Raw genomic sequence first — 144,179 nt, 5'->3', positions numbered from 1 at the left:
CACTATAACCATTGGAAAATTTTAGTTCATAAGAATGCTTTTCAAGTAAGCTGCTAATACGCAAAGAAAGATCACTGAAACTCTCAAAGATATGCAGATCAAAGATACATTTACACAGAGGCAAAAATGGATCTGTATAAACTTTTGTCTCTATTCATGCCAAAATAATATATAAAGGGCAGTCAATCATTTAAAGAAAAACATTTGCCCATTCATTATTTTTATTTATTTTGAACTAACTCATAATTAAAAGGTGCCCAGCACCTTAATACACAAATTATATACTGTTGTACCATGATACATAATGATCAAACTAGAGTGAGGTTGAAATACGATCTAGGAGATTTGTAATCCCATTGAAATCAACAAGTTTATGAGCAGCATTTGGACCACTTTTGGTTGGTGTCTTGACAGTTGATTCTTGTGATCAAAAATGACTGTTCTTTCTGTGCTTTTAAGGGGCTGATGGGCACTGTCTAGTGCTAAACATAATGCATGGCAGCATCTTCAATACCAAGTTCTGCTTATATATTGTACCTCAAACCTAATTTGCAATACCTGTTTCTTTTCCAGTGCTGAGCCTTTTTTGGACACCGATAAAAATGGTGAATTGTTACAGATTTGTGAAGAGGCCTAACGTCCATCCGCAGGGGGCTATGCTAAGGTTAGCAAGCTAATTTCACTTGTGACCCAAGACAGACTTTTGAACCTATGTCTTCAGAGGTGAAGAACCAGGATACTAAACTTGAATCATTCAAAGCTCCCTTGCCAACATAACCAATGTTCTTAATAAGATCGACAGAACTGTTGGGGAAACTGTTCAAAAAGAACTCACACCATTCCTTTAACATGTAAAACTTAATAAAATACTTACAGTACCAGAAGACTGATAAAAATCAATAAGCTCCTCCCTTTAACTTGATAGCATCAAATTGTATTAACTGTAGCCTATGAAAATTAATGACAATCTTTACTATTGGAAACATTTTCTAAGACAAATGCATGTTTAAAAGATGAACTGTTTTAAGTATCTTTAATGTGTACATATATGTCCATTGTAAATAGGAAGGAAATACAACAGTTCTGAAAAACCAAAGGGTTTTTATCCTCACCATTTTTTTTTTTAAAGATTGTGTGGCATTTGAAAGAGGATACACAATTTTTGCTGCTCTCCTTATCTTTCGGATTCTGAGGACCCAACCCCATTAGAGAATACCCAAATGACTTCAATAGGAATTTTGGATGACTATCCTAATATAGGGCAGAACTGACAATTAGGGCCTAATCCTAAAATATACGCATGCAACTCCCATTGCTGCCCATGGCACCTGAAGTCAAAACTCCAGTCCTAAGTGAGTTTCAGTCTTCAATTATTTTTCTATATTACTATAGCACTTAGAGGGCCCCAACCAAGATCAAGGCTCCATTATATTAGGCACCATAGAAATGGTGCTCACTCATTTTGTGACCTTGAGTAAGTAATGAACCTCCTTGTGCCTCAATCTCCCCAGCTGTAGAATTAGTTGAATGAAAAACAGATGCTGCCTCAAAGGTGAGCTCTCCTGGGCAAATAAATTAAACAAACAAATATTATACATTTTACTGGTGAATAGCTCTTCTGTATCTCCTTCAAGCCAGTAGTTACAGTATCTTGGTAGTCTAGCGTAGCTCTAAAACTTGACTATGGATAAGGATTCTTGTAAAGAAAGACTGTTGCTAGCCATCCTTTTATATACAGCACGGCAAAGCAAGCAACTGCTCTTCATGAGTTACACTCCTTCACTGTAGTCTTCAACATTATGCACTTGGTTACAATTTACCATCTGCACAATGTATGTTAATAGCTAGTTGCTAGCATTCAAACATACAAAAAACCACATCCATCTGCCATGTAGTTCAGCCACACATAATTCAATCCCACCTTTAGACAAAACAACTGCTGTTTACTCACAGGCTGACAATGAAATTAAATGATTGATGACATGTGCAGCTACCATCTAACACTCAACCAAATGCGCTCTTAGCATTTAGTCTTCACCTGTTCCTGTCATAAAACAAAATGGGCTTTTTCAAAGTAATTATTTGTAAAGGAAAAAAAAAGTTTCACTTCAGCCAAAGCTCACCACTCTGGTGTCTTCAAGTAACCACCAGCAAAATGGTAGTGTTGTTTCTCTTTCCCGGGCCTTATTTTTAGTTATCCACTTAGATGAATTACATTTTCTTTATACATTTGTAAGATGAACACATACCAACATGAAAATAAAATTCTGACTGGCACATGATACAGTTTTCAAATAATTTAGCAAATGTCTCAGTGCATCATAAACTCATACTTTTAAATGATTCCATTTCTAGCAGTAAAATAAAAATCCTCCATTATAGTCACAATTACTAGATGCCTATTATTGATACAAACCAACCAACATTCTAACTCATTGGTATTAAATAACTTCTCTCTAGGATTTCAATCCATTCTTGGAAGCAAACAAAGGCCTCTTTTCCGTAAGATTGTTATGCACAAAAAAGCATTTGATTGTTGCATTGAAGTGTGCACTCTATGTGTAAAAAGGTGTTTATGGGGTTTAGTACAGTACAGTTAATACCCAAGCAACACCACGCCCTTCTATAATAGAGAACCCTTACTAAGAGGATATATATTGTTCTTTTCTTCAAGCACACAACATACACTTGCATTGACCGGTTGTCTATAATATGAATCTGAGCTGAACTAGCTTCAATCTCACAGCTCTGTCCTGCCCCCTTTAAGAACAGTAAGGAGAGTGGTCACTTTAGATAAGCTATTACCAGCAGGAGAGTGGGGTGGGGGGAGGTATTTTTTCATGCTTTGTGTGTATAAAAAGATCTTCTACACTTTCCAAAGTATGCATCCGATGAAGTGAGCTGTAGCTCACGAAAGCTTATGCTCAATAAATTGGTTAGTCTCTAAGGTGCTCCTTTTCTTTTTGTGAATACAGACTAACACGGCTGTTACTCTGAAACCTGTCAGCAACACTTTTGTACTTTGTTCAAAATAAACAGCAGTGTTTGAGAAATGCGTGCCTACCAGTATTTCAGTACAATGTATTGTAACAACAGCATTGTATTTACACTATGCTCCAAAAATCAGGAAACAACATATGTTGTGTAGTAGGAATACTTTTTTACTTGAATATCTGTCACCAAACAGAAAGTGCATGGGAGTGCAGAGAGACTCAGATGAACAACCCTCCCCACAAAAAGAGAGAGAGAGTATAAAATTGATATACAGGTAAGTCAGTGAAGTTACATAAAGGATGAATTTAGCCTACACCGTTTACGAATTCAAACCCTGACCTGGCAAAGTACCTACACACGTGCATAAATTTAAGCACATGAGTAGCCCAACTGAAGTCAATGGGAGCTGTAAGCATGGAAGCCTAAGGGCAGAATGTGGTCCTATTTATTAATTCCTATGGGGGAGGAGGGAGGGTTTCAGTGGGTGGAGCAAGGAGGAAAGAAAGTTGTTCCAAAAACTGAATGCATAAGCAGCAAAAATTGGGAACAGTTCATGCAAGATTTGACCCACGGTGGGATTTGCAAAAGCACCTAAGTGACTTAGGAGTCCAACTCCTATGGAAAGCCAATCTGAGCTGAGCTCGAAAGTCATTATGCACTTTTAAAATCCCACCCTGGGCCAACACTTGCATGAATTGTTCCCCTTCAGTATTTATAAAATTACTTCATTTTGCAAGCAATCATCATAACCTTGCACTAGCTTGGCTGTCTAAGTGTGGAGGCAAATAGGGGCATGGATTTTCTATTACTATGGCCCTGATTCTGCAAAGCACTTAAGCACATGCCTCAGTGTAATAATGAGCAGTTCCACTGGATCCGTTGGGATGATGTACATATTTAAGATGTAACACATATTTACCTGCTTTCTTGAATTAGAGCCTATTTCAGAAGAGACCAACCATTTCTTCACACAGGTAACTTGCAATTTTCATCCTCTGCACTCTGTGTGCATTTTGTGGCAATTATGTCTATATGAGAGACTGAGATAGTACTAATCTATTGCTGTAGACCATGTAATAGGAAAACACCATACATTCAAATAAAATGAAAAAAAAAACTGATGGAAGAGAATATTGGCTCCAACCACTGTGGTGTCCTGTCTCTCAGACACTTCAAGCCATTCAAGTTAATTTACTGAGCCAACCTGAGTTACAGAAGCACTATAGCTGTTTCATGACCACTTACTGCAGTCTGTACACAGGCAAAACTCCCACTTACTGTTCTTCAGAGAATACTGCATAAGTAACACAGAATATCTGTATTGAATGGCACGAGATGCTTCTGGGAAGTAGTGCAGAGTATATGTATATTTATACTTATTGTTGCAGAAACCAGACCAAACAAATGTAATATACACTATGTAAATCAATATTTGGATGAACAGAGGGCCAGATAACATGGATAAGAAAGTATAAACTGACTCACCATCCAACAATTAAGTCAAAGTGAAATATAGAGTTAACATCTAATTACAAGAAAAAACTGTGAAGTATGTTATAAAGTCAAGTGTTTGCACAGAAACATTTTTGCTAGAAAGCAAAGTGGTAGCTCATTTGCATGTTTCTTTTTGTTAGCACACAAAGGAGTCAAACTGCTAAAATTAAGATAGCAAGTTGTTTGAAAACCTCATTTTTAAGCAGAATAAATTAGGTTGAAAGCAGTGATTTTATATATTCCTGATATTTAGATTGCGCATCTGAAGTGCATGTCTGTCTGAAAAAACAGTTCTGATCCATTAAATGTTCATTTTGATTTGCCATGGACTCTTCTGATTTGGGGCTTGATCATCAAGGTGATAAACGTGCTGGCCCTGATCCAGCAAAGCCCTTAAATGCAGTGTTTACTTTAAATGTGTCAGTAGTTAAGCAAGTGCTTAAGTGCCTTGCTGCATAGGGTCCAGAACAAGACCAAAACAAAAGGAAAGTCCTCAAAGTAAGTTGCTTCCATGCTTTTACAAATTATTATATTTCCTTCTTCACACACGAGTCAATAGTTGACACCCCTCTGCCATGGTGTGAGAATGCCAAATGAAAGGTGAGCCATGAACCTCCCCTGTTCAAAAGTGAAAATGTGTGAATACTATAATGTGATTCATCCGGCTGAATTTTCAAAGCAGTGTAGGGGAGTTAGCTACACTTCTTCCATTAACTTGAATGGCAGGCAGGTGGCCCAATCTCCTGCCCTGCTTTAAAAACCTCAACCATAGTTCTTTTCCCCTGAGACTCTCAACATTTTTTAGAAGGATTAATTAAGACTCAACACTCCTTTTAAGGACCGATCTTGCAGTATTCGTACAGGTGTGACTTTCACGGACACCTCGGAGAGCATGGCCTGCACAAGGACTGCATGATCCGGCCCCTCTAGGTAATTGCTACAGATGGGTGATTAGGCTGATCTGGATTTTGAATTACATTTGTATGTGATGTGTGTTTGGGGTCCCCTAAAGTTAGTGAATGCACAAGTCAGACCCCACCCCCCAATATTTTCTAATAAATGCTGTAGGGTCAGGTCTTTACAGGGCTATTGTGAAAACTAATTAAGATGCTAAAGAGCCTCCTTCACAACCTTCCTGTCCCCAGTACCTATATAGCAACCTGGAAGTACCTCCTGGGGAGGTGAGGAGGCTGATAGAACTTCCAGGTTAGTCTTTGACCATTTCTAGTCCTCCTCGAACACTGACAGCCCTCAAAGTATTTACATTAGCCCAGTGCACTCTGGGGTGGCTTTTGGTCCCATAATTAAGGGACCTGTACCAGAGCAGTACCACTGTGTGCTGAAGGATGAGGGCAAAGAAAGGCAAACTCTTCATTGGCCTGGAAGATTTCTGTGAGGCTAGAGTGTATGGGCCTACCAAATTCACGGTCCATTTTGGTCAATTTCATGGTCATTAGGATTTTTAAAATCGTTAATTTCATGATTTCAGCTATTTAAATCTGAAATGTCACGGTTTTGTAATTGTAGGGGTCCTGACCCAAAAAGGAGTTGTGGGGGAGGAGGTCGCAAGGTTATCATAGAGATGGTTGCAGTACTGCTACCCTTACTTCTGTGCTGCTGGCGGCTGGCATGGTGAGGTGTTGCCACTCTTATGTCTCCGCTGCTCTGCTCCATACAGAGCTGGGCCCTCGGTCAGCAGCTGCCGCTCTCTGGTCACCCAGCTCTGAAGGCAGCAGCACAGAAGTAAGGGTGGCCTGGTACGGGATTGCCATCCTTACCTCTGCACTGCTGCTGCTGGCTGGGCGCCGCCTTCAGAGCTGGGCGCCCAGCCAACAGTCGCTGCTCTCTGGCCACCCAGCTCTGAAGGCAGCACAGAAGTAAGGGTGGCAATACCGTGACCTCCCCAAAAATAACTTTGTGACCCCCCCCCATCACTTCCTTTTGTGTTAGGACCCCCAATTTGAGAAATATACAGATTTCACTGTCTGTGATGCGTTTTTCATGGCAGTGAATTTCGTAAGGCCCTACCTATCATGCTACCCTGGAAAGGCAGATGAGGGAGCTGACTCTCTTCCCAACCACACTGAAGATCCAGGAAGGCATATAAAGCCCCACCTCCTGCAGACAACTTCAGGAAAGTGAGGGAGGCCATAGATTTGTTGTGAGAGAAAGGGAAATATGAAAATCCCATATTGGATTAGGCCTGTGGTCCATCTAGTCCAGTATCCCATAACCCATGTTCACCAGTACCAGATGCTTCAGAAGAAGATGCAGGTGTGGTATTGGGAAGAGAAGACACAGAGGGGAAGGGGTAGGTTTCCAGAACTAGGAAGCCTCAGAAGCTAAGGTTTAGGTTTTATCTGTGAATCTGAACATTAGGGCCTCCAAAAATATTTACACACTTGGGAATTGGGATTTCCCTTAGGGCCAGCCTAGTGTAGGGCTCTCAGTTCCAGAAACAGAGGGGTAAGCAGTAGCGGCAGACCCCTGGTTTTTATCCTTTTCACATTGGCCCTTATAAATCCATCCACATCTCTGAAGAGAGAGCTCCATCTGGATCTTAAGATACAGGGTAATTCTATCTTGCCAGACTCCTTGAGGAAGCAGCAGGGAGTAGTTGGAGGAGCCAGTCAGACTTGACAAATCAAGAACAGTGAGGAGACCAGTCATCCAGCTCCAGCAGGCTTTGGAATCTGTTGGGAGGAATAGTCAGAGGTGGGTCCAGCCTGTCTTCTCATGTCCCTATATTATTTCCATTTGCCTCATGACTCAGATTAATAAACTAAACAAAGCAAATAACCCTTGCTTCTTTCCAGACTGCCTTACAGCACCTAGACATCTATCTGACTTGTGCTTTCAACACTGTCTATACGCTGTACCCACTGCTAGGCACCCATTTGTCAGTTCCATCTTCCCCTACAGTATTCATTAGGTAGCACACATGAGCTTCCCACACTTGAAGCCAAACCAACACAAAGGCTAGCAACTGTGAGCTCTTACCATTCCCTAGTAACCATCTAAAAACCAAGCAGATCAAGAATTTCACCGCACAAACGAGAAGACATTTATTAGAAGGATGTTTTCTAGCTGTTAAATTCTTCCTAACTAACACTTTAATTTCATTGGGTCTTTTATTTTATAAAGAGGTTTCCAAACTACAGTTTTTCCTTTTCCAATAAGGAAATCCCATGGAATCCCTTCGGAACAGATGGTACCTCTGGTCCCTACCCTAAAGGCACATAAAATAAATAATTTAGTAATGTCAACATTGGGAGATAAAATCCCCCAAATGCATTAAAAAATGAGCAGAAAATAAAAAATGCCATAGCACACTACAGAAAACACAGACAAAAAGCTTGACTGACCTGTGCTAGTGAAAGTGGACACAAACCATTTCCTCAGTTGTTCCTAAGCAGTGGAATTCAGGTTAGGGAATGGAAGTGGTTTTTTTGCACTGGGGGTTTCACTGTAGATGCATCTAAAGAGTCCTGCTGGCAATGACTGTCTGAGATCAGCTGGGAGATTGCTTAACTGCACCTGAGCACCATAGTTCTAGCCCTATTTGGGGAGTGCTGTTCTGACCAAATGTAGGTCCCTTCTTGGCAGATTTTCCACTGCTGGAGACCCAAACCAAACACAAGGTGTCATATAAGTCAAAAGATAAAGTGACTAAAATAAAAAGGGAGTGGGAAACAAGCAAGGATTAAATAAGAGTAAAACAGGAGGAGAAAAACAGATGTTCCTCAATCTTAAAAAGAAATGAAAGACACTCGAATCAAACAAAAGAAACTGTGGTCAAGATAGGTAGGGCCCTGCAAATTTGAAGATATCCCTGGACGATGTCTGCGGAATGAAGATCGGATGCAGATACAAATTTTGTGTCCATGCTCTAAAGATAGGCACTGTCTGTGCCATTACAGTTTAAATAGCATTAGAAGATGATGTCTTGAATTTCAAAATACCTATTTACTTAAAAATAGCAGAGCAGTTGCAAACATTCCAATCACTAGCATGGAGGAGTCTGTGAAGGAGTTGTATAAACCTGTCCTTCTCAACATAAAGGACAGGTTGCCTGCCTTAACTGTGACATAAGCCTGCACAAGATTTGCAGGGGGTGGGGGGGGGGGGAAGGAAAGGAATACACTGGAAAATTGATAATAAGGGAACTGTAGCTCGTGGGGAAATAAATATGCTACCCCGGGAGCTTCCTACTATTCATGACTTCTCTAGCGACATTTATGATGGTTGGTGCTATTCCAAAAATGCAATCATTTATCTGCTGGGAGCAGAGAAGGCAAGTAGGTTCAAACACTTTTTCTGATGTTTTTCTAACACCCACTCACTTTCCTTTGCATCTGCCACAGCTGAGACTATGGCCCTGTCTTTCCAACCTTTTGTACAAAACTATGCACATTTGCAGCACTGCATACTAATAATAATGAAGTGATGCTTGGGTGCTGAGGAAGGGAACGGTACACATACTTACCATAACTTGATACTCAACATTTTCATCAACTGACCACTATGTCCTTTAACACACTGCTGTTTCCCAGTGACACTTGGGGAAGAGCTTGCAAATGAGTGCATAACCCGAGGTTGGCCTCAAGAGAAATCTACGCCATCTCAGGGAGTATTATTAGGACTTAATATTGGGATTTGAGGAGTATACTCCTGAAAACTTATTAATACTCAAATAAGGATGGTAAATCCTTGAAATCCTACCAGCAATGTAAGCATTAAAGCCTAACAAATCATATCAGAAAAAAATCTGTTCATGTAGAGATTGAAGATTACACTATTTTATGTGACAAACCAGAGTTGAATGACAATTACTAACAAGTGAAGTCTAATTACATTTACAAAAAAAAGTCTGCAAACAGTTAAAAATTGTTCTGCAAAGACTTAGAATAAATGGACCAAATGACTTCACATGATTATATATACCCAATGCAATGATATTGTACACAACCTAAGCCACATGTTTGTACAGGAGAATATATTAAACTCCATCTGTTTTAACCATTTTTAATGTTATAAATTAAGAAAACATCAAAAATGTCAGGAAACAGCAAGTACTTCTTTGTTGTCTTTCAGCTCTATATTTATTAGACAAGTTTGTTATCAAACTATTCCTCCAAACATGAAAAGAACAGCAGGCCTTCTGGAAGGCCAGATGGCTGCTGTGGTTTCGAAACATGTTCTGGAAGGGTTATATAGTTTACATTTTTCTTTTTCGTAAAGAATCATGTGGGATGCGGCATGGTTCTCACAGAAACAAAACTGCTGCAAAAGAGCCAAAGGGTAGGGGGAACTACTAGATGATATAAAAGAAAATTATCAGTGTCATTCAATCTCAGAGTCCTTCTTCCAAGGAAGGGGAAAAAAAGAAGTTAGCTGCAGGAAAACAGAAAAGTAGTGAAGAGGAAGAGAAATAGAGGAGTAATGCTTTTAGAGTTGGTCAAAACATTTTTGATTAAATAAAATTTTGTTGAAATATGCTTTTTTCAAAGCAGTAACATTTCACAGACACAGCAGTTTCAATGAAAACTTTGGCAAAATGAAAGGAAAGACAGGAATGTCTCTTTCACACTACAGCCTGGTGGTTAAGGCACTGTCTTGGGATGTGCGAGACCCAGGTTCAAGACCCTAGAGAGTACCCTCCCACTTTCCAGGCCAGGACTCTAACCATAAGCCCATACCCACCCTATCTTCCCAAATAGAAAAGCTCAGGTTGCAATCCAAAACATGGACATTTTGACACAATCTGGTTTTGAAAAAATGTTTGAAAGCTCTTTTCATTCCAATGTGGAATAAAAACACTTCAAACCCCCAGAAGTTGCCATGAAATTGAAATGTCTTTCTTCAGCCAGCTATAGTCCTGAAATCTTTGAGGAAAGAGGCGTGCAGAAAGACTGAAGGTGTGGAAAGGAAAGAACCACCAGTGAATGGAACAAAGAAAATAACCACTCGTAACTGTTCCCTGCCTCTGCTTCAAAGCCACTCATCCCCTCAGAAGCATTTTATGTCACTGAAGGATTTTTCCCCTTAGAAAACTTGCATGACATTGCTGAATTTCCGTCTCAAGGATTTTTTGAGAAGCGAGGGTCTCCACAAACCATGATAGGAGGAGGTATTCCTGAAGAACTTCTTATTAGCAAAGAAGAACATAAACTAAGTAAGAAATAAAAGGGTTTAAAGGTTTTAATGACTACAAATGTGAATTTTCTTTCTGCCATGATTTTTCATCTCAATAAGACATCTAGGGAAAGGATATGCATATGGTATTTCAGGAGATGCCCCAGGAATGCTTTTGATCAGTGAGGTGCAAGATGCTAGCAAGACTTCTCTCTTGATACAAATGGCAATACCAATACCATGAGAATTTTTCTTTTTTTACAATCACAACTAGCCATCGCTATTTGATAAAATGCAGATGTGATGAATTGGACATGATAAATTGCTTTTACCATGCAATTCTGGCCACTTTCCTTGCCACCCTGCACATTTATCTATCTCGCCCATTTCAAACCGCTGAGCAGCTTCAGTCCTTATTTTATTTCCAGCCCTGTAACTTGTAGAGAAATGTTTTTTCCCCCACTCCTACTGCCCATCACATGATATTTCCCCATCAAAAATCAAACAGCCAAAGATCCCAGGCATATTCAGTCCTTCAGGATCACTGACAAGCATAAGGTTGGATATACCAAAATTCACCACTTTCCACGGGGCTAATTCGTTCTGGGATGTGTCCTGCCCAGGGAAGCCCCAAGATACTGGTCTTCAAAGTCCCGACATCTCGATATATAGAAAAATCTATCTCAAGTGGTTTTGTGAGGATTTAAAAATCCATTGGTTATATTTTTCCCCTCTCTGCCAAGTTGGTCTCACCGCTTCTGCCTATGAGATTTCCAGTGACTCCAAGACTAATATTCCAGGCAAACATGTTCTTAGTGTTCTCAGCAGACTATATAAAGATTAGAAGAGACTTAACAAGAAAAGCTTTGGTAGAATAATAAGAAATAACCAAAATGATAACAAGACACTTTAATGCCCTGTATATCAACTGATATGATACATTCTTTGAGAAATCCAAGACTTAATTCAACCTTGCAGGGGAGACAAGGCTGTTGTCTATTGTCCATGCACCTGATCTGAAGTAACAACAATACTGGGTTTTGAATGCATGTTGTATGTGGGTTTCTTTGGTTTTTTTTTAGCTGAAAAACTGTTTTTAACTAAACCATATCTAAAAAAGTAACACTCTTGCAAGGGCATTGCACATATACAACAAAAGGAGCGATTCAAAGACAAAGCCCATCACAGAAGCTGTTGGGTTTCTCCCCACCAACGTATATTTTTGATCCAGATGATTTATAAGAATCCTTAGTTGAGGCTAAAAACAATATTTTTAAATTCCACCTGCCTTTATTACTTTTCTCTTTTTCCTCCTCTTTTAGTTGTCTTTTTAAACAACAAATTTACTTATTTTATTATTTTGCTTCAAACCAGTATTTAATAAACTCTGAGTTCTGTAGTTTAGTGTTCATCACATACTTAAGTGAGCTCAAACAAAACTACATTTTCTTCAGCCAAAACATATATTTTATTGATGCTGTGCCTGTGATAATGATGCAGGTGAATTTTATCATTCCTTTCACCCTACTGGTAATGAACAAATTCACTGCTTATTACTTTGGACTTGATCTCTGGCAAAACAGTACTGGAACAAACAATTTGATTTGTCAACACCTTTAGAAGGACTCCTCAATCAATGTCACGAATCCAAATTTAAACAGCAAAGCACATTTGACTGCAAGACCCCAGACTGATTAGAGCTCCGAGTTCAGTGAATTGCACCAGACAGGACAGCAATCAGATTATTAACTCCACTTGAAAATACTCTCTGCTGCCTGGGATTAGCATGCATATTTTGATATAGATCGATAAGCAATCTCCTTTCTATAAGAAATGCCTGCAACATTCATTTGGCTGATCAAAGGTATATATCAGCTTGCTGTGACAGGTAGCTATTGTTTCCTGTTTTCTTTACAGAAGAGTCTCTATTAAAAAAAAATCTTTGGATCCCTTTCACCTAGTAGTGGAAGCCAACAGAGAGTCACAAAATTCCATCAACTTCTCAATATTGAAATACAGTCACTACAGAAGGGACTTTTGCCTCTTTTGAACAACTTAACCCATTTCTACTTCTTTGTTCTTTTTTTCAAGAAACAATGAGCTGTTTGCCTTCTTTCCCAGAGCCCAACCTTTTCCTGATATTAGCCTCCATCTTACCTACAATTTAATTAGAGATGGATAAAACTGATTTTGTGCTTTTGCATTTTGCAGACGTAAGTAGCTTGGATATGAACTATCCCTGCTTCTGGATCTGCAAAATCTGAACCTGAACTAGCCAGGTCAGGACTTCATTTTATCTGAACCACCAAAATTTGATATGGCTATGTGGATAGTCCTCTCTGTTTAGTCTAACTAAGGTGGTTTGGTTACGTAAAACCCTAAGGCTGCCTAGAGCTGCACTCTCCAACACATCATCAAGGACGTACAACCTATCCTGAAGGACGACCCATCACTTGATCACAGATCTTGGGAGACAGGCCAGTCCTTGCTTACAGACAGCCCCCCCAACCTGAAGCAAATACTCACCAGCAACCACACACCACACAACAGAACCACTAACCCAGGAACCTATCCTTGCAACAAAGCCCGTTGCCAACTGTGTCCACGTATCTATTCAGGGGACACCATCATAGGGCCTCATCACATCAGCCACACTATCAGAGGCTCGTTCTCCTGCACATCTACCAATGTGATATATGACATCATGTGCCAGCAATGCCCCTGTGCCATGTACAATGGCCAAACTGGCCAATTGGCCAAGTCTCTACGTAAAAGAATAAATGGACAAAAATCAGACGTCAAGAATTATAACATTCAAAAACCAGTCAGAGAACACTTATACTTCAATCTCTCTGGTCACTCGATAACAGACCTAAAAGTGGCAATACTTCAACAAAAAAAACTTCAAAAACAGACTCCAACGAGAGACTGCTGAATTGGAATTAATTTGAAAACTGGATACAATTAATTTAGGCTTGAATTGAGACTGGGAGAGGATGGGTCATTACACAAAGTAAAACTATTTCCCCATGTTTATCACCCTCCCCCCTCCCTCCAACCTCCCACTGTTCCTCAGACGTTCTTGTCAACTGCTGGAAATGGCCCACCTTGATTATCACTACAAAAGGTTCCCCCCCACCCCCCGACTCTCCTGTTGGTAATACCTCACCTTACCTGATCACTCTGGTTACAGTGTATATGGTAACACCCATTATTTCATGTTCTCTGTGTATATAAATCTCCCCACTGTATTTTCCACTGAATGCATCCGATGAAGTGAGCTGTAGCTCATGAAAGCTTATGCTCAAATATATTTGTTAGTCTCTAAGGTGCCACAAGTCCTCCTTTTCTTTTTACTGTTGCTCAGAATTTTCATAGCACTGAACACCGTGAGCATGGCCCTTCCTGTGCCTGACTTCCCCCTAACTAGCCCGTCATGCCTCCTATGCCATGGGAGACAGCGTAGGGCTGTTTACATCAGTCCTATATGATTTCTGTGCTGGTGAATTCTCCCCTGACGCGATGCAGTCTGTTTATATGGTCAGAACAGCATACAGGGGCTGGGACAGGGACAGGGATTTGAACCGATGTGTGTAATTTATTTTCAACAGGAAATAATTTTTAGATTCCTCATATAGCTTCACCAGTGTCTTGACTTGCAGTGTTGGTTTTATTCTACTCCGGGGCCTTCCCTTATCAGAAATGTGAGACTACTATTTAAGGGATTATTTAGAAAATTTCCACACTGGACTGGAACTTCAGGAGAACTCTAAGTTCCAAAATAGTCACTCACCAAACTATAATTGTGTTTCTCTTATAGTTACTGAAATGATGAAACAGGATTAGGAACATGAACGGCTTTTCTCCCCTTCAGGGTAAATGCTGTGTGATGTGCTCATTGTGCACATATCCTACGATACCATTTCAATTATCAAGTCCCCAAAAGAAGATGTGCAGCCATGTTTGTCTTCATAAAGCAGACAACACCCAGAGGCATTAATTCATGTGTGGTGATTTCAACAGGTGCACCAATGTGCATAAAGATTAAAAAAGACCAAAAAGCTTGTCATACTACCATCATCATCATCATCATCATCATCATCTGCCAACAGTTACTAGACACTAGTATCTGACAGCACATTTTAGCACTAGAAAATAAGAATGGAAATAGCTGTGACAAAGGCTGTTGTGATTTTGTAATTATTCTGACCGCTGTATTTATTTCTAAGTTAGACTTAAATCATTTCCAAGGAAAAGGCAGCAGTTTTCTGCATATGTTACTGACTTTCCTTTTTAACATTAAGCAAATCAAGCAACTTTATACTGTAGCAATGCTACCCTGAGTGTTAAATACAATGTATTGCACATATGTTTTTTTAAATAGCTCTGCAATTAGTTAAATTTTTTTAAAAGATCACTTATACTGTGAAATATTTTGTTTTTGATATGCAAGATGAATAGCTCTTTATTTCTGTTCAAATGAACCAGAATTACATGTCACAAAAAAGTGGAGCTTACTTTCTCATATTTTAACGGTTAAAAGACTTTTTGGACCGTATACAGACTTCCTTAAAAACAAACTGCTCATCCCCAAAAAATCACAAAGAACCCTACGAAATGGTTTGCATCAAGTCTCAACTGTTTGCTCAAAAGAATGATTTAAAATTAGTTTTTGTAAAATAATATTTGTGGTTATGTAAGATCAATATCCATTTTTCCCTTGCATATTTCACCAGTGAAGTCAAATAAAAAATTTGGTAAAGTCATACATTGTATATTACCTATAAAGGCTAAACGTCTCTTTATAAACTAAAAATTAAATCTGCAATGGTTATCCAGATTACTGAATTTGCTAAGAGGATCAATGGATTTAATATTTTTCTTAATTCAGAATAGGGTAATTGCTTATTCTTCCTGAAACTAGTGGACAGGACTGGTATTGCCTCATTATCTTTCACAACAGCAGGAAGTTCAAATAGACAATACAAGTTGTTTTCCTGTAATGGCTCTTTGACAACTGTGCAACCTACATTTTTATACTGCTCTAATATTTGATTAAGGAATCTTAGATTAAGAAGAAGGATTTCAAGATATGGGTCCTTAATCTCTAAGCTTCTTAACATGCTAGTGATTTCTTTAATGTATTAAAACAAACCACATAATACATTGTCCGATTTCAGTTGTGAAACTCTTTGCTATAGCATTCATTGTATTGTTACGTAGAAACAAGAAAAGTGGGTCATCCTGTTAGTTACACAGATTCATTTTTAGTCCCATTTAATTATTTCTTTTGTGTAGAGGAACATTGTAGCAGACTCTTTAAATACGAGTTTGAAGACAAGGTCCTTGCCCAAATAGGTCAGGGCTGCATTCAAGTACAGTAAGTGTTTGGAATTTATACTTTTAATAGTAAAATAATTAACTTGGTTTTCTTTAAAAAATGAAAATGTAATATCTGCTAAAAACCTTGTTATAAAAAAACTTGCTTTTGTGTTTTTAATTTCACTATTGCATGATACGCTACAGTAGGAACATAAACATGAAGGGGAACACAAAGAAAAAAACTTTGGTTATAAAAAATAGTTTATTCCACATCACTATGAGTAGGTTCCTGGAATATTTGCAAAATTTTGGTTGCCTCCAGTCTCACAAATAAATCATAATAAACGTAGACCTAGACTCTTAGGTCAAATGTCTCCATAGCAACTTTTACCACTGCCTATATCCATACATCCATTCCCATTCATCTTGTTCATACCACATTAACTGTTCTGCTGACTCCTTTCTCTAGGTCGGTTTCAGCGTTAACCTAACTGATACACACTTAGCAATGAAGCCAAGGTGGCAGAATCACTGATTTTAACAAGAGGATTCCCTGGAAAGAGTCTAAAAGCCAGCAGAGTCTTCTGACAAGAGGTGTGTCTTCTGACCGGCGTATAGGAAGAGGTGGAGCCAAGGTTCCACCCACACCTCAAACATTGTTGCTCACTTGCAAGCAGGAGGGAGTAAGCAGAGGAGTTACATCGCTTGCTCCTACCTACCGGGAACGAAGATCATCGCAGCACATACAGGAGTATAAAGTAGAGTAGTCTGAGCAACAATCTAACTGAAAGTGACTCAGTGGCAGAGATACAAAGAGCAATCAGAAGTTCTTGTATTTTAGTCCTTATCTCAGACTACATCTTCCTCTACTTGAAATAATCCATCTAATTTATGCTTGTTAACCTTGAAATGTGTGTGCAGGGGAAATCTGTTTTTCGTAGAGCATCCATTTGGAAGAAAATTAATCTTCATTAAACTTAGTGGGAGCCTAATATGGCACCTGCATTAATTGGACATATTTTATTTACTCATTCAGCACTTTATAGTGCATCCATTGCCATGGCACGCAGGTTCAGTTAAGAAAAACAAACCTCATTTTTAAAATTTGTTTATCATGTGTTATCCCAACTTCACTGCAGCATGGCAAGTTACTAACTAGAGGGCATCTCTCAGCTAAAAATAAAAAAAAGAAACTGGTTAAAAATAGTTTCTTCCACATCACCAGAATTTTGGGGTATGTTTGTTTTTAAAACAAAGATGGGCCAAAGCTGGTACCCTGTATCCAGACACACCAACACAGGAGATGTTTGCATCAAGAGCTTTTTCTATCATCCACGTGTAAACCTAAACCCAACTTACCAAAATGGAAGAAAAAAGTTACAGGTGGGCTTTAGGCTTCCCCTGAGTGGTGATTTTCTACCTGGGTTGTGGTTGCCTTCAATATTTTCCTTTTACGTGGCTGTTTGACCATTGAACTGAAGCAGTTCCACTCATACTGCCATTTCATTGTCTAAGACAAATCATACTGTCTATGAGACTTCTTCAGATTCAATAAACCATATTAGGAATCAACGGTGGGGACTGAGGTTAGCCGAAGCTCAGGGTATTAATTCACCTCATCCACTGCTAGTTATAGGCTGTAATTAGGACATTCAAAACCACCACCATACAGCTGACTAGTCTTTATCCCAGAACCGTACAGCAACAAGAGAATTTCATATTTCAAACAGAAATATTAGTACAGCATACTCTAGCACCATCTAACTAACTTCCCATGTAATTATCTCCACCACCTATTTCTCTCTCTATGGAACAGCCACAGTACTTACCAGAAATAACAGAATGCTGAGATAACACATTGTTTCTGTGTCAAAGTCATAAGTCGAGCTAAACATTAACAAACATAAATTTAAATATATTTACAGTAACACCACAATAACCAGCATAATAAATGGAGCATTAGAAAGAAAATTGACATTAAGCTACAAATGACAGGACTCTTCCCCTGGTGAGCTAAAACTAGCTCAGCCAGCAGAGAGACATGACCTATCCTGTACAACATAAAGCAGCATTAATCATGTCATACATTAGTCTGTACATCACAGTAACTTAGGCCTTTGCTCATCAGTCCAGGTTGGGGCAGGAACAACCAAGCAAGCTCCAGCCACTTCTGAACTAGATCATCCTTTTCAATGGAGCCTATAAGATGATGTGACACATGGGCACACAAGCCAAAGGTGAGCACAAGGAGCAATTTCCCTTCATTACACCTAACAGAAGCACAGTTCCCACTGATGGTGCTGGGAGAGTTGGCAGAATAATTTGTGACATTCCTTTAAGAGGTGAAGCATGCTTCCTCCTCATGTGTCCAGCCAGTTACTCTGGCCAGAGAGTACAGGGCAGGAGCCATGGCTCTGCCTATTCCCTCCCCATTTGCTTCTGTGGAGATGGAAAGCAAACATTAGCACAGCTAAAAACGTGTGACCAAAGTCTGCTTAAGAGGAAGGGAAACCTTACTCTTCCTATTCTCCTAAACACCCAGTAAGGGCTTGGTACAACCTAGGCTTCTATTAACAGCATTCAACTGGGGTATTTCTGGACTTGTCCATCTCTAAATAGGAGACACAGTAAAGCAGAGCTAAATTTTAAAGAAATTTTGGTGCATAACTCTGTGTGTGTGTGTAAATTATTAAAAATAATAATAATGCATTATTCTGTGGACAAGGGAGGGAAAGCCACTATGTACAATGACAAAGTCAGTTAGCATAGCTAACATCTCCTCTCCAACTCTTGTGTTTGAGGTGTTATCTTGGCTATCTTCAACTGGCATTGTTGGTGCATAAACTCAAGTTCTCAATAGGAGCTACTGAATGCCCAGTACAACTGATCACCTGACCTGTATCATGCAGTCTAGGACAAAAGAGACACTGCCTCATCAGTGATTCTTCTCTGTCTTAGGCCAGGTCTACCTTACACACTTACTTCGATAATCTACGTCTCTCAGGGGTGTGAAAAATTCCCACTCTCTATGCATATAGTTATACCGATCTTAACCCCCTGTGTAGGCAGCGCTACGTTGGTGGGAGAATGTCTTCCAAGAAGAGCTACAGCAGCACAGCTGTACCGTTGCTAGTGTGTAGTGTAGACCTGCCCTTACACTGGAGCAAATCAACCAGTATAAAACTAGTGTAAAAGTGAAGAGTATAAATTCCATACAATTCTTTTAAACACGTGACTGATTAAAAACCCTCCTACCTGTCAAACAGAAAAGCCTTTGAGTTTGACAGTTTCAATGATAATTTCTTTTAACTGAAGATTTTGATCCAGGGAATAGGATACTATTGTTTTAAATGAGGGTATATTTAGACTGCCATTCTGTAGGAGCTGGATGTACTCAAAGGAAAATAAGATAACAAGATTAAATAACTGCAATAATGTGGCATACAAATAATGGGAGATTCTAAATTTGCATTTAACAGACTAGGGAATACAGTATCTGCTGTTTGTGGCCACTGTACTATAAATGTGGAAGGAAGTCCCCAGGGGTCTTATAATAAGAGAAGAGAGAGAGAGGAAGAGAAAGAGAGACAAGCTTTCAAATGATCACTGCTGAACTGTGGTATGAGAAAAAAAATTAATCTGCTCAGGACACTTACTCCTTATCATAGCGTGTCTTCAAAAGAGATTTAATTACTTAAGCTTGGATATATGTGTCGGTATATGGCATGTTACTATATTGGGATTAATGCTCTGAAGCATCTTCCCTTGTCACCTGAGATTTTCTCTGAATGATTCTCATGTATAACTAAACACCGTGTTTAGCATTTTGAGTCTTATGTAAGAGTCCTTCTGCTTCAGCTAAAAACAAGTGACCAGTTTAAATGACATTCCCAGGACCTTTGAGTGTAATTAGTTTTGTATCTTATCAGTGGTAGAGATTGTAGATGTAACAGAGAGCGGCTCTTACCTACCCTACGTACGTGTTCACAATTGAAGAAGATTGTGATTAAAAAAGGGGCATCTAAGAGGACATCTCAGATTGTTAAATGTATTTGAGCTATCCATCTTTTTATTTACAAGTGGCAGGTATGATTGATAATATATATATATATATATATATATATATATATATATATATATATATATAGCTAGTAGGAATGGTGCAGCAGATTATATATTTACAACTTTTATCATTTTAGAGCCATATGATCCTCAGGAAAGAAAAGAAATTAAAAATAAAATTTCTAAAGGACAGCAAGGCCAAAAAACCACTCAGACCAGTACCGACACTAATCCAGTATTCAGGATAGTACAATTATTGTATGTGAGAACAGAAAGTAGCCTGGAGATGGCTCTCTTTGTGTTAAAGTATTTCATCAGGTAAATACAATTGATAGTTTCAAAGGTGGTGTCATTTATAAAAGATAAAATACAGTTTACTGCTGTTCAAAAGGATTTTCATTTTAGGCTGGCGCAATCCAAGAATTGGCACACTGAACACAAACATAAGGGGGCCAATTCCTTTATAGACCCCAGCATACTTTCAACATTCCCCCATAAGAAATGATGTATTGTGAACTATTTAGATATAATTAAGCACCACAATGTTCCTGTCATAAATATAAAGGGAAGGGTAAACCCCTTTAAAATCCATCCTGGCCAGAGGAAAAATCCTCTGACCTGTAAAGGGTTAAGAAGCTAAAGGTAACCTCGCTGGCACCTGACCAAAATGACCAATGAAGAGACAAGATACTTTCAAAAGCTGGGAGGAGGGAGAAAAACAAAGGGTCTGTGTCCGTCTGTATGCTGCTTTTGCCGGGGACAGAACAGGAATGGAGTCTTAGAACTTTTAGTAAGTAATCTAGCTAGGTATGTGTTAGATTATGATTTCTTTAAATGGCTGAGAAAAGACCTGTGCTGAATAGAATGACTATACCTGTCTGTGTGTCTTTTTTGTAACTTAAGGTTTTGCCTAGAGGGATTCTCTATGTTTTGAATCTAATTACCCTGTAAGGTATCTACCATCCTGATTTTACAGAGGTGATTCCTTTACCTCTATTAAAAGTCTTCTTGTAAGAAAACTGAATGCTTTTTCTTTGTTCTAGGATCCAAGGGTTTTGGTCTGTGGTCACCTATGCAAATTGGTGAGGATTTTTACCAAACCTTCCCCAGGAAGTGGGGTGCAAGGGTTGGGAGGATTTTGGGGGGAAAGACGTGTCCAAACTACGTTTCCCAATAAACCCAGATAAAGTTTGGTGGTGGCAGTGGAAATCCAAGGGCAAAGGGTAAAATTAATTTGTACCTTGGGGAAGTTTTAACTTAAGCTGGTAAAAGTAAGCTTAGGAGGTTTTCATGCAGGTCCCCACATCTGTACTCTAGAGTTCAGAGTGGGGAAGGAACCTTGACAGTTCCCATTTCCTGTGCAATGAAAACTGTGGCCCCAACACTGCAATCGGATCATTGCAGGCAGCCCCTGTCCCCATGCACAGCCACAGTGATTTCACCAGGGGATTTGCATGTGTCCGGGGTCCAGCCACGCAAATCCAATTGCAAGATCATGGCCAGTCTGAGTAACAAAGTAAATAGACACATGCAAGTATTTTTTTAAAAAATATATGTCATTTTACTTTTGGTATGTCTTAACTCCTAGAGCAATAAGACTCTCAGCCACAGAACACGATGAGATAAAACTCTTTTGTCCAAACGCTGGCAGAGTTATAAAGCTGCCTTTATTTTCAAAGTATGTAAATGGCATTAAAGTTAAGGTCACAGGGATATGTGGATTGATTCTGTGTTTTACATGTCAAGAAGCAGTTTGGCATTCTGCAGAAAAAAAATAAAGACATTAATATTAAAAACCTCCCATGTTTATAAGCCAACCTGAACTGAATTTTCATTAAATACTCTACGCTTTTGCATATTTAACCATAGCAGTAGGTGAATACTGAACCACAGCATAATTTAGACACAGCAGTGTCCATTTATCAGCCTTTCACCCAAACAATGAATATTTCTTTAACCAAACAGGTTATATTCTTTCCACCATTATCTACTTTTGAGCATAAGAGCTGGAACTAGGGGTGCTGCAGCACCTCCTGGCTTGAGGTGGTTTCCACCAAATACAGGGTTGGCAGATTGGTTCAATGTCTGTCAGCACCTCCACTATATAAATTGTTCCAGCACTCCTGCTTTTGAGGTAATATACTGCCACCCTCAACTCAGGTGCATGGGATGCAGGAGTCAGAGGACCAGGTGTAGCTCCAATGTGTGTTCGTGTGGGTGGGGCAGTTCTATACATCCCTCAGGCTTTAGAGTATGGGACTGTTTGGAGCCCAGTGTGTATTAATATGCAGGGGTTTGATCAGTTTACAAATGACTCTGCACCAGACAAAACCAGATGATGGGTGGGCAGGCAGGGCAGAGTGACCAGGCAGCTGCTGCCTGATTGCTTCATGGTCATCCTTCCAATCCCTTCAAAATTGCCATGTACAAAGCTCGTTTTCTCAGGCTTTGCCAAGACCAAGATTTGGCCTTTGTTTACAGCAAGAGTAAATGACACTTCAGTTCCTGAGTGACCCTTGGCCATGTGACTGCCATTGTATTAAAAGGTTTTCTGGTATTCAAACCTCCTTATGCTTGTAGCCTTCACTTGCTACAGAAATAAGGTATTAAAGAACCAAGAACAAAATTCCTTCTAATACCAACCAGCTTGTAAAGTAACTCCCTGTAAAGAGCAAATCTAACATAGTAAATTGGCCACTGGTCTTGCAGCTCTCAGTGGCTAAGTGAGAGCCAGATGTTTGGCATGCAGATAAAGTATTCTGATAGACCTTTCAGCAGGGTGGGAGTTTAGAAGATGATTAAATAACTGCCAAATGATTCATTTGTGCGCAAGTAAGCCTTTTTTTAAAAAAAAAACTGATGTGTTTTACTTTACAATACATGCTTTCTTTAGCTTCTACTGCACTGGGTTGAGCCCTGCAAACTGTACTTTTAAGATGAAATCATTAAAAGAAACATATTTTGCTTTCCAAACAACATTCTCCATTTGTGATTAATTTATATTAATGAAATTAAGCACGGTTTCCCTAGTGCCAACTGAAAATTACTCTCTCTAAACGTCAGCAGCACATTTCATGCCTGTTTGGTCCAAATTAGGACTTAAGGAACAAGACTACAATAGCTGGGCTGGGAGATAGAAAGGCAGAAAGAACGCCAGTGTTCTGTCTGTGTCCAAAAGCTTTAATAAAGAATAACACCCTTTGCATTCAGTATAACAGAGTCTGGTTTCTCCTCTGCTGTGAGAGAACACCACTCTATCCACTGAAATTGTTTCTGCTATTAAACACATTTGAGAGTCCCTCTAAGATCTTAATAACTAGTCTGCTCTGGGCTAAGCATATTAAAGAACCAACACTGAGAGATAAGAAACTGCCAGCCAGCTACACTACCTGGAAGTCTCAGACTACAAGAGTCAGTTCAATTCATGGTGCTTCATTAATGCCAGCTCACAGTGGGGAAAAAAAAGAGGTCAGTATTAGGAACAAAGGACAGGGGACTACTGAAGAAAAAAAGAACATTTCCTATCTATATTTTAAGGGCTTGGGGGAGGGGGTGCTCAGAATAATTATAGTAGCATTGAAGTAAATGAGCATGCTTTTAAATATCATCCCGATTCACAGGTGCCACCCACTTAATTGCTTCTTTCATAAACTCTGCCCGTTCTATATATCGTGTGAACACATCAAAAAAGGTTTTGCATGAAAAGCATTAAAAAGGAATGTTATGTTGTAGGGCCTGACCTACTAAAGGTAAAGCCTCCCGCTGCTTGTACCTGGAGCCAGGTTCCTCATGTAGTCTGTAGGCAGATGATATTTTGTGTGCGAGACAGAACAGCTAAAATATTCTGCTAAGGAGAGTTGTCTTCCATTCCTGCTCTTAGATAAAATCTCCTTGTTAAATCCTAAGAATGAGGGCCATATTTAGCCCATGAAGACTTGAAACTACATGACTGAATTTCCCCCTCCTGTAAATTCTGCAGAGGTCATAGCACCAGAAGAAAGATGTGCGGCTAACTCGTGAAGATTCTTTATTATTATTTGCTGGATGAAAATCACTTGTGTGTTAACTAGCTATATCAAGGAGGAAAGAAACTTTATCTGGAGCAACCACTGAAAGAAGAGGTGGAAAGTTGCAGTGGGGGAGGTTTAGATTGGATATTAGGAAAAACTTTTTCACTAGGAGGGTGGTGAAACACTGGAATGTGTTACCTAGGGAGGTGGTAGAATCTCCTTCCTTAGAGGTTTTTAAGGTCAGGCTTGACAAAGCCCTGGCTGGGATGATTTAACTGGGAATTGGTCCTGCTTCGAGCAGGGTGTTGGACTAGATGACCTTCTGGGGTCCCTTCCAACCCTGATATTCTATGATTCTATGATTCTATGAAATCCGCCTCCTGGAACTGCCTTTGAAGAAAGAGATGCTAAAACCTGCATTAGATGCACCACTAGTCATTACAGACTACAAAGAGGTCACCCTAACCAAGTTTATTAAAACAGGAACAGCTTGTTAAACTTGAATGGCAATTTTGAGGGAAGGACTCCTGAAAACTAGAACAAGACAATACCTCGTAGCAGATGATGGATAATTGCTGTGATTTTTGCCTGCTTGAAATTCTCTATCTGAATTATGTGCTTTATTTTGCTAAGAAATGGCTACATTTCTTCTGAAATCCCCCTGGAGGAGTCAATCACATACCTGTGCCTAGGACATAATGGAAAGACTAATGCTAATGAATGCTTTTCTGAAGGTAAATTGTATGTTAATACTATTTTCACGTATGTATATAAAAAAAAAAACAGGTAACCCTAAAGCATTACTTCTATAAGAGGTGAAAAACCATTCATATTCGTACAAATATGTTGGGGTCTGATTCTGTGCACAAGACCGGACCATAAAAGGTGCCTAACTAACATACATGTTTTGGATGCCACACTTTAAGAAATAAATCAGAAAGAGTCCAGAGGAGAGCAACAAAAATTATAAATGGTTTAGAAAACCTGACTTATGGGGAAAGATTAAAAATACGGGGCATGTTTAATTTTGACAAAAGACTGAGGGGGAACCTGTAACATCTTAACATATGTTAAGGGCTGTTAAAAAGAGGATGATGATTGATTATTCCCAATGTCCACTGAATGTAGAACAAAAAATATTTAGCTTAACCTGGAGTAAGGGAGACTTAGGTTAGATATTAGGGAAAACTTTCTAACAATAAGGATAGTTAAGTACCATAATAGATTACAAAGGGAGGTTATGGAATCCCACTCATTGGAGGTTTTTAATAACAGTTTGTACAAACACTTGCCAGGGATGGTCTAGGTTTACTAGTTCTGCCTCAGGGCGGGGGGATGGTCTAGGTCAGTGGTGGGCAACCTGCAGCCCCCTATCAGGGTAATCTGATTGCCACCCACAAGACATTTGCTGATGTTGACCATCCGCATGCACGGCCCCCTAAAGCTCCCAGTGGCCGCGGTTTGCCGTTCCCGGCCAATGGGAACTGCAGGAAGTGGCAGGCCGCAGGGACGTGCTGGCCACCACTTGCCGCAGCTCCTATTGGCCGGGAATGGCAAACCGCAGCCACTGGGAGCTGCGGGCGGCCATTCCTGTGGACAGTCAACGTCAGAAAAATGTCTCCCAGCCCGCAGAGTACCCTGATGGGCCGCATATGGCCCGCGGGCCACAGGTTGCCCACCACTGGTCTAGCTAATATTTAGAGGTCCCTTCCAGTCCTTCATTTCTGTGATTCTATGTTCTCCCAAAGATATTCAGTAGTTGCTCTTACAGAGGCATGGGCAGCCTTTCTGGGCCATCTTCAGTCAATGCTGCTAAACCCTCTTGCTCCCTAAAGCTCAAGTCATCCTTCAAAAGATTTCACATTGTACAGATCCTCCACAGCAAACAGCGACAAAATAGTTAGATAGCAATTTTTGCTGACTAACACTGCTTTTTCTCTTGGTCAATGTGTAAATTTTTGCTCTTTCACGAAGCGAACGATAAGAATGTCCTGTTTTCACTGTACACATAGCACAGGGCATAGTTTTAACCAAGAATAATATGGTTACTGCAAAAAAAAGACCTTCAAATAAGCAAGTGTCCACATTGTTAAGGAGAAGAATTGGACACAGTATATCTTCTAGAGCTCTCAAATTCTAAACACAACTCTCACCATTTAAGTCTGGGATGTGATGCTCTACCACTACAAGAGCTGAGAATCTCCTATCAGGGAGATCTCTCTTTCTGTCACAGAAACACAAATATTGCCTCACTGGTAATTTTGCAGGGGGTTATAAACTATATAGAGTAAAATATTTAAAAAATGACTTAGGAATCTAAGTCCCATTTTCAAAAGAGCCTTATGTGCCACTGCATGTTCAATGGGACTTAGGAACTTTTGAGAAGTTGACCCACACTCCCTTTATCCTTATCAGAGAGGAAAAATGGTCTAGTGGTTAAAACAGCAGTGGGGACTTGGGAGACCTGGGTTCAAAACCTGCCCTCAGCATAGACTTCCTATGTGACATTGGGTAAGGCACTTAGCCTCTCCGTGCTTCAGTTACCCATATATAAAATAGGAATAATAGTATTTCCCTATCTCACAGAGGAAGTGACAGGTTAAATACATTTAAGACTATGAGGATCTCAGATACTGTAATATGACCCCCAATTCAAGTTCCTAGAGGAATAGCTCATTAGGGAGTTTTTGATGTGTTGTGTGTGTTTACTAAATGGTATACAGTCACCGTCACAGTCATGATTTACTTGACACTTGCCAAATGCCCAACTGATAAATGTGGAGGACTCAGACAGAAAAGATACCACAAATACTAGTCAAAACTGTACTGAATTGGCCATAAACAGAATTCTGCAAATAATGAGAAAAAAATGCCAATTTGAAAAAATGATAAAAGAAGAGATTTTCCAACAAAAGTTACACAACCATCTGTAGAGCCATCATCTTTCCGTACCACTGATAACATCTTTTGTCTTCATAGAGCAACATTTCATATGAGAGAATCAGCAGGAAGTGCTGGGGAAGCTGCCAGATATAGTAAATGTCTGAGCATACCCTTCCTTTAACCATAAAGCATTATGCTCGGTTTCAACTACTGCTTCTAGCCCTTGTAACACCAAATGCTACCATTCAGAGAACAATTACTCCCATCTTGCCAGACACTGCAATATGGGATACATGGAGCTTGATCTCCAGAAGGTGCTACGCACCTACAACTCCAAGTGAATCAACAGGAATTGTGGGTGTTTGGCACCAATGAAAAATCAAGCTCATGTTGTCTGCTTAGATAGCCAATATGCCGTTATCTTCACAGCAGAAGTGTGTGTGCAACTGTAAAAGGCAGAACTGAAAGTAATGAGCAAATACTTGGACAAGAAGATGATCTCCCTAGGATACCTGGACATGAAAAGGTATCAAATAGTCTTTTCAAGGTATTCTTCCTACCATAAATCATTAACTAGATGACACCCATCTAATGTCCATTTCCACTATTGTATGCAAAATTATTCCATGCTGGTACAGTCCTTAACTGAGAGGCAACCTAAAATTGTATCCTTCATATGAAACAGCAAGCACACCCGACAACTACCACTACAGTAAAGAAAAGGAGTACTTGTGGCACCTTAGAGACTAACCAATTTATTTGAGCATGAGCTTTCGTGAGCTACAGCTCACTTCATCGGATAAATTGGTTAGTCTCTAAGGTGCCACAAGTACTCCTTTTCTTTTTGCGAATACAGACTAACACGGCTGTTACTCTGACTACAGTAAAGGTCTTTTTCATTTAGCCTTGTGAGAAGTGGGCCTGGATGGAGATTGGAAGAGACCATCTAATACACTGGTTCAGGAATTTTGTAAGACTTTGAAGGGCAAATTTTATTGTAAGATGTCCTCAGACATAGGGTTTAATAAAGTTCCACCTCCTTAAGGGCCAAACGGGATAAAATTTCTCCTCCATTTTCCCATCCTGCCATTTGAGTGAAATCTCAAAAATAGATACTACTGTATTTCATTGTGTTTCCGTTTAATTTTTTAGCGTGTAATGTTTTGCTAGTGCTCAGGACCGGAGTCAGGCTGATCGGGAAAGAGAAAGAACACTTTTAATAAATTCCAAAGCCCTCAGTTCTATCTGCGTTTGCTTGGGCTTCTGGAAAATATCTAGGCATACGCAGCAGTTTACTGCAAGCCTTATCTTTGCCACTCTCATACTAACATACTATCTTCTCATTTGCATAGTTACTTCCATGCTAATCACTTATTCTATACCTTGCCAATGAGTGGAGAGCCAGGCTTAACGCTCACAGGTGGAGCTCAGCATAGGAGGTAGTGTATGAGGAAGGACTGACAGAGGTTTCCGTTGCAGAGAGTTGACTAGCATGGTATCTTACCATTTATTAGTGTTCACCAAATACCAACTCTCTCCTAATAAAACTTCTCCATTGAGCACATCTGTGGATCTTGCCTCCAGGTGACAGAATTTTCCATGCATGACTCCAAGGACCCACATCATACTCACAAGCATATCAATATTTCTCTCAAGGAATAATGAGCATGACAAAAGCTTTCCAAAGAATGAATCATCCAAATTTAACAGCAAACACAACCCTCAGTATGTCCTGCAGGACTGCACAGACGGTTTTCTGGTTTTAACGCTGAAATGTTGTAGAGCGCCCCACACACAAACAGTAATAAAAATCTATCACTTAATCATGTACATGTTGTGTAGAACAGCAGTCTCCTCTTAGTTAAGAGCTGCTTTATGTCGTTCTCATCGATACAAATGTTGCCCAAGTGATTGTGTGGGAGAATACAAGAACAGACCGTCATAAAATTAAAAATAACTTTCCAAGGAAATAGTATTTGGAAGGATTAATTACAGAAGTTCAAACAGGAGGCCATATGCTTTTCCCCTCTTTATAGTAGAGCATACAGTGTGCCTGTAATAAAATCAGGGGATGGAGATGGGGAGGGGGGGAAACTGTGTGTGCTTGTCAAAGCATACGATAACATCCAAGCACCAGATAAATAAGCAAGGTATTTTTATGATTTTATAAGCATCCAAATGCAACCTAATTTCTTTGGCTTCTCCACCTCTGCATTAATATTTTAATTAATTGTGGTCAGTTGTAATATAAAATCGAGAGCAGATTTATTTTTGCATATATATTTTTATTTCTAAACTGTTAAATATCGGTATGAATTTGGGACTGCATATGTCATTCATCTCCTCTCTGGGTTTATTATTTTAAATGTAAAACTGTCTTCTCAGTTCCAGTCATCTAAGTTACAGAGTAAGAGCTATAAGAACTAGCCCAGAAATAAAGGTTTTCCTTGGAACTTAAAAGAATCACATTTATTCTTGCAGTCTCTTTTCAAGCTGACAGAACAAAAACGAAAATATAACCTTATTTTATTTTATCCTGATGCCAATATATTTTCATATATACTCCCAACATATCAGGTGTTTTAAATAAGTGTTAGTGTTTTAAAAGATTCATAGTTATATAGGAGTTCTGACAATATGTTTTAAGGACTTTTTCAGCATGGTACGTCAAGACCAGATTTATGTACATTTTATGTCAATCTGAATAAAAGTACCTTATGCTTGTAGCACAATATTTTATTCTGCTTAAAAATTAAGCTTACTTTGGAGATACTCAGTGACTGATCCTGCTCGCACTGCTATCAATGGCAAAATCCCATTGATTTAAGATGTATTAGGTTCTAAGGACCAAGTTCTGTAAGGTGCTTCACTGGGACTACTCACATGCTTAAAGTTAAGCATAACGGTTACACTCAATCAGGGCCTAAAACATTAACTTTGGGAACTGGAGTCCAGCGTTCTATTTTCAGGGAAAAATCTTTACATCTTTTTCTTTGGCCTGACCAGTTTGAGAAAAATACCTTGATGAAGAGCTCCATAAGGTACAACAGATCAGTTTTGTTTTTTTCAGCTAGGATTGTGGAGTTGATAGAATTAAACTAGAATTTGTCAATGGAAAATCAGAATAAAGATGTAAAATGAATTAGAGAGGGCCATAAACTTTATTCCCAGCAAGGCAGATATAAGCTGCCAGGAAACCAAAATCCCTCTAAGCGGGGAGGGATAGTTTAGTGCTTTGAGCATTAGCCTGCTAATCCCAGGGTTGTAAATTCAATCCTTGAGGGGGCCATTTAGGGATCTGGGGCAAAAATTGGGGATTGGTCCTGCTTTGAGCAGGGGGTTGACTAGATGATCTCCTGAGGTCCCTTCCAACCCTGATATTCTATGATTCCTTTCAGATTTTTTATTTTAATTTCTATTTATAGTGGTTTTGAATTTAGGATGATCAGTCTTTCCACCACCATTTCTACATTCCTTGCTGTCATTTCATTAAACTAGATCTCTGGGATTTTTTGTAATTTTACTTCATTTGGGTCACTGTCATATAATTCTCATAACAGTCTGTTGATATGAGAATGCTAAATATTTTGAAACCTAAGAACTCAGTTTAAATGAGATGAAGGCCAATGGCAGGAGTTAATGTTACTAGATAACACCATTTTATAGTGTGTTGCCCTGGGATATCATGTTGCAATGCAGGGAAAGTGCTGATTCATAACATACCTTGAATCTTTTAGCCTCTGCTAGTAAGAGTTCTTAACATTGTGTTAAAGCATCATATTTGAAAGATATAAGTTAGAGAAAGAAGTTGTATTAAAAATGCAATAGATGAATAGGTAAAGTGATTGGAACACCCTACTTTCATCAAGCTGCAACTACTTTAGCCAATGTTTTCCTATAAAATGTTAAACTGCTTCAAACACAAAAACAAATAATTGATCAATAGCATGTCTATTCACATATATTTACATAAAAACCTAGAAAAGGAAACTGTAGATATATTGATATATTCTACACCAGGCAAAACAAATATATTCTAAATTACCTTTCCTGCTTTCTTTACATCAGTCTGTTTCAAATTCCATTGTGTGTAATAACATATCGATGCACTGAAAGTTTGTAATGTAAATCCATCAAGACTAAAGTGAAAAATCCACTAACAGTAGAGCTGGTTTCTATATTGTTTGGACATAATGCAGTACTCAGCCTAAATCATAAGGGAATAAGGCACTTAAAATAGGGTGTCACATTTCAAGGTAATAAATAGCAGATTGATTCAACCTCCCAGTTGATCCTGCAGTTTACTTATATACAAGATGGAAAATAAAGTACCAATGCCATTGTGATTTACTTCTTAGAAATGAGACACTCTATATTAGCTTAAATGAATACAAAAGTCCAGCACTAACAATTTATTACATTCCTAGTCCAAACCCTATTCAGATCAAGTTGCAGTCGTTCTATGCGTACTGCACCACCGCTTGCTTCAGCTTCAAGTGAACTCATCATTGACTAAACAACATTTCAGCTCTTTTTTACACAATACCTGTGCTTTTATCTCCATGAGATTCTCCTTCAACAAGTCTAGGATTAAAATAAAATCTAATTGCATATTAGGTGTTTATTTCCCCCCCCACCCCGTATTTCAATAATTAAGAGAAGCTATTTTACTTCACAGTAACATGCCACTTTTGCAAAGTTTCTTTCCTTATGAGATTCCTTGGTAGGATGCCCTCTCCAATACAACAGTAGATGTGGGATTTTTAAAGAACTCTCAGTAAAGGCCTCTCTCTGCTCCTGCTGAAGTCATTTTACTACTGCCTCCAATTGGAGCACTTTTGAAAATCCAACCTTACACATGCAGCAGTTGTTCTGATGCCACTGATGAGGAAATACCAAAACTCTGTGTGCCGAGTCAATGAAAGTCCTTCCATTAGTGGGAGTAGGATTGGCACCTAAATTGGCATTTAATACTGAATTACTTAAACAGACTTACAAAAAGTAGGGAGGAACATTGTGTTGTGGTAAGCCATTGTTATTTCATCCATTTAATCCCTAGAGTCTTGGATGTTTGCTTAATAAGAGGAAAACTATTTAAATTTCATTTTGAAAAGATTTTTGATCAAGGCCTTAGAATTAAGAATAGAAATTAGTCTTTTTTTCCCTTTATGTTTTGACTTGCTAAAATTTACTAAATAATTTAATTGAAGATTCATTTATCTATGAAAAATTTTATAAAAGACTTTGTGGCATGTTCTAACCTGCCCTTTGACTTTAAACTCATCTAATCACATCTACATCCAAGTCACTGAAGGACAAATGCCTTGCCTTTATTTCACCAGTCACACCTGTGTCGTGACCCAAATACAGTGACCTGGATCCAATGAGACTCCCAGGGGATCTATTTTAGATCTCTTCACCTATGAAGTTTTTTTAATTTATTTTAGACTCAGCTGATCCTAAAGAGCACATTTACAAACATCAACCTGGCCTCTAAAAATACCAGTGCAATTTGACATGCCAACTGTTTTGTATGTGAAAAAAAACCATAGGTCTGTGCAAAAGACTTCTTTTGTGCATTCAAACTAGGAATGCACAAAAGATATGATACCCCTGCTCCTGATACAGCAAAGCACTTAAAATTAGATAAATTCATGCTCACGGATGTGAGCAGTCCCACTGAAGTCAGTGTCAGAATTCAGTAAGAGTTAGGGGCCAGTAGTTACATAGTGGAACCTAAAACTTGGATGTACAGAAAGTTTGGTGCGTTTATCCTCTGAAAATGTGGCCCAGGTACGGGTTTTTAATTATTTAAGTCACTTTAAATAATGGCAATAGTAAAATATAAAAGTATATTCTATAAGTACCATAACACTCTATTCGAGATTACAATCAAGACGAGAGAGATACAAGTAAACTACAGTTCTCAGAAGTGGTTGACAACAGAGCTAATTTACAGAAAACCCCAAAACACTTTATTTACTTCCATATAAATGCTCTCATGTGCAAAAGTATCGAACAATGGTGTCATCTAGTGTTTCTATAAGTCCACTGCAGCTTTTTCTAATAAAGGTGATAGGAATATAAATTGCATAATCATATGCACAATGCATTTTATGTTCAAATGAGTTTTCAAAAGTCTAACAGTGCAACAGTGCAAATTGCATGAAATTCATTTTATAGAGTAGTAACGTTCTTCAGATATGCATGGTTAGCAATGCCTTATTACTTTTGTTTCAGAGTAAGAAAAATTCATTGCTTCCTGTGGTTATCCCAAAACTATTATTAACCATCAGAGCACTAGGGTTCAGTAACCAAATTAATTGACCACCAAAGAACTTACTAGAATTAACAACTGAAGTTTTTCTTTGGTTACCAGGGTTGTCACATTTTGTTGTTTTATTGCAAGGCTTATTGGTGTTTTTCTCAAAGACCCAGCTCCTGGAGTTCTGCAATTATGTGAGAATCTCAGCTTTCATAAAAAAAAAAAAAAGTTTCTAACCCTCAAAGTTGCAGAGAAAAGCTTGAACATATAAACTTTCAAGGCTTAAAAAACAAAAAGGCTCATGAAAATAACCCCATCATTATTTATTTTAAAATCTCTTGATTCTTAAGCCAATCTCACGATTTTTGGGCCCTGAATCATGAATTTCCAACACTTGGTTTGGCAATACTTACTGGGTCATTAGACAAGCTCTAATACTTTTTGTTAGAGTAGGCCTCTGGCCTGGTGTTCAGAGTCAAAATGTCCTTTCTCTCTCTCACCCTGCTGATGCTGTCCCATATCTCTCAACTCCTGTATGTATATAGTGTGTGAGGCACTTTGGGATGGAAAGGGCTATATAAATGTAGTATAGGATGCTTCACAATGCATGGAAAAGTACTAAATGCAGAAATCACACAATGCTGATAATTCTGAGTTTCTTCCCTCTCGATGAGGAATAGGTGAGTCCATAGTTAAGGAATGGGTAGGGGGAAAGGCCAGCACAATAAACTTGGATTTGGTCCAATTTGATTGAACTCTCCCTCTAAAGAAATTGACTAAATGGCGAAAACTGCTTGATGGAGGGAAAAAATGACAAGTTCAACCCTTTTTGCTGCCCTAATCACTTGTCTTGAGCAGCAGATCAAAATTGATGTTGGCATGAAAATAAGTGTTTTGAAAAGACTGGGTTTGAAATGTCATGTTTTGGAAGGTAAGGGGGACATTTGGGGGGGGGGGGTGGGGAGGATTGGGATTTTTTTTTTTAAAATGCAGGAAGCACTGTTGCTCTGCCCTGTATGCACTGTTTACTAGAGGAGATTGCTGTTGCTACATGCAATAAAGATAAGCTTTTTACCCAGTGGTTCTCAAACTTTTGTACTGGTGACCCCTTTCACACAGCAAGCCTCTGAGTGTGACCCCCCTTTTAAATTAAAAACACTTCTTTACATATTTAACACCATTATAAATGCTGGAGGCAAAGCGGGGTTGGGGGGAGGGGGGGAGGAGACTGACAGCTCACAACCCCCGTGTAATAACCTTGTGACCCCCTGAAGGGTCCCAACCCCCAGTTTGGGAACCCCTGTTTTTACCATTCCCAATCACTTCTGCAATACTAAAACCACACACATCGTAAGTTTTCAAACTAAGCCCCTGTAAATCAAGACATGGCTGAGAAGAGCAATTCAGGATGGTCTGTTTGGTGACAGAAACCCATTTAGGAAGCAACCTGGGGCAGTTTCTAAACTGCTCCCCACCAAAGGAGCTCAATTAACCACAAGATGCTCTGGGTGCAATTCTCACTGTGTCAATCTGTGAAGGAAACACAGCCACTGGGAATAAAGGGAAGCTCCTCAGTGTATGTGAGCACTCAGTGATGGTCAGTGTAAAAAACAACAACAAACTTAATGGGACGTGTGGGCTTATTATTTCCAGCACTCGCTGCAACAGAGTACAAATTATGTGGAGTAAGAAACACCATCAGTTTTTACATCAGGATTTCCTGAAACTTTTCTGGTTACTGCACCCTTTTAATGTTAACAGGTTTTTTTTAAAAAAATATCTTCAAAATAGTGTGAGCGCTTGTGATCTTTTTCACACCAGACCATGTGAAATTCTGATTGGGATAAATGCTTCTCTGTTATTACCTACAATGTTTAGAATAAATTTGGGGAAGGAAGAACGGACAGGATGCCTATGTGTTTCAACAGCACCTACCATAATGAGTCCCTGATTCTGGCTGGCACCACTGGCTGCTATTGTAATGTAAATACTCAACAGTATTTATAGACCAGAAAAAAATGATAAAGCAAAAGCCTTTTAAAATAGCTAAATGTGCTTGAATATCGAAAGAATCAAACAATGTAAAGGAAGATACTTGGGAGAAGTCACAAGATTCCTTATGGCTCAGTTTAGCAAAGCAGTTAAGCACATGTTTACAGCAAAACATACAAAGGCTTTGTCTACACTAGGCAGCTTTTAGTGCCACGGTTGTGTTGCTACAGCCGTGCTGCTAAAAGCCACACAGCGTAGCTGCAGTTTGTCAGCTCTCCTGCCAACAAAAAGCTTCCACCTCCAAAGAACAGCGTTAGCATTGTCGGCAGGAGAGCACTGCTTGTTGTCGGCAAAACTTTTGTCTTTTGGGGGTGTGTGTGTGTGTGTGTGTGTGTGTGTGTGTGTGTGTGTGTGTGTGTGACCTCTGAAAGACTAAAGTTTTGTCATTCAATTGCCAGTGTAGACAAAGCGCAAGTGTTTTGCTGAATCAGGATCTCCTTGATTAAGTTTCATTCTTAATATAGGATGAAGGCATGGTTAAGGTCCCTACACAACTTTGAAAATCTCAACCTAATTTTCTTTGTTTTTCTGAAAAAATAATTTATTGATAAACACAACTATTTTGGTTATAAATAACTTCATATCTATATGGACTTTACCTAGGATTTTTAACACAGGCTGCAGAGGATATGTATTGCATTGACTGAAATGGTATTTGAGGCTTTTTTTGGTAATGACATTAAATGTCACTCATTTTTGTAAAGATACAATTTATGTATTATTATGCTAAATATAAATAAAATGGGGGGGGAAGTGTACAATGAATGTTTCAACATTTAAATTACTTATCTTTCTCCAATGGATTCCTATGATTAATGGACCTCAGTTCCTGCAGATATTTCTTTCAAGGCTTGGTCTCTTCTGAGATATCGTAATTTGTTCATATTCTCCCACTGGTGTCACAATTTTGAGTTCAACATTAACTGCAATTAAAAATCTCCACAGGTATCTTTAAAATAGTGCACTAATTTCTGCTCTCCAGCAAACTTCTATTTCTGATGGTGGCAGAGAATTTTATTGCCTGAAAGCCACTTTGCAATGCAAACGTTTATAGAAGGACTATGATGGAATATTAAGACAGATTCCGATATATAATGGACCCAATTATGCTCTCACTTTACACCAGTATAGTTCTATTGACTTTAGTGAGTTACTCCTGATTTTGGAGCGAGATATCAAATTCAGGTCCAATAGGCTTTTCTTTCTCTTTAAAATTTTGTGCGTACTGTCTGGGTGGCCTTTTTCTACGTATGAGTGGAGGCACGTGTTTGTGCTTGTGTATGCATGTGTCTAAATACACTTCTTCCCCTCCATAGACTTTTTACATAGATTGATCTGGCAAGGTAATTTTCAAGCAAAGATGGGATTTTTGACAAACACAATTCTTTCTGCTACCATGAAAACTAAATATTTGCTGAGGAATAATGGTAGGGTAAATTTTTCAAAAAAAAAACAAAAAACCAAAACCCCAATACCATGGTAGAAGTTTAGAAGCAACAATATTTTAATGGCACCCTAGTAAAACAGTGGTTTTCTACAGCTCTATCTGCTACCTTTGTGAAAAAACCCTGATGTTTGCAAGCATACAATTACAGAATCACAGAAAAGTCCTTGCATTCAAAACCCAAACTAGCAGATTTTTTTAATGATATTAAAGGATTTTGAGAGGGAGTGGTTCAGTACTTTAATCTACTTCATTTTTATTTAAAAATTGGTCATGTGGGCCTTAACGACTATCTTTTCACCAGGTGCGTAACATCTTTAAACACTCAAAAAAAAAAAGTACTGTGTATATATACATCTTATGCCATAAAAAACTAGTTGGTGTAAACATCAAAGGGTTTACTAGAGTGTGTAAATTTATAAGAAAGATTAGATAATTACCGCAGAACAGGTGCAATTCAGGAATACTAATGGCACATGAAAGTATTTCAGGACGTTGAAACAAATTGCTGCTGAAAACTGCTTTTCATTTTTCTAAAAAAACACACCATGTTTGAAAAAAAATAAGGTGGTATCATCCCACTTAATTAGGAAAGTCAAACAACATGATGACATTCTCCACAAAATGCATGTGAAATTCTTCTCTATTTTAGGAAGCATTTTTGAGATATGCTGTTAATTCATAATAATTATAGGAAGCCCATGGGAACAGTAAATCTCTGCATTTTAATAATAAGAGAGGGATACATATTTTCATTAGATTAAGCTACTCACTTCACCAAAAGATACGAGAGCCAATTTGAAGCAGACCAATAGATCTTCGTAGTAACTTTATGTGAGTAGTTTCAGAGTAACAGCCGTGTTAGTCTGTATTCGCAAAAAGAAAAGGAGTACTTGTGGCACCTTAGAGACTAACCAATTTATTTGAGCATAAGCTTTCATGAGCTACAGCTCACTTCATCGGATGCATACTGTGGAAAATGTAGAAGATCTTTTTATATACACACAAAGCATGAAAAAATACCTCATCCCACCCCACTCTCCTGCTGGTAATAGCTTATCTAAAGTGATCACTCTCCTTACAATGTGTATGATAATCAAGGTGGGCCATTTCCAGCACAAATCCAGGGTTTAACAAGAATGTCTGGGGGGGGTAGGAAAAAACAAGGGGAAATAGGTTACCTTGCATAATGACTTAGCCACTCCCAGTCTCTATTCAAGCCTAAGTTAATTGTATCCAATTTGCAAATTAATTCCAATTCAACAGTTTCTCGCTGGAGTCTGGATTTGAAGTTTTTCTGTTGTAATATCACAACTTCCATGTCTGTAATCGCGTGACCAGAGAGATTGAAGTGTTCTCCGACTGGTTTTTGAATGTTGTAATTCTTAATGTCTGATTTGTGTCCATTTATTCTTTTGCATAGAGATTGTCCAGTTTGGCCAATGTACATGGCAGGGGGGCATTGCTGGCACATGATGGCATATATCACATTGGTGGATGTGCAGATGAACGAGCCTCTGATATTGTGGCTGATGTTATTAGGCCCTGTGATGGTGTCCCCTGAATAGATATGTGGGAACAGTTGGCAACGGGCTTTGTTGCAAGGATAGGTTCCTGGGTTAGTGGTTCTGCTGTGTGGCTTGTGGTTGCTGGTGACTATTTGCTTCAGGTTGGGGGGCTGTCTGTAGGCAAGGACTGGCCTGTCTCCCAAGATTTGTGAGAGTGTTGGGTCATCCTTCAGGATAGGTTGTAGATCCTTAATAATGCGTTGGAGGGGTTTTAGTTGGGGGCTGAAGGTGACGGCTAGTGGCGTTCTGTTATTTTCTTTGTTAGGCCTGTCCTGTAGTAGGTGACTTCTGGGAAGTCTTCTGGCTCTGTCAATCTGTTTCTTCACTTCCGCAGGTGGGTATTGTACAATACAGAGAAACAGTGTAGACTTACTCTAGTTTCACTGAGTGTTCTCTCTGTGTTTGCATTGGCAAGTAGGCTTGACATTGGTCAATTTTGTTGAACACTGACCTCCTGCTATAGAAGCAAATCATCGTCCAGAACTGAATTGCACACAACATTGGGTTTACATTAATTCTGAAATCTCCAAAAATTCTCAGGGTGCTGCCCTTCAATAAGAGTTCTCCATTTGCTATGAGTGGCAAACAGCAGCACCCATGCCTAGTTACATGTTTCAGATCTCCTGCTGCAATGGGGTCAATCCTTGTCTTGCAACATTTGGGCCAGCTGGCTGACTTAATAGTTGGCTTTTCAGTTATGTCTTTCACACTACCTTGTTCTCCTCTGAAACAGAATTTATTTCTGCATCATTGCAGATAAGCCTATTTCATCTTCTAATGAATCACTGGCCAATTCGGCAGGACCCTTTCAAGCCACAATCAACCTGGTAGAGATACATAGTGATAATCTACCTTCTTTATCCACAGAAGCCCACAGTTATGGTCATCAGTTGCCCTAAGAATTTCTACACCACAACTTTGTTTTGTTGCAGGGGAACATGAGTGAGTTTTTCTTCATGTAGATGAAATGGAGAACGGATGGGTAAGTGATGTAAGTTACACATCATCATATTATGGGTGTAAATAGGTGCATGGGATTTTAGGGGAGTTTAAATTAGCATAAGAGGAGACAGCAAGATGATGCAAGTTATTCCAACTTAGACATAACTCTCAATTAGTTCCCCTGCAGTGCCGTTGATATAGCAGCTCCTCTATCGTCTTTCCTTCCAAATTGGGAAGGCTCCGACAGAATAACTCAGAAGAAGAAATGAGATTGCATATCTTCACTATGTTCTTTTTGGTCCTGCCACAGAAAATGCAAGCCTTTTTTCTTGCCTCCTCTCACCTCATTAGAATCATAGACTTTAAGGTCAGAAGGGACCATTATTATCGTCTAGTCTGACCTCCTGCACAACGCAGGCCACAGAATCTCACCTACCCACTCCTGTAACCTAACCTATGTCTGAGCTATTGAAGTCCTCAAATCGTGGTTTAAAGGCTTTGTACTCTTTGCCAACCATGTTCAACGTTTCCTTTTCATCTTGACATAGGCACATTCACTGGATATCCCTTTCTTCATGCAGTGATGTTCAATGTTGCACTTTCCACCACAGTGTTAACTTAAGAGGTCTCTCAACCAACAACTCTAGACAGACAGACCTATCTGATCCCACTCATAGTGTACCCACAAAACTTGAGTTTGATTAAAAATACTACACTTCTGTAGTGCATTTAGCACCTTTTGGATTCCCAGGCTGCAGTTTTCACTAAAACTGAAATTTCCACAGCCTCTTCAAGCTCTGAAAATAAGTACGTTGTAAGCCACACTGTATATACCATAGAATAGCCTGTCATAAAGGATCTCATTTAACAACATCATTTTCGCAATGTTGGGCAAGCCTGTAAGATTGCCATAAATTGCAAAATAAAAAAGCTCCCTTTTCCTTCTTTCTTTTGTGAAACAAGAATCACCAGAAAAAAAGAATAGGAATACTTGTGGCACCTTAGAGGCTAACAAATTTATTTGAGCATAAGCTTTCGTGGGTTACAGCCCACTTCATTGGATGCATGCAGTGGAAAATACAATAGGAAGATTTTATATACACAGAGAACATGGAACAATGGGTGTTACCATTCACACTATAATGAGAGTGATCAGTTAAGGTGAGCTATTACCAGCAGAAGAGAGAGGTGGGGAAAAACTTTTATAGTGATAATCAAGATGGGCCATTTCCAGCAGTTGACAAGAACGTGTGAGGAACAGTGGTGGCGGGGGGGGGGGAAATAAACACAGGGAAATAGTTTTACTTTGTCATTACAAAATGTAATGTAATGACATGTAATTCTTCCCCCCACTGCTCCTCACACATTCTTGTCAACTGCTGGAAATGGCCCATATTGATCATCACTACAAAAGGTGGGGTTTTTTCCCCCCTCTCTCCTGCTGGTAATAGCTCACCTTAACTGATCACTCTCGTTATAGTGTGTATGGTAACACCCTATTGTTTCATGTTCTCTGTGTATATAAAATCTTCCTACTGTATTTTCCACTGCATGAATCCGATGAAGTGGGCTGTAGCCCACAAAAGCTTATGCTCAGATACATGTTAGTCTCTAAGGTGCCACAAGTACTCCTGTTCTTTTTGCAGAAACAGACTAACATGGCTGCTACTCTGAAAAGAATCACCAGCTGATTCAGAGAGTAATACAAGCAAAGTATGTTCACAATCTCTGATTTTGTTTTTGTTCTGGTGCCACAAGATTGCATAACAGGAGGAGGTTTACCAGAGTGGGTACAAGCCACTTTCCAAGGCAATAAAATAGAACATCCAATGGGACAATTTCCCTGCTTCAATTCTCATCAAAACAAAGTCCTGTTTCAGCGGACATTATGGTAACAGTTATTGAACAGTATCTTGTGTGGTATACTAAAAGCATGTGTCCGCTGCCAACAATGCCTTTTTGACTTTAATGTGCATCTTAATATTTCTCTCACTTAGTTTCATTTAACTGCCACAACCCTTCCTCCCACCTTGTCCTTATGCTGAGTACTTTCTTTTCTCTTCAGAAAGCTTCTCTTTCTCATTCCAGGACCTGGGAGACTTTGCACCATTCAGGCCATCAGATTGGCTTCTCCCTCACCTACCCAATTCTCTTACAGACAAAAAACTGTAACTTTACCAGACTGTTTGCTTTTTCATTTTTCAGAAAAACTGGCCCATTTTCCGGTGTTTTTTCCCCCCAATAGCAGTAGAGTCATTTCATTCTCATTACCATTATTACCTTGGGAATTTAAACAGACTATCACACAAATAAAAGGTGCAGGAAGCATCTGCGGTCAGAAACAAATTTGTGTCATCATTTTTCTGCAGAGAACACAGATTTGAGCTGGCTGCTGCCACCCCATAATTTTCAAGGTTAGCTATTTCAAGTGAAATAATGGATGAAATTTACCTTTGTGAATAGGAACGGTACAGGCCCTATGTACCACTTAAATCCCACTTACCCACATGGGGTGAAATTCTGGCCTCACTAGAACGACCGGCAAGGCTTTCATTTTTCATCTTTCATTGACAGCAATGGGGCCAGGATTTCATCAATAATTTCACTCTCTGTGAAGAAAACAAACCCAGAGAATATCTGTAACATAACAGTTATGTCCCAGTGGCAGGCCTGTGTGTTCCTGCACTAATTCTGATGTTCTGTGCTTGCCATTAAACAGCCTACGGCAGTTCTCAAACTATGGCCATTGGGTCACCAGTGTTCAATCAGACACATATTTGGCCATCTAGAGAATGAAAAATGTTGAGACTGAGCCAGTGAGCACTGGGAGCCCATGAGACAATCTCTCTCAAAGTGGCCCACAGAATAGAGTTTTACAGTGAAATCCTGATCCCACTATCTCCCACTAACTTCAATGAGAAAGATTTCACTGCTCAGATTCATGTTTTTTTGGTAGGCACTATTACCATGTGCAAGCGAACTTCCTCCAGTGCTTGTAAACTCATTTGTTATGCTCCCAATGACAACTTCTATGCAAGATCCTTCTCACATGGAGTACTTTTTCTGATGGTGCATTGACATGTTTTCACTCCTACTACTTGGCACCAAATTAGAGATGTAAACAATTGGATAATGAAAATGGACACATTCCTTAAAATTCTTATAGTTAAAATAATAAAGCATATGTGTGGAAATGAACGTTGATTGAAAATGTAAAAATTAATGGTATGTTATAAATTGGTAAGGAATGACCCTCATCTTTGATTATGTTATAATATTCACAGCGTTTTGAGAATAGATCAGTTTGATTTCTAATAAGTAGCTGTAGTCAGAATAAGAGAACAACTTAATATTTTAATTAAAACAGATACATATCTAGTTGAAATACTATCCAGTCACTAAAACATTTCCAAAGGAGGTGGTAACATAGTTCTGCGCACAATCCTAACATACTTTTCCAGACAATTTTCATTATTATTCTGAGGAGGACATAGACATATCAAATAGGACTGCATCATAATGTATGCAACAGACCCCTTTATGAAATAACAGGCATCAAATGAACTTTCATTGTTCATTTGAAATATGGAAACATTTAAAATATTTTTCTGTAAATTACAGTAGCTTACATGTAATATTTCATTTCACTGATTTTAAATCTACACTGAAGGCAAAACTAGTATGAAGAAAGTCTCTGATCATGCTTATAGCTGTAGACAGATTTAATTATTTCTTTCTTTGAAGTTAGATTTCCCCAGTAATTTTTACATATGAACTCAGTTCACTTGGAAGTGAGCTATCAATACCAGGAATGTAAATACATACCACCCTTTTTCCATTTTATTTTCTACAGTCTTTAAAGCTTTTTTCAAACCCTAAATTTCATTTATTCAAACACTGATGAAACATCATTAGATCTCCAAAGCTGGAGCCAGAATCATTATAAACTAGGCAGTAAGGGTGGCGTTTTCATCAGAGATCAAGATTGGCCTAACTCTGCTCCACTGAAATCAACAGTTCAAGTCCCATTGGCTCTACTGGGAACAAAGTTAGGCCAAAGGTGAACACTGTTGAAAATCCCACCTAAATGCATTATGCATCCTCTAATTGTGGACTGGTAGGTTACCAAAAAAAATCCTTATATTTAGATATTGTCTTTCATCCCAAATACCATCAAAACATTTCGTATCGTCAGTTTAGTATCACTGACAGCTGGACATTAAGGGAAATATTTTTTCATGCCCAACATGTAGCCCCAGAACAAACACTTGTGCATGTATGTTCCAAATATGCCAGAAGAATAGTTAGAGGCACAGGTATTCAGATTATCACTTGACATTAAACAGCAAGTACAAAAATATCAGCATACTTCAGTTGCTGTCACAGGTAGCACCCAGAAGAAGATGGCTGCTCTACTGAAGCTGTGCACTTTGTGAGGGTGTTGGCTTGTGGTAAGAACTTTAAATCAACGTATCTAATCCTGACATGGAATCTCTGTGTCGCAACGGGAAAGTCACTTACAAACTGAGAGAGAGAGGTTGGGTACTTAAAAAAATAATAATCCAGCACCCAGCTGGATTTCCACAATGAATGCACCTTTTTTTAAGCCAAGAGGATTCCAATAGAGCGGGTCAAAAAATGGAAATTCAGGTCTGAATCAGACTGAGCACCGGACATTTCCAAGTTTCCAAAACATTTGAAAATGTGGAGGTATCAAAATATTTTGTTCTGATAATGTCAAATTATTTTGATAAGGTAAAAATGTATTGCTTTGACAATATTTAAACCTAATATAAATATTAAAATATATTCTATATAAATATATAATATGTGACCTGTGGATATTACAATAATTTTAATTTGGAAGTTTAAATGTTTATTAAACGTTTTGCAATTATTGAAACAAAATGAGAAAAACAAAAATGATTTAGACTTTCTCCTTCCAAAAATTTCAGTGAAATCAAGATGTTCCCACGAAACATTTAAATTTTACAAAACTGCATTTTCCAGTGGAGAACTATTCCACTGAAAGTTTCCACTAGCTCTAGATCCCAAGGAATTTTGAGATGAAAAGTAGCAGAAGTAACAGCTTGCAAAGAGCTTTCTCTAGCAGCTCTCCTTATTTCTGAAAAGCCATTTCTCCAGATAAAAAATCAGGCTAATACACTCTAATGATCATACAGAACACACGTTCAAGAAGAAACAAACAAGAAACTATTGCACTGCATTCTGAGTACTATCTTTTACACTGTTCTGACAATTGCTACATCTAAATTGCTTATTTGAGACACCCTCATTGCTGGATTCAAATAATGAATGAAAACGCTATCACTTCAGAAGCAGTCTCTCTCTGGAGGGTTAAATCCTTCTCCAAGTTGTTTACGAAACTGTCACTTGTTGAAAAACAATCTTTGTTTACTTCCAGTGGAAAAGATGGGAAACTAATTATTCAATCAAATAGTTCAGTACCGATCAGTAAACTATTTATCATGTAATGCTTGATTTCTATACATGGTCTAAAATTCTTCTGACTTCAGATCTGACATGCAAATGAGCTAGCATTCATTACCTTGGAACATTTCATTACTTTTCATTGTTCCATGACATTGGCAGTTTCATACCATAATCCTTTTTGTTGAATGGTTCCTAGATTAACTCAGTGTAATCCATTTGCTACATTTTACTTAACTCTGCCAAAATATACAAATAATTGATTTAGACTGTTTTCTACAAAATAAACCCAGACTATTGCGCTGTCCCCCGCCCACCCCATATACACATAAAGCATAGATAGCATTTGTTGAGATGAAGCGAAAACTGATATATGAACCAGTTCATTTATCAGGCATGCCAGCAACATCAAGAAGGTAAGAAAGCTGATATGCTACCTCTTCTGTTTTGTTATGAACAAGTGCTTAAACTGGGGAAAAAACTGTTTAATTAGTATGGAGTAATTTAGTATCATGAAAATTACATGTGCATAAACTGCAGATAACCTTTTTAGTGAGGTAAGTATATACCCGTAACCCGAGAATAACCTAAAGTAGAACAGGTTTCAGAGTAGCAGCCGTGTTAGTCTGTATTCGATGCATCCGATGAAGTGAGCTGTAGCTCACGAAAGCTTATGCTCAAATACATTTGTTAGTCTCTAAGGTGCCACAAGTCCTCCTTTTCTTTTTTCTAAAGTAGAACGTTCTCCAATTATCATCATTTCCAGTCATCACATTTTCCGTATATAAAACATTTGGTCTAAGACATGACAAAATCTCTTTCTAAATTACACAATAAAGCATTGGAAGTGGACTTTTCTGTTTAAAAGGAAGTATGAACTCATTCACCTGTGGGGAACACTTCATAGTAATGGACATGTAAAGTGTAACCAATTGCAGGTTTCATTATCCTACAAAGCTGCTGAGACTGTCCAATCCCCTCCCATATTTGACTATAATAAAAGCATTTCTCCGCTAATTAAAGAGACCACAGCTTCCTTTAGAAAAAAACGCAAAACACGACCGTTCTATCACCACCAGTAGGTGTAGCTCCACCTCTGCTGTAATATAAAGCTTCTGACCACCTGCATATCAAAGAGAAACCTTTCTTCCTAAGCTTTCCATATTCATCTGTTGAAATCTCCTTCCTTGTACCTAAGGCGTTTCATCTTATTATTCTTTGTTAAGTGCTGACAAAATGTTCATCTCTGTTCCAGACCAAATTAAGACAATCCCAGCTCCAAGGAGCTTACAGAGGAAAAGGACAAACAAAGGTAAAATAGGGGCACAGTGGGGGAGCGCATGGAGACGTTAACTTAGACAAACAATGGCAAGGAAATAGGATTGACTGGCTTGTGACAAGGGGAGGCAAGGCTACTTAGGACTAAGTGCATGTAGGCGTCCTGACCCATTCCCTCCTTCCAGCACCCCAAGAATGCCTCTCCTTGCACAGTACCCCATAGTTGTCCAAAGGGGATGGCCAACAAGGAAATGGTCAGTGACCTAAATTCTTTGGTGTATTTCATAAAGCCATGCTGAAATGTTATTGCTTTTATAAAGTGAACATCACTCTAATGCATCACCAATGAGGGCCTGATCCAAAGCCTAGTGAAATCAATGGGTGTCTTTCCATTTACTTCAATGCATTTTGCAATATAGTCTACTGTTGGCCATTGAACACAATGCTATGTAATCTCATTACTTCCATAAAGTTACCAATTTCAGCCTTGATAGTTCTCCCAGTACTCCAACATCTGCACCCATAGTACATGTATCTATACATATGAAGGAGCATTTCACAGGTGCCTTATAAATCTCAGTTCTGATGTCAAAGGAATAACTGTTATTAGCAATATAAGAATGTGACTTTTCGAGGTACTCAGGAGAGAGAGTCACCTTGTTCTGCCCACCCCCCGCCTTCAACATGAGGGAGACTTGAGTGTGTGTAACTGGTTGTCAGTTCCCTGACACCTCCAGCCTATTAGCCACCAAAGCAGCCTTTATTTTTTTTGCTTTGCCGGATAAAAATGGGTACACCCCCATCCCTGAACTCCATTGACACATTCCCCAGTTGTGCCCAGCCCTTTACACACTGAACACTCACAGAAATACCAGGTCTGCTGTTCCCGAGAGAACAGTGTACACAGCAGCTTGTATAATTCAACTCAGGATCAGCAACCTTGCTTAATATCACAGCACTGAGTTATATTCATAGTGAAAACAAGGATAAGTTTATTACCACAGATTCAAAAGAGAGTGAGTAAAGGTTAATGGAAACAAAGGTTTACATATAAAACAAAATCATAACATGTTTTCTAGAGACTAAACTGAACTAATCTAATTAAGTTTATCTCATCCAAAGCCTTTTGCAGTGTCTTCAACCAAGGCTGGTTGTGACACCACGTTCATCAATGTGTATGCATTGCCTGTTTACTTCGTAGGTGCAAGATAAGAGTGCATGGATATCTTCTTTGACTTTTACTTATATCCCCAAAGTTCATGGTCTTATACTTGGTCTTGTGTCCTGCTTCCCTGTTGATTTCACATCTCTCTATTGACTCCATACATAAATGGCTATCCATTGTGTTTACAGTGCTTAATCTACGTCTCAGCAGGGAGACACCTGAATGAACATCTCTCATCTGAGAGAAAACCTGATTGCCAACTGTGCCTTGACATGGACTTTAAAACATTTTCTATTATATATATTATTATACATATGTAAGGAGCTGTGTGTGTACGTACACACACACACACACACACACCCGTCTTTACATAGTATCTGTTTATACATTTCACAATGATATTAAATGACCAATGTGACTCTGTGTTTCATTTCACAAGACATTCTCTGGTGAACCAGAATGTACATACCAAAATCAGGACATTCTTGTAACCTCCTTGCCAGTTGGTATTAAGGGTTCTTATCTCGTGTAATGTTGGGGTTCCTCCGAGATCTCTTCCACTCAGTTCCTCAAGAACTGGGTTCAACTCCAATCTCATATCTCAGGTTCCTTTATTTGGCATACAACTAAGCTACACTAAGTTGATCAGGTGCAAGCAAAGGTTGCAGGTATAAGTTACACAGCAAAACTTTTCCTTGTATATTTTTTACTAACACCACCTGCATTCTTAACTATACATTGCATCACATGCTTCGGGATTGGCTTGGTTACTCTGCAGGAACCAAACCCTGTACATCATGCTCTGTCCACACACTGTGCATGCTTGACTTACTCTTTACCTCATCTTACATTCCAGGCTTATCTTGTCCATTGTAAATGGTACCGGGTGGGGGAACATCTCAGCTAGAACAGACAGCCTGTCTGTAACCTACTGATGCATTTACTTTCCCCGGTCATGCCCACTAAGAAATGAGGCAAGTTACTTATGTGAAGTTACTTATGACCAGGCCCACAGGTCACAAAGAACATTTACCTAGATTACAGATCATTAATAGCTGCGTGTACTACAAACTCATCCAGATTTGGTAGATGATATCACCACACTGGAGTGGATATTAAAACTTAACTCAATCTATAATGCTTTTACATATCTGCTACCGTGAGTAGGGCATCTACAAAGTAAGTCTACAAAGTAATTCTGTCACCTGAATTTTCACCAGATTAAGGCCTCAATCCATGCAGACACAGTGGTTACAATAGCAACCAAGGAAGAGAGGACGTATGATGCTCTGGTTAGGGCATTAGCCTAGGACTTGGGAGACCTGTGTTCAAGTCCTTGCTCCATTAAGGACTTCCTGTATGACTGACAGTAAATATTTATACCTCAGTTCCCCTCTGTAAAGTGGGGACAATAGTACTTCTCACAGGGGTATTGCAAAGCATTCAAATAGTATGTACTGGGTGCCATATAAACATGTAATAGATTGCAAACACAACATCTTATTTAAATATACATCCTCTGTACCACCTTGAACCTGGTGCCTGCTATTATTCTATTTGACTTGGTTAGCTGTTAGAACATGAAAAAGGGATTTATCTTCATATCCACTACTTTCTGGTTAAACCTGAACAGCCCCAAGCACAATGCACTAAATATATTGCCAGGACACCTTATTTTTAATTTAAGTTTTATTCTTTGTGTTCTGCACTTTATTTGGGGCTAGAAATTCCATTAGTAGTATTCTGTTATGGAGTACCATCAAATCTAAACTAAAATGGAATATAGGTACGTTTACTTTCCCATTCCTTAGCTAGAGTCAGATAGTTCATCTCGTCAGGCACATTCCAGCCATGGTACAGTATCTGAAAATTACATTTTCCCACTTATGCCATTTTGCAAACCACCTAGATTGGCCATTCCTTTGACCACCCTGTGCATTTGAATATATTATCTGTGGTAATTCTCTGTTCATTTTCTTGTATATCACGGAGCAGTGAAAAAACCTAGTGTATTTGTTGAGCCACATTTTCACTCTCCTTACTTGCCAGCAGATTTGACACAAGTTGCATAGACAGGCTTTAAAACATACCATTAATTAACCTTGAGTACTTACTGATACTTGAAAATCAATTTTTGTTCAGGTAATCATACCTACATAGTTAGCTCCTCATCTGAATTTTGCCCAGAGATATCCACAACCATGAGGGTACTGATCTTCTGTTATACAGTGTTGAAAACTATCACTAGCTTTTCAATAAAAAGCACCACACTGAAGTCCATTAAACCTGATACTCTCTCCCTCTCTACTAATTTACTACTAACTCTGCATCTCATCTCCACAGTGCTCCAATCCCTGCCCCATGCCTTCACTTGCTCTTTGCCCGTTACTCAGCACTAACTCATCACTCACAATTTTAACAATATACAAACTACGAAAACCTAAGGCTCCAGATTACCAAATGGGGTACTTTGGAAAAGAATATTTTAATGAAAACAGAATCTTATCTTGTGTGGACTGCCCCTGAGTCTAAACATTTCAATTTTAGTTAGTTACCCAGGGAAGAGATATGCAGACCACTCCTCTGAATCTTTTTCTAGAATGTGTCTTAAAGCAACAGGTTCTTGTAGTATTTATATCTTAGCATGCATGCCATGATGTGTATTCTTTCTGATCCGCCTTTCCCTGTGTAATTCTTGTGAAAGAATGCTAAGTAGACTCAAATCCTCTAAACTCAACCATCCACCATCTTTACTTGCTCAACCATCCACCATCTTTACTTACACCATCTTACTGCTTAGTAGCAGGACACTGTAGGAATTGGATTTTTGCCCTTATTCCTTTTCACCACTCTATCTGCCTGGCACTGGCAAATTATTAATACTCAGTGAATATTCTTGCCTCTCCCATGTGCTGATCATTTGGCACAAATAAAGAAGATGGAGAAGGTGAGTACCCATGTTAAAATGGGTCCTCTTCCACTAGATCTCTCAGAGAAAGTTCCTTACACCACTACGCCAATGAATTTTCTTAGAGCTGCCTCCATCATAAATACTCTGATTAAAATGTAAATTCAGCCAACCTATCAGCTTCCCATTAAGAGGACTCTTTAAAAACACCATTAATCAGCTGAGAGATATGTAGTGAAACACCACTTATCAATTGTAACTGCTTATGACAGTTAACAAAGCTTTATATTTGCCCCAAACATGCGCTGATCTATCAATTATGCCAGAGTTCACTCTCACGCTAATTGTACATTTTTTTCTCTAATGCATTTTTGCTGTTATCTCATAGGCTAATGAAAGCCGGGAAATCAATAAATATAAATTATACATGCAAAGAAGGACTGCTGTGAACATAAAGTTTCTAATTAATTGCACTTGATTAATTTATATCCTTTAATTATCTTGCTAAGCCACAAACAACATAAATATCTTTGCAATCTGGTTATTGCTATGTCAGTCATAAAAAAGCAGACACAGTAAATCTATGAAATCAGCAAACTGCATTGCCAGAAAACATAGTATGGCATAGTACATAAATATAACAAGACACCCTATGAATAATTTTAGTGTGACAAATTACCACTAAATATGCTGTATGGTTATTTGACTAAGGTTATAATGATGTTATAACTTTAAATGTAGCATATGGAGTAAGCAAAAATGTGGTGTTAACCAGTAGAATTATAGAGGCTGCTAGAGATATAAATGTATTTTAAAAATACTTCCATTTGTACTGCAAAGTTAACATTGCTATGATTAGGTGTGGCCAAGGAGCAAGTTATTTAACAGTATTCTAAATCAGAGTATCTGTTTTACTGTCTCTTTGCACTTACAGATACGATCTCAAAGCAATTTGTTTCTAGAATGATTTGAAAGTCAGAAATGAACACAATAATCAGAACATACTAATGATTCCCAACTTTCCACTGAGTTAAACCAGTGCTACGCTGTTGTCCTCAACTAAGAAGAAACTGGTTCGTCCTGACATTCTTCCATTGTGTTTTACATGTGAAGTGTTTTTTTATTCTTTCAAATTTTATCTGCCTTTGCTAAACCAACCATCTGTCACTGATCTGAAATCTAATCCGATCAGTCCACCAGGCTTGCTCTTTGTCCTAAACAGCATATTATTGAATATCTATATCTACAACTTTCATAAATGTGTAAAAAGAAACTATCGGTCTATGGAGAGACTCAGACAGAGACCATCTGTCAGTGACTAAAGCTATTCTTTAAAAAAGAAAACATTCATCTGGGATTTGCCCTTTACAGAGTAAACCCACTTAACCTCCCAATAAGATTAACTGTTATTTGTTTCCATTAAATAAAAATGACCATGCTAATATGCATTTAATAGTTCTAACAATGAAAGAAATGTGAACTATTACCGTTTAAAATTCTTTGCAAAATCATACTTTTTTAATTTAATGGCAGGTGTTTTTATTATTGATGAGGTAAGATATATTTTTCTCTTGCAGATCTTATTTCCTTAAAGCTGAGACTACAAGGTTGAAGATTTCATCAGGGTAAATATTGAAAAGTAAAAGACAGCAGGCTCTTGAGTCTGGCATGCAGAGAGCAGAGGAATGACTATATAAACTAAGCCTGACTAATGCAATAAAAAAACAATACCTTAGCTGCATTCTGATGATATTCACCTGTGCCCTCAAACATCCATGCATTTATGCAAAGAGTTATTTACTAGGCTGATTAAACAAGGTTGCCTTCACGGCAATGCCTGTAGCAGAGTTAATGCAATGTAATGGAGATTGTGCTCCCCTCTGACGCAGACATTCAGAGAAGTACATCACTGACTCTCTCAGGCCTGACAAAACATACAGAACTACAGTGCATGATTACCTCTTCTGCCATGGAAGATCACATAAGGAGTGGGCTTGGAGCAAAGGAAAACCCCACAAGCGCCCCTCACTGTATTGACTGCAGGTCATTACAACTGGATAGGCAAGGGGCAAAGTTTCTTGTGAAATCTCCCGCTCTTGGCCCTGCCTGGAACCTCCCTGCTCCCATATGCAGATTCCTGAACCTTCAGAGCACCCTGAAGGGGAACAGAGTGGATGAGACCATAGATGAAACATTCTCTCCTCCCTTTGTGCAGGCATGGGGAGATCCATGCACAGATGGTTACCCTCTGCAGGCAATAATCCAAAACCCACTGGAATCAGTGGGAATATTTTCACTGACTTCAATGAGTGAGACTACCTGTTCCATGGGCATTAAAACTTCTTCAAAGTATATCCAACTTCAATGCATGCATTTTGCCAACAGTTAGAGTTTCCGCTTCCCTTACTGCACCATTAAGCATATGAAAATCACTTCTGGATGAAAATAAATAAATAAATATATGGGGTTTGTTTTGTTTTAGATAAATAGTACTAGATTTGAATACACTATTCATATTTTTCCTTTTGCTCTACATATATACATGTGAGTAACAGTTATACAGACGGACTTATGAGAAATTATTAAAGATTTAATTTTAGACCTATAGTTCTGGACTCAAATTCCACCTGTCTTGGAGATAAGCAGTGTCTTTTTTTGAAATACGAACTGCTGTTATTCACTGGAATTCACCTCACTGTGCAGGAAATCCTGGTTGCATCAGATGGAAGTTTAAAGGCTCAGTGGGTCAGAATTTGAGCTGGTGTGAATTTCAATAACTCCAATGCCTTCAGTGGAATTATTTCCATTTATACCAGTTGAGAATCTCACTCCTGAAATATAACAGGATCCAGAAAATAGCAGCTTGACTGATAGAGAAACAGTTTTTCCTCAAACATGAGATTTAAGAAAGGTCAAAGAGAGAAGATACAAATATCTAAACCTTGTCCTCTTATTCTACAATTATGCTTCAGTTAAATGTATTATTTTGAAGATCAAGCAATGAAGGAGAAACAAATTTTCTCACAATTGTACATATATTATGCAGTAAGGAAGTAGTCATTACCTATTTGTTCAGAGTTATTCCTCAAACTCGACGAGACCCCATCATCTGTGAGCATTTATGCATGCTGTAACTCACCACAACCCTTCACAATTCAAAAAGCCTTTTCTTTCTATTAACCCTTATACAGCTGCCAGCATATAATTTTCCAGACACTGAAAGCAAGGAGTTGACAATATGTTTGTAAAGTGTTACATTCCCATTCTTCCTGTCCTCCAACCTCAGGAAACAGGCCCACAGACTGATGCTGCTCAGTCAAGTATCCCAGCATTGATGTGTTGCCTGTAGAGGCAAGGCTGGAGTTTGTATTTCATTCATTTTTACAATATAGTGTATGAGAAGCTGGAGAAATGGAGAGAAGCATGAATTGACATTGGTCAAGATGATGATTTACTAACGATGCAACTAGCTCCTCTCTCTCCTTATTTATGATACAAAATCACCAATGAACAGGAAGACAACTATGGCACATGATATTCATGGATCTATACCTTTTTTTTTCCCTGACTGGAAATTGGTAAGAAAACACTTTCATTCAGTTGAAAAAATACCTATTCATCCAACAAAAAGGAAGTATGTAACTTCCACTGGAGTTCACTAGATTTGTCACTTCAGATATAAAGCACCTAGATAGAAGCAGAGTAGCAAGGTTTGACTGCAATTACCTTATCTTTCCTATTTTTAGTGACAGGACCAGATTATTTTAAGTGCATTTTATAGAAAACCCTTCTTTACTGAAATATAAAGACTGTAATAAAGACAATACAATGTTTTGAAACTGTTTTAAATCCTTCACTCAGCTTTGCCTCTACAGATTTAACATGTAGGGGTTCTAATCTTACTGCTACTAATTAGAGCTTTAGTGTAATTGTGCCAACAGGGTGCTTGGCATAATAATTACTATTGAGAGATTCTAGGGGAGCTGTAACATGCCCACATAATACAGATATGTCTAGTATTACAGAGCAGTCACCTTTGTATGTTGACTCTTAAGTTGGATTTTAACCAAGTAAGGGATTATTTTGCGTTTATTATAAAGCTCAAAAGGCATAAAGATATGTATGATTTAGGTATTCATTTTTTTCCTCTGATTCTTTTGAATATTAATTAGCAGGAAGACTAGAAGACAATGAATACAGCACTTTTTACTACACATTTCATAATTTGGTCTAGCCTAGTATGGGGATAATGCACATAAATGCTTAATTTGACAGGTCACATTATATACTTTTCTCACTATAATGTTCTCAGTCACAAAATTTACCATAATATATAATAAACAGGACTAAAAAGTAGGGATGGATACTTTAAATAGTTGCATTGGAAAGTGCCTGTGTTGCATTTCCATTACTGTGTTACTGGTGTCCAAATATATCCTTACACATCTATTTGAATAGACACATTTAAGGTAAATGCAGAGATCTGAAGTCAAATATAAAAAATTACTTTTACTTAAAAATGCTCAGAGGTTGTTGAAAAGAGACATTTTGCTTCCCTGATCATTCAATAGGTTTTCCTTAGATTATTGGCTCAGTCCCAAAATACAATGATTTCCAGATTTAACCCTTTATAATTGTGAAAACCCAACATTTGCCTACAGCAATTTTTTTCAACTCTATAAACCTCAGATTTGGCTCTATAATCATAACTAACCAAAAGTGTTTCTTAATTATGAGGATTCAATTAAGGTGGTACTTCAAAAGCAGGTTACTTTTTTTTTTTATTCAAGGTACAACCTGCTTATTTTGGTATCCAAGAGCCCGGTTTAGGGAGTAACATGTAAGAGGGTGTAATAAACTATTTTAGGCACGCTGGAGCGATTTTTTTTCAATCGTTATACACACTTTCAAAAAAAGTAGCATGTAAATGGCATGTAGCCTGAACCAGAACTCCATTTAGAAGAGACAGGCTTGTTTTTACTGCCCCTTAGTGCTCCAATTTTAAAGTGACAGGAAACCAATTTCTGATTACAAATCAATGGGTTAGAAGTCACCTTCAGACAGCAGTAAATTTAGTTGTTGATATTAGATCGTAAAGGAGGATATTAGAAAAGCTCTGGTGTTACCATTTTTATATATCTACTTTGCAAAAGTAAAGCAAAATAAGATGAAATAATGTTGCTGCAAAGTCTCTGGGTTTCCTCTCTGTGCAGTCATTCACCTTTTCCAGGACCATTTCTCTTAATGCAACTAAAGTGTGAACTGCATCATTCGTTTGTACATCATCAGAATAATAAAAATGCCATTTATAGCCATAATTATATACATATGGTGTGCGAGTTAAATGTCCCAGGCAAGTATTCAGTAAAAACTTCCTGAGCTAAGTGTTTTTCTCCTTATCTATACAGTGCATTTCTTTGGTAACATAATGGAAACAAAAACTATGTATGTTCCTGTCATGTAAGATACCTTTTGATGAAGCCTCTTTTTTCTTTAAGCTTTTAAGATAATCTTAGAGAAATCATCAAACTATAAAAAGAAATCAATAAAACAGAAAAGGTTCCCATCATCCCTAAAAAATCCATAACTTTTGCATTTTAATAGAGACACTACAAGACTATACCAGTCATTTTCTTTCTGATGTGTTCCTTTGATTTCACTCTTATCTCACAGGACTCTTGACTTTCCTGAGAAAGGGATTATTGAATTGTATGTCTCTCTCAGATGCTCTTGATCATTCAAGTAGTCTGTACTTAAGAATGCTACAGAGTCTGCTCAGCTGCTGGCTCCTTAGGAACTCATCAGGGACTGTCATCTTAATATTAATTGGGTTTTGTACAGGAATCTGAGTCTCACAATGAGAGGGTTTCAAGAGAGAAGATTATGCCCAAAGCCAGATATAAAGACAAACATATTTAGCACAACAATTATAATAATTGCAGAAACACTCTGTTGAGAAATAAGTAAATCTGATTACGGGCACTTCTACATGATCAAATATTAATCTGATGTCTTCACTCTAACCTGGTTTGAACATAAGAGGCTTCTTATGGTTTTATGTATTAACAGATTTGTAGAAGCTGAACTCATAGTACCTAATAATATAGTACATCCAAGTCACTACAGTAAAAGGCTCTTTAAATAATGTAATCCACTTAAATTAAAAATAGACACAGATTGAATCATAAAGTTTAAATTAAAATTAAAACAGTCAATCAATACAACTTTTTATATAAAGCCCAGAATGAACGATTTTAGTACTTTTTTCATTCACAGCACAATAATTTGATATATTTCTTCCTGCTTAATAAAGGCTTAATCTTTTCGAAACAAATCATCATAACTAATATTATCCAGACAGTGACTTAAAACTTTCCAGACATACTTAATACCCACACAAATAGATTAGGGAGTGAAATATGTAAACTTTAGGCTAAGTATGAGAATTAATGTTTAAAAATATGTACAGTAGTCACTTCTATATTTAAATCATTTAATTAAACCTGGTCTTTACCATCACTACAACTCAGATTTTTCCATTATTGAATTCACAGGCCAACCTTGTGTAATTGAGTCATGTTACTGAAGTGTAACCTCAGCATGTGCTAAGAAAGCTGAAATACAGATAGGATATTAAAACATCAGCAACAGCAATTGTTCTATTGGTAAAATATATAACTATCAGAAAATACTAATCTTATTATCCAAGATGATCTTGTTGTAATATAGTTTATTAAACAGGTTTTTAGACTACTTTTAAAATTCTGGCACAGCATATACTTCACGAAGTAAAATATTATGCATATATCAGACCTATATACAACAAATATCTGCATCTATGCATACATTTTTGCTGATATTCTGTAAGTATATTTGGGCCTGCATGTTCAGTCTGAAAGTATGCCTATTGTAATTCTTATATAACCATTTGGAAACACATAACAGAAACATATCTATATGTGGCCAAAGTCTATGATAATGAAGTCAAAGATAATGAAAGCTCATTATCAGACACCTGCAATTTATTTTAGTAATGTACTAATTTATATACATATACACACACACACGTATACATACACACACAAACCAGATTTTTTGTAATGCTCAAATCAAAGAGAATTTTCTAACCTTCCATCAGCATTTTCTTTATGTATCTTTATTTATTCAGAAGAATTAACCACATATAGACCTTGTGGAAGGTAAATCTTGCCAGCATGGCTTATCTCCCATAGTAATTAGGCTTGTGTTTCTGCTTTATTAACTCTGATACAACAGTGCCCTGCCCTCTGTCACCAGGGGTACTAATAGATGATAATCACTACGATTTGGAAACCATACAAATTAAATGATGAAGTGAGAGGAAGTGAAGTAAAGCAATGAGTTCTAGGACAAGTAGGTTAGTCATTTAAATACTCATTTTCAGAATGTTAAATAGGAACTTTACATTTAAATGTAAAAAATCATTTATTACAAGGTTAATAATTTCCAAGAAGATAAATATACACATTAATGTAATATTAACTGTGTAAAGATGTGAGACAATATTTTGTTTGATTATTTTACAGTATTTTACAAGATAAACTTTGTCCTAAAAGAGAAGTTTAGGAAGTAATTTTTTTTCAAAATTTGAATACAGTGCAATACAGCTTAATTCTCTTTAAATACAATTTTACATTTTATTTTTGGAAACATCAAGTGTATTTTTCCTTCTATGGTAAATATTTCAACAGGACTGATGATAACCTCCAGAATTTCTCAACACCTAAATATATTTTTGATTTGCATTCATACAAACATTATCTGAAGATATAATTTCTATTTCTTAGATAACACTTTTCATTCACTGATCTCATCGATCGACTTTACATAACTCCCCCTTTTTAAAATTTAAGTGTTTTAATTATCAGAAAAATGAACTGAGACTATGGAAGGAAAACAAAGTTACGTGCTTTACTGAAAAACTGCTACCATTATTTTCCCCCATTTGATAATATTCATCAGTAGTTGCAGCTGCTAAAACATCCTTGTGGCAAAGTGATTTCACATGTAGCTTTAAGTTTTGAATGGTTTGATTAAGAAGTGATAAAGCTGCACAGAGATATGCTGACATGTCCAAATAATTGTCTTCCCCATAAGAAGTGAATTAAGGCAGGTACAAAAACTCAAAAGGATAACACTGAAAACTGACACGACATTAAACAATCTTTGCAAATCAATATTTCTATTTTGTATTATTAATACAACACATGTATGAACTCTAATGTAACATCCCACTGTATCATTTTAGTTTGATTCCCACATGGGAATTGAAGATCTCGGAGATCTAAATTACAGAGAGCCATTTTTCTAGCAGATAAGGAAAATGTATTCATACATTGTCCAGAACAGTTGTTTTTAAATCTTCATTTCCTGTTAAGCTAAAGCTTCATGTCAACCCCAGCTTTATCATAAGTAAGGTAGGTGAGTGCTGCTGTGTAAGTAAAATACCTAATTATACCATTCAATATAATTGTTTAGATGAACTAGGTTTGTTCTTCAAAAGTGGACTAAAGATTTATCTCAATGTAAACTTTATTATTCCAAATGTAGAGTTACTTTCTCAAGAATATATTCTGCTATATTATTTCATCCCAATATTTGCAATTTGGAGTTCTCCTAGTTAACTTGGCTACAAAGCATCATGATTATTAACACTTCTAGCTTTGCAAGGGCCTATTTCATGCATTATGAGAATATAAATATCCACAGTGATAATTTATTTTTGAAAGGAAGTACAAGGACCAATGCATTTTTACATTAATACATCTGTTCTAATGTACACATGCACAATGTTATACCACACAATGCATGCTATATCTAATAAAATAGGTTTCATGTTAAAATTAAAATGTAATATGATTTCAAAAATAGATTTCATATCTGAATACTGAAACAAAATTTCAATGGTACAACATTTTTTTTTGCAGAGAAATGGCCATTATTTTGCAAGATGTGCTTCAATGCAGTGCTGCAAAACCTCCTGTACAATTTAAAATTACATCTTACGTTAAAAGCTACATCCACGTTAGTGAATTAGAAAAAGCCTCCTAAAAATGATCATTTCCACCTTTGGAGAGGAAAAGATTTACAAACAAAACACAAATATTGATACTTAGCTAATAATCATCATCCAGCTAGCCTCTCTGTGTTCTGAAGAATTGTATTCCATAGTTAGCATGTTTACATTCATTCAATTCTAGCTGCAGATTATGGCAATTAGATATTTATCCTCCATGGGTCTATTTAATGTACACTGTTTTTATTTATGTTGAACTTGAATCCATTATCAGAAACAAAGCTGCATACATATAACCCTAACCAGTTGCTAGAGATGCATACAGACTACTGCTTGTTTACTTTGGGAAGACTAATCTTATTGCATGCATTAAAAATGTTGTACTTGTCACTGACTAACACAGCAAATTGAAATCTTGGAACAATCTTATTTACAATTCAAGGGCTCCACATTTAATTCTTGCATCGGAATTTTTGCTTAACCCTTTTGTTAAAAAAACTGAGGCACAGGACAATATACAAAAATACCACAAACTAACCTTGAATGCAAAGTCATTTCATTTCTCTAACACAATATTTCACTTAAAGATGTATCTAGATGTTATCAGATTAGTCAATTTACTGTCTTTACCCCTTGGTTAATATACAACTGGATATTTTAACTGTTTTGTGCTATTCTCACAGCTAGGGATGTTAACAGAAAAATTACTCCCTCTTTTGTATTTCTTAAGTATAAGCTTAGCTGCTGTTTTTACTTACAGTTCTCAGCATTTCTTTGTCTTCTAAACCATTTTAGCTCTTAATATGAAAGTTTTATGAGTTATTCTATCAGAAAATTCAAACCTTTACTAAGTGACATGAACAGTTACAGTTGGTTTAAGTGTAGTTGGGTACCCCTTATTCCAAAAGAAAAAGCGATATATGGCATATGTTAACATCTAAAGACTGAAAACATAGCCAGTAAAATAGTCTCCCAGACTCAAGGAAATCACTACTTAATTCAACAAACATTTGTTTCAGCTCAGGCATTGCACTAGAAACTTTTAGCAGCTTTCTGGTTCAATAATACTCTGTTTGATATGTAGACTCATAACATGCGGCACAGCACCATCTGCTGGCTTGAACAATGGCTTTGGAGACTACATAGTCAGGAAACAAAAATCAGTGATTCTCAAATCTATCCAAAATACAAAAGGAAGGCATTCTACTCACCTCAGTTCACCAAGGTTTCTAAGACTCTGCACAGATTCACTATGTAAAAAGAGAGAGAGAGAATTGCAAGGTGTGTGTGAAATGACATTTGAAAAACATGTAATCTCAGATGTAATCTCAGCACAAAGGCCTGATTCAAAGAAATAAAGACAAGTTTCCTTCTTTATGGTCCACAGAAGATCTGCTTTTAAACTCTCTCTCAAACATTACATTCTTGTTCTAGTCTGCATGTACCTTTATGGGTGTGATGGGTTTTTTGGCTCAACCGAGGGTTCAATCAGTAACCAAATATAACAAGTAGTTGTGTCTTAACTTAATCGTCACTGAAAGTAGCATTTCTCAAGTAAAAGGGCAAAGTTATTTTATGTTTCTACTTGTTTCACATAGGCGTAAAAAGAAAAATATATAAAAAATAAACAAAAATGATAAAGAATTCATTTTCATTTTGTCAAGACTTCATACACACAAATGGAGCAAGTAAGCAAGCAATATTTTCAGTAGTACCATTAGAGGGCCATAGTAGCTAAGACAGCCTCAAAAACACCTTCAGAGATGTCTGAATGATTGGTTTTCAGTAGCTGTTTAAATAGAAATCTTAATTCTCTTTATTAGTGCTATTTCAGGAGACGCTGATATCCACTTCCACTTTTAGGTGTTAAAAAGTGTAGTGTGTTTGCCGATTCATAACAAAAACCAAATATTTAAAAGGAAAAACTATGCAATTTCCATACCCACACCAACCAAAAAAAAAAAAAAAAAAAAGCACTTTTCTAGTCCCCAAATAGCTGAGCTTTATATATCTGTGTGTGTATGCAGGCAGCAGAAGCAGATTTGTGGTAAAAATTACAGGCCAAATTCTGCAACATCAGTAGGATTGCTTGCATGAATAAGTGCTACTCAATATGACTAAAGCTGCAGAATTGGGTCCTAAGTCTTTGTTCAGTCTTACAGCTGAGTGAACCCGCTCATAGTAGCCGAACTCTATAGACTGGAAACACAAATTCTAGTTACACTTGTCTCTGTAAATTATTTTGTTGACTCGATGCCTGTTTCATGAGGTATGTAGAGGCCTTTCCTGATGCAAGTTCACACTGAAAATGTCACACATTTATTACCCACGGTGGGGTTTTGATTACGATTCCCTTTGTGCCAGCTTGGAGATGCGAAGCAACTGAGGAAGAGTGCAAGGCATTCTGGGAAATATTAGCAAGGTACAGTTGACCAACATTAGCAGAGTTACCTCTTGGGCATAACTGGCAGACTTCTTCCTTAAAATCCTATTGCTGATCTTCCCAGGAAAGCACGTGACTAGGACCTGATCCAGAGTCCACAGAAATAAAGAGAAAACCTCCCACTGACTACAAAAGGAACTGAGCACAGCATTAAGAGGCAGGAGACCTGAGCTGTGCAGTCTCGTACAAATCATTTAGGGCAAACTTTTACTCTCATTTGCGCGCTCACACACACACACACACACACCACCACCTCTGAAGTGGCTCCAATGAAATGAATGGTATTACTCCATTTTTATATGGGTATAACTACAAAGAACATAATCTGGCCATTAGCCTCTGTCTCTCTGTTTCCCTATTTGTAAAATTGTGGATCAATCCTTCTTTCCTATCTACCTACCTCACTATGAGGTTTAGCTACCGTCTGTAAAGCTCTACATACCAGAAGCATTACGCATTATCTAGCGTGTACCATATACATATTTATGTAATGAGATGGAGTGATCTTGATTACTGCATGTGTGAATAGGAAAAGAACAAAGCAGGTAGTAAGAAAAATGTCACATAAAGGCATCGATCCTGCACCTCTAATGGGAGTTTTGCCATTGGTGGCAAGATCGTGCCCCAAGATATGCAATAACAAGGAAGGACTTGAGTTTAATATCATCTCTGCTATGTCAATATTTCTACAAAGTTTAATTCGGTGAGATTTAATTCTATTTCAAATTATAGTATATAACTGTCTCTTTCCTTTTAACTTTAGTGACTCTCGGTGGTTGGTACTTATTAAGTATAATTTTATTTGTCACTGTGGTGACATGTAGTTTCCTCAGACAGTATGATGTGGCAAGAAAGTTTGTACGCTACGGTGCATCAGTATGCAGTCAACAGAACTCACTGTTTTACAGAAGAAACAAAAGGTAACCAGAAGTGCTATCTCATGGTAAGGCATATCATTCACAGACACCTCACTGCAATACAGGAGGGGAAATGTGCATTGTCACAGTATCTGTACAGGACCAACGCATGGTGCCACTACAAATGGTTTATTATTTTAACCCCTCTCAAAGATTCTAGAGGGATAACACACAAATTGAAGGAATGATTGAGATTTAATATAGAACAGAACATTGACAGATGTCGTGACAACAACAAGAAGAAATGTCTGACAGTCTATTCCTAACCCCAGGGCCCAGTACTACAAGTTCTGTGCATGCTGAACTCTGATTCTGGAAATTTTTGTTCTGACGTTTTTGCTACAGTATTAGACCAACTCAGTTGTTAAAAATAGACAGAGTTAAAAATTATCAATTTACTGTAAAATACATTTGTCCTGTAAAAACAATGGACTAAATCTTGCAACCTGCCAATTGAAATCAATGGCAGTTGTGGGTGCCCAGCACATCTCAGGGTTAGGCACATTTTCTCCTGTTGGCAGAGATACAATATTAGGGAAGTAACAGATATTACTTCTGGTCGCCTCTGGTCAGTTTTCCATACAACAGCATGTTACCCGAGAAGAGCAACAAGTCACCGTCACTGTTTCAAATAAAATCAGCTAACTGAAGGCAACAGGAGTTTGGCCCTGAGAGAGCTTGAAGGTTCAGACGCTTCAGGTAATTAGGGCTACTGCCTTTCCACTGACTTGCACTTTGGGTCAGACCTTTGCACTGTTAAGTTCTGTGGGGCAGGAACTATACATGTTTGTAAGGTACCATGAATGCTAACAGTGCTCTCTAAACACAAAATAAAACTAAACAAAAAACCAAAAAACAACCCTCTTGACAAGCTATATAGCAAGTTTTGAAAAAGCTTCACTTTCATTAAATACCATTACAGTCAAACCCATGAAGAAATCAGGATTATTTTAAAAAAAACAAAGAATTGTTGCAGGTCTGTATATAAGAAAGAAGATAAACCCATTTATTAGATACTGAACATCATTTGCCGGAAAGAATCAAAATACAAGTATAAGAATTAACTCCACACACTTTAAACCAACCATATATAGAAATGAGCTCTTATGCTTAAAGAAGACATCCTGTAATGAGTTACATCCATTCACAGTTCTTGCTGCAGGTGTCAATCAAGAAAACACACAAATAATTTTTACCTTTCTTAGGGATGAATTTTGAAAAAGCGATATCTGTAAATACAACCACTTATGTGCATAATTGTGGTGTTTGCCTACAACAACAGGTCCACATCATGCAAGTATGCTCTGCATGCAAATCAGATAAAGTTAAGGAGCCAGTACCTAGATTTGCATATAATGTTCAAACGCAGTAATTAATGCAGATTCCAAGGCTGCAGTTGATACCATTAAAAAAAGCACAGTCCAGTGTTACCGGATACAGACAAAGGAAAATATTCAATATATTCTGCTCTTTATGGTGAGCATCACAAAAACACGTCTGCCCTGCGAGAATGAGTAATTAAATAAAAACAAATTTCTCCAAACAATAAGTACAGTTAGTGGAAAAATAGGAAGAGATTTTTATGAAAATTTACCACTTTTTAAATCCAAATTTGAAATTTTGACTATATGTGCCAAAATTGTGAATACTGAAAACTTTCAACAAGCCCTAGTTAAAAATTAATCAGCAGGATGAAGCCTTCAAACCCTCTTTCACTGAGCTTTTTCCCTCTACTCCAAGTGAAAACAGTTACTTTAAGTCTAAGGATGAAGTAACTTCACCAGCCATAAATCCCAAGCAGGCCCATGATAGCTTAAACATCCCTTGGGATGGGATTTTCAAAAGCATTCAGCCTTGGCCTAATTCTGCCCCCACTATATGCAACCCATGTTTAACCATTGGTCCCACCAAAATCAATGGTAAAACTCCCACTGATGTCAGTGGGAAAAAAGCTAGGCCAAGACTGAGCACTCTTGAAATAACCTTACCTTAGACCTTAGTCCATCCTGTGCTTTGCTGCACATTGGGCTACCCACATTTGCCATCCTTCCCTGTCACCTGCCCTTCTCTCCAGATCTACCCATTTCATGTTGAGGTGCTTGATGTCATTCAGAACTGTCCGTTTCCATGTTAGTCACAGTCTTCCTCACTTTCTTCTTGCGTTTTCTGGCTTCCATTCAAGAGCGGTATTTGGTAAGCATTTTTTTCCATTCTCAGCACATATCCCAGCCACTGATGTCCTCTTTTGTAGATTATTTGTGAGATGGTGCCTTGCCCAGTAATTTTTCTGACTTCTTCATTCATCTTCCTATCTCTACATGTTATTTCCCAATATTCTGCTCAGACATTTGTGATGAAATGCATCCAGCTTTTGCGTATCTTTCTTGGTAAGTTGCCATGTCTCACCGATATATGTTGTGATGGCAACAATTGCTTTGTACACATTCAGTTTTGTCTTGAGGGAGATGTTTTTGAGTTGCCAGATGCATTTGCCTTCCTGATTCTTCTTATTTCCTCGGAACTAGTACCATGTTGGTTGATGGTACTTCCAAGATACGTAAAACTGTCCACTTTCTCCAGTTTCTCTTCTTCAATTTTGATTTCTGTCCCCATTAACATGACTTTACATTTCTTTGCATTGTATCTCAAACCTATCTTCTCCATTACTTCTTTTACTTGTTTGTGCATTTTTGTAGTCTGTTGGCATCTTCATTCATAAGAGCAATGTCGTCACCAAAGTCTAGATCAAATAACCTTAAGTTATTCCATTTTAGGCCATATGTATCACTGTTGCATTGTTTTAATCCATGGTTGATGACTAGCATAAACAAAACAAAAAAACCCAAACACTACTTGAAATAACACCCTGAGTTAAATAGGAAAGAGTTTATTAGTATGTGCTTCTTCCTGCCATAGAGCAATATTGGCCCAGAGCTACATTTGTACAGGAACATGATTTTCAGAAGGACAGTCACCCTGCTGCTGAATAGGTTGGCCTACCTCAGAGCCAAGCTCTATGATTTTCGCTATTTACACAGTTTTGTGGACTGCAGCAGGACAGCCAGGCATAATTAATTTAACAGGCTGTTTCCAATTTTGTAATCCCTTATTGTGATGTTTGTAGCTCTTCTGCACCCGTCCATTTCTGAGTAACCTGACAGTCTGTAAGAGTAGCTGCCATTTTGCACCATGGCCTTCATGCAGCCCATTACAGAGGAGACCCACACTATGTCCTCTTCCGGACACTTTACATTCTTTTTTCCCTTCATCATAAAGTAAAATTTTTCAGATTGAAAAAAATGGCTGCTTTTTATGCATGAAAAAATAAATATGCATGAAAATCTAGAGCAGTCATCTCAATTTGGCAGTTTTCTTGCAGAGCACAATACTATGGACCAAATTCTGTACTCTGTAATGCATGCCAATCCTATTGGGATTCACTCAGGTTGCACACTGACAGCAGAGCTTTGTTCAGAAACTTCTAATGCCTTAAATTCTTATTCTACTTTCACAAAATGTATCCAGTTGTTTGAGTGCCATACTTTCAGCATCCCATAATAGTTCAACTTTCCTCCACAAAGGTAACTATGGCTCCAACTCAGCAACTTTATATGAACACTTACCTAATTTTAAACTCGTTAGCAGGCACACTGAAATCAATGCAACTACTCATATGCTTACAGTGAGTTAAGTGCTTAAAAGTACCTTACTCAAACAGGGCCTAAATGAGACTTTTAGAATAGATGTATTACAAGATACAACCATTTGAAGTAGTAGTACCTCAAAGCATTCATTCTCTCCCTCTTTTAGCTTTACCCTAGCATAAGGTCATCTTTGTCAAAACTCTGAAGAAATCCTACACCATAAAAATAAGAGCCATAATGGTTCCATTCATATTACATTGAATCCAAATGATGATGTATGCCCATTGGTTTTCTGAAGGATCATAGGTTATGAAGAGTTTGTCTTTTAAAAACATTTTCCCCTAATATAAATGAGGATTCTGATAGCATATCCAGCAAGAGGCACCGTAGAGTGAGCATAGCATGGCTAGCTTTAAGGAAATTTTTTAAAAATATTCTTGCCTATTTTTAGATTAGCACACAAAATTACTGACTTATTGTGAATAGCTCTTGAATAAATAATGAGTATAATGACCTATGAAAGGCACAAATGTGCTACTGGTTGAGTCAACTTCAAAAGAACAATCTATGAATCTTGTGCTAAATTAATTATCTCATTAACCTTGACCACTTTCATGTGACCTTAATAAGAAGCTAAGAAATAAGACGATAGATATGCAGGTATGTGTTTGAAAGGATTTCCATCTGGGCATACACATTAGGAAACACTGCACACTTAGAGAAATTTGTAAATCTAGTAAGGGAGGAAATTAGGAGACTATGGGAATATAGTGAGTGTGAGAAAATTAGAGACTGCAGCCTCTGTGTTATGGCACAGTTCTAGGTGACAGTTGTAACCTTCACCTCTGTCAGTCTTGTCAAGGAGCATAACAGCAAGTGAAAACAAGGGGGAAGAGGGTTTGTTTTGTCACATACTCTATGGACATAACTACACTAGGAAACGTGTCAAAATCATAGTATAGACAAGGGCATGTTGTAGTCTGAACAAATGTTTCTGGCTCAGGTAAGCCATAGGCTCTCCCAGTTAGGGTTACCATTTAACACACTAACATACAAACTGCCCTGTATATATTAGGGTTTTAACTAACATACTAAACACCTTTTTTCCTAGTGAGGACAAGCAGGCCCAAATCCTCTAGCAAGCGCACTGTTCAAGTAAGAGAGATGTGAGCAGGGGAGGTGAACTGGGCTGCGGCATCACACTACTCCAGAGCCTCTATTGCAGCTGTTGCTGGTTCACGCACACACATGCATGAGGGATGGAGTCCAATGAATCTGCCTCTTTTTGGAAACGCCCCACAGGACAGCTCCCTACATCCTGACCATCATATGCAGAACCTACTGAATTCAGAGCCTTGCAGCATCTTTATTTTGTGCCAGAGGATTTGGCCTTTGGTAGGTAACAGATGAAAAAGGCGTTCAGGGGTTTGTTTTGCTAAAAGCTCCCAGTTCAGACACAGACACAAGTAAATGAGCCAAACCGATTCTACATATACAGAGAGTCTCCTAGATGATGTACAAGTGGCAGTGGAAAAACCTTAAGGGCATATATGGGTCAAATGGTATTATCACACGTCAGCTGCAAACCCCAAAACTCTGGGCATTCGGCTGAAGGGAGAGACAACACAGCAATTCCAATCACATGTATATGCCATCCCCACCCCATCCGCAGGGTTCCATGGTGTGTCACAATAACATTTTTTGCCTCCTGGCATCTCCACAGGGATTAGTTAGTAGGATGTACCATCCTCAGCGCTACGGTATGCTGAACACCACTAACCCAGGAAGGAAATGGGGCTGTTTATTTGCACAAGCTCCCACCACATTCTGTAGCTCAATGGGTCCTGATGCCAAGCTACTGTGGAGCTAATTCACTGCCCCTTCCATGCTACTCAAGACAGGATGTTGTCAAATTTGACATAAATGGGAGCAAGAGTTTTCTGTGCTCCTTACTCATGTATAAGTCAATGTCAGAATGGAGTCCTAATATCAGTGATGTGAAAGTAATTACATGTGGAACTGTCAATTCCTTTTCTGATAGTGAAGCATCCACAATCAGATCCTGACTCTCAAATTCATTCATTATTATTTCTTAAAAATGTATTTCTGCAAATAGTTCTTTGTAGCCTGTTTGCAAGAAATATATTGTATTTGACAGACGAAATTCAAGTTGCTTTGACTGGCTATATCACAGTGACATCGTATGCTTTCACTTCCTGGCTGAGTGTACACAATTGTTAGAATGGGATGAAGACTGGAGAATATATTCTTCTCTGTTTCTCATTTTATTTACTATATGCATTTGACAGCACTTTGTGCATATGCTGTTTTACTAGTTCTCCAAAACAGTCAGTCAGTTCCCCTATTGTTTATGGGGGGTTCTCCCCACAGTAATGGGGAGGAGAATCTTTTTACAAAAATTTGCAAATAATATTGCAAACTAACAGAGTTGACAAGGGGACCTAAGGTAAGGGTAGCCCTGAATTTCCCCTGCGCGTCCCATAATTTCTCCTTCAAAATTATAGTTGCTATTGGTAGATATCTCCTGATCTAGACTCTTATGGAACTAAACTAAATGGCCCATGACCTTCAATTCTCAAGTATGTTATCCTTCACATATAAGCCAGAATTAAAGGGCACCACCTAATTCTCAGTGTATGGAACTCACATTGTTTCAGGTAACTAATCATGAATCAGAAGTAGAACCTGCCATCTGAGGAGCAACCATAATGTATTTACATTCCTCTTTTGGGGGTGAACATTTTAAGGTTCTTTAAGACAGTTTCCAAAATAGTCTCCTTTGTTAATTTGTTTTTAAATTGGCTAGTCTACAAACTCTGAAAGTGGAATTACAAAACACCGATGAACAATTGGTGCTTTAACTTCAAATGTAACATAAATCCTAATTAACAGTAAACTTTCTAAATGAAAGATTGTGTATTTACAGCAGAAATATTCACGGTTTAGTTTAGAATATCCCATAAATTAGAATGCTAAAGGGAGCAAACATTGCTAGGTTTTTATCATCACAGTATCTGAGTACCTTAACAGCATCTATGAATATTTATCATGATACACTATGTATTTCAGGTGAAATTTACAATGACTACTGGAGGTGGATGTTTGGGTTCTGGTTAGATATCGGAATTATCCACACACCTGGAATCTGCATAACTCAGCTAGAAATCTCAAGAAAGGGGTCTTATGGTATTTCCAGTCTTGGCCAGAATATGAAAGTGAAATGATATGTGGAAATGGACACTAACTTTAAAAAAATCTGTTCAAATTTAATTGTAGAAATGGGTAAACATTCTCAAGGAAGTTGGGATTTTTCTTTTCCAAACTGGTCTACTCCCGAGATGACTGTAAGAAGGAAAAACAAAAAACCTCAAACCAACCTGTATGTTGCACAGCCATGTGCTTTTATTTGCTGAAGGCTTAATCGCAAGGCTCAGACAGTAACTATTTTTAAATCCCTCAGTAAATCCATTTTGATTAATGTGAACACTGTACAATACTCCATCTATAGTAGAATAATTACGGTGCATTGAAACCCCATCACCACTGAGGCAAGTAGTGGGAAATTGTTGACCTCACACAGATCAGTCTAGTCTGCAATTCCGCACATTCATTACTGTGAAAAACAAAGTCATTAAAAGAGTTTAATTCCATGCCTTAAGAAACAAACTAAAAAACAAACAAACCCACCTTCCACTATCTTTTGTCTGTTAAACCTTATTCTTTCATCATTTAATATGTGAAACCCATTAAGTGAATGGACATATCAGTTCAATATAAGGCTTAGTTGAGATTGGCCTGCTGTTCACTATAAGGCTTAAATTGAACTGATATGTCCATTCACTTAATGGGTTTCACATATTAAATGATGAAAGAATAAGGTTTAACAAGCAATTAAAGGAAGGTGATTTCCCCTTAAGATAGGGAAGGTTTCCTTAAAACAAAACAAAAAAACCTATGAAAAAACAATTTGCTCTAAGGACTTTGGTCTCAACTTGGGGGAGCTGCCTAGAAACATAAGTGAAGATTAAAAAATGATTTCTCCATGTTCACAAACCTTGTCAGGGTAAAAACTTCAGAGGCTTTTGGAAGTCAAGGTGCTGACAGAGCTATCTAACATCAGCCTTTTAAAAAGTCCAAGACTCAGGATGTAGCAAAAACTGCTTCGAAATTCTCAGGACCTTTGTTGGTGCCACCCTGAATGTTGGGTTACACTGCAATTAGACATTGGCAGCTGCCCGTGCCAGCTGATTCTGACTCCAGGGGCACAGGCTAAGAAGCTGTTTAATTTCAGTGTAGACATTTGGGCTCGGAGCCTTCCACCTTGTAGGATGATCCTAGAGTCCTGGCCCCAACCCAAGCCTGAACATCTAAATGGTCCCTTCGGCCAGGCCTGAGTCAGCTGGCACAGGCCAGCTGCGGGTTTTTAATTGCAGTGTAGACCTACCCTAAGGGCTTAATCCTACAAGGTGCTGAGCCCTCTGGCCCCGATAACTTAAGCATATACATCACTACATATGTAACTTTAAGCACATTAGTAGTCCCACTGAGTTCAATGGGATGATTAACGTGCTGGAGGTTAAACACATACTTATTGCCTTGCTGGGTCCAGATTCTAATAAGTTTGCTTTCAGCTTGCTCAGATCCCTAATGTCTCTCCTTTCCACTAACATTTGAGACGTCAGGTTTTACTACTGTCACTTGTACCTGCTGAAAGTGAATTTCAAATTCACATTAACTAGTATAAGTGGAAATCAAATTTTCAATTCACACACTCATTTATATCTGCACTGTTTGCACACTCATCCAATCAAGCAAAGAAACAGTGCCTTGTGACAGCAGGCCAATCTCAACTAACCAAAACGGCTTGAATAGCAAATACTGAATATTCACACAGAAGTGTTTGTGTCTAAGCTGCAAAGGTAGAAAAATATGAAAAAGCTTTGAACAGTGAATACATTCGAAGAAATAGCCATCTGCACCAAGATTCTGCTTATGGAATATCTATAAGCAGAACTAGAATTCAAAAGAAAAGGCATCTGCAGTAATTGGCTCTGCTGTAATGTTTTGCTCTTAGATGTTTACATTATTTACCACTTGCATTCACTGTTGATAGTACTCTCATCCCTTGAAAAAAGAGTTATATTTACCTCTCTTTCCCTCTCTTCTTTTTGCCTGGTGATACAAAATGCAGACTCAAAAGTATTAGTGCTCATGCTTATATGTTACACACACAGGTCCTCCTCAAGTCAACTCTTGATCTCTCTCTCTCTCACACTCACACAGAGTATGAGATCATGATTAAATGGTCTCATTTCAAAAGTCAAACTCTTCTTTCAGCATTGTTGCTTCCCACCCATGAAGTAGGCTACATTTCCCACTTGTTCAGAATTTTCATGTTTCATTTAGTGTAAAGTGCATTGGGTGTAGGAAAAAATGTTCTTCATAGTTATATTCTGAACTACTGACCACATTCGGGCAATAGTGAACTCACCAGCTCTGAGGGCCTTTTCACCAGAGTTTGGAACTCCACTGAACACTTTGCTAAAGCTCTAATTTTGACATGCTTTTCAAAGGCAGTCACAAGATGAGTATCAAAGAATAAGAGTAATCCACATTGGGAAACCTGTCAGAAAATTGTTGGGAAAATAAAGTGAATCAATAGCATGTCAAGAGACTCAAATGGAAAAATATTGAATATTCATTTTCTTGGTTTCAGAGGGGTAGGGATTTAGTAGAACTGGAGCAGCCTGTGGGATTTTCGGCTTTCTTGGAAACATTCAAATAATTTTTGTGTTGAGCATTGGATTCGTATTTAATTAGTTCCTTTAAACCTGTATTCTGCATCTTTATGCCACTTGTTCATGCATATGCAGCATAGTTAGAGGAGCTAATGTGCAGCATACAACAAGTGAAATAGGATACGTAGTATCATGTACTGGTTTCGGTATGTTACCTTGTTGACCAATCTGAAAACTAGCCATTTGTTTGGAAATGCTGCTAAGAAACAGTAAATATCAAGAATTACCTTAGTTAAATTTCAATAATTTCATCAGATTTACAGCAGGTAAGATTTATTTATTTTTTCTAACGTAAGTCACACTCCCAGAAATTTGATATGCTGACACAAGCGACTCCTAATGGAGAAGCACTATGTCTGTGCAGCTTGTGACACAGAAAAAATAAATTTGTAGCCTATTTGTCAAACTGTTTTAAGCATAATCCTACTCAGACCATACTTATGCAATTTAAGAATTTAAACAAACAGAAGCACATTTCTCTGTTCATTTATAGAAAAAAACAAATGTCAGGCCGCCTAGTGCCACAAACGCAATGCAATGCAGCGAAGAAGATATTTTGAAATAGCAGCCCCACAATGTGTCACTCATGAAGCAAGGAAAAAAGGAATCGATTGTCCCTATTGCTTATTTACTTTTGCCTATAACTATATAAATATATTCAGGCTGCCCCAGTAATCCATTCATACAGAGAGGTATGAAATTTCTAAACTGAATTCAAAGCTTTGCCATCCAACTGACCCTTGGACCACCTTCTCTTTACTTTTTTTTTTTCTCTCCAAAAGAATGCTTTAGGAAGTTCAGTGATTGCTTGAAAATGAAAAAAAAGCTCAGTGAACTAGGTTGTAAAAATTCACCCTTTTAGGCCCAAAGTGCAACTGATGGCAAAACAAAGGGAAATATGCACAACAATATTTGTAAACAATTAGAAAAACTTCAGAACATTAGAAATGTCCAATATATAGAGTAAGAATACTGTTACAGCATCATGTAACAGCATAGGCCAAGAATTTCAAAAGTGACGTGATTTTGAATGCCCAACATGAGATTCATTAAACAATATTGCCAAATCCAAGCATTCATATATCATGAGTCAGGCCTCAAAATGAGATTGAGTTAAAAACCATGAGCTTTTAAAAAAAATATATGGGGTTCTTTTTCTCTGTATCCCAAATGCTCAGAAACATTCAGGTCATGTTTTCCATATTTTCTCTGTGTTTATGCGGGTCGCTAATGTACTTTTTTTCAAAATGAAAGCTGAGATTCTCACCAAATCACTTGACTTCAGGAGCTGCGGCTTTAAGAAAAACACCCAATAATATCACGAGGCTTGTGATAAAAATTACAAGAGGAGACAAAACTGCTACATAGGGGGTGGATTCCAAAGTTTGGATGCTCAATCCTTTCCGAGTATCAGCCTCCAGGAAAGGAGTCTCAAGCGGCACACTCCAAAAACAGGGCAGTGAAAAATAACTACTGACTTGTGCAAATCGCAACCATAACCCATGCTGCGTACGCACCAGCATTTTAAGATTTTCTAGCTCTCCAATTAAAAGCTGTCTCTTCGCCTCTCCCTCACGCACAAACAATTATGGAACTATCATGTAACAATTTAAATAGATTAACTACTTTTGATAGCATGGGGAAAATACGACCTCTCTTACTGGGCAGCAAAACTCTCTCACCATTCTTAAGTAACAGCAGAAATAATACAATCTAAAAAAAAAAGTGCAATTTAATTTGGTTTTTAGAACTGTTCCTTCCCTTGCCTGAGAAGATTAGCTTTCAAAGAGATGGTGAAATCACTGATGTACTCTTTTTCAAGTCAAATGAAAGAGATCTGTAAATACCAAACATTTGCTCTTTGGAGCATGAAAAGAAAGAAAGAAAAGATGACTAGGTTCCTAAATGATATTAAGAACAAAGTATTGTCCAGGTAATAGCTTGTTAACACTAGATCCATTTATTTAAAAAAGTTTGTATCTATTACCAATAAATATGCTTCTTACAAATCATAGATTTTCTCCCAGCTCCAGCCCAGCCTCGCACTCGAAAGGTGACTGCATGTTATTAGCACGCTCCTTAAAAATATTTTCTCCAGCTTATTATTGGAAAAATAATTTCACAGCCTTTTTGCTCACTTGCATTATTACTGCCCATTCTAATGATGTACCTCTATTTTGGCCAGAGTTCAAGACTGCACTCAAGCTTGAATTCATCGCTACTCAGGAGAGCGCTTAAGGACATGCTTAAATTGAAGCATGTGCTTAAGACGCACTAACTTCCTGAATCAGGGTCTTTATGGGATATGGAACCTCTCTCAAGACAAAGGAATATTTCAAAAGAGAAAAAGGGTCTTTCTTAAACTGTAAGATCATTGGGGAAAGGCCCATCTTTTTGTTCTGTGCTCTTTGAACAGCACCTAGCACAACAGAGTTCTGGTTTCTGATTGATGTTCCTAGGTACTATCACAATTCAAATGAATAACAACAGAACCCACTTCTGAATTGACATCTACTAATTTCTCCCTAAGTCATGCCTTTGGCAGAACCACAGGAAATGAGCTGCAAATATTTATATCTAATTGGAAAGAGCAACCTTTCAGTGAAGGGGTGCCCAGTTCCTGCTGCTTATTCGGAGCACTAGGCTACAAAGCAGGAATGTTTATTCAAACACAACTCATGTATTGCTACTTTGTTGTGACTTTGAATTCCACTATCTGAACAGAGAGTACCCCAGCCAGCTAAAAACACAGATCACAGAGCCAGAGTACAGCTTCTATAGCCAAGGTTACATCCAGATTGCCATTGGAAGACATGTTTTCTACCCTCCTCTAACTTCTGATTGGAAGAATCGTCGTGTGTGAACACATATGTGGTGAAAGAGAAGTTAGGAAAAGGATTTTGGCTGGGAATTTGCAAAACCAAAGATAAAAACACTTTTAAGATTAGCTGGTTTTAAATTTTACAGTATGATTCCTCAGGCAACCTTTTTTCAGTTCAGGAACTCAACATTTCACATAGCCCTCTACACCTCCATGGACAGGGCAGTTTTCACAGAAAGGGCATTGATCTTTGCCATTATGGGCTGGGTCTTCACCTATCACTTAGAGCTTGATTTGCTTCTCTCACTCATCTTAGGTGATTATGTGGAAATTACGTGGAAAGTGGTGCTGTTGACTTCTTTAGGATTTACCAGCAGTTTAAGGGACTAACCTTCAAGGATAAGGGTGGCAGAATCTGGCCTTCAGAGATTAAAATGTCAATCTCCTCACAATTAAAGATTTGATTTCTACGCAATTAGCACTTAAGGCTGACATTTTCAACAGCCAAATTCCAGGCCTGAGATCCAGAACTGGGGGGGGAACTGCGGAGAGCTATGATTGTTGGAAGGACCAGATAGAGGGGAATGCTCTGATCTCTGGCCTGCTAATCTCCGACAGAGGGCTTCTCTCCCGCAGACCTTCATGGAGAGAGAAGAGTGGAATAGGACACCACAGTATCTAGAGAAAGGGAGTGGCTGGGAAGCAGAAGCTCAGAAGCAGGCCTAGCCATGGACTGTTCCTGACTTGGGGGCTGGCATTGCAGACAGGAAAAAAGTACTCACTGGGGATTGGAGCTGAGTAACAAAAGCTGAGACTAATTGAGACACTGGGGATCTGGGCTGTCCAGAGAGCCAATAAAACAATTATATCCGTTTCGGAAAAACTTTGCAAGCCTATCAGAGAAAACTGTACCTGACACCAGTACCGCCAAGCCCAGGCATTCGGCAGCAGCTCCAAAATCAGCCAGTCAATCATGAATCGGCTTAAAAAACCTGAGATTTTAAAAAAATAATAATTGACTACTTTTTTCTGGTTTCTGAATCTTTATTGGGCACTTGGGTCATGTCTTCAAGATTTCCTCTGTAACCATGAAAGTCTATTACTTTCTTTTCTTTTAAAAAAAAAAAATCCACAGGACTCCAAGAACTAAAGTGTTCAGAAAAACACCATACATCTTAAGATTTAAGACAAAAATCGGGAGAAGTGGCAAAGCTGTGACACTCAAGCCTTTGGAGTGCAGAGATTTTCCACAGAGAACAGCAGGAGTCTAGCATTATATGAAAACAGGGTGCACTGAAACAAAGGAAATTCCCAAACAAAATACTTTGTTTAGTTACAATGCAGTTTGCATCATGCAGCTCAAGAGAACACTTGTGTAAATACCTCAAACATTGAAATCCATAGAAATCACAAGCTCACGTTACACAAACAACTCTCACAACAGAAACATTCTTGATGACCATCAGCCAAACAACCTTAACTGTGCTTCTATAACCTAAAGCTCACAATAAGTACAAAGTGCAAACCCACCTTTTTCATTTGTCACATGGCTTTTTTTCAGAACCTTTGTAAATATGTAGTTATACGAAGGTTACAATAATGGAGCCCATAAAACCAAAGATACTTTAATAATTCAAACTAAGTATCACCTCGTCTCATCTGTCTCATGGTTCTTTATCACGGTGGTTTTCAACGCCTGGGGGTCCACAGACTATGTCTAAGATTTCCAAAGGGGTCTGCACCTCCATTCGAAATTTTTTTTAAGGGTTCACAAATGAAAAATCATCCATCACTACAGTACAGAAATACATCACTAGCAATCTTTTCACACTCAGCAAAATAATTCCAAATTATCAGTCAAAGTTAGTCTTCACTCATACATAGTAACTTTACAACTGCTCACAAAAAATATACATGACATCGAAAAGGAATTGTTCAGGTCATAATGAATTTTCAGACTTGATAAGGCAGAAAAAAGAATATACCTACATACTCAATTATCCACACATATAAAGGTATAAGACTCAGAGGTCCATTCCACGCCGAGTAAAGTCAAAGGGAAGACTATCACCGACTTCAATGGAAGTGTGAATCAGTCCCTAAAATATTATCACAAGTGCAGGGGTAGACCTGGGTCAAAGAGAATATTTCTATTCAGTGGTCTGTTATGTGAACTGGGGCACAAAGGTCGGTGTCAGAGTTGTTCACAGTTTGTGATTTCTAAAATTTTTAATGTTTGCAGGTGGTTGGGGTTTTGTTTGTTTGCATTTAATGGTACATCTCCACATGAACTACACTTACTAACATGAACTGTAATTTAAAGGTTTGTTGTTTTGGAGTTAGCAATAAATGCTGGCCATATAATATATTTTATCATGTTGATCTTTTATAATACTGTACTAAGCTCTTATGCAGTATTTTAAAATATCAAACGGCTGTGCAAGCATTAAATAATTACTCTTCCTAACAGCCCTATGAGGTAGAAAAAGATTTGGGTGTCAATGAACCCTTTGTCAAAACTCAGTCCAAAAGTTGAGACTGTCTGCCGTCTGACCCACATTTTTAATTTTGCTTTCATTTAAAGAGTTAAACCAACCTTGTAACAGTTTATCGCATGATATATCGTCATATCAGATGAATCCACCTGAATACATACATCATCTTCAGATCTTAACACGGCCTGTTCGTTCGGAGTTCTATCAAACATGCAATGTAAAGCAATCCTTACACCACAGCTACCAAGTTTTGCACGGCTGCCTGTGTGACATTTTATCCAACCGTTCAATTAGATCATTAGCATATTTAAAAATAATGTGCATAAAACCATAAACTTCACCTTAAAAAAGGGTATGTGGATTTAGTGTTGGCTAAGTCATCGACTTATTTGATAGCCCTCGTGAATGAGGCAGAGCAGCAGGGCAACCCACATATACAGACCCTGCCTTCACACATTCCCACCTGAGTGCAAGGGCAGGGGATATCTAAGAGCAACAGGGCTAAGTCTTAGACAGTGGGCTCTGCGGGTAATTAAGGGTTTGGGGTCATTCCCCCTCCCCTTGCTGTCTCCTTTAGACCCTCCAACCCTCAGTCTCTGTCTCAGGTCCTTCCTTCATCTCTCTTCTTCCGATTCTCCTACTATTTGCAGCTGGGCCACAGGCTCTGCTGATGCACCATATGCAGCAGCAGCAGCCTCCAATGGCTAGCAAGAAGAACTAGAACTCTGTCACGACTCCAGCCCAGCTGCAGGAAGTGTGACGGAGCTGCCAAACACACGAGTGTCATGTGAGATACATGAACCCTGGCAGCCCTGTTATAGGGTACCACACATCATCAGCTGTAACTGGTGGAAAAGTTTGTAACCAAACTATCAGCTTTCACATAGCTCTATCCCGCTTCCAACGCTGAAGAATAAATAGGCATGTATTTAGAGACTGATCCCTGTACAGACTGAGCACTTGAGGCCATTATCCTGCAACCTTTAATCATACATAGTTCCACTGGAATCCAACGGACTACTTCAGCGAGTAAGGTGAGCTCCATTTGGACCACAATGTTATAATTTCCATTCATTTTACATGAAAGGTATCTTTCCAGAGAGGGCAATTGGAAGTTTACCCTCTATTAACTTATACTCTCAGAATATTGAGCCCACCTGCCCACTGACACCTGCTTTTCGCTTCCCATAAAGATCCAGTTTGTCTCCCACAACATATACATTAATATCCAAAGAAGAGAAATCCACAAGTCAATAGCATCTCTTTTGGTAGCATGTCCGCTTAACTAACTAAAGACCTCTCTGTTGCGTTCCTTTTTTGCTTTCTGTCATATTTCACACAAATTTCACACTTTGCTTTATTAAGCAATTTAAAAAGTATTAGCAACAGCAAGTTTTTTGTGCAGAACATGTCACTACAGAAAAATTCACTCCCTTAGCAACCGCAAGCGGGGAAAATATCTCTTAACAGCCTTTGTACAAGCTTGGTTTGTTTGTTTTGATCAATTTGCCAGCAGAAGTAAAATCATGATTATCTGTTTAGCAGCACAAATGAACATATTTGGTGCCAAATACTAGGGTCCTTACTTAGTTTTCACTCCGTCCTGAGTATGTATCTACTGAATACTGATTCTGCCACCTTTGCGAAGCAGTACCTTACCTCACAAAGAATTCTACTGAAAACAATGGGCATCAGTGAGTAAAATACTATTCAGTGTCAGCAAGGGTGGCATGGTCTGGCTCTGAGCATGGACTTCAGAAATTAAGTTCCTCCTTAAAAAACACCAGATTTGTTCTGTCACCTCTACATGTAATCATATATTTTTAGAGAAATAATCTCTCTAAAAGGGAGGGCAAGTCTAGCCGAAGGAGTAGGGGGAGAATGGAAAAAATGGACATTAGGACTACAGTCCTTCTGAACCAACTGGCCGGCTATCTTTATCTCACTCAGCTAAATCCCTAGGGCTCACGGCCTCTTCTGGAAGTTCAGGGGAGATTTGCATAATTATGTCTCTGCTCTAATGTGGAGGAGGTAACCCAGTCACAAATAAGAGCTAAGTTACGCCTTTATGCTTGATTTTCAGAGGTGCTGATGTAACCCACACACCTTCTGGGTGTGGTGTTCTGTCCCATCTAGTGGCACCGAGACCACTTAGGGAGAGTCTGCTTTACAGCCTTAGCTAACAGCCAGTTGGCTTTTAGCTCTTGCTGTAGAGGCTCATGCACTAAGCTCCAGAGGTCCCCAGTTCCAGAAGAGGTGATAAATCTGCAACAGCCCTTTATAGATCGCAACATACTCTTCCCCCATCATGTCCATTCAGCTCTGCTGCCCTCTGTGTATGGCTCCACCCGTCCTTGCCAGACCCCCATCCACTCACTTGTGGCTGCAAGCATCAGCAGCCACACAGTCCCCATTCTCTCCCTGCACCCAGAGACACGCTCCATGTGTAGCCACATCAGATTCTGCCACAACCTAGCCTTAAAGACAACCGTTTCCCATTATAAAAGCCCTACCATTTGTCCCCTGCAACTTTAGCATGGAAAACTGGTTTGGCCTGAACACTGTCAGATATAAACAGATAGCAAAAGGGGAAGGAGTCTGCAGAGTATGACAGAAATTTAGCAAATGGTTGGTGAGTTACAAACAGAGCCGGTTCATATTTTTCAGGCAAAAGGTTTTCTATAGTCAGAAATTTGCATGAATGTATTTGGGCATATACAGATCCAAGGTTTTGATCCAGGCCCAACTCTAACATACATTTGACTTGAAAGTAGAATGAGGATGACAAAAACTTTTTGTAATCTTCTAGAAAAATCGTAATTTTTAAAATGTATCTTAAACAGTAGTTATTCTAAGTTCTGACTGCACTCTGAACAATTAGAAAAGGCAAGTTATTTAAAAGTATGTATTTGCTTCTAATTTGATTCCCATTTAACATTACAATCAGGAATTTACTTTTTAATAAACACATACTTGAGCTGGTAACAGTAAAAGCATCATTCAAATATCATTTCCTGCTCTAAATTTTACCCATATTAATAGACTTAGCAAAGCATCAACCACAAACATGTTGGTGATAGAAATTTCCTAATGCAAGCAGTCTTTATAGATTTCTGCTATTTCAACGCAAGTCTCCAAGGACCATTTGAATCCATATTAATTTCCTTTCTGGCAGTTATGCGGCCGAGTATGAACTGCACTATTTCACTTTTAATCTGTCAGTAATTTAGTAATGTGTAAACTAATTATGCACAGATATTAATGTAATCAGTTTTGGGAGCTATAAAATCAATGTGTTTTTACAGACTGCATTAAGGAGAACTGCGTTATTATAATCATATGTCAATTGCTGATAATGTTATGGAATTAAAAAATGGATGTCACCCACATGTCAATACACATGTATTCACCCAGCCACTCAATGATGCATTCTTAGAACTTCCCAACAAGTACAGCCTGTATGTCTCACTAATATTAAAATTAATTCCTCCAAAAAGAACCAGTCTGCTTCTATTTAAGGCTAACATTTAACTGACACCTCACATTTGCTATATGCAACTAGAAACGAACTGGTTGGTAATAACTTATCTGCAAATAGCCCCCAATAGATAAGTGCATGGAAATACAGGAGTTTGACTGGACGCCACAACTCTTCAACAACAAATTACTCATGAAATGGATCACAGCATCTCACAAACAGCCTTTTAAACTATTCAACATTAGAGTTCCACCCTTTGCGGGAAGTAAATATTGCCATGGACAAAATCAGAGTGGATGAGGGGGTATGCTAACAAAGAAAGGGCCCAGTTTTGTCCTGAGACACCAACCTGCAGCTCACAGTGCAATCATTGGGAATTGCACCCATATAATAGAGGGCAGAACTCTCCCGTAAGTAGGAGCCTCCAAACATCTCTATAATCTCACCTAATTTACATTTCCAGTTATTAAAAATTGATACATTTCTCCTATTTTTTTCCTCCATAGACCCTTCCACAGTCCCAGAGACAAGTTCCCTATAAACCTGCGGCCCCACTGATTTAGCTGAAGCAGCCCTGAGGAACCCCAGGAAATACGCAAGATGACCCAAGACATGCAATTTTCATGGAGGATTTTTTTTTTTATTTTTTAAATAGGCTCTAAAAACGCTCTATTTTTTCAGAACAATATCATCTGGAAAAACAATTAAACCAGCATCATCTTTGCCAAAAAGAGAAGTTAGAACCCACTAAACTATAAGAAACACTGTAAGAGATCCTCTTAAAAGCTAATACATTGCACTGATATCAGAGAATCTAGGAATACCACACAAACCCTAAGTCAGACCACCATGGGTTGTTTATCATCAAGGTAAGCAGTCAGAACTGAATAAGCTGCTGCAGCAGAGGGGCCGCTTTCCCTTTGCATCTGTGCTGAATATAAGCCTGAACATGGTTTTAGAAAGTAGGGTGCTGATGGAAGTGCAGTATTTCGCACGAGATATAAAACCAAGGTCCTGACCACTTACAGTCACTGATGACCCCACAGCACTTTTTATATATTGTTGGGTGTCATGCCCAAATACTGGGTCAGGTAACTCCATCTGTCTAGCTAAACTCCCCCTGCAGAGTCAAATGGATGGGATATTCTTCTTATTCTTCTTCACTTTTTACCGTACACTGTTAAGTATTACTATGCATTTCTGAACAGCTTCTATATTCCACAACAGATATGGCTGTATTTCAACTATCAGCAAAGCAATTCCCTTATATCCCTTACTTATTACAAAGGGATGTTGCTGTAAGACCTAATCAATTAATGCATGAAAATTAGCTTTAGGATTTTAGATGAAAAAGGTGCCATATATTAGTAATTGCCCGTTTTCATTAGCCTTACAACAGCCCTCTGAGATAAGGAATGAGGCACATAACAGCTGAGAATGGCAGAGCGGGCAATAGAACTCAAACGTCCTGGATGCCAGTCTTGGGCTCTAACCAATAGATCACACTCATTTCTCATATTATCTATGAAAGAATTAGAAATAATATGGGTTTGCAGAAATAACCAGTTTGGTTTATCTCTAGATACTTAAATATAGACTGGTATTTGCCAACACATGGGCTTTAGAGGCTTATAATCCCTCCACCCCATTATTCATTAGTAGTTCATACTTTAACTTATGACATTGCTTAATGGTCACTTTTAGAGAAACAGCATGCAGCAAATTAAACTAGCCTGGAGGCTGGAGCTGTTCTTGCAATTAGACCCTGGTTTTGGCACTGTTTTAGGAGAGGAGTTTTAAAATGGACTCCGACCTTATGGAGTGCAACAAATCTGAACTTCGGACATTGACTAGAGCAGCAATAGAACAATGCATTGGCACTGATTTGGGGAGCAGCATTAGCACAGACTCCAAAAAGCCACTCACACATTTACCCACTTTCCCAGATAGGCACATTTGGAATGGGAAGGAAATGGTAGCATACATAACATAAAATTAAGACGAGATGTTTATATACAATGCACAAAGCAAAATCCACACAATTATAGTCTAGTACAGAAGTGGGCAAACTACGGCCTTCAGGACTGTCCTGCTTGGCCCTTGAGCTCCCAGCTGTCCCCTCTCCCCCGCAGCCGCACAGAGAGAGTGGCTGGCTCAGGCGGGGCGGCACAGCTACCAGTCCTGCTGCTCTGAGCAGCATGGTAAAGGGGCAGAAAGCGGTGGGGGTGGGGGCTGGGTAAGGGGCAGGGAGCGGTTGGATGGGGTGGAGGTTCGGGGGGGGGTCAGTCAGGGGATAGGGGGAGTTGTATAGGCATGGGAGTCCCGGGGGGCCTGTCAGGGGGTGCGGGTGTGGATAGGAGTCGGGGGAATCAGGGGACACAGAGGGTTGGATAGGGGGTCCGGTTCCAGGGGGGGCAGTTAGGGGACACGGAGCAGGAGGGTTGGATGGGTCAGGAGTTCTGAGGGGGGCAGTCAGGGGCAGGAAGTGGGAGGGGGCGGGGGTCAGGGTGTTTGGGGAGGCACAGCCTCCCTACTTGACCCTCCATACACTTTCACAACCTCCATGTGGCCCTCAGGCCAAAAAGTTTGCCCACCCCAGTCTAGTACTTAGTAGTCCCCAAACTTTAATATTATAAACTCATATTTTGAATTTAAGTTCAATAAAAATACCTTTCTCTGCGAACTGAACAGATTGAGTGCATTTCCTTGACATCAACAGAATGTCCTTTCTTTTGAGCAAATATACCATACTGCCCTCAGTCCACCTTCTCATCTCCTGCCATCAGCGAGAGTTTGCATGCGAAACAAGGGCAGTATAAGGCCTATAATACAAGAGTAGGAAAGGGAAACCTATAGTAGTCATTATCTTAGGCTCATTATCTTAATGCCTTCCCTTCTGTCCTGGTAGCCTGCTCTTCTACCAAAGATGCTCAAGCATCATAGTCAATACAGGCTGGTGTCTGTGTGTCATTGTGAAAAAAGAATGCTGGAGTACAGGAAGCGAGATGAAAAGAAGGCTACCAAACTCAGAGCTGTGTCCTGCACAATAATAGTAAGTTGTGTTCTGTAAAAAGCACTGTACTCCCTCATTAGCGAGAGCAGGCACAAAACACTGCCTTGCCCTGCACAGGGACACCATCCGACTCTGGGGAAGGCAGCAGGGAACCTCTCCCCTCCCCAAGCAACCCTAGGCAAGAGCCAGACCAAAGGTGAGCGAGAACCTTCATGCATGCTAGGAGGGGATCAAGCAAACTCGCACACCTGGGGCCATCTGATGCAGCTAGGCAGATGGTATGTGTGACCAAGCACGCCCCTCCCATGAGTGTTCACTGGCATGGAGAAGCAGCTGCTGGGGAAGGTTATGCTTCCCCTTTCCATCACAGCAGCCAGGCATCCACTCACGCGCAGCCCTAATACATGCTTAGGAGAGGAGAAGCCAGGTGCAGGGCTCTTTCCCACCATTCTGCAGAAATAGACACCTAGGGCTTGTACCTTGCAGGACCGTTGCTCTTCTGCTCTAGACAAGCCAGCAGCACCAGCTTCCCCTTGGAAGACACCATTTTAGAATGGCAGTTCTGGGAGTGCCACTGATTTATAGCCTTGCCCAGCACCACCTACTGGCAGAACTGGACCACTGCAGCCTCCCATTAGGATGAATTTCAGGGCAGACTGCAAATGCTACTGTGTTTTTATTTTTGGTTTCCTCTCCCTTTTTGTCATGCTCACTGGGTGGTTTGTTTTGGCAACCATTGTTCCCTTCCTTAATGTTTAAAACAAAATAAGACAAACCAGCTGTAGAATAAACCATAATGGAGCTATGTAATTGGATCAAGCCAAAGAGCTGGCCTCATTAACATACCTATAAAACTGGTCCACCTCCCAGAGGTCAGGTACAGTAGGTAGAAGCCATGAAAATGTCAGTCAGCTTTTGCCATTAAAGCATTTATTTCCTGATGGGTGGGGGGGGGGCGACAATTTTAATCTTGGATACCATTGTGCATGGGTTACTGGTTAGCAAATGCTCACATTTTAATAGCTGCCACTGTGGCTCAGGCTGGGAGTCAGTCTGGGTCTGAGCTTTACAAGGGCCAGCATACCTCGGCATCAATGCAGGTCTTGGTAAGGGATGATTCAGTTCATTTTAAATGGAACTTTCAAATAAAAACATACATATGTTTATTATTAACAACATCCTAGCTGGACAGTCTCTCTTTCTCACACTGTTCTTAGCTTCAACAATCTATATGATTCCACAGTCCATGGTTCCAACTCTACAGCTTAAGTATGACCCTCGGGCAGGTAGAATGGCTTAGGAAACCTCTTCTTGGCCACTTCAGAACTCAGAGGGGAAAAAAGTGGAATTTACCCTTCAGGAAGAGCTGCATTCCACAGATCACCAAACACAGAAACTTTATTCCTCAGTAAAATAGGATTGGTCAACAAGACAACATGCACCGACATAACTGAAACCTAGACACTTCCCAAAAAGAGGAAAGTTGGCAGAACACATCTGCCAAAGGTCCACATAGAGAGGGATGTAACAAAGAAAGAAACTAACTGGAAGGTGCAAGCATGGGTAAATTGAAGATGACGACTCCCTACTTCATCTTAAACATGCCTACCCCTTCTTCTGGCTCCTTATGCCAGTTTAAGCTCCCTTATGCTTACACATCAGTAAATGGATGTAAGGGACCCAGTTTACACCACCTCACATATCACCAATGAGGCTGTCCACCATCTTGAAAGAAAAGAAGAGCTTTCGTATAAACCTCTTTGTGAGCAGTTTGTTTTCACACGTAGTGTTCATCTCCTTGGAAAATGCATAATTAAAAAACTGACATGCTTGAAAAATGCTACTCAGTAACTTATTCCAAGGCAAAAACCCTCTCCTCCACTCCTTGAAAAATCCTGGGATGAAATGAGTGCTGAGGTTAAAACAAACTTCTTTACACCACACTTGCAGTGCTATGCATGGGCAGACCAGCTAATTAGGCAAGGATTGTGTCCCTTTATTTTTATAATTCCACTTTTAGGAGCAGACCATTTGATTGACTATATAAAAGGCATTTTTATAGCCTCAAGTACTAGTGCTCTTTAGGACATAGGGAACATCAGAGCCCATTTAATTTACACAGGAGATGTTAGTACTATTTAATGGCATGTAAACATTTTAAAAGGTAAGCTCAAATAACGGGAGATTTTTTTAATATACTTCGGCAAGAAGGCTCACAAATGGATTTTCATTCTACTTTATTGGACCAATCTCTGTTATTGCATCAGAAGCAAATTGAGTTTTAAAAGGTGTTAAGAGTTTTCAGTATGTTTTGTGACACTGTGCAGAATCAGAAAGTATACATAAAACAACCAAATGTGTGAATTAATTCCAGAACAAGTGTAACAACTAGCCCCACAATCAGATGTAATTATCTGTATTTTGGGGCTATAACAACCATGGACAATATGCATTTCTTTCTTTTCTATGCCTTTTTGACACCATAATTCCATCCAAACATAACCAGAATCCACCCAAAGACACCATATCAGTATTATTATTTATTATTTACATTGTAACAGTTCCTAGAAACCCTGAATGAGATTGGAGCTCTGTTGGGCTAGGTACTAAACATAGGGTCCTACCAAATTCACAGCCATGAAAAATGCATCATGGACCATGAAATCTGTCCCCCCCTGCCCCCCCTTTTAAATCTGTATAGCATAGGGTAAAAGCATACAAAAGACCAGATTTAACAGGGGAGACCAGCTTTTCTCAAACTGGGGGGCCTGACCTAAAAGGGAGTTACAGGAGGGATTGCAAGGTTATTTTACGGGGCGGGGGAGGGCGTGGTATAGCAACCCTTACTTCTGCGCTGCCTGCAGGGCTCGGCTGCCGGAGAGCGGTGGCTGTTGGCAGGGTGCCTGGCTCTGAAGGCAGTGCCCCACCAGCAGCAGAGAAGTAAGGGTGGCGATAATATACCAAACGACCCTTACTTCCGCGCTGCTGCTGGTGGCTGCTCTGCCTTCAGAGCTGGGCTCCTGGCCAACAGCAGCCGCTCGCCGGCCTTCCAACTCCGATGGCAGTGCTGCCGCCAGCAGCCATGGAGAAGTAAGGGGAGCAGTACCGCAACCCCCCTCCCCCCGCAAAAAAAAAAAAAACCTCCTTTTCCGGTCAGGACCTCTACAATTACAACACTGTGAAATTTCAGATTTAAATATCTGAAATCATGAAATTTACTATTTTAAAAACCCTATGACCCTGAAATTGACCAAAATGGACCGTGAATTTGATAGGGCCCTAACTATATGAACACAATCCCTGCCCTGGAGAGCTTACAAACTAGAAGAGGGAAGTATCGTTACCCCAGTTTTACAGAGGAGGAATTGATGCTTAGAAGATGAAGAGACTTGCCTCAGGTGACCCAAGGAGTCTGTGATACTTAACCTAGATCTCCTGAATCCTAGCCCAGTGCCTTAACTACAAGACTGTCCTTTCCCCTAGAAAGAGTATATGTTAAAGAAGAAATTAGGTGTGAATTTAGTGCATATGCATCTTGGCAGGTCCAGAAACTATATTTTCTCCCCTCCTGATTACGCACTATAGGAGGCAGAGGTCATTAGAGTTCTAGTCTAGTACCTATCCTACCCTAACCTCTCCAGAGAAGGAGAAAAATCTTCATGTCCCTTTGCCTCCACGGAGGGTGAGAAGATGATCCCTAGTTTTTTCAAGGAGGAGGAGAGAGAAGTCCTAGCCCCAGACTCTCCCTCCTACAGAATGGAGAAGATTGCTTGGTAGCCTTTGCAAAAAGTGAAAATTATGGTCATGGCAGCAACATGGCCCCCTTGGTATGTGTGGTGGGGAGCAGAGAGAGTTTCAATAGTTGCCCTATTGTATTGCATGATGAGTGGTCTAATTGACTGTGGGGAAGTATTAAAGAAAGAAAAATGTGACGATCCTGACGCTGACAAAAAGCAAAATAAAATGTTAACACTTATTTGGTTTAACCAACATGCCTAAAAACCTGCTTAAGTGAAAATGCTGTAACTGCAATTGTTGAATATTAAGTTTTTGAGGTGATTAATTGCACTGGAATGTAGTGAATTATCTAGTTTTAGTGATGCCTTGTACCATTTCAAATGAGAATTCTGAGCTAATCTCTATTTCCCTCTCAATGCATTCAGTGAGGATACAAGGTCCCATACATTTCCCAATATACAGTCAGTTTAGATTAACTTTCATCATAAAAATATGGATATTTACTCATCTGAAACATAATTTTAAAGAATAAATATTAGGACAACATTAGGACATTTCAGAATTGCAGGAGTAATCTATTTTTCTTCCTATCGTTTGTTATTAAACATTAATATTAATCTCTTTTGCCCTTGGATTTAATTTTCCACAACAATTCATGGATTGTCTGTTCATTTCCTGCCTCTTCCATTTTTTAAGATTTGCATGTCCTGACAAACTCTCTTTTCAGAGGTCTTAAGGTTGGCAGAGCAGAGCATTTAAAATATCTTTTACTCTGTATTTCCACTGAGCAATTATCACATATAAAACATTATTCAACCAGAAAGTGCTGCATAATTGATAACTGAATTTCTACTATGTTCTCATAGTGATAAAAAATTGTACAAAGAGACTTAAAATGGCATCTGCTCTCGTCAGATGCACTGTTTGGGTCAATACACAGGTGGGTCTAAATATCTAAGGCAATATCATAGTGCTGAACTGTATTTTCACACAATAAGTGATTTTTTATTAGGAATGAGCAAGTGTTTTATTACTCATTTGCCCACACGTATCTCAATAATATTCTCAGGACCTGCTGTGATCTTTGCTGAAATAGTCTACTGCCATGAGTAATTTTTAAACATGGCCACTATACTGTATTTTATAAAGATAGTGTAAGTAATACCTACTGCTTATATAGCACTCTTCATCCACTGATCTCAAAGCACCTTATAAAGGAATTAAGCATCATTGGTCTGATTTTACAGACAGGAAAACTGAGGCACGGGAACAGTGAATTCCCCAGGGTTATACAGCAAGCCAGTGGCAGAAATGAGAATAGAATCCAGGTCTGCTTGGTTCTAGTCCAGTGCCCTAACTACTAGCCCACACTGCTTCCTGTGTAACATACATAATGTGTAAATATGCATGTTTACATATAGGATGTAAGCATGGGGGGAAAATCCCTTAAAATTACCAATATGCCACACTGCTAAGCATGCTGGTGCTCTTGTTTTGATAATGTCTGTACTGCACAGACACACTGCTAAAGACTTGTAGTGTAAAACACATTTCATTACCAGTAGCTATGAGTGCATATCAGTTTATGGGGATGATTGTGCAGGCTGTGGTGAGTGGTATAAATATTTATGAGAGTGGAAAGGAAAACTCCCTCCTGAAGGTGTTGGAAAGGGGTCTCTGTTTTAAAAAATGTTGAAATCCTTCCTCACCTTTTTTACCTGACTCTAAATCATTGAACAGACTTCCACTGTCTATATACCACATGGGATTTCTACCAGCAGCAAAAATTGAGCTTTTCAGTGTTCCCAAAGCATTCATTAAAAACTAGTTTATGCTAACCTAATGGAAAGAGTCTGATCACCTTTTTTAATATTTAATATTTCAATGATGAGTCATCACTGGCATGATGTGCAGGAAATGTTAACAACAGTTGTAGGTAATTTCATCAAAATTTTCTAATCAGATATGATGAACATCATGCAAAATGTCCATGTAATTTGCCAGAATACCATTCTGTACACTTCGTATCAGATGTGAAAGTAAAAATGAGGATTTCAGTGAAGAGTTTTTCTGCACATCATCTGTTGGCTTGTTCTATATTTTATATTTGTTACTAAGCCAGAAGGTTTGTAATAGTCATTCAACTCTGTCTTAATGCTCTGTGTTAAGTGCGTGTGTACGTATGTGTGTGTGTATGCACACACATATTAAGAAAGGAATTTGTATAATTAAAGGGTGAATCTCATGCAGGGCACCTGGCAGCAAACTCCAAATACAAAAGGCTACATAGGGAGGAGGGGGTTGACGTATGACATCTCTTGCACTCATTATATAGCATCTGATGATACTCTGTATCCCACTAATAAAGGCAAAATGCCAACAGTATGGGACAAATTCAGAAGTGATACATACAGTGGTATAAATTAAACTCCTTAAACTCCCTGAGACCTACTCACATTGACTCTACCAATAAGTGAGTTGAGTTACAGCTCCTTTCTCTAGGGATGTGTAATTTGCCCTCACTGAAATATGTATCGGATGAGATTTTCAAAAACAGGATTTAGAAGAACAAACTCTACCGACTTTCAGTAGGACTTGTGCTCCAAAATCAGGGTTTTGAAAATACCACCTTTAAAGTACTACTGCCACTCTTTTTGCAAGGGGTTTCTCTTGGGTGCAGAGCAGACTGGCCTATCTTTAACGCTATACACAGGTGATGTTCTAGCTCAGTATTTTTAAAGTAAACCAATCTTTAAAAACAAAAACAGGGTTTTTTTGAGGGCCAATCCCATGTTCTTGGTAGAAGCAAAACTTTTACTAGCCTTTGATAGTCTGCAAAAAGGGGTCATATCAGATCCTTTATTTGGTTCCATAATGTGCCTCAGATTCTGCAGCACCAGGATAAGAAAAGCATGTACCCAAAGTCAACATTCGTCAAGGTGGGATATTTGTAATTGTGGTTGATTATAACTCATTTACAGAACACAAATTCCTTTTCTTTATGAGTGTAAATACAATGAAGGGCACATAAAAGTTTAGTGAAATGGGCCCTATTAAAAGCAATAGTGACATTCACCATGAGAAATGAATAAAATCATAAAAACACATGGTTTCAGTAAAGCGGTGTGTGGTGGTTCTCTCCGGTGTCTCGGAAGACTTGGTATTGATCTAACTATGAAGCTGTGACAATATAACTGTACTCTATTGATTGCAGCTGCAAGGTCTCCAAATACTATTTATTGAGGCAAGCAGATCAGCGAAGCGAAAGCCCTGCCCCAGTAATAAGTGGTAATTGCTGGGAAGTGAGGCATTGCACTCCCTATTGACCCTCGCATCCTGAAATTTCGATGGATTATATTTAACTCTATTAGGATTGGCCTTATCAAATTACATAAACCACATTTATAGAACCACCAGCCTCCGCTGAGATCATTGATTTTTGATTACACTGATCGTCAGCACACTTCAGAAGCAGCTCTTGTTACTGGCGATATGATATTAGTGTTGATCGGTAGGGGAGAAGTGCAATTTCATAACGATCAGTTAATTAAATGGTACTTAAAATAAAATGTTACCAGTCCTCAAACATCTTGATACAAGAACTCCTATAAATGGCAATGTTTGTGGTTGTCAAATTATATGCCTTATAAATCTGAATGTCCAGAATGTTCTGCAGATAGCGTTCTGAAAGCCCTGAAATATCTCCACTTTAAACTTAGCAAGGCAGATCCTCAACTGGTGTAGATCAGTGAAGCCAATGGAGCTATGCTGATTTACAACAGGTGAGGTCCTGGCCCAGTACCTTTCATTTTTCTGATAAAATATTATAATTCCTGAAGTTTCTTCTGATTAAAATGAACAGATATTCAGTGAATGTGTAAAATAATGTCAGACAATTCTTAAACTGTAACATTAAATATATTAATAGTCACAGTATCCTAATGAACAGTTCTAAAACAAGATTGTGAAATAGAAACAGAGCAGTTTTATCTTCAGAGATGAGAATAGTTGCTCTTGACTATATTCTAATGCTACAAATAGACTAGCATTGGTGGTAACATCTATGGATCCAAGTGTGCTTTTAGGGCGTTAAAGACCATTTGATTTATTACAAAAAGAGTTCATTCCAGTTTATATGTCAGCCTCTGCTATAGAACTGTCCACTATGGAGGTCCAAAAGCCACATATATGTTCAACCAAACTTTACTGAAAGCATCACTGCCTACACATCATCAATAAGAAGTTGCATCAGGGTCACCTCTGTACATAAGGGAAAGGGTCTGAAAGACCAGCTAAAATATATAGGGCCATACTTTGGCTTCTTTTTGCAGCTCAGGGAGAAGCTCTCAGGCAGGGAGAACTAGCTCAAGTAGGAGCTAGCAAGAGACAGTTAAAATAGAAGAGTCCCCAAAATATAACACATGAATGCAAGCAACTGAATAGTATCAAAATGTACAAGTGATTGCATACAAATGATAAAAGTCTAAATGTTAAGATGGGTGAACTAGAGTGCCTGGCGTGAAATGAGGATATTGATATAATAGGCATCTCATACATTTGGTGGAATGAGGATAATCAATGGGACAGGATAATACCAGGGGACAAAATATATAGGAATGACAGAGTAGGTTGCACTGGTGGAGAAGTGGCACTATGTGGAAGAAAGCACAAAGTTAAATAAAGTAAAACTCTTCAATGAATCAAACTGTACCAGAGAATTTCTATGGATAGAAATTCCAAGCTGAGTAATACGAGTATCGGAATGGGAACATACCAGCCACCAGCTGATCAGGATGGTGACAATGACTATAAAATGCTTAGGGAGATTAAAGAGTCTACAAAGGAAGAAAATGCAGTAGTAATGGGGGAGTTCAACTATTGACTGGGTCTTGTGTCACTTCAGGAAGGGAGGCAGAGATAAAATTTCTAGACATCATTAATGACTGCTTCTTGGAGCAGCTTGTCCAGTCCCCACAAAAGGAGAGGAAACTCTTGATTTAGGTATAAGTGGGCCACAGGATCTGGTCCAGGAAGTGAATACAGCTACTTGGTAATGGCCGCCATAATATAAATTAAATATATCATCATTGTAAGGGGGAAGGGGGGGAAATGTCAAAGAAATTTACCACAGTAGCATTTAAGTCAAGTGTAACAGTATAATGAGGCAGGCCTAGGAAGAATGTGAAGAGCAACTAGCTAAAGACACAAAAATGAACAATTTTTTTTGTTTTTAGTACATCAGTTGTTTTAAGTACATCAAAAGCAGGAAGACTGCCAAAAAATCAATAGGGTCACTGGACAATCAAGGTGCGAAAGGCGTACTCAAGGAAGAAAAGGTTGCCATGGAAAAGCTAAATTAATTCTTTGCACAGGTCTTCATACCTGCTTCAGTTTCCCTCCTTCTGAGTCCTCAGAAAAAGTCAATAAATGGTGCAAATGGTCCCTGTGGGGATCATTTATTGTAGAAGTCCTGGGCACACAAGTCATTACAGAGCATGTCCCATAGTCCAGAATTCTCCCAGCATACGCCAAACAATACATGCAACACTATGTCCCTCACTATGTCCCAGCTCCCCAGTGTAGCCCCCGTGTCAGTTCTATTCTGTCCCTCTGCCCCACCTTTCCAGCTAGAGTGAAACACTGCTCTTCCCAACAGGAACCCCCAGATCCCCCTGCTGGGACATCACCTTTACCAAGGGAGCATCCCTCACTCCCCTGGCCCTCTCATTCTTCCCTTCGATTCAACTCACCAGCACAGAGACATCAGTGTGTAGGCCCCTGTGATATTCCTCTGGCCTGGGGAAGTCAGCCGGCAAAGCCCTCTTACTGCTCTCCCTGCCTTCAGACTTCTCCCAAGTCCCAAACATACAATCTCCTAGCCAATTCCTCCCTACTTCCAGGGCGTGCCTACAGAGAGCTTTCTGCAGCTTTCCCCAAAGACCTCTCCCAGGCTCCTGACTGACTCTCATCAAGATGGTCTCTGAATCTCCCTGGTCCTTTATAACTCCCAGTTGCTGCCTATTAACTGACCAAATGGGAGCACTGGTCCTGGCACAGGACACTGGATCGACTGCCTTCAGAGCGGCCAGCCACCCCATGATATCTCACATATAAAGGTTGTTTGGGAACCCGGATCACTTGGACTCTCCCAGTTTTGAGGGACAGCCCTGGTTTCCTGGCCAACTAAAGTCAGAGCTTTGATCCAGTTTTACTAACACTCGTGGAGAGGCATCTCGCAAATGGATCACCTATCCCTAGTTCTTCTCTGTGTTCCAGCTCCCATAGGTATAGCTAGGCTCTCTGACAGGGCAATATGCACTGACTTCCTCTGTAAAGCGGTTTCGTCAGGTAACTGAACCATTTACCATACTAAGGATTATGAGCACAGTCTAGGGTGGTTCACTATTCACCCTGTAATTGCAAGGCCAATTAGTAGAGGACGCAGCAAGCTGAGAGTGAAGTGGCACATTCAAATCTAGCTCAGGCATTTATAATAGCAAGTGGAACTTTCTGGGACATCACAGGAGTAGTAGCAAGAGAAATTTAGCCTGACCAAAGCCCTTACCAAAGAAAGGTGGTGAGGTCTTCCAAAGTACAGGGATAGGAAACAAGTAGGGAGCAGTGTGCTACAGGGGTAGCTGGCTGAGAAAGGTAAGCTACCTTCCATGCCCTGTACAGGGAATGTGGAAAAGGGGAGTCAGATTGGGAATCTGCACACATGGAAAAAAAAAACACAAAAACCAAAGCCTAAGCATGTTTTAAATATTACCTGCCATCATTCACCATCAGCAGTTAAATCCCCACTGTCTAGGCTCCTCTCCAGAGCATCAGGCAGTGCACTAAAAAAAATATGGGCATCCTTGGTACATGTGTAACCCACCTACCAGTGTGCGTTATGTATCCCCTATGTGCCGGATTCACAGAGGATATGGGTCAGGTACAGCACCTACCTGTAGAATTGTGTGGCTTTGCTCTAGAGATGTCTGTTTCAGTCCCCAGCATGTAGGCCAGAACAGTGGCCATTGCATGTGTTCTATTTTTCTTAGAGTTTGGTCTTCAGTAAGTCAGTCCCTTTATTTCTCATGCTGAACTAGGCCTCCATTTCTCACCCTGTTCAGAAGATGATCGATTTGATTTGATTTTTAAACCTGTTCCTTGTTATGGCCACAGGAATAACCAATGAAAAGGCTGCACAAGGAAAAGTTAATGGAGGACTAAAAAGGTGGTGCTGAGAGAGGCTCACCACTTGTAAGAGTGGTGATTAAAAGTGCTCTCTCAAAAGCTCCTCCATTCATTTCCATTAGAGCTCAATGTGAGGATTAGTTTCCAATACTAATTATTCCAACTTGTAATCTTTCTTCCTTTTTTCTTGGCATCAAATTAATGTGTTTGCGAAAATTACCAACGTGTATTTTCCAGCACTCAGAAATACCCGGTGAGGTGGGTATTTTACTCCCAATTTACAGCTGCAGTTTATAGTTCAGCTGCCTAGTCAATGTTCTTCTTCCAAAATTAAAGATATGTAAGAATAAAGAGAATTAACACAGAAAGGGGCAACTATTCCGAGGTCATATTCAGAGCTCTCAGAAAGATCCTAAATACTCCAGACATTTGAGTGAAATATATTCTAAAAAACTGGGTAGACTTGAACGACACCGCAATAGGGAGAACTTCTCCAATGATCAATAAAGGGTAGGGTCATTGACATGGCAGAACATGGCCATGCTGTTAGAGGAGGGGGACAGGGACCCGACAGATAGGGTCCTGAGCAGGGCTGATTGAAAAATAGGAAACATTTCACAACAAATCATCATAATTTTACCAAAAAAACCCACCCGACAACATTTAGAAAAATTTTCACCAGCTCCATGTCTGAACTTACTGTTCATAAATCAGGCTCCCATGAGGTATTCAAAACTAGCCCATTAGAAATGGGGAAAGGCATTTTTTAAGCCATGCCATTTCTCAGTATGAACATGTCCAAGTGTCAACACCCCACCCTCTTCCAATATGAATGCTAATGGCATGACATGGGCTACGATAAGAAATGTATGTAGCAGGGATAAGCCTGTTTGTCTAATGCATTAAATTTTAATGATGAATTTAACAAACCATTTAGTGATTGTGGTTTCAAAATGTGCAGTGAACAGCTGAGCAAAATGTTCAGAAAGCCATAGCATATAGAATTTCTGTTTGGTGATAAATGCCCCCCATGTGTACCAAATGTAGCTAGCTGACTCTTTAATGCTGTAGTTAAAAAATAGGTTATAAGCAATCAGACTAATGACTACAGTGTTATAACAGTTATCTCCCCTCCTAGATGTAGCTAATAATTAACGCTGAATGTCATACAGCAATATGTCATAGTATGGCCTCTTGATTTTTGTTTCACTCACTCTTGGCATTTCAGAACTATGATGCTCTAGCTCTAAAATGAGGCTGTTAAATTGAGGATCACAAGAACATTCTATATTAGCAAGTGTGTGCATTTGTAATTTATAACCAGAAAGACATTTGATACTGAAAGAAAAGGAGTACTTGTGGCACCTTAGAGACTAACCAATTTATTAGAGCATAAGCTTTCGTAGCTGTAGCTCACGAAAGCTTATGCTCTAATAAATTGGTTAGTCTCTAAGGTGCCACAAGTACTCCTTTTCTTTTTGCGAATACAGACTAACACGGCTGTTACTCTGAAACCTGTCATTTGATACTGAATCTGTCTCTAGAAACCTTGGATACTTTTCAATTGCTATACCCTATCAATCAAAAACTGAAATTAATTATGTGACGAACAGTGACAAATGGAATTATGCAAGACCTGTGTGAACCAAATATTAAATACCATGGAACAAAAGGGATTAATTTTGTCATCAAGGCACTGGCACAAATTTCTGGCATTTGAAGTCTATTTTTTTTTAATAATCTCTCTCTCTGACAGAGAATGACTTCAACAAGAAGTCAAAACTGAGGAAGTGATGACAACTCTTTAGGAACAGAGTGTCTATATGTCATGATATGACATTTTAGTAAACCGTACCTGGTTTGGATTTATGTTGATTCTTGGTTTACAACAGCAGCAGCCCCTATAACCTATTTGCCTTTTCCATTTCAATACTTATTTGTCTGGGCTTTGTCATTTTAATATACATTAGGGTTGGTTGACATGTGGCATACAACTCTCTTACTCAATGCAAATATCTTTCTACAATTGACTGTAATATTCACATTTATTCTACTCACATTACATTGACAGCCCATGTCAATAATGTTTCCTTACTAATACTTGAGAAAGGATTGCCCAACGGTTAGGGTGTTAGCCTAGAACTTAGAGGACTGGGTTCAATTCCCAGGTCCCAGAATTGGCCTTAGGGCTGTTGATGGGCGGTCACCCTGGCTGCCAGCTTCTGGGAGCATCGCATTGCACAGACGTTTGGTTTTGCTCTGCTACTTGGGGGTGAGGTGGGAGCAGCCATGGTGCTGGTTTTCTGTCCAACGCGGCAGAACATCTAGGCTGGCCCTGCCTAACTTAGCAGTACTGACTGGAGTCAGGACCAGGAAAAGGGCTCTGCACAGGCCAACATGTCTCCTTTTTAAACCCAATTTTGGGTCCCTATCTCTGTTGACCTAATGTGCAATTCACATATCAGGGCATCTGGGCTATATATGACCTAGAAGGCTCCACATGACTGCTGGCTAGGGTCCTATGATTTCAGGGTCTCTCTCTGCTGGACCTTTATTGGAGCTTTTATGTCAAGAGCCAGAAAACAGAACACTCATTAAAAGATCAGCAGCTTCCTACTGCTCTTTCTGGGTGGTGAGACCAAGAATTTCCTCATCGAATGTCTCACTGCTAGGCTCGGAGTAGATCTGGGTGTTCTCAAAGACTCCTGCCTGTTGAGTGGGGCTAACCGGTACACTGTTATTCCAGCCTGATGTACAGAGTTTGGCCTCATCTTTCCTGTCTGTGTTTATCTTATGAGCTAGGTTTTGGGATGGTGGGGACCCAACAGAGATGTTATCTGGAGTTATCACATATAATCAGAGTACATAACAGCCCTCTATCGGCAAAGATAACAGAATCATTGCTGCTGTTAGTTTGGAAACAGAAAGCACAGATTATAGTGCCCTGCACAGAGCCGCAAGCGATGGCATCTTGTGCCAACATTGCCAATTCAACAGTGGCTGCTTGACATGCAGCGAGAGTGACTAGTGGGGAATGTGTCTCGAGGGAAAGAGAAGCGGGGGAGGAGGAGGAGAGGGGAAATTTTCTCTTTAAAGAGGCGTGGTTCATAAACAGGAAAAACTTACACTTTTACTTCTCCCCTACACAGCTGCTCTGCTGCTTGATCCTATTCTGTTTCTTATGTAGATACTTTATCAGGCATAAAGGAAACTGGGGGAATGCTATGCAGTCCAGACTTCTCTGGGTGACAGGGGAACCTACACTATACCATACCATGCCATGCAACTGTTGGACTCAATGTGGATATGTAAGAAGCTACTGACATCATAGATAAGCATCAGCTGTCTCTAGATAAAGCAGCCTGCACAGGAAGAGGGGAATAGCAAATTTGAACATCTTGACTGAACCGACTGCTTAGTCTAATCGGGTGATTTTATTTATATCAGAAATGCTTCTATAGTGAAATATTCCTACCACTTAACAACTACACAAGAGAATGTCTATGTGCAGTAATGTTTTAAAATGCTGCATTTCTTTTTGTAGGATCCTGAATGATGGCATCGGCTATGAAATTCCATTCCAAAAACCAACAATGACAGCTGCAGAAAAGCACACAACATACTGTACGTGTCCTGAGTTGCAGTGGGAACCTCTTAATCTAAACTTATTTGCCCTATTCAAGTGATTCAGCATGTAATTAAAGTCTATCACATAATAAAAATTACCTACAGATCACCATTTGTTACAAGGGTGACTCATCAAGGCTAAGCCTGCTTGATATTCTAGTTGGCAGCAAATGTTCAAGGGCAGAATCCAGATCAATACGAGCACAATTTTTTTCCAGCTTCCCTGTGGTAGGGTATGGTACACTTCAGCACCTTGCTTGTGCCAAGTGCAATGAAAGAAATTGTCATTCAAAATAAGAGCATTTAAAAACTGATGTCTTTAAAAAATGCTGTTTTCTCAACTACCAAATATTCCTTGCTTTTTTCTTTTCTTTCTTTTTTTTTTTTTGGTCCTCCATGTTCAGTAGACCACCGTGGCATGAATTGCCATTAATATGTCATTTCCCTTTCCTGTTATCACAATATAAAGGACCTTAGCTCTGACCTTTCTATCAAAACATCCTTTGTTTGGAATGAAAGCTATTCACTGTTAGACCCTTATCTATAGAGCTTAGCCAGCGGATCAAATCCAAAGAGCAGAATTCGTTTACTTTGTATTAAATGAGCTCAGTTAAGAAGTTTCAATTTTGGCAGAAAGGTGCATTAATCACAAGGAAAAGAACAGATCTCACTTTTCACAGCTTCTGGTTTACTTTCAATACAGTTACACAGTGAGGCTTTTGTTCCTTAAAAGTAGCACTGTATTTAAATACAGTAAATATAACAAAATTACCTTCTTAAAATTACACTACAGTTCCTACAGTACAGGATGTCCATAATGACCTCAGTGTTGCATGACTAACTTTACTGCTTCAAAAAGGTTCTAAATTAGTTTGGACAGATGGGTTTTATCCAGAGGAAATCAATGAGTTTTTGTGAGGCCTGACTTAATTTTTATGCAGCCAGCACTTTGAGATGAAATTAAAATATGTATGAAAAACATATTAAAGTTTCCCTTGGGTTCATAGTTGTTTGTACATTTACAAGGTGTTAAAGAGATGATTTAAAAACTAACTATATAAGGGATCAATGCAAGTAGACTATGATTTATGGCCCTTCATGACATTTTTGACACTTCTGGCTTCATGTCTTATGTGTTTTGAACCACTAATTATCTTTTAATTCATAAGGGTTTGGTGGTATTTTATAAGTGTAATATAATATATAGAGCTGTATCACATGGAAAGTCTTAGGGAAAAAAACACTTTACAAGTTGTGCTGAGTAGGTAACAGTTGTAAATAAAAGATATGCCGAATCAGTTAAAAAACCACTGGAGCACAGTACCCCCCAATGGGGTGTTAGCTGCCTGCCAACTGAGCTGTTGGCAGCTAACTAACTGTTCAATAGATTGGGTTAACATCTGTGCAGGTTTTGATCAGTGCAGTTTGAACGTGGGTTTTTTTTTTTTCCTTTTTAAATAGTGAGCCAGGAAACAAAAAGTCTGGCTCTGCTGGATTAGTCCTGTTTCTCTGCAGTAGTGCAGCTAAATATATTTTTCCAACTTCAGGCTTTAGCTGCCTGCTTGGCTATGATGAACTGGCACTACTGGAAACAGTGTTTCCAGAAGAGGCCAGCAGGACACATCCAGGGAACTGGACACATCCTGGGAGCTGGGGAACAGAACAGCAGCTGTAGCCATGGCAGTTCTCGCCATGGCAGTTCTCATGCTTTGAGAGAAGAGGACTGTGGAAAAATTCTCAGCATTTGTGAAAACTCCAAAGTTCGCTCCTCAAATTCCCTTCCCCTCCTTCCTTTGTCACAAACACCTAGCAATAGTTCTCAAAGGAACAGTATGATAGCAAAATTGGAAAACATTTCTTCAACAGATCTGCAGACGATGTGTCGAACTTAATTTGGCATAGGCTCGCAGGAGGATTTTTAAAATCTTTTTTTGAAGACCACCGCTCTGGTCAGTGGCAGAAATTCAAACATTCTTCCTTGACCAAATTTGTGAAGAACTAATAATTTCACACTGCTCGGTCAGAGGACTACTGCAATCAGCTTTGTGTGAGTGCAAAGGTCCGTCTCCTCTGGTGCAATTTCATAATTGGGGCTAGAGGGTGGGATTTTCAAAACTGCCTTCGGGATTGTCTACATAGCAAGTTAGCGCAGAGCAAGCCAGGGAGAGAATCTACAGTGCACTAGTTTGCCAGGCATTAACTTGTCACAAAGACAGCCCAAAGTGACTTTGGAATAGAAGACCCATTGAATTGCCATGGCAGTGGTGCTCCAATATCTATTAGGTGCTTTTAAAATCCGACTTGTAGACAGGAAGGCTCAGATCCTTGCAGATATTTAAGTGCCCATGTCCCTTTGAAATCAATGGGAGTTAGACACCTAAATACCTCTGAGGATGTGGGCTGACATGCTCATTCCTGGTACTGTAATTACCCGGCAGGCTGAAGGTTTGCATTGCTGGTATCTCTTCCAAAAATTGGTTTTGCTTTTAAATATTATCCTCAAGGCACCTAAAAGAGAGGCTGTGATAGGCATATTTTATAAAGTGAAAAATACATACGAACATGAAGTTAACTGAGTCCACAGAACAATACACCACCAGCAGCCTCAGTGCACATTTCCCTAGGTTGCAGCACGACTGTGCCCAGTGGCAGTGGTCCTGCAGGACCATGTCTTGGGATGTGAAGGTGGATCAGTACAGTTCTTTTCTGATTAAACTGGTAACAAGGATATAAATTAGTGCTAAATGAGTTTGTGCTCGTATCCTAGAACTACATGTCCACTAGGAACTGGCCCAGGAGCACCAAATCACTTCAGATAGCAACTTACATGGGTTTGATCTAGGAAAAAGCAACCTGGAAATAAGACCCCATCATTATTCTCCAAAGCCAGCCAGGGTGCTCAGATATCACATAAGCCCCTGGTGAGAGATGAGCAGATAAATAGATTAAATCATGGGTTCTCAACCTGGGGGTCATGAACCCTCCTCCCTTTCTTTATGGCCAGATGGGGGCTCCTGAAACTTTTTTTGTTGTAACCTGAGGTCATCTCCCCAGGAAACGTCATCTTAGAGGGGATCAGACCTATGAACCTTCAGCTGAAAAAGGCTTGCTTATTATGACTCTGAGCTAGCCACTTTTTCCTTTTCTATTCCTTTCCAGTCTCCTCTGGGTTGTAATACTGTGGTCTTGTTTTGGTGGTTGGGTTTAGCGTATGGTGGCTTGTGGTGTTTGTTGGTGGCATGTGATATCGAGAAGGTCAGCCTAGATGACATAGTGGTCCCTTCTGGCCTTAAAATCCATGAGGATTTTGAGATCATGAGAAGTGGTGATGATGATGATGATGGGGAGGGCTTCTCTGGTTGTGTTTATTACTAAGGTGAGCATAGTGTATCACACAACACAGCCAAGATACCACAGTATGCTCTATATTTTGTGTTCATGGGACTCAAATTTTGTTTGTCCTAGACCTCATAGTTGCTGTACGCTCCCTGCAAAATGTGTGATATCTACAGTAAAAATGAAAAGAAGAACGAAAAACAGGTGTACGTTAAAATTTTCAGAAGTATCTAAATGACTTAGGAGCATAGCTGGGAAAAACATTTTGGACAAAACTTTTGGGGGGGGCCAAAATATGCAGATTTGGGTCAACCAAAACATTTTGTATATTTGTGTCAGATTCACTGAGTTGTTTTAGTTGAAAACAGAAACACACAATTAAAATAATAGAAATGTTTGTTTTGACATTTACTAAATTAAACTCTTACATGACTCACCATCCCGGAGCACCCCATAGCAACAAGACCCAGTGCTGTGGCACTTCTGCCTCCATTTCCTACAACATCATCAGCGGACGCTTCTCAAGAGTCTGAAAACAACATCAAAATGAAAGTTTTCAACCCCAATGGGCTCAGCCTTCACCACCAACACCCAGCTCCTGGGCTCCAATCAGCCCAACCACAAGGTCACTCCTAGTGAGGGCTTCTGGCTGGCCATAGCCCTCAGCCAGTTCACAGCCTGGTTACTTGCTTCAACCCAAACCATCCCATCTATTTGCCTCTCCAGGCAGCCCTCAATTGCTGAGCTTTCCCTCTCTTAAATCCAACACTCAACAGCAGTGGAGGGCTGACTGGAAAGGCAAATAGATGGGATGGTTTGGGTTGAAGCAGGTAACCAGGCTGTGAACTGGCTGAGCAGGGTGGGGATAGAGCTGACTGTCCCTAGGCCTCCTGGCCCTTAATGGCGTGGCTGTCCTGTTACAGAAGCATCTTGATTTTTTAATTTAAAAAATTCATAAAAATATTTCCTTCCATTTTATAATAAAATTAAAAAGCACTTAAAACTTGCAAATGAAACAAATGTTTTATTCAATCTGAAATCCCCACCTCTCACACACCCATTTTCTGGAATGACCATCTAACCAAAAAAAAAAAATCAGTTATTCATACTGCTCTACTTAGGAGCCTAAATCCTATTGGCTTTCAGTGAGACATTGGCTTCTAGGTGAAGTAAATGCTTTTAAAAATTTTGCCCCTATCTGAATTGTAATTTTGTGTGACAGTTCATTCCAGGTATATTGGTCACACCCGTCCTTTCTTCATTTTCTCACAAGCTGTTGATTCTTCCAGAAGTACTAGATGTAAATTCGTACAGAACACACACAAAAGACAAGAAACTAGAGAGCAGTAGACATTGCATCCCACTTTGAAACACTCAATCTGATCCCTTCGGTACCCTGAAAAATGCAGGTGGGGTGCCCCTTCTGAAGATATGCACTGAACTTATGCAAAATGAAGTGTTCCCCTCTTCCTCCTGCCCCATAAGTCTCTCTCAGCATTCAGAGACTCGCAATCCAATGCTTTGAATGTGAGCTTTTTTATATTATAGGAGTCCTGAATTTAAATGTCCCCTAAAATGAGTTTGCTAATCGCATTTTACTCCCATCTAATGGAATTGTGGTAGCTGGCAGCCTCTGGTCAGTGAAAGCCTAGAAGGCAACTTGATTTGATTAAGAAACTGTTGAAAAAAAAATATGCTGAGGCACTTGTATGACCTCTGCCTTTATTGTCTAGCTGCTGATCTTCCATTCTCATTTTCTTATGCAATAAAGTTAAGATTCACCCCCGGGTAGGGGCGGGGGTAGGGATGGTTTAGGGCCTATACACCACCTATGTCTGATTTTGGACCTATTTTGAGGAAGTGGAAGTTTTGTGATGCACAGGCCTCGAGCAGGCCCTCTGCACAAGGTTGCATTTTATCCTTGATGCACCCAATTAAAAGAAAATGAAAGAATATAAAAATAGCAAGCCCATTGTGAAAGCTAGGATGTCTCCTCTCTGTAAGAGTGCTGTCTCATTTTGCTAATTTGGGGCCTATTTCTGCACCATCAAAGTCATTGGGAGTGGAAGCAGACCCATACAAGTGCTCCCTGGAACTCTGTAGTTTAACATGTATTTATATTTCACTCTCTTTACAGGTTCATGCTGGGTCCATAAGCTCAAGGCAGAGTGACAACAATGGGCAAGAGGAAAAAATGCTCCAATTCCCCAAAATGGAGCGTAGTGAAGACCCTGAGTAACAACCTGCCACAGACTGCCTGCACAGGAGTGAAAGCAATACCCCAATTCTCTCTGCCCGGGTGTGATAAAAATCCAGCCTGCTGGCTCCAGGGCGTGGGCACTGAAGAAGTAACTGAACACAGCGGAAATGAAGAGAACAGGAGTTCTAGTTTCCACAAGTGGCTAGCACAAAGATTCTTAAAAATCAAACAAACAACTTTAAATATCCTTCTCTTTGAGGGGAAAGCATGTCAAACCATTAGGTCAATGGAGTGATATGAATGGGTGAATCTCCATAGGCACTTTCTAATCCTCTTTATGAATAAACTCCTTCATGGAATCAGAGAGCGACTGAACCATCTGGACATGGATTGCACCACAATCTTCAGTTCAGTTTGGCCTCAGTTTACAGGACACGTTGTCAGGTGTTTTGTGGGTGGATGCTTGTTTGTTTTTATATAGTGTATTGGTAAACACTCTCCTGCATTCTCCCTCAATCCCTGCCCAATGCTAATGACTATAGATCTGTGCCAATATCCCCACCCCAACCACTGTCTAATTTATATCTAATATGAATACACACACACACACACACACACACACTCTACATGGATACTAACTGGGAAAAGCCAAAAGTAAAATTACTATTATTTTTATATTCAAAATCTAACCTTCAACATACCATATGCAGCTACACTGGAAAAATCTTACCCCTACAGGGTTTTCTATTAAATAGATGAAATCTGTACAACGTATCAAGAAATCCATACACCCAACATCTTGGCAACAGTTATTTTTAGCAACATATACAGAGAGGAAAGTTCAATATCTCTAAATGAATAACATACCTGCATGTGTAATTTGGTTACCTTCTAGTAAAATGAATCATACTACTGTTTACCGCCCCTCTCCCCCCGGGGCAAAATTTTTTTTTGAAAGAGTGGATTTGAATGTCTATGCACAATAAGTATAATGTAAGCAACATAAAATGTTAGAAAACATTGCAATTAGATGCTAAATTACTTTACAGTACTTAAATGTATTAATCAAGCTGAGAAATAATTTATGCCAAACTCATTAATCTAAGTCAAATATAAGACATTCCTTAGTTAATGCTCCCAATCCATGAAGCTTACATACAGAAGTCTTTCTTTCTTTCAGAATGTTTATATGCAGATCAAAGGAAAATAGCCACCACTTACTGCTGCCAGTATATTGGCAGTTCCAGTGAAAACATCCTGAAAACAAATTAATAATAAAAAGATTGATTATTAGTAGAGGTGGATGAACCAGTTCATATAGCAAAAACTGACTCAAATCTTTGCTTGGTACTAGAACTGGCTCAAAAAGAGAATCTTTCATAAGGTTCAAAATTGGTTGGTTTTGACAAGCTTTGATAAGTATTCAATCTATAGGATGCTTTTAAGCAGAACTGAGAACACGTAAAGTTTCGTACTAATAAGGGGTTATAAGAAAAAAATGTGTTCAATACACATCTGGTAAATTCCACTCAACCCAAGTTTAATTTGGAATTTTAGGTTTAAAAAGAAAATAAAAACTGAAAGTGAAATTGAGCTGAGATCCCCATATTTTGTACAGTTTTACATCAGAACCCTCAAAACTGAATTTTCCTCCTTTCAGCATAAAACTATTAATCAACCCAGGTTTACTCAAACATTTAATTAATCTTAAGGTCAATTCCTCAAGGTTAAATGTTATGGTCAAGGGGGGGAAATGGGAATTTTGCCATTGACTTCCATGCAATCAAGCTTTAGTCCTTTGTGAATTATTTAAATGAAAATGGTTAATATAAGCTATTGGAATAATGGACAAATATATTTGTAAATAATTATCCAGTGGAAAAAATGCCAACATTCTCAGTCAGTAATATTTGTAATTAATTGTTCAAGCATCTCTTCGGTCAGAGTTTAAAAATGTTATAAAAAAATCAGGCAAGGTGTGGGATTTTGGCTGGGCATCTGACCAACTTTTTTTATATTCTACTCAGAAGTGGTGGGGTGAAACTCAAAAATTCCAGTGGGGATGATTATCTATATTCCTTTGGTATAGACACTGGGCTGAAATACTTGCATTATTTACAGTTCCTGGTTTTGGTTGGGCCAGACATTCAACAGCATATGGGGGTGGGGGGGTGGCGGCCACGGGCTATACTTTTAACTTTTGTTATTGTTTGTTTTTCACATTTGGGTCTTAATGGCCAGATTTTCTTAGGTATTTAGATACCTAAAGATGCAGATAGGCATGTAGATAGCAGATAGTAAAAGGGGGCATACTTTCAAAGGTATTTAAGTATTGTTGCACTGAGTGTTGCAATGCCTAACTGATTTAGGAGCCTATATCATGTCAAAAGGGTTTTAGGCACTTCGGAGCCTACATCCAGACACCTCCTAAGTGTCTAAAACCCTTCTGAACATGATATATAGGCATCTAAATCAGTTAGGTGTTGCAAAACTGATCTCTTTTAAATATCTTTAAAAATCTGGCCTAAGTGCCTACTTGCATATTTAGACACCTAAATACCTTGGATAGTCTAACCCTTAATCCTTAGCAAAACCAAGAACTAACGAGGTAAATGAATACTTAAAAATCAACAACAAAATTTAACTAAACTTTTTCACTGGTTAATAAAGATTGCGAGAACATGTTGGTTCTGAGTACAATTGAAATCATTCAGTTGTTTTTTATTCAATTCCAGATAGTTTGCCCGTCCATAATGCTTATCCAAACCAAATCACCAGACTTTTTTGGTGTTTGTCCTCAAATAGCATGTAATTACATTCACTGTTTGCAGATTCCTCCAATCCTTTGACATAAAGGAGCATATTGAATTTTATCACCAAGTGTAAGATAGTTTTTCAGCATACTTTATAAGTGCTGTATATTTATCTGAATGCCACTATTCTGATACAGGGATGGAGGGTGAAGTACAATAGTCATGAATGAGCAAAAGGGTGAAGGTGAGGGAATAGATGAAGAAAGCACTATCTTGAAGTAACCGAGCCAATAAGCAAATACACATATTTTGAAAAGACATTTCTTTGTCTAGAAAGGGACATGATTAAGATGCTGTCATAAATATAAAGGGAAGGGTAAACCCCTTTGAAATCCCTCCTGGCCAGGGGAAAGCTCCTCTCACCTGTAAAGGGTTAAGAAGCTAAAGGTAACCTCGCTGGCACCTGACCAAAATGACCAATGAGGAGACAAGATACTTTCAAAAGCTGGGAGGAGGGAGAGAAACAAAGGGTCTGTGTCTGTCTGTAGTCGTCTTGGCCAGGGACAGAACAGGAATGGAGTCTTAGAACTTTTAGTAAGTAATCTAGCTAGGTATGTGTTAGATTATGATTTCTTTAAATGGCTGAGAAAAGAATTGTGCTGAATAGAATAACTATTTCTGTCTATCTTTTTTGTAACTTAAGGTTTTGCCTAGAGGGGTTCTCTATGTTTTTGAATCTAATTACCCTGTAAGATATCTATCATCCTGATTTTACAGGGGGGATTTCTTTATTTCTATTTACTTCTATTTTTTATTAAAAGTCTTCTTGTAAAACACTGAATGCTTTTTCATTGCTCTCAGATCCAAGGGTTTGGGTCTGTGGTCACCTATGCAAATTGGTGAGGCTTTTTATCCAACATTTCCCAGGAAAGGGGGGGTGCAAGTGTTGGGAGGATTGTTCATTGTTCTTAAGATCCAAGGGTCTGGGTCTGTAGTCACCTAGGCAAATTGGTGAGGCTTTTTACCAAACCTTGTCCAGGAAGTGGGGTGCAAGGTTTTGGGAAGTATTTTGGGGGGAAGGACGCGTCCAAACATCTCTTCCCCAGTAACCAGTATTAGTTTGGTGGTGGTAGCGGCCAGTCCAAGGATAACGGGTGTAATATTTTGTACCTTGGGGAAGTTTTGACCTAAGCTGGTAAAGATAAGCTTAGGAGGTTTTTCATGCAGGTCCCCATATCTGTACCCTAGAGTTCAGAGTGGGGGAGGAACCTTGACAGATGCATATGATAGTTTTTGAGGATAAGCCTATAGTGGGTGTTCTACTTCGAGTAATATATTTTTTCAAATCTCCTTGGAAGAGATCATGGTTTGTTTGCAACCAAAAGACTTGGAAGTGATCAAGGACCCAGTCCAGCTCCTGTTGAAATTAACTGGAGTCTTTCCATTGATATCAATGGGAGCTTGCTTTTGAGCCCTAACTGATTAAATTTTTTGTGACAGTATTATCACATATTGCATTATATTTGTCACAATATACTCTAGGTCACTTATTTAAATATTAAAAGTCACAGTGTATATTTGGGACGGATATGTTGCTTCTGGCCAGCGTCACCAACACCTACTCTCTTTGTTTACTCTTTTTTTGTGAGCGTATTCCTAGAAAGTCAGTGCTCATTAGACATTCGCACTATACCCCCATGCCTTAGGTCCTGCCTGAAATATCCCATTGCACAACTAACTGACAGTATATCTACACTAGAAACACTAGTATTGTACTGCTGTAGCACAGACACTACAGTGATGGAATGAGTGCTTCCAACACTGTAGTAAATCCACATCTCCAGGCGGTGGTAAGTAGGTCAACGGAAGAATTCTTCCATCGACCTAGCAGTGTCTACAACAGACTTAGCTCAGCTTAATTACGTTGCGTAGGGTGTGACATTTTTCACAGCCCTGGGCAGCGGGTACCATAGGCTGGGGGTGGCTGTGTCTCCCCAAACACCCAGGCATGGCTCTGCCCACGCTCTGCCCCTAGATCCCCTGCTTCCGCTTTGAGGCCTGGCTCCAGGGGCTGGGGACATGCCACCCTGCCTCCCGGTGATCCGGGGCTGCGGCCAAGCCACCCACCTTCCCGCCCTCCTGGCACGGCCGGCTGGAGGGGTTCTGGGCTCTGGTGGGGGTGCAGAAGGGGCAGGACATTGGACGGAAGAGGTGGGGCTGGGGCTAGCCTCCCCGAGCTGGCAGTTTACATGCCGCCCATGCCTGAGCAATGTAGTTAAGCCAACCTAACTTTGTAGTGTAGACAAGCCCTTAGGTGGAAATTGGCACATTATCAGTGAGATATTATGATGTGGCTTTTCCTTTCTGTATCTCCTGAAGCGAACAACTTCTGACATGGAGGCACCAATCCAATCTCTCTATACGGTCTGCATTTGGACCTATGTCATATGTTGTCACAACTCTCCCCAGAACTGAATTGTGAGGGTGTGGGAACATCCTTCCTGCCTTTTTTTTTGGGGGGGGGGTGCATCTCTTAATAGAGAAGGAAATCTGCTTAACTGTACAACAGTATCTGGAGAAGCTTATATTTGCATAGTACCTATCTTTTAAAGGGGGGAAAAAAGAGGATCTGAGGAATTTTACACCTATCAAGCTAACTTTGGTCCAGTATTTTTCCCAGGAACAAATTATTAAACAATCTGTTTGTAAGCACCTAGATGATGATAGCCTTGTGACAAATCCGTATTGGCTATTAGTTAAGAACAAATCATGTCAAACCAACCTAATTTCCTTCTTTAACGAGGTTACTGGCACAGTGGCTGGGGGAAGAGGAAGCAGTAGATGTGACATATCTTGATTTTAATAAGGGTACTGACAGTCCCACATAACATTCTCATAAACATATTAGGGAAATATGGTCTCGATGAAATTACTATAAAGAGGGTGCAAAAGTGGTTGAAAGACTGTACTCGAAGTGCAATTTTCAGTGGTTCACCATCAAACTGGAACAACATATCTAGTGGGGTGCTGCAGGGGTCAGTCCTAGGTCCAGTACTATTCAATATTGTCCAGTTATGCTGAAAGGAGGACAGGAGACACTGGATGTGTTTTAATTAGGCCACAACTTATTCTTAAATGTCTGGAAGTACTCCCTAGATAAAAGTGTACAGTACAGGTAATTCCAAAATGATTTCAGTACATACCTGGGGGGGAGGGAGGGGCACTATTCTGTCAGCCCTCTTCCTTACCCCTCCTGGTCCCCAGCCAATCCATGACTGGGACCTCACCACCACCCCCATCTCAAATGAGGGTTAAAGTGTGTGTGTGGGGGAGGGGGTTGGGTGAATATTTGCAGAATTAGGCCCTAAATACAAAAATGATCGATACAATCAATAGAGTAGCCTCTGTGTTATGTATTTTGTTAAGTAAATTCCTTTCCTGGGGAGGCAAGGGAAAAGGACATTACATGGGTGTATCTATGAAAATGGTCAGCAGGGAAATAGCAGTGTTGACTTTTAAACTGACCTCTTTCGGTATCATTTAGCACCTGATCGAGACGAATAGCTCCTTTCAGACTGGTTAGACTGTCACTGGACCAGAAAAATTGCACTGATTTTCACTGGCATGTTTTCAGTGTTATCTTTATATCCATTAGGCTAGGAAAATTAAAAAAAAGTTAAGCTGAGATTCTGGAGCACAATTCTGCAGTAAAGAGTGGATTTATACATGGGGTCTTAAATATAGTTCTGCCATTCAGTTCCACCTGAACACCCCTTTGTGCTACATAACTGAGTGATATATGTATTAGGATGTAAAACTTTTAAGACTTGAATACTGGTAAAATGACCCCTTTATTGGTCAGATTCTCCCAAGACCCAGGCCAAGAAATACCTTTATATTACACAAGTCTGTTAACTGTTTATAGACTATACTCAAAAAGAGGGTACCCAATTATCACCTCTCTGTCTCTTTAGAGATGGCCAGGTGACTTAGTTCCCCTTCCTGCCTATACTCTGAATACCTTAGGGCCTGAGGAAAAGCCCACTGAATCCAATAGGAACCTTTTAATTGACTAATTGGGCATCAAGACCCTGTCATTACACCCAGTCTCCAAATCCCATTAGAAGCATCTTCTGTGAACAGGTGGCTTTCTGCAGCGGTGGGAACAGAAAATCTTGCTGATCTTGTTGCCTTCACTGCTATTGTGACTTGTTAGGGTCAAGAAACCCCAGAGTACATTGGGATAAAAGAATAGGATAAAAGGAGAGACAGAGCTAAAGGAGTTCTGAATATACACTCCTAGCCCTGGTCTTCTGTTGACAACAGGATAATACTATGACTGTTACCAACAGATAAGAGTTCAGTGACCTGCATTTTCTTGAATTGCCCAAATAATGATATTCAGACTCTCCCCCCCACTTCAAACAACACTAATATTCAGCATTCATCTTCTAATTCTCTCATCCCTAGAATGAACTGCAGTTAGAAAGTGGCCAGCACCATTTTCAATGTTCATGATGAATTATGGCCACAGTTTTGAATAGAAATAGAATTTTAAGAAACATTTCTCTGAATTTAACCTTTACTGTTAACTTTTTATAAATGCCTGACCATACTTTACTATCATTCTTTGTGCAAACACCTTCTATGAGCAGGCATTTTACATGAACATTGAGAACAGAATATGTTCAGGGTTTTTTACAGTCCAACCTTACATGGGCCTCTATTTCTGTGCCTACGAATTGTATATGGAATCATTTTTTTTCAATTATTTCTGCTTAAGTAACTGAACTGCTAAGTATCTGATTTACAAGCACAATCAAGGGTTTAGATGTCCTACTCATCTAATTTTTGGAAGCAAACTACTACACACAGAAATAGAAGCCATTTTCTGATATTTGGGAAAATCGAAGGCATGAGAATATTGGTTGGTCTTTCATGCACGCTTTCAGTATAAATCCACATAAATAAAATAGTTTAACTTGATTAATCAATTACCACTGAAATTCACTTTCTTTCAAGAACACTAAGGCATGGTTTTTTCAATACTATTGTAAAGCTACAGGCAAAAAGCTGTCTCGTGGGAGGGTAAATATCTTAGGACAAACTTATCCGATCCTGAACTCTTAATGGATCATAATTCAAAGCGATAGCTCTGATTTTTGGCATTATGGGATCTAGTTCAGATTATAAATGGTATACAAATCAATTAATACAGATGGTACCACAGTCCATAACTGCTAGATAAGGGTCATGATTTCTCATTAGCCAATAGACTCCTATGCAGACTACATTATTTCCTGGAACTCAGTACAAGCTATCTATCATAAATGTGATATTTTTACACCACTTAAAAGAAAGGTAAGTGAAAATACATCATTCCTGGCTAACACATCAACCCTTTCACCTTATAAATACATGAAAGGATCCAGCCTAGGATTCAGTGATTCCCTTGGCAGATTTTAAACTTGGATACAGAGCACCTTATATAGTGTAAAAAGAAAAGGAGTACCTGTGGCACCTTAGAGACCAACCAACTTATTTGAGCATAAGCTTTCATGAGCTACAGCTCACTTGCATCCGATGAAGTGAGCTGTAGTTCATGAAAGCTTATGCTCAAATAGATTGGTTAGTCTCTAAGGTGCCACAGGTACTCCTTTTCTTTTTGCAAATACAGACTAACACGGCTGCTACTCTGAAACCTGTCATTATACAGTGTGTGTATCACATTTTGGGAGAGAGTAACATCCTCTTATTCACTTGGTAGCACATGAAAGAGTATTGGTGGCCTCTCCAGTTAGCAAAGCTTGAGTGGTTTGTCATATAGCCAGACCCTTTCATTGTAACAGCAGCCTTAGTCAGCTATTCTGTATCATTTCTCCTAGCCTCATCTCTAATCATTCTTCACCACCTCACTTCTCTATCTACTTTCCATGATCCTTTTTGTCTCCTAGGCTTGCACCTTGGAATGTGCAACCACTTTTGCCAGCCGTTCGGATTGTCATCCCATTATTTTCTCATTTTCCAATGTAACGATAAGGGCAGCTACTTTTTGGAACCTATTCTCTTTTTAAAAAAATAAGGGCCATGCACTGCCTTGAGTACTGGCAGTGTATATACAATACACCTAGGGCCACACGTATAGTACTACATTGAAGGGCAGGTTAATAAAAATGAACATTGAGTATGTCCCTAGTTATTCCACATTAAGTCTATGCAATTCCCCAATACTGCTTCTCTAAACTGAATTTTAAATTCACCCACTCTTCTTACTGCTGTATTTGGTTAATCTATGTTAAGACAAACCACTATAAAGGTTATTTGGTGAGAAACTGAAGGATACTAAAAGTTGTAATAATACGTAGGTTCTCCATAGCATGTTATAACTCCTGCACAAGAATGATGAAAAAAGGTTTAGATTCTGTTCTCCTTAACTAGAGGTTAAGCATCATTTACAAATGTTTTAAAGTTAACAATCTTATGAGAAGATTTCAAATACCCTACTTCTCTGGCTATTTTAATGTTCTGTTACAAACAATGACATGAAACATTTAAGGACAGTTGTGACTGTCAAGGGAACCACCATGGGATGCCAAAGGCAGAACGAAAAGAAGGGAAGAAGTGAAATAAAGGAAGGAGAAGGTAGAGCAGTAGAAAGGCGGCAAGGAGGCAGAACAATCACAGCAGACAGAGAGAGAGAGAGAGAGAGATACCACAGCAATACATACCCAAACATGTGAGGCTGCAATTCCATCACTGGATCCTGATAACATTAACAAAGCACTTGAACTTCACTCCTGGGGTTTATGCTGTCACCAGAATCCATTGATGGAAATACAGAATTCTGTGTATTATTTGACACAATCAATAAAAAAAAAAATAAGAGCGAGAAAGTGAATTCATTCCATAATACCCCAGGGGTCTATTCTGTCACTGATAAGTGTGCATAGCATCCATTAACAGTGATAGAAGTTACAAGTGTATATCGACAGTAAAAATAGACCTCCACTATGCTTATAGGTTCACAAACTCTATGGAAATATGAGAAAGATATTTTTCTTCCAGCTGAAAGCTCAATTTTATCAGGGTAGATTGCTCCCAAATGACCTTGGTACGGAGTTAAATATTGCTCACTGGTACTATTGAGAAAATATTTACAATGTTTAGTTGGAGGAATGTTTTCCTGTTTAGAAAAAAACATTAAAAATGAATGCTGCAGTGAACTGGTCAGAAGAGAGAGACTGCTGCTTCTATTTAGCTGCTATAGTGTGTTGCTTGCACCGAGGCAGTTAGTGAAATCAACACCAAATGGCAGATACAGAGAGCAGCTTGAAAGAAGCCCTGGGAAAGGATGGCTTTTTTACCTGTACTATTTCTGTAAATTGTGGCACAACAGGGCTCAAGCTAGGCAGGAAGATCATGGTTGTTGTTTTTTTATTTTATTTTATTTTAAATAGATCAGTTATTTTGATTCTGATGGATGTGCAGGTGTTTTGAGAAGTCAGACGGAAAACTTTTCTTTAAAAAAAAAAATGGTCCGTAAGTTGACTATTTGTCAACTAAATATAAGATAGATAATAGTGTGGGGTGATCATGAGGGACATAGTATCTCTGAAGATAGGATTCAGCTAGGAAGGACAATAATTTTAGAATGTCACTTTAAAATACACACTATGAGCATGTTTTAAAGTTATGGTAGGTCACACTTAGGTTTATGCTTTTGTTTGTTTAGTATTTAGTAAAGTAAAAGGAAAGCTTACCCACTAGATAGGTTCTTCCAATCCTGCACAGTTCTTGTTAAAATATTGATATAAATGTTTTGCTGCCCACTCTCCCTCCTCATGCACATGGTACGAACGTCAACATACAGAAGATGTGCAGAGTTATTTCAGCTGCTCTGCATTACCCTACATGCTCTGCTAAGGATATCAACAATTTGGCCAGTGAAGCTGTATAATCAAGAATAGGATGGGGAAAAAAACAAACAAACAAAAAATCAAGGATTTCTAAAGTTATTTTCTCTTAAGCTGTAAAACTCAAATGCCAAAGATAAACAAACTTATTTTGAGTGCATCAAATGGGTTCTTAAATGTGTTTAAAACTGTTCCAAGCTGCAGATGCTTTTCAGCCTGGATTCTGGTGCCCACTTTATAACATACACATTAAAAAGAAGGGTGAATTTAATTTAAAAGTAGGACAGCGTGTTTACATTGGGATTTTTTTGGGGGAAAGAGGGTGACGGCACATGTCATTTGCTGATGTCTGTAGTCTTTTTTTGGACTTTGATTGGATTGATTCTCTTCAAGTTTAATAGGTTTGCCACGATAATCTTTAGCTGGACTGGATATGATTCCCTTCTATTTTTAATATAAATGTAATATTTTTAAATCCATCTCAAAACCAGATTTTGTCTTAAGCAGCTGTGCTTAAATTGTAAAATCTCACCCTTGGGTCTGGTTCCACATCTGGTAACACCCAGCTAGCATTTACAAGTTACTTAGAGTAATTAAAAGAGGTTTGAAATAACCCACAATATTATAGAGAGAATTCACGATTAAAGATCTATTTTGATTTCCAACCAAATTCAGTGAGAATTTTATAAGTAGCTGGGCACTTCAGTTATTTCTAAAGGTGTTGATCAAAATAAGTACATGTTGAGGAAAGTAAAGGAAGGCTTGTAAATGGGTGGAGATTGGGTAACATTAAGCCACCATAATTACTAGTCATCATTATGTCTCCACTTTGATGTCAACTATGTGCTTTCTTTTGTCTCTCAGAGAGAGGAAGAAACTTCAAAAGCTTTAATTTCAAGACAATAAAGGGCTCATATTAATGTATGTGCAGACTTTAACTGCAAATGGAAAAAAAGTTTTAGTCTGATGAGATATAAAGGGAGTTGGGTTAGTGCTAAATATGCTTTATGTGTATTATATATATTATACACATATGCAATATATATTATGTATATATATGTGTGTTATGAAATGATTAATTCTGTCATGTTTCAACATTTCAACTAATAAATATATATATAAAGTCTCTGTATAAAATTTGACACATTTGATACCAAATGGATTTCAAATGTGACAATATATTTAAAACATTTACTATATCAACAATTTTCTGGATGTCCAAAGTACAGAATGTCAAAGCTTATAACAGTATAGTGGGGACTGATTGGGCCATGTTATACAGTCATTATAGCCATTATCCCTGTTGACTTAAATGTTTTGCACAGGTGTAGCAAAGGGAAGAATTTGGCCTGCTATGATTTATTTTTAATTTAAAAACACATTGGCATAGCAATTTGCTTTTGGAATGAAAACCCTGTGGCTGAATATGAATATCAGTGCAGAGCTCCAAGCCCCAATCCAAATTGCGGAACTCCAAGGCCCCAATCCAAATCCCTTTGAAATTAATGGGAGTCCTTCCATGGATTTCAACAGCCTTTGGATTTGGCTATAATGATACTTTAAAGTACAGATTAAAACTATATTGCATTGGTTCTTCGGTCTTTGATGCATACAGGTGCATCCAGAGAGGAAGGAATAGAAAAGGACACAACAAAGAATGCCAGTGAGGGAGATCCATATACCTAGATCCATGTACAGCCCTTGATTCACATCCACATGCAATTCCAGCAGACATCGAGCTGCTGGAGCTGTACACATGGATTAGAAGCAGTATATTGGGCCCTAGATACTGTTCTGACTGGCACACTATAAATAAGAGAGAGTTATATGTTACCAACTCTTCAGGGCTGCTCCTGCAAAGTGCCGTGTCCCCACTCACAGAAGGCTGATTGACACCTCATCAGACAATTTGAAAATGTGATATTTAGGGTCAAGTCTTTGTAGTATTTTCTCTACTACCATCTCTCTTTATTTTCCATCTTATATAAGAAAAGAAGATCTTTGAGTATTCCTGCTGTGCACCACCACCTGAAGAAACAATCTTTTGTTTGCAATATCAGCACCACTGGTTTCTATGGGGCAGATGAACTCTTAAATTCAGAGATCCTTGTTTCATGTAATTATCCATAATACTGTGAAAGAGGGAAAAGAAATCAAGAGGATGCATGAGAGTGCCAAACCATTTCTGAGCAGAACTCTCTTTCCAGGGTACCCATGTCTAATTCCCGTTCTCAGTGAAACAACATAAGAAGCACAAGATTGCAATTGTAATGTCAGACTTGTGTTGCTTTGTGCCAAAGGGGTTCCATGTGCTGCTCGTTTTGTGGCAAGTTAGTAATTTAGCCAACATTACTAGAAATAAGGAATAGCCTTAACATTAGAGAGATGCCATCTGATAGCAGTCATGAGAGGTCTAGGTACCCAACATGTCCCTACTTCTCCATTAACAGTGTCCGGAACAGCTGTATAACTCACTTTTGAGGAAAATCAGGATAGAACAGCGTACTGCACGCAGTAACAATGGGCAGCACAGTAAACATAGATCTTGGATATAGAGAATGGTAAAAATAAACCATTCAAACTATGCTCAAAAGCCAATAGTTTCAAACGTGAGTACCTAAAGTTAGGTATCCATAGCCACATTAAGGTATCAAGTCAATGGGAGCTGTAGGTTTAGTCAAGTTTTTCATTTAGATTTGTAAATATGGATTGAGGTGCCTAAGTTTGGACAGTTTGAACATTTTGGACTGAATATTCAATTTTTGCCAGTCTAAGAATGAGCTATAAGGAAGACTTTGGAGTGTTATATTACAGGTAGTTATGGGACAATGGAACTAACTTACGATACAAGATATCTGTGAAAATGTAGGGCTAAATCTTAATGTATCTTCTCAGGTGTGATATAGCACTCTGACTTCCAAATCCTCTCTCAGACAAAACACTTATTGAACCCCGTTGTCTGACTGAGGAATGTTGGATCAGGCTTTTTTTTTTTTTTTTTTTTTTAAAAAAAAAACTCAAGGGGAGTTCTACCTGAAGGAGGACTGATAGCACCTACAGAATTTGACTCTTAATAGCTGAAGTCTAGTATTCATATTTGGACTACAGATAGGTACCAGGAATTACTCTTTGCCAGTGTTGCAATAATTGTAAAAGATAAGCTATTTTATCATGGGAACAAAATAGATCACAACTTTTTAGAAGCTTTCTAATTGTGGCTTAGTTTGGTGCCAGCTGTTGTTTTAATACTATAAATGGGAGAAAACAACACTGGAATGGACGTTTAATTCTGTCTCTCCAACAGCAAACATTAACCACTGGCCTGCAATTGGACCACCTGCAATGTGTTAATCATTAGAAAGGTCACTGTTACTGAACATTTTAAACTGTGAATAGCTTCAGATTAAATTAGGTGTAAAGAAAGTCATTTCCTTTCAGTGATAAACTAAAACACCTGCACCACAGCTCAAGTTTACCATGAGAGATATAAACTCCCTCTCTGAAGCTATACCATTCATGAAGGCACAAGAGCACAGTTTTGTGAGATAAGATCTTTCTAATCTCAATTATTTTGGTTTTGCCAAGTTCTGTGATTATACACACAATTATTTAGACAGACTGCAGGTTATTTTATGCTTTGTTAGGCACAAATCACAACTTTCATTTGTGCATGCATTAAATATATTTCTCTCAGGTCTTGTTAATTTTATTTTTTTCTTTTCTTAAGTAAGTTTGCTTACATTGCTTCAACTCCCCTCCATTGTAAGAAACCCAGCACCTTTTACCCAAAGGGATGGTGAGCATATTGCAGATGCTTCTACTACAGATATTTATTGGTCCACTATGAACTTAAAAACTTTTGGCATAACTTCATATTTACTTACTACTACTAGAAACACATTTTTAAGCAGAGACCTGAAATATAACCCATACAAATTCAATGTGTTGGTTCAACATAGTGAGTTATTTTTTAAACCTCCAAGTATTCATAGGCAAAAGGTAAAATGAGTCTCATGATATAACTCAGGGATAAGTGCCTAGTGTATGCATACTCATCTGGCATTTGTATTCAGGGATACCTCATGTGAATTTCATTAGAATAGAATATATATATATATATAACTTCATAATGTACAAATTATATATATGCAAATTATATATAGGACTTCATAACGTACGAACAATTGGAAAAAAATCAGGGTGGTGGTAAGGGGTATTTTAATGGAAGTGGTATTTTCACCTTATCTACAGTATTATGGAAACTACCACGACTGCTAAAATAAATGTAGTTGATGAAGAAAAATATACCAAAAGCTTTTAAAGACGGAATACTGCAAAGCTTGGTGCTAAATAGCAAAGATAAATCTATTCAGAAAATATTTGCCTTGAAGTTCTAGGACTGTGGACCCTAAGCCAGAGAGAGTGGAGCTTTGCCAGTTTACACCAGATGAGGACCTGACTCCTGGCGTTAATTTCTTGTACATTTTGTTTAAACCTGAAGTCAAGCTTGTTTGCGTTTCATACTCAAACCTGTTGTCATCAATCATTTCTCTAAAGACAAATCTCAAAGTCTGCCTCCCAAGTGACTTCTTTCAATAGACTAGAAAGCTGAGTATTGCTGTGCTAACAGAAATGGCTGCATTAATGTGGGAACCACCTAACCCTTTCCCCATGTCATATCACACAGTGTGTTGGGTGTTATGCACAGTTCTCTTTTGCTGAACCAAGCCCAGCATGTAGATAATAAATTGCTGAGACCTGACTTAGTAATACCATCCCTGTTTGTCTCTGGGCAGAGGCTGTCGACATGAATGGCCACACGTTTTCCAGATAATGGCCCAGGAAATATTGCATAGTGCAGCTGCTTTTGGGGAAGGCATGTTTGGAATATATTATACAGCCCAAGAATGAGTATACATGGTAACTGAATACTTTAAAAAAAGAGGAGATCTTGTGGCATCTTAGAGACTAAGACATTTATTTGGGCATAAGCTTTCGTGGGCTAGAACCCACTTCATCAGATGTATGAAATAAAAGATACAGGAGCAGGTATAAATACATGAAAGGATGTGGGTTGCTTTACCAAGTGTTAGGCAACCCACATCCTTTCATGTATTTATACCTGCTCCTGTATCTTTTACTTCATACATCTGATGAAGTGGGTTCTAGCCCACGAAAGCTTATGCCCAAATAAATGTCTTAGTCTCTAAGATGCCACAAGGACACATCTTTTTTTTTTTTTTGCTGATACAGACGAACACGGCGACCACTGAAACCTGAATACTTAATCTCATCATATATATTTGTATTTCTATTGTATACTTAACAATTATAAGAAAACTATTTCAATGACCTATTTTTAGAAGCAGACCTAATCTTACAGTCGAAGCAGTTTTGCCTAAGTAAGGACTCCAGAATCATCTGGCCCTTGTATTTTTTAATTAAGATTTGAAGTTACAAATGAAAACAAAATGCAATAGTTAAAACACAAACAAATATTTAGGTACAAGGGGAAAAACATTCCTAAAATGTGAGAACTCCATCAAAGTAAAGTTTGTTAATTAACTGAGTTAACCCACTATTAATAGAGATGAGCTCAAATTCTGAGTCTGACCATCCCCAAATATTGGGAAAATTTGGAACCATAATACAAATTATTTCCCATATATGAATAGTTATGGACATTATGCCGACATTCTAGTAAGCAAAGTAAAACGTGAAGTCACCATTACTCAATTAACACCTTGGAGCTAAAGCTGGATAGTAGTTAAACTAGGGAGAGTCATCGAAAATAAAGTCTGAGATTCACTTCTCAGACACCATTGTCACTCCTTGTTTCAGTAGTAAAACAGGCAACTCAATACATTTGGGAGAGCACGTCTAAAAAATGAACTAGGTTAAATGGGAACAACAACTCTTTGAGAAACATATTTAATGCCACCTACCCTGTTTATTCAGGAGTAAGTTACAATGGCTGTGGCTTCAGTACATTACAGATTCATATTCTTTCTCCCTACATTTATTCTATGATACATTGTTTAGGTTTTCCAGAGCCAAACTGACACACACTGTCTTCCGGGGAAGAAGTCTTCAACCACATGACGACTATTCTGACACACAGTGCATGCAAAGGATAGAATTCCAGAGGATACCTTAATATAGTGGGGTTTCAAATTATAATACATGAACCACCCATAGTTCACAGAATCCAGGGTGTTAAGGATTTTGAAAACCAAACAGTGGAGGGTTTGAAGATTGGGAGCAGGAAGTGAACTATGAAGGAATCTTATTTTGTGAAATAGTCCACAGAATTAAAAGGTTGGAGATCCATTGCTGTAATTGAATCTAGGCTGCCTGCAGAAAATCCACAATGGAGACAGAAAGAAAGATATGCAGAGGTATGCGGTAAACAAACAATTGGAAGTATTGAATACTACTTGGACAGAAACAGTGTCTATTTGGGTCTTGTGCAATGAATCACACTGTCAGTGCTTAATATACACTCAACACAGTAATAACCATGGGAAAGCTATGCTAATGGATGTGGTGGAGCCAACAGAAAAACAATTGAATAGAAGTTGTAGGAGACCTAGGCACAGTCATGTACAACAGAGCACAGCCACTGAGGAGAAAGCTACCAGGTTTCTAGGATCTCTACATAAATACATTTTAAAACAAAGAAAATATTGGGTGAGGAGTGGTTGGGCAAGGGCAGGAAATGAGACAGGGGTTGTATGCTGCACTAGGTATGCCAGTGCAGAGCATGGGGGAAACTGAGAAGTAAAGCGAGAGTCTGAGTCCTTGGTCTGCTTTGCAGAAAGCACAACTATGTACTGCCCCATTCATGGAGCTTGTCAGAAAGGCACAATTGACCACATATTGGCCAATAGCTGTGTATGTTAAAAGGGCAAAGACATACCAGCAGTACACAGGGGTGAACTAGCATCTCTCTTCAATTTAGTAGTTTGTATATTTTATGCTTTTGGAATTTCTCCTTTATCTGTTCAGTATTTCCCATCAGGAAAAAACCTACTAATCCTTTGCATGAAAATAAAACTTCTCTCCATTTAGTTCAGTGTTTTCTTTCTGTTTTGTGGTTCCCAAGTCACTTTTCCACAGTTACTTTAAATATAATTTACAAAATGTAATAATGCCTTCTGTCAATACCTTCTATCAAGATTTTTCCTGACCCTAATTTAGTGCCCCCTGGAGCCCTGTTAAATCTCTTGAATGAGACGAACTCTATACTCTCACATAATGCTTTATTCTGTTTGAAACCACGTTCCATTTTTTTTTATTTATTTATTTTTTTTTACTTATGAGTTCTCTCACTCTCTCCATATTCTGTGTCTGGATATTTTTTTTTCTGCTAAAGAGCTTTTCACGTTTTGGGGCTTTAACATGTAGCAGCCAATCCCAGGCATACACTAGGCCACTTCAGCTGGTGTCTGATTTTCGAAAACCAAGCATGTACACAAAGAAAACTTACTTGCACTTACGTACAATAAGCACAACTGTGTAAATGTGTATTTCTAGATACATAACTGGCATATTCTCATGCAATCGGAATGATTGCACATGCAGAGTTTGTAAAATGAGGTCCTTACTGTTAATGTGAATTCAATTTTTTTGCATTGACAGTATGAAACCCAATCTTCATCGGTATTAATCAGTGTAGCTTCATTGACTCTAATGGAACTACAACCATTTATATCCATTATTTTTTGTGATTTCCTTGAGATTCTTTCTCCCGTGTCTCCTGTTATTCTGCTGAGTGAGCTAGGAAGAGCTCCTGGATCGGACAGCTTATAGAGAGTGCTCACCAATCCACTCAACTTTGCTTGAAGGGATGCTCATTCTGCACCTTTGTTTGGGTTAAGTAGTTCCTTACTCCGCATATATCCCCACTGGACTCATGCCATTCAGGGAAAGCCGAGCATTAGGGGCTATGCAGATCTGCAGCACCACAAAGCACTTACGGATGAATCTGCATCAAGGTACATTCCTCCTAGATCTCCCTGGAAGTCAGGGAAAACATGTCCGCTGTTAAAGCCTCGGAGGGGTGCTCCTCATTCCCCATTACTTTATCTCCTCCCTTCCATTCCTGGCCCAGAGGGAAATATGAAGAGTGAGCAGTTCTTGCATTGCCACCTACACACAAAAGACCCAGCTCTCCACCTAATGTAAGTCAACATTCTTCTATCAGCTTCAGTGGAGCTACACTGCTTAATATTAATCGAAAACTTAGTGCAGTCCCTGGGAGGTTGGGGAAGGTTCTCCATACCCTACTCTTCTGCAGGCATTCACTAAGCGTTAGTCACAATCTCACCCCTTCAGATCAACATGGCTACTCATGGAGTAAAGCATTACTTATTGTGAGTAAGCGTGACAGAAACAGGCCCATAGTTGGCAGTAATCAGTACAGAGTATTTTTTCTGGTAAACACCAGTGCCAAGGACTGCTTATCATGACTACACGCTCTTCAAACCATCACCTTAGGACAGTAGCAGAATTAAATATGTACATTTAAAAACCTACCCCCTGTCAGTGTGTGTAACAGCTCAATATTTATCTTAATGCTCTATGACCTTTTTAAAAAAAAATATTGGTTGGATTAATCACTCACTAATTCCAGCATAAATCAAGAGCAACTAGAATTAAGACAATGGAGATGCATAAACCAGTTTGTGCACTGGTGAGGAAGCAGAACCACTCTCTCTCTTCTCCTAGAGTGCTAAATCACTGTAAGTATTGTGTGAGGAAGCTAGTTGAAAATATTTAGTAAATATATATTATATATTTAAATAAAAATGCTTGTTCAGAATTACGCTGAATAAAAACTGGCTGCTCAAATGATACTGGAAAATTTTTGTATCATTCAAAATATTCCTGAAATATTTCAAATTGGAAAAACATATTTCTATTTGAACTGTATAGATTATGCGTGAAAACTTTTTAGTTTAGGGGATTTTCATTTTTACCTTCCAATTTATCTCTGAGAAAACCTCCTAAAATTAGGAAACATTTTCATTTCAACAACACTTGAATAGAAAACATTTTGTGTCTGGAATTAATTCAAAATAAAAGTTTTTGCTTTGAATCATGTGTCAAATTCAGGGAATTCTGTGAAAAATTTCAAACAAAACCATTTCTCCTCCTCCCCATTGGAATTGTTTTGTGGGAAAGCGTTACCAGTTTTTAACCACCCTTAGTTGCGAGATCATCAGAGAAGCATGGTCAGGGGACACCAGTCTGATGATAATGGACATTAACATTTTTTCAGTGGCTGAACTCTGAATACACCACAGATCCTTAGTAATAGGATATTTATTTTTCTGGGCTATAAACAGGACACATGGAATGTGAACTACTAACATTGGAACTTCTGTTTAATTAAGACTTTAATGCTAGAGGTATTCAAAACAGATAAGAGACCTGTCACGTATGATTTGGTAATATCAGACCATGAGTTATGCCAACCATATGCCTCCTGAATATTTTCTTCAATATATACTTGGGAATAATAGTTTTAGGCTTCATCCTGCAGTCTCTACCCAAGACAAACATGATCCATTGATGCCAATAGAAATATTGTTTGCAAGATTAGGCCAAAAATCTAATTGAGGAGCAGCCTTAACTAAAAGTTATTTATGACACCAAAAGGACAACTCACCTATGTACAAGATAGCATAGATTAAATCAATAACTCAGAATAAGTTAGCACATGAGAAGTAATATTTTTTCTATATTTGAAAATATTTTATGGAATATTTATACTAAATCACTGCCAGTAGCCTCAATATCAAGGGGTAACTATTAGAAGAAATCACTCAAAGTAAAAGGGGAAAAACAAGCTGAATCCAGACTACAACCTATGGAGCAGACTATTTTTCTGCCATGGAGTAACTACTGTAATAGTAACCGGCCCATGAAGGCCTGGAGAACATTCAAGGCCAGCACCAATGTAAACTTATTTGGTTGTAAGCATGGCCCTTAATCCATCAAAGGAAGAATACAGAGTTCCAGCTTTATAGATTTCTGAAAAAAAAACACAGTATTCATCACATCTTTGTAAAAATGCTTGTCTATTGCTGTGTTAACTTACGACCTCAAAAGGCAAAGCTCAGCTGCTTGGCAAGGGTAGGGGATGAAATGAGAAAAAAAAAAAGTTCTTGTGATGGTTTAATTGCGCAACAAAAAACAGTTTTCTAATGGCTGAATTAACATTTGGAAACTGTTATTAATTTTATCTCCTTCAATATTTTTACAGCTGTAATAATTAAGAATTTTGCTTGTATTTTACATTGTAAAAACCCATCAACTCATATAGATCTAGTTCTCTAAAGCTGTAAAATATATGCAAATTAGTTTTAAGTGATTCCAAATGGGGGAGGAGGGGAACGACGACGACTCCTCTTATAGCTAAATCCATGAAATGTATATGCATGAAGTAGTAATGTATATATACAAGCAGAGAGCAAAAATTCTCAGCTTACATTACTGGGAGAGCTTTTTAACCAATAAATATCCAGCATGATTTATGTTATGGAGGAGACATCTTCAAATAGACTTGTTTCAAACTCCCAAATGTAAATAAAAATATATGGCCAGATTTGCCACTAAAAGTGATAGAAATGCAAAGTAATATTATTATTTAAATGAACGTGAATGTTTTGTATGCCCGGTGTCCTCCAACAGTATCCGCTCACAGCCCTTGTGCCTCATGTCAGTGGGACTCTCCATGGGCCCACGAACCATCCTAGTGGATCAGTGGGAATTAGGTGCCTAACCTAGGTAAGCACTTAATCCCTCTAAGCACCTATATGCAGTTTAGCTGCCTAAAGACATCTGTACATCTGGTCCTCTGGGCCTGCTCCTTCAATGGGAATTCCATCAGTCAGTAGGAGTTGATAAAATGGGAGTAAAACATTTTGCTTGGTGGAGACTGCAGCCTGGGGCCCATGATTGTGGCTAGGACGACACTGGGATGACCATAGGACTTCCAGACTTACATCTGACAAAAGACTGCAAGGGATGAGGACTATCAAATTACTGTTTGGTTACTGGTTTTAGTTAAGGTTTGTCAGTGCTCGAGTTGCATGTCTGTGTTGTCTTGTGCCTGGGTCTGGGAACACCCAGCAGGTGCCCGAGGGCATGGGAAAAGTTTTGGCTTCACCCCAAGGGTATTAGGCAGCAGAAAGGATCTGGCTCAGGGGCTGTAATTTGCTACTGGTATGGTCCAGTAACAAAATACAATATGCACTATGCAAGCCTTAACGTTGGTTGTACACTTCACGTAACATAGCAAACTTCTCCAAATACTGCAGGTCCTCAGCTCCTGACAAATAATACTTGTAATAATAATACAATATGTATAATAATACATAGTGCAAGTGCAGAAAGAAACTTAACAAACATTAGACATCAGATTGCATTGCAGTAGGTAAGCAAAAAAAGGACCATGTAATTTTATGCTGCCTATTCAGAAGCACCACACTAGAGACAGTGAGAGGTCTCAATCAACATGCTCTGATACAACCATATCTGGAACTGGTGTGTCCAGATGGCCACTTCCTTATCGAAAGCTGGTGATAAATTGAAGGGTATTCAGAGAAGAGCAACAGGAGATTAAGGGCTGGAGGGAGATTTATGAGAAAAGGTTAAAAGAGCTAAATATAGACTGGGGAAACAATGACTGAGCAGGGGATATGGGGCATGTTAGCAATCTATAAATATCTCAAGCATATAAATACATAAATGGTGAAGAATTATCTAGTTCATGGGATACAACTAGGAGTTGGGGATGAGATTAAGAAAGGGGGGAAATGAATGTTGAATGTCAGTAAAAACCTCTTGACACTGAGATGCATTAAGTTGTCTCTGAGGGAGGTGGTCTCTAGAATAACTGTCCTATTGTTGAGCATGTTCTAAAAATAGATTAGACAAGACTAGTGAATGCATAATGAGAAAAATCCTGTATTTGCATGGAGTGACCTGGATGTTCAAAGAGACCTTTTCATTTTTACCATCTACAATTCCCTTAATATGATTAGAATAGTCCTAGAACTGCTGTACTGCTGATCCAAACCTACAAAGGAGAAAGACTGGAATATTTTATCCTCCTGTTTAAAAAGTAGGGGTATATTAATTAATTTTTTGATGGTTGAGGAAACTCCTCTTAATTATCAATATCATGGAAAGCGGAGAATCTTTGGTGACAGATTTTGTGACTGAACAGGTAAATTTTCCAAGTTAATATAGAAAATTTTTGAATTGCAAATTGTGGAAGCTTTTAGAAAAATGTTTAGCCTTTTTAGTACATTCTGCTGAGTTAATCAAGTTGCATACAAGCCATGGAATTACTTCATCCTGCTCTCTAAAAAGATAAACTGATCGCAATTCTTACTCCTGTATTTTATTCATCAACACCATACTGCATTTTCATTTAGGATAACCTAGCCTTATAGAAAAATGTTGCTGTTTTGTAAAATAATGCCTTTTAAATGTTCTTTTTACAGGGGTAAACTATATGTTTTAGGCTTCTATCTCCCAATATTATTATATTTTAAATAAGTGGACTAAAATAACTTAGAAAGCTGTTAGCTTGGATAATTTCAGCCAAAATCCATAACTTTCCCCTTATATTTTTATTACATAAAAGAATTTTTATCCATTTTTAAAAATACCATTGCCTATTAGGTAAAAGCTCATTCAAGCTGTCAAAACCTTCCACATTTCCCATAAGTTTCTAGCCCTAAAACCACACCCGGTCTGAATTAATAATCATGCAAAAACTTCTTGCATGTGAGTTTTTATTGACTCAAGTCACATAGGAGCACAATGGAAAATTTTCTTAAGTTTTGCATTTTTAATTCAAATGCTTTTGTGAACACAGTCATTTGGTGATAAAAATGAAAGACTATCACTGAAACACATTATCTGAAAGAACTGTGTGCTAACAGGAAATGAGTTAAGCATTATCCACATGTGAGGAGAGGAACTACATAATGAGCTACTCAGTTCTTCAACTCCACCACACCAATATCATTATGAATGAAAGTAGTATTTTCCTAATCAAACCTAGGTTATTCAAAATCAATTTGATTGAGCAGTTTAGGACTGATTGTGATTTAGTGGCATGTGTAGTCACAAATTAGATATAGATATAAATAATAGGCAACTAGAACAGCCTGTAAAGAGAAATGACTGAAAATATTTGCCAAACTGTGCTTTTTTTGGGGCCCTATCCAACCCAAAAGAGCTGCTATGGCTGTTGGCCAAGTGAAGCTCTATAAACTTCCTGTGCTGTGAATTCCAAACAGGCATCCGCTTGCCAGCTGAAACCTGCTCTTATGTGGCACAGGCCTATCTGGATGATTCAGGTGCTTTCCTTGGGATATCCGAAGGGAATTCATTGTTGTGGCTACACAACAACAGCCACTTTTTGGAGAAAATGCTTGGAAAGTGGGAAAACAAGCATGAGCTAAAAAAAGTCACAATTTTCTTTAGAAGGCCATGTGTTTTATTTGTGGTTCATGCTGCACGTGGATGAATTTTTTTTTTTGGAAAAAAAAAACAACCCAATGTGCATATTTACAGATTGCATTTAAAATGTCCCAGTCTGCCTGGGAAATGTAAGTGGTTGATTTTTATTACTGTATTCTTAAAAAGAGAAAAATCTCTCACAATGTAGGATTGGGAGAGGCTAAAATAGGGAAAGAACAATTTAAAAACTACTTGGACAAATTAGATCTCGTCAAGTCACCAGGGCCTGATGAAATGCATCCCAGAACACTCAAGAAGCTGACTGAGGAGATATCTGAGCCATTAGCGATTTTCGAAAAAAGTCATAGAAGACTGGAAAGATTCCAGAAGACTGGAAAAGGGCAAACATAGTGCCAATCTATAAAAAAGGGTAATAAGGACAACCAGGGAATTACAGACCAGTCATCTTAACTGCTGTATCTGGAAAGATAAGGGAGCAAATAATTAAGCAATCAAGTTGCAAACATCTAGAAGATAAGGTGATGATTTGTCAAAAACTAATCATGTCAAACCAACCTGAAAGCTTTCTTTGACAGGGTAACAAGATTTGTGGATGGGGAGGAAGCGGTAGATGTGGTATATCTTGACTTTAGTAAAGCTTTTAATACGGTCTCGCATGACCTTCTCATAAACAAACTAGGGAAATGCAACCTAGAAGGAGCTACTATGAAAGTGGGTGCAAAACTGGTTGGAAAACCATTCCCAGAGAGTAGTTATCAATGGTTCACAGTCATGATGGAAGGGCATAAAAAGTGGGGTCTTGTAGGGATCAGTTCTGCAACTGGTTCTGTTCAATATCTGCATCAGTGATTTAGCTAATGGCATAGAGTGTACAGTTATAAAGTTCGCGGACGATACCAAGCTGGGGGGGGGGGAAGCAGGGCGGATTGCAAGTGCTTTGGAGGATAGCATTAAAATTCAAAATGATCTGGACAAACTGGAGAAATGGTCTGAAGTAACTAGGATTAAATTCAATAAGGACAAATGCAAAGTACTCCATTTAGGAAGGAACAATCAGTTGCACACATACAAAATAGGAAATGACTGCCTAAGAAGGAGTACTGCAGAAAGTGATCTGGGGACCATAGTGGACCACAGGCTAAATAGGAGTCAACGATGCAACACTGTTGCAAAAAAAGCAAACATCATTCTGGGATGTATTAGCAGGAGTGTTGTAAGACAGACATGAGAAGTAATTCTTCCACTCTACTTCACACTGATTAGGCCTCATCTGGATAGTGTGTCCAGTTCTGGGCACCACATTTCAGGAAGGATGTGGACAAACTGGGGAGAGTCCAGAGAAGAACAAAAAAAATGATGAAAGGTCTAGAAAACATGATCTGTGAGGGAAGATTGAAAAAATTGGGTTTGTTTAGTCTGGAAAAGAGAAGACTGAGAAGGGACATGATAACAGTTGTCAAGTATGTAAAAGGTTGTTACAAGGAAGAGGAAGAAATTTTGTTTTTCTTAACCTCTGAGGACAGTACAAGAAGCAATGGGCTTAAATTGCAGCCATGGAGGTTTAGGTTGGACATCAGGAAAAACTTCCTAACTGTCTGAGTGGTTAAGCCCTGGAATAAATTGCCTATGAAGGTTGTGGAGTCTCTATCATGGGAGATTTTTAAGAGCAGGTTGGATAAACACCTGTCAGGGATGGTCTAGATAATACTTAGTTCTACCATGAGTGCAGGGGACTGGATTAGATGACCTCTCAAGGTCCCTTCCAGTTCTATGAAAAGTAAAAAACAAATTTTAGAGAATGCATTAAAACAGAAACAGCCTGTATTTATTGACTTTAGTTGGTGTTTCCATACACCAATGTTTTTCCTGCTCAAATTCTTTAATGGCGTAACTCCACTGACTTCAGTGGAGTCACACAGCAGATTTATATTTTTTTTTTCCTGGACAAGAGTGTTTCCTGAAAACTTACGATTCTCCTACTATCCTTTTGAATTCAGTTGTTTGTGATCCTGCAAGTAATTTGAAATTAAAGTTAAAATATAGCACCATAAAATGTTCAATAAATACTTTACCACATATGTGCTAATGACTTTGGTTAGAATGTAGTTAATAATTTGTAATACCCTCTGGCCCAGATTTTATTTTCCCACATGGCCCTTGTTTATCTAATATAAGAGAAAGCCTGTAACCCTTCCTCAACCCCCTTAGCTCACTGACTCAATAGGACTGTTTGCATGAGAAAGGACTCCTCATATAAGTAGAGTTTTCAAAAATAATGTACAGTATACATACAATAATGTTGCAGCTGTATTATGGGCCTGATCCTTCACCATTGTGGTCAATGGGATATTTATAATGGACATAAAAAGGTGTCCAATCAGGGCCTATGTATCTGAGATTGAGAATGAGCCATATCAGAAGATAGTAAATATTGCCTATGATTTTTATAGTAAACTATAAGAACTAAATTTGAAATATTTTAAAGAGTTAAATATTGTTGAGGCAATTAATGTTTCCTTGCAAACATATACATCGTTGCTTAACTTCTAAAACTTTTTTTCTTTACGTTAGTTTTACTTTACTCAACTATTGGTATATTATAGTCTTTCAGTATCACAATTACTACAGCTCAATTATGCTCTTGCATATGTCAGGTACACTACAGTCTAATTTAATCTTCATTACACATTGCCATATTGCAATTATACATGCTATCAGAGTGTTAACACATATTTAAACCTGTTATTCCTTTGTCACTGATTTACAAAGAGGTACCTGAAAAGAAGCAGATGTCATAATTACATGCTTATTCAGCTCATTTTATACTAAATCTCAAAGCAAATTGCAAATGAGCTAGGCATGTCCTGAAATTAATGTAGTGATAGTACACTAATGCTGTGATTCATTATGGTTTGTCAATGTGCTGCACTTCTGGAATGTGTGATAAAACTATATTAATACTGCACAGTAATGAGATTAATGAATTTGTACACTGAGAAGAATAATGGTTCTCTTTGTTAGACTATTGAAAAAATAACAAAGGTAATTAAAAAGAATTACTCAAATCCCATTTATATTAAATTAATTTGTCTGGTTTCATTTCTAATAATTGATCACTCTTTGCAAATTATAAAGCACTTCCAGGCCATATGAACTACTACTGTAGGAGTAGCAATCCAGAGTATTATGAACTATCAAGGTGGTCCCTGTGGGTTCATATTAATTAAAGCTTAACTGTTTGGAAAATTGTAGCAATATTTTATGATTCATGTAATTAAACTCTAACGAAATGTTGCAATATGTTGCTAGTTATTTCTGTGCCTGTGATTAATATCTTACCCTTATTTCAAAGGAAGCATAAGAAATGAAATATTCTTAAAACACAGACAATCAAGGAGAAAATGTACTGGTTGTTTTTAGCATTCATAACTAATCACATTAGCATTTCACTGCCTCTACTCCAATCACTAATGGTCAGCATCAGATGATGCAAATCAGATTAATATTTGACACCATCTGGTTTTCAACCTAGGGTTTTTGCACCTGTGTAACTCCACTTATATGAGCTGAGTTCTTCCCGATTTGGACTATTAGATCAGAATCAGACCCTTACCTTCCAGCCTTATGAAATATACTTACAATAAAGGCTGTGCAAAGGCTAGTACAGTGTGTGCAAAGCCATGCTGCTCCTAAAGAAAGGATTCCTGCAACCCAAAATGATGAATGTTGAATTTAAGCATCTTACTGGGTCATATTAGAAGAATGCTTTTGGAAATGGTTTCTCTTGAGGAGGAAGAAACTGGAAGGGTTTTTAGAACACCGTCTCATTACATAATTAATGGAATGAAGGTTTTTTTCCCTTTGCTAGGATTCTTGAAGTGGTGTTGCTTGGTAGTTACCAGAAGTGGTTGGGATTTTTTTATTATTATTTATTTGTTTGTTTATTTTTTTCCAGAATTTTGCTGGAAAATGCCAAATCATCAAATCCGGAATGATTCATGGGAAAGGGCTGGTTTCAACAAACTTCTTATTTCTAAAAAGATTAATAAAAAGTTTTGAAATAATTAAAAACATCCTATTTTGACTTTTTCTAAATGAAAAAAATATAGTTTTTTGAGTCTAACTGGCATGTCATTACAAATTTAAATTAATTTACAATAAAGGCTGAAATAAAAAATTAGACATTTAAAAACACATTGAAACAAAACATTTTGATTTACTTGATCAGATTTATTTTCCGTTCTTCCAGATTTTTTTTTTTTTTTTTGGCAAACCAAAAAAGTGTGATTTTAACTTTTTATCCTGATTTGGGAGAAGAATATTTTAAAAATCTTGAAAATTCTCAAAGTTTCCCTCTGAGCTTTACTATTCATTAATTCAGACACACTGAGTGTTCTATAATCAGAGTATATTTTCAGTATAAATCTTAACGGATGGTTACCAACCACTAAGTTTTGCTGTATGCTTTTTATTTTGCTAATTATATTTAATAATATTTAGCAAGTATTATTTGTCAGGACCTGCAGGACCTTTGGAGAAGTTTGCTATGCTATGTGAAGTGTACAACCAACATTAAGGCTTGCATAGTGCATAAAGGAAAAAATGTAGGCATCAGATTGCAGAGTCAAATGAAAGCTGCCATCACCAATCAGGCAGTTAAGCATTTACATTCTATAATTTGTGTCCACAGTTAATTGTGTCTGAAAACTTAGATGCTAGTGTTCAGAATAAGGTCAAAGTGGGAACTACACAGGTAATCCTCGATTTTCCAAGCTACATTTCTGTTTCCATATGCAAAATCCATACAGAAACTAAAATTTGATTTTATATAACTCCAGTTTTACAAAACTCTAAGGATAAGGGCAACATTTGTGCCTTGGTCACCCTATATTGGCTCCCTTTTCACTGCCATTTGTGTCTATAGTTTCTCTGTATACAAAATGCATATGGGTTGCATTTACCTGTAACGTTTTTAATACGTGTTGGAGATGTGTTTCCTGTGTTTTTATAATAATACACAGCCTTTTTCTTTGGTGGAAAGGGGTGTGCCCAGTCAGTATCTCCTGTTCTCATACATCGATGTGCACCAGATAGATATATTGGTTTTGTCAAGTAAGTGCCAAATGCAGCAATTTAAGCGGATGATATAAAGCCCATTGAAGTCAGTTTTAATGGATTTCAATGGACTTTGAATCAGGCTCTGATTATGTGGCACAAACCAATCACTGCCAGTAAAGAAAAATTTTTTTGGACAAAAGAGGACAAGCCACCTTCATGTGGCATTCAGTCTATGCTCAAGCAAAAGTAGCACGACTACCCTAACATCTGTGGGTACAATATTAACTTAAAAGATGGACAATATTTTGGCCAGCACAGATATGACTTGCTCAAATATGTTTGCCAACGCGTAAAATCAAAATGACTGCTTTTGGACTTGAATATTTCTATGTCTAAAGGGATAAGGCCATTCTTAGTCCACCTTTGAATGCTTTACATTAGAAATTAGCTTTTCTATCCATGGGCAGTAGTGCTATAAAAGTGAGTTAGGGGCACCTTTAACCAAGATTTATATTCCCAACAAAGAAAATTGAGGTTTTTGTACATGTATGAATACAAGTTGTGTGACAGGGCGGGGTTCCACTCCCGTCGTGTTCTCTGTCTACACAGACTATTCCGAGATCTTTAGTAGCTGAACACCAGCATGTCATTTACTTACACTGGATCTGTAAAGGTGGTGGAAGGAGCATACACCACAGCATTTACAATATCAGCTCCTCTCCTCAGCCCTCTGCTGAGGAGAGGAGAGGGAGGAGATCCCTCCACTGAGAGATCGTTCTTGGTTCTGGCTGATAGCCTGACTCTGCCCCCAGCACTTCCTTCCTAGACCGCCTTCTAGTCTCTGTATTAGTGTGCTAAATAGTTCTTCAGTCCTCCCAAGACCATTCTAATCTGCTCATTAGACACACTCATCACTACCCCAGGGGGAATTAATTGGTGTTTGAGTGATCAGAGTGCTGGCTCAGCTGTTGGTTCCCAGCACTCTGTTACAGGCCCTGATTCAGAAAAACATTTAAGCACATACTTGTGTCTATTTATATTCAGGGAAGCAATTAAGCATTTGCTTTGTTGAATTGTGTCCATATTTTATACTTGCTAGTGTGTTTTCCCAACCGTGTTATGCTTTTATTCTTGACAGTGAAAGCTCATAGGTACAGTAAACAATTCTAACCTAATCTAGTTATGACAGATTTAATATTAATGGGACTAAGAAGAAAGTCAGTTTCCTGACAAATGATGATAAAGTGAAATCTTTAAGTAGTAATCAGAATCAACATGCCGTATCACACCATCAGTCATTCAAAAATGAGAATCAGAAAGAACCTGCTGAGACAACATCCAACCACAAGCATCATCACATTTATGATTTAATTCCCATTTTAGCCTCAGAGCAGATTAATAACTGCACTAAAAGAAAATGAAATCCTAAGTGTGTTTTCTCTTTAAAGCGTTATGATCTGAGAAGAAAATCCCAATTAAATCCTAAACCAGCTATATGTTTTATACATGTGACACCTGTAGCTTGCACAGCATTTTGAATTGGCCCCATAAGGATTTTCATCATAAAGAAGGACTGACTTCGAAGCAGCTGCCACAAGCTGGATTAACATAGACCTTTCTCTTCTTGCAAAAGTTCTAGTAATGAAGATTTTCCACTACTTTAGCAACTGTACAGCCGTTCTGTCTTTGTAAAATGTAATACTGTGCCAATTAGTTAACAGAGTGGAACCCTGAGACAAAGCTCCTGGCCAGTGTTTTTCCCACTGCCAACACTGCTACTGTGTTTGCTCCCCACTCCACCCCTGAAAAAGTATGCAGCTCATATCTTCCTTCATCTGCCCAAGTTGCCTATTTAAACAGTTGGGGCACTGCAGGAATATTCTGTTTAAGCAGTGTTTAAATTTGTAATGAAAGAGATACTGGGACTCAAGTAAGTAGATGTTGGGGCTCAAGCAATTTTTTTTTAAACTTTCATAACTGACACGGCAAGCCCAGAGGTGCCAGGACTATAAACTGCCACACCTAGAGGTGCCAGGGCTCAGCCCTGGCAAGCCCTGGCACAAATTAAGCACTTGTGTTTAAAGGATTTAGAAAAGTCACTTTGGAACAAATTCCTTTATCATCGTTCTCAATGCCAGTGTCTAGAGTATTTCAAGCACAGAAATTTTAGCAAAGTCATCCTTTGCTCTAGTTTATTATACCCTAATAAAGTAAACTTTAAAGCAAATATATTGCAACGGAAACTGACAATGGTTGGGAAAGTTAATTAAAGGAAGATTTAGTAATATTATGTTGTTTCAATTCTTCCCTCTTTATATTTCTCCTACAATTGGTTTGATCTTTTATTCCAATCCTATGCTACCTTTTGAGCAGTCTCATTATAAACAGTGTTCCATCATGTAACATTTACAATGGCAAATTCAGGACAACTGCTCCTCTGTCTGCTACATGTCTTAAATAAATGGCTGTTTTTCCTATTTAAATAAAGGGGGGAGGATTAGAATGTTAATTAGAATGTCTGTTTGGACTACTTACTATATTCTCCTTCCAGTTCATTTGGTTGGCCACAAGATTGGGAAAACATTGGCAGTGGATGGGTTAAATACATTATGTTAACGAATGGGTTTCTGTATCCCTGTTACAAGGTTCAACAAGGGAATACAGCTAGATCAAAATCTATGATCTTTTGAAAAAGTCAAATAAAGGTCAGTCACAATAAGCCACCATAATATGTGATAACATCCTAAAAACTCCTCTTTATAAATCACTGTCCTATTGATGACATTAAATTACTTTCTGCCTCTTTAAGCTTAACATGTTTTAGGATCTTATAACATGAAAGTCTTATTAAAGATTCTGCTGAATTATTCAGGGCTAAATCAAGATGTGAAGACACCTTTCTTGAGACAGAAAATTGGCAAAAACACTCCAAGATGCCTTACAGCAAAAAAAAAAAAAAAAAATTCTTGCTGCAGCAGTTGAATTTACCATGAAATTGATGCTATAAAAATTGTTACCTCACATGGTCACATGAGGTCCATGGCCTGCTGTGGCTGTACCATATTTCCTGGTATCAAACAGTTAATTTAATAGAATTATGGAAATGTAGGGCTGGAAGGGACCTTGAGAAGTTATCAAGTCCAGTCCCTTGAGCTGTGGCAGGACAGGTAAACCTCTGAGAGGTGTGTGTCCAACCTGTTTTTAAAAACTTCCAATGATGGGGATTCCATAACCTCCCTTGGAAGCCTATTCCTGTGCTTAATTGCTCTCAGGCTATGTCTACACTACCACGGTAAGTCAACCTACACTATGCAACTCCAGCTACATGAATAATGTAGCTGGAGTCAACGTACCTTAGGTCGAGTTACTAGGTCTACACCTCGGAGGGTTGACAGGAGAAACTCTCCCGTTGACTTACCTTATTCTTCTTTTGATGGTAGAGTACAGGGGTCGACTGGAGAGCAATCTGCTGTCAATTTGGCAGGTCTTCACTAGACCCGCTAAATCAACCGCTGGTGGATTGATCTCAGTGTCGATCCCGGCTGTAGTGTTGATGTAGCCTAATAGTTAGAAAGTTTTTAATATCTAATTTATGTTTCCCTTGCTGCAGATTAAGCCTATTACTTCTTGTCCTACCTTCAGTGGATACAGAAAATAATTGATCACTGTCCTCTTTATAGCAGCCCTTAACACATTTGAAGACTTATCAGGTCCCCGATCACTCTTCTTTCCTCAAGACTGAACATGCCCAATTTTTTTTAAACTTTCTTCATAGATCAAGTTTTCTAAACTTCACATAATTTTTGTTGCTTTCCTCTGGACTCTTTCCAGTTTGGGCACATCTCTACTAAAGTGGGGAGTCCAGAATTGGACACAATACTACATCTGAGGCCTCACCAGTGCCAACTAGAATGGGACAATTCCTTCCGTGTCTTACACAGGACACTCCTGTTAATACATCCCAGAATTATATTAGTCTTTTAAACAGCTGTATCACACTGTTGACTCATTGAATTTGTGATCCACTGTAACCCCCAGATCCTTTTCACCAGTATTAGCACCTAGCCAATTAGTCCTCATTTTGTAGTTGTGCATTTGATTTTTTCCTTCTTAAGTGGAGTACTTTATTGACTTTATCTTGTTGAATTCAGACCAATTTGTCAAGGATGTTATGAATTCTAATCCTCTTCTCCAAAGTGCTTGTAACTCCTCCCAGAGTGGTGTCATCTGCATATTTAATAAGCACACTCTCCACTCCATTATCCAAGTCATTAATGAAAATACTGAATAGCACTGGACCCAGGACTGACTGCTGCAGGACTCCGTTAAATATGTCCCCCCAGTTTAACAATAAACCACTGATAACTAATCTGAGTATAGTCTTTCAACCAGTTGTGCAACCACCTTATAGTAATTTCATCTAGACCACATTTTTCCAGTTTGCTTATGAGAATGTCATGTTCCACTTAGAAGTTTCCTGAAATGTTAAGGTCAGCTTCTAATGCACTTACTGACTTAGGATCAGATTGTGAGCTCCTTAGTGACATTGGTAGCAGTCACTCAACTCTTATAGTCTCATTGACTTCAGATGAATATTGGAATGAGTAACTGCTCACCAGTATGAGTAAATTAGTGTCAATCTAGCCTTTATTAACTTCACTGGGACTGTTCCTCAAACAAGGCACAACTCAACAGGAATAATGGTTTCTGACCACAATCATTCCACTGAATACATCTGATGAAGTGAGCTGTAGCTCACGAAAGCTTATGCTCAAATAAATTGGTTAGTCTCTAAGGTGCCACAAGTACTCCTTTTCTTTTTACGTTTAACATAGCTTTCTATCTGCCATTTATATATATTTTTACAGCGAGTAATAGTCTGAAATAATAATACATCCCTATGTCTGGCTGGGTTTCAGAAATACCACTTCATAAGTTTATTAAAGAGGCACACAACTGGGCAAAAATGATCAGTTGTTCACTAGAGATTTATTTATTTATTTTTGCAAGCATAGTGGGATATTATAGACAATTAAAGACTGTAGTCTTGACTATGGGATTGTTCACGAAGGAGTGAGAACTTAATTGATCCACAGTACTAACCAATTTCTGATACATTGGAGGAGGCTTAAAAAACCCACCACAACACAATGGGTTGTTTTCTACATCACAAAACATAGTGATCATGCCACTTAACAGCAGATTGCAGTGCACAAATATATATACACACACACACTCTAAATGTTTTAAATGAAATGAATTTTGTGCTTATGATATGTACCACACTGGCAGTCCAACAAACAAAAAATTTCTATTCACCTGCAGAGCTTTGTCAAGCTGATATGCCATTGAGTTTCAGCCCTATTCATGGTGGGATACCAATAGCCCTGGATTGTTACGTAGACCAATAACCATCACCTAAGAACTTAATACAGGCCAGATGACTGCCACTTTCAGTCATTACCAGCCATATTCAAAATTTGTGAGCTAGGAGTGAAAGACAACACTTTTAGATTAAAATGAAGGCAATGGACTGGCAGAGAACATCAGCCAGGAGAAGAATGCTAGATTGACCACAAATGCCCAATTCTTTTTAACTTTATTCACTACTGCTTATTTTCAAACCCCTAGGTGAACATTGCTTGACAGGCCCTTACTGGTGTGGTACCATCCACTGCAGTAATGTTGTCCATAAACTGTCATCTGTGGAACCAAGCCAAACATAACATCTGCTTGGTACCTGCTGAAGATGTTTCTTTATAGCTATGGGGTGAAATCCTGACTCTATTGAAGTCAATAGGTATTTTGCCATGATTTGGCCAATATTTCACTCATAGGCTGTTGCCAGTAGGATTTATATGAATGTCAATGAGAGAAGATTTTGTACCTTGTCCTTGTAATGATCATCCTCTCTCTTATTGCAAAGAAAAAACTGTGATCCAAGCATCATGGCCAAATTCCCACACACCCCCCCCCGAACTCTGCTTACGTCAGACTACAGTCATATGGGGAGCTTTGTAGCTGGCTAATAGTATTGGTGTGCAGGCACAGGTGAAAGCCGGGGGAAAAGAATGCCATTGTTTTGGTGGCCCTATCAGCAAAGTAGCTCATGCTTCACATGCCTTTTCAAATTATTTTCTTTGTTTATAAGAGAAGGAAGCAGGATGCTCATTTATCACTTTGTCACTTTTGAGAGTCTGGCAAACATGCCCCATATTTCCCCAGTCTTGATATATGTAATTCAATCATCTAGCAAACTCATCTGCACTACGGTAGCTATCACAGGTCACCATAATTCACCGTTTGGAATCGCCTCATGAGATATTCTTTACCCGTTTCTGAAATTTCGATACAGACAGCATAGTAAACTGACTGCCCATAGGGTGCAGTTATAGAATAAGATTAGATAAAACCAGAACTAAATGAATAAACGGCACTTGCAGATCTGAAGACAAGCCTCCCAGTCCTTGTGTGGGGAATGGATTCTGCTTCCTAGTGAACAATCCAGAGTTGTTCTCCTGACCCGTGCTTCTCCTGAGACTACATGCTTCTCAGTCACTTTTCTGAAACCATTTTACTTGTGTCTAACTAATATTAATATTGAGACCATGGAGGTGTGAGGTGATGCATCAGTACAACAGCACCCCTTGTGGCCAAGTGTGGTTCAGCCCCTGGGCTCACATAGCCTATCAGGACTGACAGTCTATTCCTGATGCCCAGGAATTTGAAAACCCTTTCTTCACTCAAGTCCATCAAGTGGTTGGTAGGGGAACCGAGGGCCGCCCTCTTCACTGGGTTCCAGCTCAGGGCCTTCAAGCTAGGTAAGAGCGACTCTGACAGTGCCTTGAGCTCCCTCCTACCTTCCCTGGGTCTTGGCAGGATCTCCAGCCTCTTGGTCAGTTCATCCCCTTCTGAGCTGTTGTCTCTGGGCTGCTCTTTAGTAGTTTGCTGGCAGGAGTTCCTTTCTCCAGCTTGCTCAATGCTCTGATAGCCAACCCACCCTTCTGCTTTCCAGCCCTTTTATCCTCCCAGCTGTTGTGAGGCTGCCAATCAGCCATGTACATACACCACATGACAAGGTGTTTCATTACCATGCCTTCTCTAACTCCTTTCATAACTACCTTACGTTGCGGCCCTTTTGCTAGTCAGTTTGTTGTGTGTAAACCAATACATTTTGCTTACCTTTGCATTATTAAGTTATCTATCTTGGCCTTTGGTATGTTTAGATTTTTTTTTAAACTATCTAAATTTCAACTGTTTGTACAATAAAGTAAATAAAACAAAATAAACCAACAGAAAAAAAATAGAAAATATTCTTCAGTTATGTAATCAGCCCACAAAGAAGCTATTAGCAACCTCCTCTAGTCTTTCCCATCCCCCTTTATATAGTCATTTTCTTCTCTAAGCACACTGGCCTTATTTGGGAAAGACGACCGACTGCCATATGCTGTTAGAGCAACAGTATGCTTTATTCTAACAGCGTCTGTATGGTGATGCACCCATTCTATCTCACCCCTCTCACTTTGCTGTGCCACTTGGTCTCTCTCTGCTAGCTTACAAAAAGAATCCAAAGCACCAAAACGTTGTGCATGAGACACTCAACATCCGAACCACTGTTCGTTGCATGGCTGACACTGTGTCTGTCAGCCTTACAGCAGGCCAGAAGCTGAAGCTTCCCGGGTACTTGGAACTACAGAAGCATACACCTGCACACTACCTTTACCATACTGCTAAATAGGAGGGATTCCTGGCTAGATGAAAAGAGAAACTCAGAGGGGGCAATTATGGAAAAGGTTGAGCCCCACTAAACCAAAGCATACTTCATAAGGTTCTTCTTCTTCCCCTTGGCTTTCATTCAGCTGGCCAAAATTTTGTGGCTCATCCATTGTTTCATAGGGCACTCTTATTTCAGAATTGTGTGGGTGTAAAATCAGAATGCTATGGCGCAGATCCTCAGCTAGAGTAGAGCAGCATTGCTCTACTAAAGTCAGTGGAGCTATGCTGAATTATGCCAGCTAAGGTTCTGGTCCTATGAGGATAGGTGTTCTTATCTAACTTATATCGCACCACTGCAGGGCTTCAGCACTTGGCCTCAATTTTCATGGCTTTTAAAAATAAAGTATTAAGGCAAAGTTACAATAAAACATTAACATACTACATTGTACTTTGAATATTAACCTGATCACGAATAAGTAAAGAATCTGGCTAAAAATGGCCTCTTTTTTTCATGAGTAGACCCCTCGTTTGGACACTGACATCTCTTCTACATTCTACCCTGCAGCAAAAGAGGAAGGAAATGGGGCCTCTCTACTAAAGATGCGCCCTGAGGTCTCATAAGGAAAGGACTTATTCTTTTTACTAGGGTGACATTGATCTCCCCAGCTGTATACCCGTAGCCACAGTATTAGCTCGTTACAATAACCATTTGACAAAATGCCTTGGGGGAGATCTTGAAAGGCTCAACTGGCAGTTAGATGCCCAACCCCCATTGACTTTCAATATTTTCTCCTCCTGGCTCCAGAAATTATACTTGCAAAATGGACCATGAGCAGAGTGAAAGAATGTCATCCTCACCCGAATGACCCTGCTTTATAGACATGTGGAGACAGGACAAATTGACTGGAGAAAACTTTTAATCCAGCCTTTCATAAATAAATCTGAGAGAAAATTATTGCACTAAAATTTGGAAAATAATTCTTCTTTAAACACAAGCCTAATTACAAATGAACATTGGCTATAGGCTATCAGCTAATGCTGTTTATTACATTCAGTATAACAGGGAATCCCTGGGGTTAGTTTCTGAAATAAAGATTTAATTTGAGGGTAAAGCACAACAACAAAAATGTAGCTAATTGTAAACAATAGTATTCCAAGCCCAGCTGACTCCATCAATATAAAAACAGAAATTAACCTCATCCTTCCATTACTGTAAACATATTAAATGCTATTTATTGTGATTACTTGTGTGTGGCCTGTTACAGCCTAAATAGGAACATTTTCGTGACTAAAAGATATAAACATCAGATAACGCTAACATCATTATTCCAGTCTGAGAGATATAAAACCTAAATATTAATTTTAATAGAAAGGTTAGCAAATTAGGAAACCATACACACTAAAATCATTGCAATAACAACCAACGCTGGTAAAATGCACATATTCCAAGAAGATTAAAAAATACAGGTGGGATCAAGCAGTAGTTTATATGATATCCTGACACATGTCATAAACAGAGGTTTTATGCAGAAAAAGAATGCAGATTTTTAACCAAAAGCAGAACAAGGAAGAAGCAATGAAAATGAAGAAATAGGAGGAAAACAGTGTTTATAATGAAGGGGTGGGAACGGGAATGAAGGCTGTAAAATTGCGTCTGTGGGCATTATTCCCAAGGATACTGCATGGCACTGGGAGCAACCCAAGGGCAGCACACTGCTCTTCAGAAGAAATATTGTGAGTAACGGATCTTCGCAATGATGTTTTGATAGTGTCCAGAAATGGGGTAAAGGTAATGAGAGGGACAAGAGATAAAAAGGGAGGCAGTGAATGCAAAATCCTGGCTTTGTTTATACGTACACACTAGAAGTTGACCTCAAATAGCTGGACAAAAGAAAGGATAAGGGATCTGTAACTACTAGGGGCTAAGCAAAGATTGGTCTTAGCTCAGACAGTTGCGGGACTATGCCTTGGAGCCACAAATGGATTCCTACAGGCACCTATTTTACTTAGGTTTTAAACTGTTCAGGGCAGAGCTGTTTTTTTGTAATGTATTAGTAAAGTGCCAACACCGTAAACCCCTGGTCTATGATTGGGGCACTGTGACAATAGCACCATACAAATAAAAATAGCCAGTTGCTCTTGACTCATCGATTTGTTACAAGTGGGAGAAGGGAGAACTCAGCAGGTAAACGAAAAAAGGAGAGAGAAACCTTCACAGCAGCCAGGGAACCCTGAGCATGGAGGTGTCCCTTGGGGATGTCCCATGGGACAACCACAGCAATGGCTGTCATGTGAGAAGTCGTCTACAGAAGGGAAATCACCAGGGAACCAGATTAACTGACTTTATGATTGATTTGCTGGATGGACTGACTTTTATCACAAGAGCCGGGCCCAGTTTCAGAGGATAATCACCAAGGGGACATTTGCTTTTTCATAGAGATAACTTTACTGTTTTGTAGTTCAATTTAAGGAAAAACCTTGATTTGCTAGACTGCTTTTCCCACCCAGCTCTGTATCCATACTGTGCCTAATTTCTGTCCTACTTTCATTTTAATTCCTCTCAGCGATGATTCTGAACATACAGTGATATTAAATGTCCAAGATCTGACACGATCGGTCACCTTCAAGGTGCAGTCCCCTTTCTTCTTCACGTGGTATTATTATACTGAGCATTGCTTTGAATAATCAGCTGGTGGCCTACAGAGACTGGGAAGAGAAAGGTCAGATATTTTATGTGACATATGATTTGCACAGCCTGCAAAGGGAAATGAGTCATCGACACAATATAAACAATGATAACTTAGTTAAATATGACTGAGATGTTAAAGATAAGGTGTGTTTATAAATGAATAAACTTCCTGATCACAGTGATACATTACAGTAAAATGAGAAAAGGAATGTTAAATGGATTTTTACAGTCTGCAACAGCCATTCAATTAGGTATAATACCAGATCACTCTACAGATGTACCATTGCTCCTTTCCCAGTGGACATTTTTAAAATAGAAAAGCATCAGTGGCCTATGGCAAGCAACAGAACCCACTGCAAGCAGCTGAATTATTTTGCATGCAATATTTGAGTTGCACATATGTAAGGATAATTACATAACGACTGCAGTAAGAAGAGGATATTCCTTATGTAGGGAGGGTTACTAGAAAGGTATGTAATGTATGCTTAAAAATGGTTTCTCATGGTCACATCTGACTTTCATTTTGGAGCCAGGAAGGAATACAAATCTTTACTTATTATTCCTAGCTGCCCTCTCTCTATTTGTGTGAGAACAGATCTTGCAGGTAAAGAATTCTCCAGCCAAACCACATAAGAGAAATTGTGGAATCAAACCTACCCCTTTTCTCATTAAAAGCAGAAGACAAATCCCTGGTTTCCCTCTACTCCACCGCACAAAACCCATTTGGAAGAAGGGCTGATGGCAGACTAGTATAAGTAGATAGTGGTTCTTGTGGAGGCTGAGGACCCACGGGAACAGGAGGG

Source organism: Lepidochelys kempii, chromosome 12 (genome assembly GCF_965140285.1).
Source record: "Lepidochelys kempii isolate rLepKem1 chromosome 12, rLepKem1.hap1, whole genome shotgun sequence".
NCBI lineage: Eukaryota > Metazoa > Chordata > Testudines > Cheloniidae > Lepidochelys > Lepidochelys kempii.
This window is presented reverse-complemented; position numbering follows the sequence as displayed.